This window comes from Hemitrygon akajei, chromosome 1 (genome assembly GCF_048418815.1).
Source record: "Hemitrygon akajei chromosome 1, sHemAka1.3, whole genome shotgun sequence".
NCBI classification, from domain to species: domain Eukaryota; kingdom Metazoa; phylum Chordata; class Chondrichthyes; order Myliobatiformes; family Dasyatidae; genus Hemitrygon; species Hemitrygon akajei.
In genome coordinates this window covers 42,171,867-42,316,045 of record NC_133124.1, presented here as the reverse complement: position 1 = coordinate 42,316,045, position 144,179 = coordinate 42,171,867, and the positions used below count along the sequence as shown (strand labels likewise).

Genomic DNA, 144,179 nt, shown 5'->3' with positions numbered 1-144,179 from the left:
GTAAGGCAAGTTGGCAGAGGGCACCATGATATAAAAAAAATTGTCTTAAAGAACATAAAGTGCTGGAACTTAATATTCCTGTCCAGAAGGTATTCTGAAAAGAGAGGGGTCCCAGTTACTGATCAAACAAGCAAGGATGTAGTCAATGATCAAAAGAAAGCAAGGCCCAGGCAGGGCAAACTGGAATAAACTTATCTTCCTTTACTGTTGGAGAAAATAAACAATGCAATGTGAAAGGAAAATGGAGCCATTATGCTTCTGGTTGTAACTTACACACCAATGATAATAGTGCAGGGGTTAATTTACCTGACAGCACATGTGTCCGTAACACAATTAGAATCAGAAACAGGTTTATCATCACTGACATAAGCCGTGAATTTTGTTGTTTTGTGCCATCAGCGCAGTGCAGGCATAACAAATTATTGTAAGTTACAATATATAAAAAATAAATAAGTCATGCAAAAGAGGAATAGTGAGAATGTGTGCATGAGTTCATGGACTGTTCAGAAATCTGATGGCAGAGGGGAAAAAATTGTTCCTAAAACATTGAGTTTGGGTCTTCAGGCTCCTGTACCTCCTCCCTTATGGTAGCAATGAGAAGAAGGCATGTCCCAGTTGGTGCGGTCCTACATGATGGAACCTGCCTTTTTGTGGCAATGCCTTTGGAAGATGCCCTCAATGGTGGAGAGGCTTGTGCCTGTGATGGAGCTGGCTGAATCTACAACCTCCTAAAGCCTCTTGCAAACCAATGTATTGGTGCCTCCACACCAGATGGTGATGTAACCAGCCAGAATGCTCTCCACAGTACACCTGTAGAAATTTGCTAGTCTTGGTATCATACCAAAACGCCTCAAATTCCTAATTAATTATAACTGCTTGTGTGTCTTCATTGTGATTGCATCGGTATGTTGGGGTCAGGATAGATCCTCTGAGATTTTGATACCCAGGAACTTGAAACTGCTCACCCTTTCTACCATTGATCCATCAGTATGTCTGGAGAGATCATGTAGAGAGGAAGGATTCTGATTCCTGGTATATTGAAGGCTGGGCCAATATAAAATATGTCGATTATGTACAGTCCAGGGCAGGACTACTGGTGTTGTCTAGGAGGGTTTAAGTTAGATTGGCAGGGTAAAGGAACTTGAGCAGGGAGACAGAAAAAGGGAGAACAAGGTGAGAAATGAAAAACAGAAAAAGAAGTAGCAAATGTGGAAGCCAGAGAGCACAAAAAAGAAAAGCAAAAAGGGCCACACTGCATAAAAGAGAAAAGAAGACTAATAATATTAAAAAGACAAGTCTAACATCATCGTGCCTTAATGTGGTGGAGAACTTGCACTGAGGCAGATGAACTAAAAGTGGAAATAGACATAAAAAGTTATATTATGGCTATTACAGAGATGTAACAATAGAGAACCAGGAATGGATATATAAAAGGAAAAGGGGAAAGGAGGTGGGATGGCACTGTTTGTAAAAAGGGAAATTAATGCAAAAGTTAGGAAAAATATTGATCTAGGAAATCACAAAAAATGCATACATGATTACATCAATCATTCATTCCTGTCTGGCACAGAAGTCTGGAAAGAGGTCTCAACCTCATTTATGAAGGAAAGTTAGGATCATATTAGATCCAAAGAAGAACTATATAAAATTGGCAACAAAAGCAACAAGGCTCAAGATTTGGAACAATTTGGAATTAGGTAAAGGAAGACCAAAAGATTGGTTAAGGGGGGGAAGATAAGGCATAAGTCTGAAAGTAAGCTTGTAGGGAGCATTAAAACATATGAACATGTGATTGAAAAAATGTTAAATGAAGACAAACGTAGATCTCATATAGTCAGAAGGAAAATTATAATCGAAAAGAAATGGCAGAGTAACTAATCACGTACTTTAATTCTGTCTTCAAAAAAACCAACACAAATATCCACCCAGATGTCATGGAACCAAGGATCTAGAGTGAGAGAAACTGAAGGGAATTTATACTAATTAAGGAATAGTGCAAGGTCATTAGTGTAGTAGAGACATTTGGGACAGAAACAGGCCTTTCAGCTCACCATGTCTGTGGCAACCATCAAAAATTAATCTAAACTGAACCTATTTCAGAATCAGGTTTAATATCACTGGCATATATTGTGCAATTTGTTGGCTTTGCAGCAGTAGTACACTGCAATACATAATAATAGAAAAACACAAATTACACACACACACACACACACACACACACACACACACACACACACACACACACACACACACACACACACACACACACACACACACACACACACACACACACACACACACACACACACACACTTCAATGAGTTCAATGAGCATTTAGAAATCAGATGGCAGAGGGCAAGGAGCTATTCCTGAATCATTGACTATGTGCCTCAGGCATCTGTACCTCCTTCCTGATGGTAGCAATGAGAACAAGGCAAGACCTGAGTGATAGGGGTCCTTAATTATAGATGCCACCTTTCTGAGGGATTGCTCCTTGAGATGTCCTTGATTCTAGGAAGGCTAATGCCCATGATGGAGTTGATTGAGTTTACAGCTCTCTGCAGCTTATTTACCTACTTACCAGCACATGGTTCATAGCTTTCTATGCCTGTTGATTCAAGCACTCCTCCAGATACTCCATAAATGTTGTGAGGGTACTTGCCTTCAGCACCTAATTAGGCATTGCATTCTAAATTGAAACTGCCCTCTGGATGAAAAAGAATTTCCTCAGATCCCCTTTAAACATCTACTCTACTACTCAGTGCCTTCTCACACATTCTTTTCAATGCAGCATTCTGATATTATCTGATCATCCTCTCCAGTACAATCACACCCTTCTGTAGCTGCGGTGACCAAAACTACACATAATACTGCAGCTATGGCTTAAATAAAGGTTAAGAGAGTTGTACCATGATCCTCTTGTTCTTATATTCTATGTTGATAAGGTCACATATAGGAAGTTGGAATGCAGAATTAAAGCAAATGGGATTGGGAGTAATGAATTGAAAATAGGTTGACAGGCAGAAACAGAAATTGAAAATAAAGAAGTCATTTTCTGGGTGGCAGGGAGGACAATGCAGTACTACTGGATTAGTGAGTCTTTAGGCCCGAGCCAGTCACGATATTTATAAATGCATCGGAAGAGGGAACCTAACATGATAATTTCAAATTTGCAAACAACAGCAAGCTGGAATAAGGTGGGGGATACATGCAACGATTCAAAGAAACTCCAGTGTGACTTAGTAAAGTTGGTTGAGTGGGCAAATGCATGTGTGGAGAAATGTAATATCTACTTTGGTTCTAAAAACAAAGAGAGATTATTTCTGAATGGTGACAGATTTGGAATTAAAAGTGAGACATGGGGGCCCAAGCGCCAGCATCTGTAGTCCAGCTTATCTCAGACTTCTGCTTTTCACCACACACATTAGGAAAGTTGACACAAAATGAGGTACTGATGGCTGTAAGCCTGCAGTTGCCCTAATAGCTGCTGGCTATCAGACAACATAAGTTATGACAAGAATCAGCGAAAGAATCAAAGGCAACATGAGAAAACCTGCTTTTAGACAGTGAGTTGTTGTGATTTGGAGTACTCTGCCTGAAGGTCTGGTAGAGGTCGATTTAATATAACTTACATAGGGGAATTGGATATACACTTGAATGGAATATATTTATAGAGCTGTGGGCAAAGACTCTGAAGTGATCTACCTCAGACGCAGCATTGACATGCGGGGTCAAATACTTCCTTTGGTGATTTGGTTGTCTAGAAATTCTATCACATGGAGCATTGTGAACAAATTTAATCAGGACACAGTTCTAAATATAATTGGTCATTTAATACAGTATTCCAAATTGTGCAATCGCAAATGGACATCCCTCTTTCTGATTTCATATTGGAAGGAAAGATTTAATGAATCAAATTAAGCTGATTGAATCTAAGTCACTTCCCTAACGAACTCCTGCAGATTTGTACTAGAGCCACAAGAATGTATCTCCTTTGAGTCTTCTATGACTCTCTCCATTCAGTCTTTTCTCTTTGATGCACATCGACTTAGGTTCAACCTTCTTTGCTCTACTGTGACTGCAAGAAAACAAATCTCAGGGTACCAAATGATGACAGATACAGTACATACTTTGATAATAAATTTACTTTGAACTTTGGGCATTTGATGCCATCCTTAATCAAATCCTGTTTTGATATCAGGGAAATCCAGGCATATACGGTAAAATGCGCAGAAGAAACTACTTACTCCCCACACTCCATAGCTGAGCATATCTTTCTGGCCCTCACCGCCCACAGGCTCTCTCCACTGCAACATCCTCCTCATAAATTTGCTTGTAACCTGCAACCTCCCTGCATTCCTCCTCCAGCGCCTTCACCGCAGTGCCACAAATGAAAGGCCTGGTGAACAGCTGAAATTTGCAGGGTACCTACACTAAGACATCCACGTCTCTTAACTTTAACATTGCCTTTGAGGAACAGAACAATTTCCAGGATCATGATTTTACTTTATCCTACATCACCTGGATTCACAAAAAAAAAATCAGCCAGGCCACTTTCACCCCAAAACACTGCACAATATAGAAAGGAGCAATAAACTGTTGGACAGAACCATGGGCACACCTCTAGCAGTAAATCTGTTCAATGTGTCCTTTTAAAATCCATAATATACCCATGCATGTAGGCTAACACAATGTTTGCTGAATTGCTGTAGACTTTAAATCAGGTTATTGTTTGGAGATTCAGAACTGAGCTACGTTATTAAATCCCTGGACATTATAGAATGTAGCCGACCAGGGCCGTAGTAGCATATCAGCACCGGTCTCCGACGCAAATAGTCCCGGGTTTGAATCCAGCCGGCCCCTTGCACGCTCTCCATCCATGCTGCGTTGAGCGTCAAGCGAGCGACTTGGCCATGTAAAAACAGACAAATGCTAAGGAAATGTCAAAGATGCTGCCTAATGCACCACAAGCCGTGAAAAGGAAGAGCAAAAACAAATATTATAGAATGAGCTCAAACACATCAGAAAATGCAGTTAACTTAGGGATCATTCCTATTTCTGCTCTCTACACTTTACATCAATTGACGTTTTTTGAGGAGACCAATTAAGAAGATAGAGACTTTTCTCCACTTCAGTCTTTGCTGAAGATATAGTGGCCAATCTTGATGTGATGGCGTGCTGCTGCTTGCAGTCCACCATTAATCTGTCGTATTATTTTGCACTGATTTCCAGAAATGGGTACAGTGATGGATGAAACCTTTAAATGGTTAGATTGAAATTGCAGGAAAATGACTTGTATAATTGTATAAAGGAACCAATTCCAACCAGACTTACTCTTGAGTAAACTAGACAGGGTCGGCAATGTTTTGGCAATAATTACATTTTTCTAATCTGACAGGACCTTGTTTCTTAACCAATTATTTTAAATTTATTTTTATTCATTTGTGTTACATAAAAAGACCTAAATTCAGTCGACTGCATTTACAACAGAGCAAACTGAATAGATTTAAAATGTTCTTTACTCTACATATGAGTAGCATGAGCTAATGAAGAATGAAATACTTTGGTTACGCTTTCTGGCTTGAGTCCCAGTGGTGTTAAATAACTCTGCAATAAATCTGTCTTTGCCCTTACACTGACTATCAAGTTTCTAACATCTGTTCTTCTTAGAAGAAATCTGTCCAAACATTTCTAAGCTGCCCATGACCCACATGTGACCCATCTTCCTTCCCACTGGGGTTAGCTTACTTTCGTAAGCATTGCTGAAAATCTACAAATGATTTCTCTAGTGATCCCGCTGGTCAAGTTTGTGTTTAACTTTCTAAGTGGCAGCATGTCCCATCATGTTTGAGTTAGAAAGTAGTTCAGTCATGTTTTCTTATGTTCCTTTGTCAGCTCCATCTTGGGTACCAACCTCCGTAGTATCAAAGACATCTTCAAGGAGTTGTTCCTTCGGAAGGTTGCATCCATCATTAAAGATCCCGCTCACCCAGGGCATGCCCTCTTCTCATTGTTACCATCGGGAAGGAAGTACAGAAGCCTGAAGGCGCATACTCAATGATTCAGGAACAGCTTCTTCCCCTCTGTCATCCAATTCCTAAATGGGCATTGAACTCATGAAGACCACCTCACTCCTTTTTATTTCTGTTTTTTTTGCACTACTTATTTTAACTGAACTATTTAATAGACATGCTGTAGTTCAGTTTTATTCCTCTATATTTATTTATTATAGATTTCATTGCACTGCTGCCATTAAGTTAACAAATTTCACAACATATGCCAGTTATATTAAACCTACTTCTGATTCTGAATCCTTCCCACATTCCTTCCTTTCTCTCTGTTGTTATGATACCAGCCCCCTCCTTTGTGAGAATTGCAAGAGCCCTAGTGAAAGGGGGGTCAATGACCCGAGAGAGAGAGCAAGAGAGAGAGAGAGAGAGAGAGAGACAGGCTGAATGGACACAGGAAATGGAAAGACAGCGACGTGCTGGATACCGCATTCCACTGGGACAAAAGCTGGCGACTGTGGCATTGTTCTCAGGAGACACCTGGGAACTGCAGACGTGCCAACTCACAGGGACATTGTAAAGCCCTCGGGCAAAGTGGGCTGGTTGAGAGAGATTGCATCACCTGCAACCTGATTGACACCTGAGATCCCGTGAGGCAGTATAAAGAAGGGTCTGAAAGAGGACGACCCTCAGACGCACCAAGGAGACACCAAGAAGCACGATACCGCTTCCCGTGGGAACGGGAAGCCATTTTGAAGGAAGCCACGTGCGTTAAATTCCGAATGCGGGGTTTGTGGCTAGAACCAACGGAAGATCGCTTTTAACTAACAACGGGGAAGATCGCTCCCCTGATTCCACGGATGTTTTGGGCAAGTTTTTCCGTTTATCTCTCTCTCTCTCCAACACGTGAAACCAAAAGGGAAAAGCCTGCAGACTTCAGAGTGACTCTTTATATTTCCAATTGGACTCAGTATTATACCCTAGACAACGAAAGAGCTTATTTCGGAGTGATTATTAATGTACCTGCGTTTTAGATTGAGTATTGACGCATGTTATCTGAATGTTTGTATTAACCTTAATTTTTGTGCCCCTTTATTAATAAAACTTTTGAAAATAGTACCATTGGACTTCAACTGACATATCTATCTTTGCTGGTAAGTGAAACCAGTTACTGGTTTCATAACACTGTCTTAACTTTTTTATTATCCTTTTCCTCTTTCTCACTCCATTCTCTTTTTATTTCCCTCTCTCTATCTCTCTCCCTGTGCAATACACTAAAAGCAACCAATAGGTTAACCAAAACTTTAGAAATGACCGTGAAATCTTTGCACCAAAAAAGGAACAAGTCAACTGGAGATGCTATTTATAACTGTTGATCAACATAACTCCTGGAAAGTACCATCCACATCGTCCAGTGGGGCACAATAATGTTCTGAAATGATGACCTCAGAATGAAAACTCTCCCAAAACATAATGCCAGACAGGCAAATGGGAGAAATTTTCATTTCTGGCACTTATGTATAGGAGGTGATTATATTTTACACTTCTGTTGTTCCTATTGTACAACGGTGATGACTTGGGGAAGAGATCAGAAATTGGCCAAATGCCATTTCTGCCATAGAATGCAACACCAGCCCCCACAGAAAAAAAAAAATGAGCTGAGGTCTGAGAGAGAATGTAATTCATTTTAGGGTCAAGGTAATACTTTATGTATATCTTAGCAGAGAGTTCAAGAACTAGTGACAAAAATAATTCGAAGTAATTGGTAAAAGGCAAGGAGATGAAACGTTCTGGTACACACGGCCGGAAAAGGTGATTGGCAGAAAGCATCATCATACATTTAAAATGCTTGGAGGTTCATTTGCAGATCTGTGATCATGTGGATCTATGGAGATGGTGCTGTGATGTGCTATTAAGGTGAGTGGCTCATTTTCACCTGGCAAAACACAATGGGTCAAGTGACAATTGCAAATTTTCTATATATGGTTTGTAATTTGCTTGATACCATCATCTCCTATTTTTATTGATGTACAAACAGTGGTAGATTTGGGTGGATAGTATAAACAGCACAGAAGACTGGAAAAATTCAGCAAGTCAAACAGTCTGTAGAAGCAAAAGGCGTGTCAACATTTTGATTTTAGACCTGCAGGAAGAATGACAGGAATGAGAAGAGAATACCAGTGGAACAGAGGCTGGTTGTTTATAGGTCAGACCATTTGGGGAGGGACAATTAGACGGAACTAGGTGGGGAGGGGGCAAAAGGAGAGGGAGGCGGAGGATTTGGAAAGATGAACACAGAGAAGAGAAAACTAGTTGGACAGACGATTGCATGTAGGAGTAAAACCCCAAGGGCATGGGTTACTTGAAAGTGAAAAATTCAATATTCATACTATTGCGTTGTAAGCTATCCAAGTGGAATATAAGATGATGTTCTTTCAATTTGTGCTTGGTCTCTCCATAGCGAAGGAGATACAGTAGCTGAGAACAGACAGGTCACTGGGGTAAAGGGTGTTAAAATGCCAGACAAGTGGAATCTCAAGATGGCCATCAAGGGCAGAGAACAGGTGCTCTGCAAAACAGTAATCTAGTTTACATTTGGTTGTGCCACTACAGATGAAGCTACTGAGTGTAGTAAACCAGACTGAAAAACCTTCAGGTGAATCCCTGCCTCACTTAAAAGGGCTGTTTATGTCCCTGGATGGTGATGAGGAAGGAAGTGAAAGGTCAGGGGTTGTGCTTCCTATGGCTGCAAGTGAAATTGCCAGAGCACAGAGAGGGAAGGATGAGGGGGTGCAGTGCCATTCTCTTTCTGGAACTGTGAACACCAGCTCTCTTCTTTACAAATAATTTGTGAAGCATCTGCTCTCTGCCAACAAAGGCCATGTCCATTGTTATGGAAAGCTCACATGCAGATTGGAAGAACATCTGATGCACCATCAATAACTCACGCCGAGACTTAGGAAGTGAGATATCGGCTTTTATTGACTGAAGAACAACACTACATCCTGGGGAAAATGAGGGAGAGCAGCAGGCCACAGTCGCCTTTATACAGGGGTCTGTGGGAGGAGCCACAGGGGTAGTCAGCAGGGTCTTGGGAGGAGCCACAGGAGCAGTCAGACAGGTATATCTAGTTCACCACAACATCTCATATTTCTCTTGGATAGCTTACAAAAGAATGGTATGAACATTGAACTTTGCAGTTTCAGGAAACCCACTCTCCTGGTGTTGTCCTCCTACATGCATTAGCTTGCCTTATCATCTATCACCTATCGGCCTCTGTCCCATCCTTCCCTCATGCTGCTATCTACTGGCAGTCTCTCTGTTGTCCATGAACAATTTAAAATATGGAAGAAAAAAGCAACTCAAATGAGTCAAGGGCAGTGAAAGTAGAGAACCCAATTGACTTTGTTCTTGCCATGTGGTTGAAGGAATGGAAGCTATTGCTCTGTAACCTCTATTTCGCTCAGGGTCAAAGTGCATTAAAGTGGGCACAATGACGCTCCTGATAATCTGCTGAACTAGAGATCATTATCAGAGAAGAAGTTATTTGTGAGTTGGTCTTTGGTTGGAAAGAACATGAAGGTTTATGAAAGGTGGAGACTGTGTCCGACCTGAGTAACTCAAGCCTAGTAGCTGGCTGATTGAGAACAAAGAAACATTAATTACAAGTTGCCACTTGCAAGAAGGGCAATAAATTGATGCTGGCTTGGATCAGAGCCAATGGGAAGCTGACACACCAGATACGCCAGAGCCACTGAGATTAGACACCACAAGTGCGTAGAAGTGAGAAGCTTCAGATGCGGAGTAGTGAGAACTCCAGAGACTAACTATCGCAAGGAAGATTCCCAAGATGGGGGCTGGGAGAGGAAGGATTCATCGTTTGGCCAACAGGAGATCCCCTATATAAATTGGAGAAGTTGTCTAAGTGAGTATTGATACAGAGGGAACAGTAGAATCCATGTTTTAAGCTGTTGACCTGGGATCAACATACACTCGTTAAGTTAATGTTTGTGCAGAGACAGTAAAGTACAAGTTTTGATTAATTAAGAGTTGTGTAGTGAATTGCCTAACCTCGATCAGCTGATAATAGTCAACATCATCTCTTCCCTCTCAGTCCTGATGGCAGATCTCAACCTGAAGCATTCACTTAACCTTTTCCCTCCACTGATGATACTTGACCCAATTTGGAGAAATGGCTGCAAATGTTTTGCATTTATGGTCAAAGATGTCTAATAGTCAGTGACCTGGGTGCTATGTAATAATTAAACAAAAATTTAATTCCAGAATAATCATTCTTAGTGATTGGTAATCTTAGAAACATAGAAACATAGAAAATAGGTGCAGGAGTAGGCCATTCGGCCCTTCGAGCCTGCACCGCCATTCAGTATGATTGTGGCTGATCATCCAACTCAGAACCCTGTACCTGCTATCTCTCCATACCCCCTGATCCCTTTAGCCACAAGGGCTATATCTAACTTCCTCTTAAATATAGCCAATGAACCGGCCTCAACTGTTTCCTGTGGCAGAGAATTCCACAGATTCACCACTCTCTGTGTGAAGAAGTTTTTCCTCATCTCGGTCCTAAAAGGCTTCCCCTTTATCCTTAAACTGTGACCCCTCGCTCTGGACTTCCCCAACATCGGAAACAATCTTCCTGCATCTAGCCTGTCCAATTCCTTTAGAATTTTATACGTTTCAATAAGATCCCCCCTCAGTCTTCTAAATTCCAGTGAGTATAAGCCTAGTCGATCCAGTCTTTCTTCATATGAAAGTCCTGCCATCCCAGGAATCAATTTGATGAACCTTCTCTGTACTCCCTCTATGGCAAGAATGTCTTTCCTCAGATTAGGGGACCAAAACTGCACACAATATTCTAGGTGCGGTCTCACCAAGGCCTTGTACAACTGCAGTAGAACCTCCCTGCTCCTGTACTCAAATCCTTTTGCTATGAATGCCAACATACCATTTGTCTCTTTCACCGCCTGCTGTACCTGCTTGCCCACCTTCAATGACTGGTGTACAATGACACCCAGGTCTCGTTGCATCTCCCCTTTTCCTAATCGGCCACCGTTCAGATAATAATCTGTTTTCCTGTTCTTGCAACCAAAGTGGATAACCTCACATTTATCCACATTAAATTGCATCTGCCATGAATTTGCCCACTCACCTAACCTATCCAAGTCACCCTGCATCCTCTTAGCATCCTCATCACAGCTATCACCGCCGCCCAGCTTCGTGTCATCCGCAAACCTGGAGATGCTGCATTTAATTCCCTCGTCTAAATCATTAATATATATTGTAAACAACTGGGTCCCAGCACTGAGCCTTGCGGTACCCCACTAGTCACTGCCTGCCATTCTGAAAAGGTCCCGTTTACTCCCACTCTTTGCTTCCTGTCTGCCAACCAATTCTCTATCCACATCAATACCATACCCCCAATACCATATGCTTTAAGTCTGCACACTAATCTCCTGTGTGGGACCTTGGCAAAAGCCTTTTGAAAATCCAAATATACCACATCCACTGGCCCTACCCCATCCACTCCACTAGTTACATCTTCAAAAAATTCTATAAGATTCGTCAGACATGATTTTCCTTTCACAAATCCATGCTGACTTTGTCCGATGATTTCACCTCTTTCCAAATGTGCTGTTATCACATCTTTGATAACCGACTCTAGCATTTTCCCCACCACCGATGTCAGACTAACCGGTCTATAATTCCCCGGATTCTCTCTCCCTCCTTTTTAAAAAAGCAGGATTATATTAGCCACCCTCCAATCCTAAGGAACTAATCCAGAATCTTTTAACAAATGTGCAGTTCTTGATGGAGGGTCTTCACCCTGAAACCTTAATTCTCCTTTAGACTGCACAGGTATTGCCAGATTTGCAGTGTTTCCAGCAACTCCTGTTTTTTATTTCATGTTTTCACAATCAATTTCATGTTCAGGAAACTAGTTCATTTATCTGAATTTTCACATCAATTATTTGATAAGGTCTGTTTAATTTTTATTTAGCAATTGTGTTAATGGGAGTTTCATTATGTCACACCGCATTTACCTTGAAAATTACAGTATCACAAAAATTTAAGTTGAGGAAGTTTTTTTGTTCACCCATCCAACAGGTTTTGATGTCCTTCAGTAATACCCAATAATTTATTGAAAGATATAAGATTTTTTAATTTCAATGTGACTGCATCAACGAATCAGTTTAAAACAAAGATGCTTTTTCTGTGATGTCAATCAAGGTTAAGACAACAGTTTATACTTTGAACAGATACCTTTAATGCCACATTGCTTAAATTCCACTGGTCCTTCTTTCCAAGCAGAAATTACACAACAATGAAAGCATAGTTTGTCCAATCTTAAATACAGTTCGACCACTATTATTCTGAACTATATTTTACCATTCTGCCTATACATTTTAATATTCTGTTAGCCTTGTTGCTTGTTGTTTCTTTCCTTTGATTAGTTACTTTGAGTAGCAGTTCTGCTAGAATTTTGCATTTTTCACTTTCAACCATAGTTATTTCAACACCACGAAGAAAGCTTTAAGTATTCCTTTTTTATGCATTACACTGTACATGTCTGCATCAGATATTATCTACCATTTTTCTTAAAGGTAAAATATCTTATACCAATCATTTGGTAATTTCAGAGCTGCTGTTCCTGTTCCATACCTCTTACACATTTTCATATTTTTTTCTGAATTCCATCCATCTTGAGTTTACTGGCCTATACTGTAAAATTCCCCCGAGGAAATCATCAGGATTTATTATTTGTTCAAAGAGGTCATGGTATTTAGAATTGTTTAGGTTGCAAAATGTTCTTGGAAAAACTCTTTTCAGATATTGTGTCATGGTTGATTTGTTGAAATTGGTTAGCTATTCTGTTAGTCTTTGCAGTTTCTCACTGGTGAAGCTATTAACATGGTTTTGTTGGGTATCTGTCTCTCTCACAGTGCTGTGGAGAAATATAGCTTCTTACAAAATTATGAGGAATGATAGTCATATGTATGATAGATCAGAGGTTTCCAAGCTTTTTTATGCCAAAGATCAATACCATTAAGCAAAGAGTCCCTGAACCCTAGGCTGGGAACCCCTGCGATAGATAGATTTCCAAGGCAGAAATTGCAAATGTGAGACAGTATTGCTTTATGATGAGAGGGGAAGAATTTAGAGGAGATTTACAGTGCAGCATTTTTACAAAGAGAATGGTAAAATTCTGTTCCACCAAGAAACACACTGGAAGCAGAAACAATAGTAATATCTAAGAGTCATTTAGGGACATGAACAGGCAGGGAATAGAGGGGCCATGTGTGCAGACAGCTGAGATGAGTTTGAATTGGGATCATGACACCGTGGGCCAAAGCGCCTGTTCCTATTCTGAACAGTTTCATGTTCTGTGTTTACTATATACCATGGGGTCCATTGGGAGAGCTTTGACTGCTTGTGGAAAAGCATTCTCTGATCATAGGCTCAGATGGAGAGATATCACTTGTTGGTCTGATTCATTAGTGAAACTCCACTATTTTTGCTTTCTTTTGCAATATTTACTGCCTCCATTATTCACGGCAACTGCTTAATTGACAATCACATTAAAAGTTCTTGACAGAAAAGTAGGAAGAAAATAAACTGCTGAGAGGAATTTTAACAGACCCTTTCTTGTCAGTAGAGCTCAGAAGCAGCTTTGTCTAATGGCTTCAGTCAAAACAGTATTTGAGAAAGTTTCTATTCAGTCTAACTTTTGTACTCATCTGCTTCTTGATTAAACAAAATCTGAAGGTATCACACTCTTTGTCCTGCTTTGGTTTTATACATCACTTTTTATGTTATTTGAACTGATTAGCACCTAACATGTAAACATGTTCTCTGCCATCAGTCTTTCTTTGAGGAACTTTTTGAACAGGTGCTACTCTTTTATCTGATTAATGAATTCCTAATCTAAGAAACAATATGTCATAGGTTTACCAAAGAAAGAAACACAAGTAAGGCTCCTAGCATCTGCAAATTAATTTATTTTGTTAGCTAATCCATAATTTTTTGTAGATATTTGTACTATTACTAAAAATACATCATAATGTAATAATTACCCTGCAAATATTCAACAAAGGTAACTTCAATCAGCACAACTCTGAACTGATTCTACGACCTCCAGGCTCACTTTCTAGGATTCTTTACAACTCATGTTCTCGGTATTACTTTTTATTTGCACAGTATGTCTTTGTTTGTGCATTGATTTTTCTCAGACTTCATCCACTTATGTATAATTTTTAAAATAAATTCTATTGTATTTCTGTTTTTCTGTAAATGCCTGCAAGAAAATGTATCTCAAAGTAATAAATGGTAACATATATGTACTTTTTAAATAAATTTACTTTGAGCTTTGAACCTCTTTATATCCCAAACTATTTCTCTACAGTTACAGTACTTAGTAATAAATCTGATTATCTCAACAACAGTAACTATTCTGCTCTACCCAACTCAAGAGAAGATCTGCAGATGCTGGAAATCAAAGCGTAACATGCTGTAAGGTTTCACAGCTAATGTAATGGTTTCTCTGTAGCAGCTATGTTTGGGTTATGACTAGAGATAATGGGGTTTGGGATGCTGGGGCTATCCAATGAGAGAAATGTTGTTCTTTCTTGGGAGTCTGGAAGAGAGATTTTTGTGGTCTTTTGCTGGAGGGAGATGAGGAGAGAAGACACGAATGGAGAGAGTTGGTAGACCACCGGACGGAGTGGACTTGGAGAGAGGGTCCGAAGGTCAGCGATGATTGGAGGAGGTCGATGGTGGACGACTGGCTTATCAGTGAGCCCCAACATTGCGCCTTAGACTGTTTCATGAGAATCGGCCCTTTCTCTTCTTTCTGTTTTCTTTACTAACCATATAGTCAAATTAAGAATTATAAAGCTCAATTGTTTAATCACATCTTGTGTACTGTTTGTTATTTCGGGGTACTGATTTGTAACAGGGGACACATCGCACAGCATCCACCCAAATGAGAGTTCTTAAGTCTGTCCAGGCCGAGGGTTATCAACCCCTATTTTAAGCCGCCAGCCGAAGCGAGAGTTACAAAAGTAATATACGCAAAATGCTGGAGGAACTCAGAAATCTTTTAATCTCTTTTTTCCAGTCCTAAAGAAGAGTCTCGCCCTGAAACATCAACTGCTTACTCTTTTCCATTGATGCTGCCTGGCCTGCCGAGTTCCTCCAGCATTTTGTGTGTGGTGCTCTACTCAACTGTTGACTCTGTCCATGCATACCCTTCTAATCTGAAATAGGAACACAGCCTAAACCTTTTTGAAGGAGTTAAATTGCATAATATTACTCACATTTAAATCTAGATATTATCCTGTAATCTCTGCCTTCTATTTGTTTCTGCATCAGCCATTTTAGTAACCATTCAAAGATCTACTTGCAGATCTACTTACTTACAAATTTAAAAGAAATCAAATTCAGTGAGTTTCTCTTTGTAACTGAAATATTTAAATTCCAACTGTATGACATATTGGATTCCAACAATAGCTTTTGAAGATAAAGTTTCAAAAATTCTACTCAATATAATCTCACCCAAAGCATCACCAAGTTAAAAATATAGACAAGATTATATGAAATTCAGATGAAGTTCCTTATGTAATTCAGAGTCTGTTCGTGGTCATTATCAACACATACAGTGAAAAGAATTCTTCTTAAAATACAGTAGCAGACAAAGGGAACTTAGTTTAATGCACTAACTCATCAATTACTGAATTTTTACCCCAAGCTTTTCTCTGTGATTTCAGCAAACTGAGGCATGAATTAAAATGGACAGATGTGACAAATGGATCCAATGTAAAATCCCTTGCTGGATCAGGAAGTTTATCCAGTGAGTAACTAAACTCTACAAATAAAAATATTTTTGATGCAATCATTTATCTGTGCTGTACAAATTGAGCTCGCCCGGAATAGTTATTGGAAGACAATTTATGCTAGGCCATGTTGTGGGGAGGAGAATAGGCTTGCATTTCTTCATTTAAGTACTATCAGTGACAGTCAATAGAAATTCATTCATATGAGTCATCTTGGCAAGATACCATTTTTAGCAGTAAGCATTGATAAATTATCATACTCAAAGATTGATGAAAATATTTTTCTTCATTAATAACAGAAAGTCTTTAATAAATGGACAAGCTTTTTTAAAATGAGCAGATATATCAAATATGTTATATTTGTGTTTTTTTCTGATATAATGTAAGATAACTGCCAAATGAACAGGATGATTTAAAGAAGGTGAGATTTATATTATTGATTTGACAATATTTTATTTTTATATTTTTTCAATTAATTGTATAAAGTATTCTTAATAGTCAACTTCAGTAATAAATTGTCTGCCCCACACCCCTAATATTCAGCAGTCTTTAAAAATTTAATAGACAAAATTTATTAAAAAGTCATTTTCCAAACATTTTAAGGACAAGTTTCGGTTCAGCAGTGATGTCTTAAAACAACATGGCTACATTTAGTCAGAAGATACTGTACTTGACTGAGGTAATGGATGCTGACTACTGTATATGGAACAACAGCCCTAGCAAGACTACAATGTTTTTGGGAAAGGTAAAGAATGGTGAAGTTTGTGAACAATGAAGTAGATTTGAAATAGTTTGAGTTACATAACTATTCAAAGATTCAAAGTACATTTATTATCAAAGAATGTATAAATTATGCAACCAGGAGATTTGTTTGCTTACAGGTAGCCACAAAACAAGAAAACCAAAAGAACCCAATTAAAGAAAAAAAATAAGAGACTAACACCCAATGCACAAGAGAAAGAGGGATAAAGCACAAATCATGCAAAAATCAAAGTGAACAACAACATTCTGAATCAAATTGGAGTCCTCAGATCTGAACCCCGGAGCAGGCCCAAAGCCTCACTTATCAGTTCCTCATATTACTGGGCAATCAGCACAGCAACTGGGGCAGTCTTCTTAGCCTCAGTGCCATGGAAAGAGGAGTGACTATCACCGACAGCGAGTAAAATTGGGTCTTGCCTCTGATCAGGGCTGGCTTTTAAATTGTCTAAACAGCAGATTGTGCCCAGCTGCTATGAAGGGCTCGGGGCCTAGACCATGTTGTCCCAGATTTTGCCACACAGCCCAAAGCAGCTCTCATGCTTTTCAGATCAGCTGAGTGCCCAGAGCGATCCAACCTCGCACCCAGGCCAGTTGAACGGGCATCCAATTCCACTGCCCCGTATTCTCTTCTCCAAATGGCTCATTCCATCTGCATCGATTCTGCAACACACCATCCCGGCTCATCCCCTGAACTCGCCTTGCCATCGCTCGACCCCTCACTGTTTGCAGTGATAAGTTAACACAACTTACTTCAGAAAAAAAGTGTTCTCAGCGACATTTCTACTTTTGTCAAATTTCCTGCCTTTTGAACTACCAGTGAGCTGTCACACACATTCACTAGCGCCATCTCAACCAGAAGTATTCAAATATACATCAACATTAGTCTCAATAACTTCTTTGTGTACGCACTTGATCAGGAGTTCATGTTTCATTTATTGTATGAGACGAAACAAGGAAAAACTTTGTTAATCACTGTCTTTCTGACAAATGATCATTGCAGGTAATAGTCTATAACTTCCTTTTGGACTTTGAAGCAAGTCAATGTGGCATAACTGAGGCAAGGCGAGGTGATAGGCCTATCACTGAGAGCAAAGAAGAACCGAGGTCCTAAAAGTTTTAAGTATCATGCCAAATCGGAAAGATTGGTTACAGGCCGAATCGAGGTGGTGAGGTTCAGGCACCAGGGCGGATTGGAGCGACTGAACTCAATGGTTGGACAGAGACTTAAGTGTAGAGACGAATCGGAAAGGATGGGTACAGGCCAAGTTGAGGTGGTGGGGTCCTGGCCCCTAGAGCGTATGGACACAATTGGACGTCAATTTAAGCATTGAGCCAAATTGAAAAGGTCAGGGTTTCAGGGCCAGAGGCAAGGGATGGGCTGGTTCAGATCTCTGCTCCATGACAGCTCTGAGCTGAGCTTTTTGTGGACTTCAGTTCAGAATGCTATTTACTTGCAGCTACACTTTTCAAGATGTGTCTATTTTTTTCAAACATTGACAGACAGGCATACTTTATTGATCCCGAGGGAAATTGGGTTTTGTTACAGTCACACCAACCAAGAATAGTGTAGAAATATAGCAATATAAAACCATAAATAATTAAATAATAATAAGTAAATTATTCTAAGTGGAAATTAGTCCAGGACCAGCCTATTGGCTCAGGGTGTCTGACACTCTGAGGGAGGAGTTGTAAAGTTTGATGGCCACAGGCAGGAATGACTTCCTATGATGCTCAGTGTTGCATTTCGGTGGAATGAGTCTCTGGCTGAACGTACTCCTATGCCTAACCAGTACATTATGGAGTGGATGGGAGTCATTGTCCAAGATGGCATGCAACTTGGACAGCATCCTCTTTTCAGACACCACCGTCAGAGAGTCCAGTTCCACACCCACAACATCACTGGCCTTACAAATGAGTTTGTTGATTCTGTTGGTGTCTGCTACCCTCAGCCTGCTGCCCCAGCACACAACAGCAAACATGATAGCACTGGCCACCACAGACTCGTAGAACATTCTCAGCATCATCTGGCAGATGTTAAAGAACCTCAGTCTCCTCAGGAAGTGGAGACGGCTCTGACCCTTCTTGTAGACAGCCTCAGTGTTCTCTGACCAGTCCAGTTTATTGTCAATTCATATCCCCAGGTATTTGTAATCCTCCACCATGTCCACACTGACCCCTTTGACAGAAACAGGGGTCACCGGTGCCTTAGCCCTCCTCAGGTCCACCACTAGCTCCTTAATCTTTTTCACATTAAGCTGCAGAGGATTCTGCTCACACCATGTGACAAAGTTTCCCACATTGGGCATTCAACAATCTTTTTTATGAGTTCTTTTATTATCTTATGGTTTTTTTTCATAGGAATGATGTGTTTTTATTCTCTGCACATTGGGCGTTCAACGGTCTTTTTTTATATGGGTTCTTTCGGGTTCCTTTGTTTCATGGCTGCCAGTAAGGATGTATACATGCATGCAAGGTTAACCCTTTCATTCCTGGAATCATACTTGTGAACCTCCTCTGGATTCTCTCTAATGCCAGCACATCTTTTCTTAGATGAGGAGCCCAAAACTGTTCACAACACTCAAGATGAGGTCTCACCAGTACCTTATAAAGCCTCAGCATCACATCCCTGCTCTTGTATTCTAGTTCCCTTGAAATGAATGCTAACATTACAGTTGCTTTCCTCACCACTGACTCAACCTGTAAGTTAACCTTTAGGGTGTTCTGCACAAGGACTCCCAAGTCCCTTTGCATTTCAGATTTTTGGATTTTCTCCCCATTTAGAAAATAGTTTGCACATTTATTTCTACTACCAAAGTGCATGACCATGCATTTTCCACCATTGTATTTCATTTGCCACATTCTGGCCCATTCTTCTAATCTGTCTCATTCCTTCTGCAACCTACCTGTTTCCTCAACACCACCTGCTCCTTCACCAATCTTGATATTATCGGCAAACTTGGCAACAAAGCCATCTATTCCATCATCTAAATCGTTGATATACAGCATAAGAAGAAGCGGTCCCAACACCGACCCCTGCGTAACACCAGTAGTCACTGGCACCCAACCAGAAAAGGATCTTTTTATGCTCACCTGCTGCCTCCTACCAATCAGCCAATGCTCTTAACATGTTAGTAACTTCCTGTAATACCATGGACTCTTAACTTGGTAAGCAGCCTCATGTGTGGCACCTTGTCAAAGGCCTTCCAAATATACAACATCTACTACATCCCCTTTATCTATCCTACTTCTAATCTCCTCAAAGAATTCCAACAGATTCGTCGGGCAGTAATTTCCCTGAAGGAAACCATGCTGACTTTGTCCTATCTCGTCCTGTGTCACCAAGTACTCCATCACCTCATCCTTAACAATTTACACTAACGTCTTCCAAACACTGAGGTCAGGCTAAACTGGTCTATAATTTCCTTTCTGCTGCCTTCCTCCTTTCTTAAAGAGTGGAGTGACATTTGCAGCTTTCCAACCCTCTGCACCATGCAGTCCAATGATTTTTAAACGATCATTACTAATATCTCCACAATCTCTATCGCTACTTCATTCGGAACCTGGTTGTAGTTCATCTGGTCCAGGTAACTTACGTACCCTTAGTTTTTTCAGCTTTTTGAGCAACTTCTCCCTTGTAATAGTAACTGCACTCACTTCTCTTCCCTCACACCCTTCTACATTTGGCACACTGCTAGTGTGTTCCACAGTGAAGTAAATTTTGTCAGTATTCAGTCGATTGGCCATCATTGACCACAGTCACTTGGAATCAGTTGAAATTCTGTGCCTACAAGAACAAGTTATCCTGTGGTGAAGGACTCATCTCTTGTCATCTACAAAGAACAAGGCAGGGCTGTGATGAAATCATCTTCCCTTACCTGGATGAGTTCAGCCAAAACAACATTCAGGAAGCTCAAAACTATTTAGAACAAAGCAACCTGGTTGATGGGCACCCCATGAAGCACTCAAAATATTCATTCCCTCCACTTACAAATTCCTGTAGCTGCGGATTATACAGTAATATCTGCAGAAGTTCTATGGTTACTCTCCTTGGCCTCTCCAAAAACACTTCTCAAATCAGTGACCTCTTTCTTCATGGAAAGTATCAGGAGCATGAGAACATCATGTGTACTGAACGTTACGCTTCACACTGTCCTGACTTGAAAATATATTGCTGTATCCTTACCATCTTGGAGTCTAAATTCTGGAACTCCCAACCATTGGCATTGTGGAAGTAGCTTTATGGGAAGGACTATAGATTCAAGAAATCAACTTATCAGCATCTTCTCAGGAGCCACAAAGAATAAGCAATAAGTATTGGCCTTGCAGTGACACTGTGAGAAATATTCTCGGCTCAAGCCATCCAACCATACTGTGTTATCACCTGCAGTTCTCAACATCTGCACTAATGTGGGTTAGATCTAAATGTCTTTTTCAATGGATTTCTGAATCATGCAGCTTGCTCTCAGGTACGGCTGTGTTTCTGACTGTGTGAAGGGAAGGGCCCTAATCCAAATCACTGCCGAGACAACTTCAAGACCTGGAACAGTTTGGAGAGGAACATTGCCAACTATAAAAGCTGTAGTTGGTTTAACTATTTCACAAGTATCGTACATTCAGAGACATTTAAAAATAAATCAATGGTTAAATTAGAAAATAAAATGACATAAAATTATTATTAAAAAAATGAAGTATTAAAGTAGAAAGGTATAATTTTAAAGCTAACAGCTTCTCCTTTGCCTTCTAAATCATTCTCAGCTATGTGGAGTGCAATGATGGAGCACATTAATTGACTTGGCCTTCTACATCTGTTAATAACTTCCAGACATCATGTCAGTCCTTGCATGCACATAAGCCCACGATTTATTGCAGTTTCAACAGCTCAACAACAGCATGAGCAAGCAAGATCCAGCCCATAATATTCCTAATATGGTACCGAATAGAATCCAGTATTCTGCAGGTAACAACATCTTCAGAGATTCACTATGTTTGCCCAAGCATACTTCATTCCAGATTGAGTGGAAACTTTCATCCCATCTATCTGGGTGCACAAATAACAGAAAGCTGATTAAGTCATTTTCTTCATATTTGTTTTCTGAGTTGTTGATTCATTTAAGTATCTTATTTCTTTCAATAGTTTCTGCACCTAACAGCTGATATTTGCCTCAGTTTACAAATCATCTTTCATTTGAATTATCCATTTCACAAATATATATTTAACATAATTGCTTTTTTCTTGTAAACAGAAAGAAATACATTTTCTGAAATTATCATATCAGGAATCAAGATGTCATTATGCTTTTAATACCAAAATGTAAATTAGGAAGCATAACTTATGGAATCCATTAACTACCCAGAGAATGAGGCCCAGCAGGCATTATTCAATAAGCATTTGGAAATGTGATCTATTTTACATCCATTGGTCTAAAGAATAAAGCACAATATTGTTAAAGTGAGTTTGCATTTAATCTCACTTGATGATTACAAATATTACTTCCAATACTTCCTCGACATTCAGAGTTTATCAGTCTTATGCATCTACATTAATGTTCACAACAGCCAACTTTCATTTCTTATCTCCTCTACTCCTTACTCAAATTGTCAGTGTTAAAACTCTCTTTTTTTTCTTTTTCTGATTATTCCCACTTACACTCAGTATCGGTAGCAGGATGGGTTCAGTATGAGGCAGGTGGAAGCAAAGCTCTCTTAACGTAAACTCAGCAAAGTATTAGTATTTGGAGAGATACATAGAAATGACCTTCTATGATATAACCCTCTGAGAGTGTGTGTGTGTGTGTCAGAGAGAGAGAGTCCTTTAGTCTACCTAGTCCATGCTGAAACCATTTAAACTGCCTACTCCCATCGACCTGCACTGGGACCATAGTCCTCCATACCCCTATTATCCATCTACCTGTCTAAACTTCTCTTAAACATTGAAATCTAGCCTGCATACACCATTTGTGCTCTCACAACTCCCTGAGTGAAGAAGTTTCCCCTCATGTACCTCTTAAACTTTTCCCCTTTCACCCTTAACCCATGACCTCTGGCTGTAGTTCCATGTTGTTCTTGTCCAGGATGTATTGTGGAAAATTATCTCCGCTTCCCCACAAAGCAAAGGAAATTGAGCACAGAAAAAAGATCCTGAATAGAGCACTGAAAAAGATATCAAATCATCATGTATACAATCATTTACAACCAATCCTAGGAAAAAACACCTGGATCTTATTTGAGGAAACTAGAATATCAAACTCAGAAATTCTCTGTGTATTTATGGTAACACTGACTGGATATTACAATTTGAAAATACCATATACCAAAACCAAGATCATTATGCAAGATACCATTTTGAAAATCCATTCTACTCATGCATTACTGTCTTCACATTTCGCTCTCTTTGGCTGAACATGACTATTCATTCCCAGGACACTCAGGACACAATAAACACGCTGCAAATATACATGCTCAGAACATCATATCTAGAATTATAGCTAGCTGATTAAAAGCTACCCCAATTCCCAGAGGTGCATTTTCTAGCAACAGAATGAAAGTAGAAGATTTCAAAGTCTGGTATGTTCACGACTAATATTCACTGAACACACATTAGACAGGACAACATCATCTCTTCTTGCCCTCTGTTCAGCACTGATAGAATCAGGCTGCACTAATATCTCTCAGATACCAGAGGGCAAAGTTGTTACACAGAGCCTATCAGACATTACCCTCATGAAGAGAGAGGATCTGACTATAATGTCTTTAGAAAAGCATTAAGGTATACTATTTATGAGGCAGTAATTTATTTATAAAACAGAACATTTTATATGTACTGTCCTCAAGTCTCCTGATACACTAACATTATTGCATTATTGACACATGCGTGTCAAAAGGAACCAGTATGTCCACACACATAGATGTACAAAATATACATGCATTCTGAAGCACAGCAAAGCCAAATGGCAATGATTAATATGGTGAAGCCTGAACAGATTGCGAGTGGGATTCAGCAGATGCAACTTTCTCAATGAAGTCACATGGCCTCTACACAATCAACTACAGGAGCTCCCTGTGTTATAAATGACTTCACTTAGGGAAATCCAACTTTACACTAATTCTCCTATACATTCGAAAGCACTTTTCAAGATAGTGATAATAATAATAGTAGTGGCAGTAATAATTAAAGGTTTTGTAGTATTCAGTAATCTCTGGATGCAATAATATGTTCTGTTACTTTAATTAATGTTAGGGTGATTATTCAATGGAATGAATGTATGTGTAGAGTGATGCAATATGGGTTACTATAAATACTGGACAATTCTGACCTATGGAAAAATGGTTTATGGCATTTACCAGGAATAGAACCCTTATGTGACCCAGTGACTACCTGTAGTGTGTATGCCAGCAGAATCAAACCATCAATCCTCCTAGAGATGCAATGCAGTACCATAATCTACTCTGAAAGATTCAATTCCTGAAGCATTAGTTGTTTATAATATTGGGTGAGGGTCCAATCAAGTCAAGATGAAAAGGATGTAAATGTCTTGAACATAATTGAAAAGAGAAATTGCAAACTCTACTGCTTTCGCTTTAAGACCTGGGTGTGACCTCCTAAACAGAGAGATATTGTAGATGTTGATTCTTCAGAATGAACAGGGCGAACGTTCTCAGAAAAGGTATGTATTACATTCGTACAATGAGACATTAAGCAGTGGAAGACATCTGGGCCGGCTCAATGTGCCGTGGCAGATTCACTTTGACAAGAAAATTGCAGCCAGGACCTGCAGTATAGTTACTTTGCTATTTGGCAAAGAGAAGTTGTAACTTATTGCAGAGGCTCAATAAATGTCAGTGTTGCAGCAGTTGAACTTTACTCTTCAAATGCAGGATGATAAAAAGAATGGAAACTAGACAAACAGATGCAGCTGAACAATATTTGTTATTGAAATCAGCAAATAAACTGGGGACTGTAGGGCAGTATTTGAATTTTGTACAAAGATTAATGCTAACACCAACAAAGCAAACTATTATTTTGGAGTCATCTGATTACTCACTTCTATGGCCTAAATATTCAAATCAGGAAGGTACTGGCTCATTTACCCTGCTCTAATATAACAGTGACATCTTTCCAATAATCGGCACTGAAGTCCATGCACAAGAAGCTCTTTTCATATTCACCTATTAGTTAGCCACTAAACATGTCAGAAAATTAAGCTGGTGCATCAGGTCAAAATGAATATTTTACAAAGTCATACAATATTTCCTGCCTTCTTTGCATGGAAAATTGGAGAATATATGATAGGAAGGCTGTCAGAGTTTGCAGCGGGAATTGGACCAGCTGCAAGAACAGGCTGAAAAATGGCAGATTGAATTTAATGCAGATAAGTGTGAAGTGGTGTCCTTTGGAAGGACAAACCAGGGAGGACTTACACAGTGAACAGCAGGACGCAGAAGAGTGCAGTAAACAGAGGAATCTGGGAATTCAGATCCATAATTCATTGGAAGAGGCATCACAGATAGATAGGGTTGTAAAGAGAGCTTTTGCCACATTGGTCTTAATAAATCAACCTATTAAGTGCAGGAATTGAGATCTTATGTTGAAGTTGTATAAGGTGTAATGCTGAGGCTTTGTAAGGCATTGGTTGCACTGCATTTGCAGTATTGTGAGCAGTTTTCAGCCCCTTGTCTAAGAAAGAATGTGCTGACACTGGAGAGGGTCCGGAAAATGCTCACGAGAATGGTCCTGGGAATGAAAGAGTTAACATATGATAGCATTTGATGGCTCTAGGTCTATACTCACTGGAATTCAGAAAAATGAGGGTTGTTCTCATACAAAACCTATCGAATATTGAAAGGCATTGATAGAGCGGACATCGAGAGGATGTTTCCTATAATGGGGGAATCTAGGATCTGAGGGCACAGACTCAGATCAGAACGGCAAACCTTTAGAAGAGAGATGAGGAGGAATTTTGTTAATAGAGTGTCATAGATGGCTATGGAGGTCAAGCTAATAGGTGCATTTGAAGCAGAAGTTCATAGCTTCTAGAGTAGTAAGATAATCAAAGGTTACGGGGAGAAGACAGGAGAATGGGGTTGAGGGGACTTGATAGCCCAACTGCCTAATTATGCTGTGAGTCTTATGGTCTATGATGTTGGTAAGGCCAAATTTAGAGTATTATGTACAGTTTTATCAATATCAAAAAGATTGAAAGAGATTTACCAAAATTATGAGCAGTATCGATAAAGTTAATGCAGCAGGTTTTTTCCACTGAGGTTCTGTGAGACTAGAATGAGAGATCATAGGTTAAGGGTGAAAGGTGAGGGAATCTGAGGGGAACTTCTTCACTCAGAGGGTGGCGCGAGTGCAGAACGAGCTGTCAGTGGAGGTGCTGGAAATGAGTTCGATAGCAGCATTCAAGAGAAGTTTGGATAGGCACTTAGATGGGAGGAGGATGGAGAGCTAAGGTCCAGATGCGGGTCGATGGGACTAAGCAAATAATAGATCAGCATGGATGGGATGGGCCAAAGGGACTTCTTCTGTGCTATAGTGCTTTATGACTCTATGACTGTAATGGAAATCAATCACTCATGTCACACCTGTTAACTTCTCCCCATGTCCCACAGTCTCATAGTCAATGGGAGTAGGCAGAAAAATAGTTCCGCATGGGCCTGTTTCTGAGCTGTAATGCTCTATGACTCTATGACTCCATAATGTAATAATTCTTATTCTTTCAGAATATATTAATTGTTGGAGTCCTGGAATCAATTAAATATTCTGATTTATACTTCATGGTACTGACTCTGAGGGGTAGAAATTCTTCTACAGTTGATTGTCCTAAATGAACAATATGACAACGGGCTGTTTATTTAGTCTCATTCACTTCATATAACCATATAACAATTACAGCATGGAAACAGGCCATCTCGGCCTATCTAGTCCGTGCCGAATGCTTACTCTCACCTAGTCCCACCTACCTGCACTCAGCCCATAACCCTCCATTCTTTTCCTGTCCATATACCTATCCAATTTTTTTTAAATGACAAAATCGAACCTGCCTCTACCACTTCTACTGGAAGCTCGTTCCACACAGCTACCACTCTCCGAGTAAAGAAGTTCCCCCTCGTGTTACCCCTAAACTTTTGCCCCTTAACTCTCAACTCATGTCCTCTTGTTTGAATCTCCCCTACTCTCAATGGAAAAAGCCTATCCACATCAACTCTATCTATCCCCCTCATAATTTTAAATACCTCTATCAAGTCCCCCCTCAACATTCTATGCTCCAAAGAATAAAGACCTAACTTGTTTGACCTAAAACTTCAAGACAATAGGTGGCTGGAGATGCAGAGTCCATTCCTACACCACCTGCGATAAAATGCAGAGTCATCTGAAACCTCAGGAGAAAAGGTGTGCAGAGGAATCAATGGGCAACAGAGTATAGGTAGCAACAAAGAGCAACAGTGTGAAGAAATGTGTTCAGTTATTTAGAGACACAGAGCTGAACTGGCCTTTCTGGCTCAATGAGTCGTGCCACCCAGCAACCTGCCTATTTAACACTAGCTTATTCACAGGACAATTTACGTACATCTTTGCAACATGGGAGGAAACCGGAACACCCGGATGAAACTCATGTGGTCACGGGGAAAATGCAGAAACTCCTTACAGACTGCACCAAAACTGAATACCAAACTCCAACACCCCAAGCTGTAGTAGCATTACCCTTACCACTACGCTACCATGGACATTTATTTAAAAATAAAACTGAATACAAATATTATTCATTATCTGTGGTCAAAAATATAGCTGGAGTGAAAGGATAGAAGACCGTTAAGTTTTTTAAGTTCAGTTGAACATGGATCTGTTTTCATGCATGACAGAGTCACAGATGCTGTATATATTTGGAATACTCCAGACAACATGTCAAACCTTAAAGATAGAGTTTATAGCAACTACTCTTTACCTCTATGTGGACACATTTACCCATGCTAGTTCTGAAAAGCAAGTCATCTTTTAACCCTGTTTTTCTAAAGATGTCAAAGCTTGTCAACCTTTCCTAACTGATAGAACGTGGTAGAATTCTAGTCTTCAGCTCCTGAGGGAGCCATAGATAGGCCCTCATGAAGATAGATCATCTTTGTCTGGGAACATCCTGGGTCCTTGCCAAATTTCAACCTTCAGATGGAAAGATTTTCAGTGAAGGTTTACAGGAAATAATATGGATAGTCCTGGATATTACTCAGATAAACCATCCACTTTGAGAGAACAGAAGACTGCATTCGTCCACCTTTCTCTGTTAAAGTTAGAAGGGGTGGAATCTGAAACAGGTTAGACTTATGTTGCAAAACATTTCCATTTTACCACCAAGACTGGTATTTCAAATGTAACTTTAAGATTGTGTGGGGGTGTTTATTGTTATTGTCTAAAATTTGTCTTGACTGACTAGGAAGGAATGTTCTAAGCATCTCCCCACAGTCACTGTGACCCACCAAAGTTAAGAGCATGTTGCAAAATTCCAGACGTTGTATTTATCAGCTGGCCCTAGGGTTATGACTACCCCCGAAGTGGATTCCAATCAGGGCTACCAGCTCAGTTCTCAAGCTGGAAAATTAAAAAGGAAAAATGCGTCTCATCAAATTCAGAGCAAAGCAACCAAGCTCCTACATAAACACCAAGTGTGTAGTGCAGTATCGGATTGTTAGCAGAGCTGCTCCCCCTTCTAGGTCCCTGTCTTTCTCCTATCACCCTTCCTCACCTGCTCCCCTGCTCCCCTTCTCCTGCCTTTCCTTATTGACTCCCTCTCTTCCTGCTTTTCCTCTTCTCTCCCAGGGAATGATATGGCTTCATATGGATATAGCCCAGGGGCAACGTTTGTTATTGGGAGTAATTTTGTGGGCCGGGCTTTTATGGGTGTATGGGGTGTCTAGGGAGGGGTAGCTCCTCTGGTGGGGGGAGTCTGCTGTGCCCTTTTTCAGGGCAGCTCATCTACTTTGGTCCCCACCTGGCACTCAGCTCTCACCTGTGGCTCGAAGTAGCTGTAGCACGTACAGTAGCCACACCCCGGTAAACCATCTTGGCAGACGGGCCAAACCAGGTGAGGGTAGCCAACGGGTCTTCGACCCTCGGTGAGGTAGGGGATCTGCCTATCCCAGCGTGTGAAGTCTGGCCCTGGCAGATCGAGCGGAAGAGACCGATTAATGGTCCAACGGTCAAGAAGGCAGGCTCGCAGGCGTTGGTGGAGCGCTAAGAGCTCGACAAGGCACTTAGACGTCCTGGTCAGCCACCGCAAGAGGTGGTGATCTCTTTAAATTCACCCGGCTGAAGGCAAAGGCAAACCACTGCTGTAACCTGCCACGAACACAATTTCCCAATATGTTAGAGCGACGTGGAGGGAAATTGTCCGCCAACCGGAAATTCCAGATGCAACCTAACGACGGGCTTTTATGAGCAGAGTTTACCATGTGTCTATTTTTGGTGGAAGTGTTTTTAGATGGTAAGGTTGTTGGAGCAAGGATCAGTGTGTGCAATGAGACTGTGCTTAAGGCTTCTCATAGCCAAGGCTGGTAGTAGGCAGCTCTTTTGTGGATGAGGTGTTGTTGTGGGCCTGAGCTCATGGCCATGGATTAATATAAGAAGAGCTTTCATAGAAGTGAATTGTTTTGGGAAAGGCTTACTGCAGACAAGATCTTGTGGCAGGGATCTCTATGGGCAAATGAAAACCAAAAGACTGCAGACATTGGAAATCTAAAATAAAAACACCCAGCAAATCAGGCACCACATGTGAAAAAGAAGTAGATATATCACTGATCTGATGAAGGGCATTCAACCTGGAATGTTAAATGCTACTCTTTCCCCAGATGCTGTTTGATGTTCAAAGTGTTTTCAGCATTTTATGTTTTTGTTCCCTATGACAAAGGTTGTTACGGCAAGGATTGTTGTGAGTAGGGAATACTTTGTCTTGCTGAGCGCCTCTCCAGCAGATCCCCCCTGTTAGCTATAAGCAGATTTTGATCTCTGACTGGAAAATCCCAGGCTAAAGATTCCTTCCAGGCTCAGGGTTTCACCTTGTGTGTCAGGATGAGAAAAATCATCATTGAAATACAGAAGGGAAACAGGCCCTTTGGCCCAGCGAGCTTGTACAGATCATCAACTACCTATTTACATCAACCCTGCATTAATCCCCATTTGTTATTCACATATTCTCATTGTCTCCCCAGTATTCTAACCCCACACCAATATGTTACTGGGGCTGATTAACCTGTCAAGCTACATGTCTTTGTGATGTGGTTGGAAACTGGAACACTGGGCAGAAATCCAGTCACAGCACGTGCAAACGCTACACAGACAGCACCCAAGGCTGGTATTGAACTCAGATCTCCTGGGCTTCAAGGCAGCAGTGCCACTGTGCTATTTAATTACGTAAGGGATACCCATTCCAGATCAGACTGTTGCCAATCATATACATTGTCCTTCCATTTTGGGGAGTTAGGACACAAGTCTATTTAACAGTTTTGCTCTGCATATTCACCTTCTGACCTTATGTATAACTTCAGGACTTCTGTTTTTTTCCCCCCAGATTTCCATTAGCTACGATGTTTGCTTTTGGCTTTATGATTTATTCCCTAGTTTGCTTTTCCCATCACTTTTTAAATAGGTTTTTGAGTATTTTTATTTTCACCTGTGTAGATCCCTCTCACTTTCTCATTGCAGAATTTAATAACCTAATTTTGATCTTTATTTCAATTCCAATTAAATTGATAAAATATTTTTGTTTTGTATGCATTTGATGATTCTATTTATATCTTCATTCTGAATGAAAAACATTATGCTTTTAAGTATACTGCTTTGGAGATGTTCAGAGAACAAATTTCTTCTAAATGCTTACATTTGTTCCCTTATTCCATTGTACTTAACCTTTGAAATGACATATTCTGCCCCTGGTCTTTGAGATTAAGAATCCTAGCTCATAAAATTATATAGTTTTTCACGATGATTAGATTATATCAAAGTCAAACGGTAATGATGACCCTGCATAAAATTTTAATGAAGTTTGAGTTCTGTATAGCTCCAGCCTCCATAAAATTGAGGCTTGAGAGAAGATATAGTGTGGATTCATATAACTTTCCAAGATTTTAAAAGATCTAATCTACACACTTGCACAGGCAAGAATATTGAATTCTACATTATCTAGCATTTGGCTTTTGTGGATCTGTCTGCAGTGGCCATTTATTGTAGTTAACTCACTTTTTAGTACCTTCACTGGCGATTGCCAAGACATTGCACTCGAGACTTCCGCACTTACGGACTGTGGCGCAGAACTGTAAAACATGCCAGCCAAATGTAGGTACATCTGCTTAACTTCCAGGTTTGTTCCCTCAACTGGCACATCCAGCACCGCTCTTAGAAAAGATCAGCAAAGGTAAGTGATTGTTTCTCTTCTGCTTTCTTTCATTTGATTTTATTATTTTGACTAACTTACATAAATTAATTGTAAACACGAGGAAATCTGCAGATGCTGGAAATTCAGGCAACACACACAAAATGCTGGTGGAACGCAACAGGCCAGGCAGCATCTATAGAAAGGAGTACAGTCGACGTTTCGGGCCGAGACCCTTCGCTAGGACTAACTGAAAGAAGAGATAGCAAGAGCTTTGAAAGTGGGAGGGGGAGGGGGAGATCAGAAATGGTAGGAGAAGACCGGAAGGGGTGGGGTGAAGCTAAGAGCTCGGAAGGTGATTGGCAAAAGGGATACAGAGCTGGAGAACAGAGAGGATCGTTGGACGGGAGGCCTAGGGAGAAAGAAAGGGGGAGGGGAGCACCAGAGGGAGATGGAGATTAGGCAGGGAGTGTCTTCTCCTATCATTTTGGATCTCCCCCTCCCCCTCCCCCTCCCACTTTCAAATCTCTTGCTATCTCTTCTTTCAGTTAGTCCTGACGAAGGGTTTCGGCCCAAAACGTTGACTGTACTCCTTCCTATTGATGCTGCCTGGCCTGCTGCATTCCACCAGCATTTTGAGTGTGTTGCTTAAATTAATTGTACTTTAGGATAACTTACTTTGTTTTCAGTTCTGCGTTAATAGATTTTAATTTCTTAAATTATTTCATTTCTTTCCTAAATGTTTCTGATTATTGAAAAGATGAAGGAACTGCATTAGCTTTCAGAAGGCCAACTAGGGCAACCTAATCCCCAGTCAATGCTAGTGGACAGCTACAATTCACAGGTAGTCGCTGTGGTGTCACCTCAAATTCACTGGCAACCCCACACAATAGTTGGTGCAGATGTGGAGCTAGCCCGGGGTATGGGGGTGACTGCAAGGCAAATTCTGGGACCCAAGTGCGACCCGGCCCAGTGGAGCAGAGATCCACCAAGAAGTAGTCTGTGAGTTTACAGCCAGAAACTTTGTCAGTGTAGAGATTGAGCTTTCATTAATGTTCAGACAGTGAAAGCAAATGCAAAACAATACCAAAGAATAACTCCTAACAGACAAACAGGGTCTAGTATTTTCCCAGCATATATGATGAATAAACTCTTCTCTGGCTTCCAGCTGGGTACAGGTATGGACTTTAACCGACATTTCAATGACAAACTCTGAAGATGGCAGAGTTTGTCATCAAAACGTTGGTTAAAATTAATACCTGTATGCAGCTGGAAGCCCAAGAAGAGCTTATTCATCCTAACAGACAATTCCAATACCAGATATTCTTTCTTCTCACCTCACAAATCAGGCCGAAAACTACAAATTTCTCAAAATACTGCATGTCAGTGGCATTAAACCTGATTATGATCCTGATAAGAAATACAAAAGCATGGAAGCACATACAGTACCTCCAGCCTCAGGACAGCTTCTATCTTGCTGCTATCAGACTCTTGAATGGACCTAATTCAATGGAGCTGGGGACGAATTTCTTTCGCCAGAGTGGTGAATTTGTGGAATTCAGCTGTGGAGGTCAAGTCATTGACTATATTTAACCATATAACCATATAACAATCACAGCACGGAAACAGGCCATTCCGGCCCTCCTAGTCCGTGCCGAACTCTTAATCTCACCTAGTCCCACCTACCCGCACTCAGCCCATAACCCTCCACTCCTTTCCTATCCATATACCTATCCAATTTTACCTTAAATGACACAACTGATCTGGCCTCTACTACTTCTACAGGAAGCTCATTCCACACAGCTATCACTCTCTGAGTAAAGAAATACCCCCTCGTGTTTCCCTTAAACTTTTGCCCCCTAACTCTCAAATCATGTCCTCTCGTTTGAATCTCCCCTACTCTCAATGGAAACAGCCTATTCACGTCAACTCTATCTATCCCTCTCAACATTTTAAATACCTCGATCAAATCCCCCCTCAACCTTCTACGCTCCAATGAGGTGAGGTTAATAGGTTCTTGATTGGTCGGGACATGAAGGAATATGCTGAGAAGGCTGGAGATTGGGGCTGAGAGTGAAAGCGGATCAGTCATGGTGAAATGGAGGAGCAGACTCGATGGGCCAAATGGCCTAATTCTGCTCCTATATCTTACGGTCTTATGATATGATGTATGATGACATGGACTTGACCTCACAACCCACCTTGTTATGAACCTGCACTGCACTTTTTCTGTAGCTTTGACACTTTATTCTGTATTGGTATTGTTTTACCTTTTCCTACCTCAATGCACCGTGCCCGGATTTGATGTGGATGAACAGTATGCAAGACAAGCATTTCACTGTGTCTTGGTACATGTGATAATAACAATCCAATATCAATACCATACACCTTCCAGGCCTGGATAAAGAAGACCCAGGTGTAGTAACTGTACTTGGAAGCAAAAACCCAATGAGGAAGGAGTCTTGGATGTCTGTGATCCCCAGAAGCTCACTCTTGCTATATGGAGATCAAAGTGTGTGTTTAAATCATTCTTCAGGTCAATTCCTCAGCTCTCTATCATGACAACAGAAGTTCAAAGTAAAATTATTACTGAAGTACATATTGTATATGTCACTATATACAACCCTGAGATTTCCTTTCCTGTGGGCATACTGAATAAATCCAATAACCATAATAGAATCAATGAAAGATCACACCCAACAAGGCAGATGACAAACATACAAAAGACAACAAACTATGTAAATACTTGGCAAATAAGGTGGAAGTAAATCCGAAAGGTTTCTACAGTTAAAATTAAAAGCAAGAGGATAGTGAGAGATAAAATTGGTCCCTTAGAGAATCAGGGTGGTCAGCTATGTGTGGAGCCGAGGGAGATGGGAGAGATTTTGAACGATTTCTTCTCTTCGGTATTCACTAAGGAGAAGGATATTGAATTGTGTAAGGTGTGGGAAACAAGTAAGGAAGTTATGGAACCTATGACAATTAAAGAGGTGGAAGTACTGGCGCTTTTAAGAAATTTAAAAGTGGATAAATCTCCAGGTCCTGACAGGATATTCCCCAGGACCTTGAGGAAAGTTTGTGTAGAGATAGCAGTAGCTCTGACGGAGATCTTTCAGATGTCATTAGAAACGGGGATTGTGCCGGAGGATTGGCATATTGCTCATGTGGTTCTATTGTTTAAAAAGGGTTCTAGAAGTAAGCCTAGCAATTATAGACCTGTCAGTTTGACATCAGTGGTGGGTAAATTAATGGAAAGTATTCTTAGAGATAGTATTTATAATTATCTGGATAGACAGGATCTGATTAGGAGTAGCCAGCATGGATTTGTGCATGGAAGGTCATGTTTGACAAACCTTATTGAATTTTTTGAAGAAGTTACGAGGAATGTTGACGAGGGTAAGGCAGTGGATGTAGTCTATATGGACTTCAGCAAGGCCTTTGACAAAGTTCCACATGGAAGGTTAGTTAAGAAGGTTCAGTCGTTAGGTATTAATGCTGGAGTAATAAAATGGATTCAACAGTGGCTAGATGGGAGATGCCAGAGAGTAGTGGTGGATAATTGTTTATCGGGATGGAGGCCGGTGACTAGCGGGGTGCCTCAGGGATCTGTTTTGGACCCAATGTTGTTTGTAATATACATAAATGATCTGGAGGATGGGGTGGTAAATTGGATTAGTAAGTATGCCGATGATACTAAGGTAGGAGGTGTTGTGGATAATGAGGTGGGTTTTCAAAGCTTGCAGGGAGATTTATGCCGGTTAGAAGAATGGGCTGAACGTTGGCAGATGGAGTTTAATGCTGAGAAGTGTGAGGTTCTACATTTTGGCAGGAATAATCCAAATAGAATATACAGGGTAAATGGTAGGGCATTGAGGAATGCAGTGGAACAGAGAGATCTAGGAATAACAGTGCATAGTTCCCTGAAGGTGGAGTCTCATGTAGATAGGGTGGTGAAGAAGGCTTTTGGAACGCTGGCCTTTATAAATCAGAGCATTGAGTACAGAAGATGGGATGTAATGTTAAAATTGTACAAGGCATTGGTAAGGTCAAATTTGGAATATTGTGTACAGTTCTGGTCAACGAATTATAAGAAAGATATCAATAAATTAGAGAGAGTGCAGAGACGATTTACTAGGATGTTACCTGGGTTTCAGCACTTAAGTTACAGAGAAAGGTTGAACAAGTTAGGTCTCTATTCATTGGAGCGTAGAAGGTTGAGGGGGGATTTGATCGAGGTATTTAAAATTTTGAGAGGGATAGATAGAGTTGACGTGAATAGGCTGTTTCCATTGAGAGTAGGGGAGATTCAAATGAGAGGACATGATTTGAGAGTTAGGGGGCAAAAGTTTAAGGGAAACACGAGGGGGTATTTCTTTACTCAGAGAGTGATAGCTGTGTGGAATGAGCTTCCTGTAGAAGTATTAGAGGCCAGTTCAGTTGTGTCATTTAAGGTAAAATTGGATAGGTATATGGACAGGAAAGGAGTGGAGGGTTATGGGCTGAGTGCGGGTAGGTGGGACTAGGTGAGATTAAGAGTTCGGCACGGACTAGGAGGGCCGAGATGGCCTGTTTCCGTGCTGTGATTGTTATATGGTTATAGTTTGGCAGGTGTTGGGAATCAGAATGTAAGTGCAGGGATTAAGGTAGAAGGACAAGGACATGATGCTAAGAGTTCTGAGTTGATGAGGAAGGACAGGCAGCGGACAGAACATAATTGTAGCCAGTAAAAGCGGTTGAAATGTGTCTATTTCAATGCAAGGAGTATGAGGAACAAGGAGGATGAACTTAGAGCATGGATTAGTACGTGGAATTATGATGCTGTGGCCATTACTGAAACATGGTTGGACAAAGGGCAGGATTGGATGATGCAGGTCCCGGGGTTCAGGTGTTTTAAAAGGAATAGGATGGGGGGTAGAAAAGTGGGGGGGAGTGGCATTGCTGGTCAGGAATAGTATCACGGCTGTAGAAAGGGAGGACGCTGCAGAAGGAGTGTCCACGGAGTCAGTTTGGGTGAAAGTCAGGAATAGGAAGGGATCAATCACTGTGCTGGGAGTAGTCTATAAGCCCCCAAATAGCCCTCGGGACACCGAGGAGCAGATAAGCAGGCAGACTTTAGGATGGTGCAGAAAATACAGGGTAGTAGTTATGGGTGATTTCAACTTCCCTCATATTGACTGGCACCTCCTGAGTGCAAGGGGGATAGATGGGGCTAAATTTGTCAGATGTGTTCAAGAAGGATTCCTGACACAGTATGTGGACCGGCCGATGAGAGGAGAGGCTATACTGGATCTAGTTCTGGGTAATGAACCTGGTCAGGTGACAGACCTCTTGGTGGGGGAGCATTTTGGTGAGAGTGACCACAACTCCCTTAGCTTCAGCATAGCTATGGAAAGGGATAAAATCAGACAAAATGGTAAAGTGCTTAACTGGGGAAGGGCTAACTTTGAAAGGATGAGGCAGGAACTAGCGAGAGTAAATTGGAAACAGATGTTCAAAGGGGAAAACACAGAAGTAATGTGGGAGAAGTTTAGGGACCACTTGAGCTGGGTTCAGGGTAGGTTTGTCCCACTGAGGCAAGGAAAAAATGGTAGGAAAAGGGAACCGTGGCTGCCGAAACATGTGAGGCAACTCATCAAGAGGAAAAAGGAAGCATATGTTAGATATAAGAAGCAGGAAGTAGGAGGGGTTTATGAGAAATATAGGGTAGCCAGGAAGGAGGTAAAGAAAGGACTTAGGAGAGCTCGAAGGGGGCATGAGAAGGCCTTGGCATGTAGAATTAAGGAGAACCCCAAGGCGTTCTAAGCGTATGTGAAGAATAGGAGGATGACGATAACGAAGGTGGGACCGCTAAAGGATAAAGAGGGCAACATGTGCCTGGAGGCAGAGGAGGTTGTGGATGTCCTAAATGAATACTTTGCTTCAGTATTCACAAGTGAAAAGGATCTTGATCAGGATGAGGTCGAAGTAGAGCGGGCCTGTGTGCTGGACAATGTGGAGATTAAGGAAGAAGAAGTGCTCGATCTTCTTAAAAACATTAAGATTGATAAAACCCCAGGGCCGGATATGATACACTCCAGGTTGTTGTGGGAATTGAGAGAAGAGATCGCAGGAGCATTGGCCATGAACTTTGAATCCTCTTTGGCTGCAGGGGAAGTGCCGGAGGACTGGATAATGGCAAATATAGTTCCCTTGTTTAAAAAAGGTAACCTGGTAACCTGGGAACTATAGACCAGCGAGTCTTATGTCGGTGGTATGCAAATTACTGGAAAGGATTCTTAAGGATAGGATCTACGAGCATTTGGAGAAGTACAGTCTACTCATGGATAGTCAACATGACTTTGTGAAGGGAAGATCATGCCTCACAAGCCTGATCGAGTTTTTTGAAGAGGTAACAAAAGAAATTGATGAGGGTAGGGCAGTGGATGTGGTCTACATGGACTTTAGCAAAGCATTTGACAAGGTTCCTCATGAGAGACTCATCCAGGAAGTCATGAGGCATGGGATAAGTAGAAACCTGGCTGTTTGGATAAAAAATTGGCTTGGGGTTCAAATCCATACATCCCTCAAGGTCACTGCACAGGTTGATAGGGTAGTTAAGAAGGCCTATGTGTTGCTAGGCTTCATTAACAGGGGCATTGAGTTCCAGAGTAGAGAGGTCATGTTGCAACTCTACAAATCTCTGGTGTTCAATTCTGGTCACCTCATTATAGGAAGGATGTGGAAGCTTTGAAGAGGGTGCAGAGCAGATTTACCAGGATGTTGCCTGGATTGGAGAACAAGTACATATGAAGCAAGGTTAGCAGAGCTGGGACTTTTCTCTTTGGAGTGTAGAAGAATGAGAGGGGACTTAATAGAGGTCTATGAGATTATATGAGAGGCATAGATAGGGTGGATAGACAGTACCTGTTTCCCAGGGCACCAATATCAAATACCAGAGGGCATAGGTACAAAATTAAGGGAGGGAAGTTTAGGGGAGACATCAGGGGTAAGTTTTTTACACAGAGGGTTGTGAGTGCCTGGAATGACTTGCCAGGGATGGTGGTGGAGGCTAAAACATTAGGGGTATTTAAGAACCTCTTGGACAGGCACATGGATGAAAGAAAAATGGAGGGTTATGGGGTAGTGTGAGTTTAGTACTTTTTTTTAAGGATTATATGGGTCGGCACAACATGGAGGGCTGAAGGGCCTGTACTGTGCTGTAGTTCTCTGTGGTTCTATGGTACAAAAGAAAAGAAAGAAATAATAATAACAAATAAATAACCAATAAATATCGAGAACATGAGTCGAGAGGTCCTGAAAAGTGTGTCCGTAGGTTGTGGCAAGTTCAGTGATGGGGCAAGGGAAGTTGAGTGAAGTTCTCCTCTATGGTTCAAGAGCCTTGTAGTTGAGGGATAATAACAGTTTCTGAACCTGGTGGCGTGAGTCTTGAGCTCTTGCACTTTCTTCTTGATGGCAACAGTGAGAGGAGAGCGTATACTGGGTGATGGGAGTCCTGATGATGGATGCTGTTTTCTTGCGACAATGCTCCTGTTGTGTCTGTGCACAACAACATATCAATTAAATAAGAGCATGCACACGGGAGATCTCTACAGGTAAATGAAGATGATGACATTGACTCAGGCCTGAGAGGCCAGCATTGGGCACTTTCATGCCTTACAAGGCGCGGAACGAAAAAATGTGTGGCGCGCCACTCCTCACACAGACGCTTCGCAGTATATTTCTTTATTTTACGAGATCGAGTTGCGAGCTCAACACTCAACCCAGCAGGGATGGAAAGCGTACTCGGGAACGGCCCCACTGGATTCGAACCCGGGAACCTCTGTTCTGGAGTCCAGCGCTGATGTCGCTGTGCCACCGTCCAACCAAAAAGTGGCATCAAATCAGTAGAAAGATGTGACATAGGATCAGAAGGTATCGAATCTGTGGGTTGAGTTAAGAAACAGCAAGGGTTAAAAGATCCTGATGGCAGTTATATGAAGGCCTCCAAACTGTAGCTGGGATATGGACCACAGATTACAATAGGAAATAGGAAAGGCGTGTAAAAAAGGCAATGTTATGATAGATATGTTAGATTTTAATATGCAGGGTGATTGGGAAAATCAAGTTGGTAATGGATCTCAAGAGAGAAAGTTTGTTGAATGCCTATGAGATGGCTTGTTAGAGCAGTTTGTTGTTGAGCCTACTAGGGGATCAGCTATACTGGATTGGGTGTTATGTTATGAACCAGAGGCGATTAGGGAGCTTAAAGTAAAAGAACTCTTAGGAGACACTGATCACAATATGCTTGAGTTCAACTTGAAACTTGATAGGGAGGAAGTAACGTCTAATGTAGCAGTATTTCAGTGGAGTAAATGAATTTAAAATGAAAAGAGGGGATCTCACTGAAAACTTTTGAATGTTGAAAGGCCTAGACAGAGTTGATGTGGAAAGGATGTTTCCCATGGTGGGGGAGTCTAGGACAAGAGGGTAGAGTCTCAGAATAGAGGGGTATCCATTTAAAACAGAGGTGCGGAGAAACTTCTTTAGCCAGAAGGTGGTGAATTTGGGGAATTTGTTACCACAGACAGTGGAGACCAGGTCATTGAGTGTATTTAAGGCAGAGATTGAAAGATTCTTGATTGGACATGGTGTCAAAGGTTACAGGGAGAGGGGCTGAGGAGGGGATAAAGGATCAGCCATGACTGAATAGTGGAGCAAACTCAATGAGCCAATGGCCTAATTCAGCTCCTTTGTCTTATGATGTATGGTCTTTAACTGGTGTATTCACATTGCAATGAGAGAAAGAAAGAGCAATGCATATACGTAGACAACAGATCAATGTGCATGCACAGACAACAAATCAATACTTAGTGCTAAGGGGGGGGGGTGGTCATTGCTTTAAAAATATTGATTCATACATTACACTTCCTTCCTCCTTAAATAAATGCAACATAAAATGGTATATGTACAAAACATTGAATTTCCCTTTCACAACCCATATTCCAAATAAATAAGCATACACAGTAACAGTCTTTCACTAACTTTACAGTTCTACAGATTCAGTCTTTTGGTTGGCGCTCTGTTTCTTTCAGGATAGCAGCTCTGGATCAGTGGAGTGGCATCAGGTGTGTTTGGTGTCTTGTCTATGACAATATTCTCAAGCTCTGATGTCATGTTGCTGGAAGTGACATCATCTCTGAGAGGTAAGTCCAGTGACTATAATGTGTCCAGCTTGTTGGATGCAGTCGACTCGGGTGTGTTCTTTGGTTGAGCATCCTGTATTTGGTCCATGTGATTTATCCATGTCTAATCTCAACATCCACTGTGTACATTAGTGGTCTGATTCTTGCAGCTATCCTACCTGGTGTCCATTTGTCTTCTCAGTAATCACATGCTAGAACTTCTTGTCCAGTCTCAAAACTCTTTGCTGCATCACTTGGCAACTGGATGAACTGTTTATTCTGCACTTACCCCCATAGGTCTGGTTTCAGGACGTCTATGCAAGATCTCAGACTCCTGTTCGTGAACAGCATTGCAGGAATTTGATGGGTCATCGCATGAGAGTTCCGATAGACAAAAAGGAAGTTGTCCACTTTGTATTGTAGAGAAATATCTTCCTTGTCCATCACTTTAATCACTTCTTGAAGGTTTGGATAAACCTTTCAGCTAACCCATTCATTGCTGGGTGGTGAGGAGCTGACTTGAAATGTCTGATGCCATTTTTCTTCATGAAAGGTTGGAATTCTTCTGACATCTATTGTGATCCATTGTCACTCACAATTTGTTCTGGTAAGACACTTCTGGTGAAGGTAGTCCTCAGAGCAGATACAGTCTTTGTTGAGGTGGTGGACTTCATTGGTATAACATGTGGCCACTTCAAACGAGCATCCACAGCAATCAGAAACATGGAGTCCAAGGGAGGCCCAGCAAAGTCAATATCTACTCTTTTCCATGATGACAACGGCCACTCCCACAGATGTAACAGTACATGAGGGGGTGCATTTTGATCGTTTTGGCAACCCGAAAAGCTTTTGGCTAAGTTTTCAATCGGTTGATCTATTCCTGGCCACCACATGTTGCTCCGGGTGAGGTTCTTCATTCTGACTGTATCCTGGTGTCCTTCATGCAGATTCTCTAACACTCTGGTGGGCAGTTGAGAGAGAACCACAACACGAGATCCACACATCAGCATTCTTAAACATACCAACAGTTGGTCTTATCTCGCTAAGAACTCTGGAAAAATAGGGTTACCATGAGCTGGCTATCATTGCATGGTGATTTCATAGACTTTTGACAATGTCGGGTCATTCCTGGTTTCCCTCTGTATTTCGGAATTTGTTACCAACAACTGGTCCACCAATGCGGTGTGGAACACTTCTGCTGGGTCTGAGTATGAAGCCTTTTCTTCTTCAGTTGTCGACAGTGAAATATATAACAAGCAATCAGTGTTACTGTGTTGTTTGGTACCCTTGAATTCTATGTCATAAGAGTGGGCTCCTAGGAACAGTGCCCAACATTGCAACTGGCTAGCAGTCATCACTGGGATTGAAAATGGACACACGGGGCTGGTGGTCTGTCACTAGTGTAAACTTTTGTCCATAGATGTAGTGGTGCAACTTCTTTATTCAACATACTAAACTAAGGGCCTCTCAGTCGATCAGTCGAGTGTTGATTGTGAGGAACTTCCTGCTTGACTCCTCAATCTCCATTTACAGATAGGCTTATGACAAGTCAAACTTTGAAAACCTCTCCCCACCTACCAAAGATGAAAAAAACTGTCTCCTATTCATACCACACAGCACGCAGCACTGGGTTGATGCTCACTTTGAAAACCCCACATATGTGAACAGCTCTGACCTTCCCTTTCTTGATCACCAGGACAATGGGCATGGCCCAATCACTCCACTCAAACTTGGAGAGTATTCCAGACACCTCCAAGCTCTGAAATTCAGCATCCACTTTAGGGCATAGTGAAAAAGGCATTGGATGCACTTTATTTAATCTTGGTGTTGCTGCTTTATTCAATTCCATTCTGGCCTTCATGCCTTTGAGTTTACCAATCCCCTCTCAAACACATTCTTCGGCAGGACTCAGGAAGGGCTTTGGCCCAAAATGTCAACTATACTCTTTTCCATAAATGCTGCCTGGCCTGCTGAGTTCCTCCAGCATTTTCTGTGTGTTGCTTGGATTTCCAGCGTCTGCAGATTTTCTCTTGTTTGTGATTGGGTTACTACACTGCAAAGTCTCTTCCAGGGATGCCTACACTGAAGATGTTTGAATCTTTCAGTCCTGCTGAAGGGGTTCGGCCTGAAATGTCAACTGTACATTTTTCCATAGATGCTGCCTGGCCTGCTGAGTTCCTCCAGCATTTTGTGAGTGTTGCTCAGATTTCCAGCATCTGCAGATTTTCTCTTGTTTGTATATGCTACTTGCCCTTCTTATTAATTTATTTATAGAAGTTACTATCTCAATCAGGAGAAAATCCTTTGAGAATCAGAATATCAACTGCAAGAGGCTGAGAATAGAGTAATAAACTACACTGCCATATTCTCAGATGACTGGGCGAAAAGCCTCAAAATCTCTTTCACAAGGTACAGACTTCCCAATAGTGTGTTCTTTCCTTCATTGCAATAATCATTCTCAAAAAACAATTTGTTTCATTTTTGTTCTGGTCTGATGTTTCAGCAAGCAGGAACGTACGTTGGGAATACAAGAATTGTGCAGGCCAAGCATCTTAGTGCAGAAATATTAAGAGTCTTGAAATCATAGGACCCATTGGCCTCCAGCTGAGTTCCTTCAGGCTCACCAACAGAATCACTTATTTGTAAGTTTTGGCTTTGTGTGCTTTTTTTGTTAATGAAATGTCAGAATATGCTCTCCACTCCAATAAAATCATTGCAGCACTTTCTGTTCTTGAATCAGCTTTTAGATTAGATGTAAATCCAATGTATTAACTTTATTTTTAAGTGGTTTAATTTGATGTTCCCACCAACTGATCCAAGTTTTTTTGTCCAGTTTGGACTCAAATGTATTTCTTTATTTTCCTGTAAATCCCTGCATAAAAATGAAGCTCAAGGTAGTATATGGCAATATATAACTTTGATAATAAATCTGACTTTGACTTTGAAGTGTACTTCAGAACATCTGAAGTTTTGTCACAATATGCATGTCATATTGTACTGTTCTTTGGGTTTTTTTGGAATGAATCTACTGCACTAACATTATTGACTTTAACTGAGAAGGGAATAAAATTGCTGTGTTCCAGCTGATCTCTTTGAACTGTATCTTTCCAGTGATAAATGAAGACTAGCTAATTATGCAGCAAATTAGTCACTAGTGAACATCAGGGCTGCAGCTTCTGTCAGTCAAGGGAGAATGCTGTTCAATTACTTAATTAGAAAAAACAAATCGAGAGAGGATGATTACCTCACCAATGACCCGAACAGAGTCAGTGACTCTACCTAATGTATGGGAAAAAAGAAACATTTTTAATAAGTAATGATTCCTTATTTTGTAACTTTGCTGCTGGTGTTCAATATGAAATTTGAAGGAGACAACAAAATGACTGACATTTTGACATAAAATTTTCTCAAAGATTTTAGTGCTTGAACAGTTTTTGTTTCAGTTATCTCTCTGTGTTGTTTATCCCAACTCTCCAAGTCCACCTAGACTCCAACGGAGTCTCAAGTGCTCACTTTGGCTGACTACTTGGAGGCAAAAGGCAGCAAAGAAAAACACTTGAAAACAATAAAAGTTGTAAGCTCACAGGTAAAGGAACATTGGGTGGAGAAAGAAAGAGTTAACAATTCAAATCAATGAAATGACCTGGAACAAGTCATTAACATAAAACATTAACCCATTTTCCCTCTCCACACAACTGCCCAATGTGAACATTTCCAGTATTTACTAACTTCTAGCCTCTGCAGGTTTTAGAAACAAAACATTCTGATCTGGTTGTCAGCTGGCTCAAAAGGTATTGTAAATTCTCAGTAGGAGAGCGGTAGGTTGAAGCTACATTTCAATGAATAGAGTACATGAACTACATTGACATTTCAGCAGATACTACACTGAAAAAAGTGCTCATATCATGCAAGGACAGATTTGCACCACACAGCCATTTTGAAGAATATTCTCGACCGTAAAGCTTGGCACTGTGCAGTTCAGTTGTTCTTTGCCCACAAAGGAATTTTCACATGATGTAGTCAGGGCATTATTGCAACTTAAGAATATAGGGACAGCAGTAGGCTATTCAGCATCTCAAATTTATTCTACCACTCTACTGCAATATTGCCAATTTGTACCTCACTTACATTAGCTACCTTCAATCATATCTCATCAATATTTTCAACTAATCATAATTTACTCAACACATTTCAAAACATGACTTGCATTTCCTTGTATACAGAAACTAGATAAATAATCTTATTTAAGATATCTAATAAGTTAATAGCATTTGACACAACAAATATAAACTAATACTCTGATGGATATGTTAAGAACATGAATGCATAATCTTAAAATTAGTTCAGAGTTCAAAATAAATGTATTTATCAAACTAAGTATATGTCACCATTTATTAGCTTGAGATTAATTTTGTTGTAGGCATTTACAGACAACTAAAGGAATACAATAGACTTCAAGGAAAACTATCCAGGTTTTCAGCATTTTGGATATGGACTTGGACTATGGACTTCTTTTTCATTCAGTAAGTTTTTTTAATATTCTCTGTTTTTTCATCTGACTTTTCTCTTTTTGTGTGTGGGGAGGGGGATTTAGGGACCAGTGTGCCTGCTCCATTTTTGTTTATTTTTTGTGTGGGGAGAGGGATTTGGGGACCAGTGTGCCTGCTCCATTTTTGTTTATTTTTTGTGTGGGGAGAGGGATTTGGGGACCAGTGTGCCTGCTCCATTTTTGTTTATTTTTTGTGTGGGGAGGGGGATTTGGGGACCAGTGTGCCTGCTCCATTTTTGTTTATTTTTTGTGTGGGGAGGGGGATTTGGGGGTTGATGATCATGCTGCCGTTCTTTTCTTCCTTGTTTTTGTGGCCACCTGGAGAAGAAGAATTTCAGAGCTGTATACTTCGATAATAAATAAATCTTTGAACAAAGACGGACAAACAACCAGTGTGCAAAAGAAGCCAAATTGTGTAAGTAAGTAAGTAAATAGACAGATAAATTCATATATACGAGGGGTGATTGATAAGTCCATGGTCTAAGGTAGAAGGAGTCAATTTTAGAAAACCTAGCACATTTATTTTTCAACATAATCCTCTCCTACATTTACACACTTAGAAAAATAAATGTGCTAGGTTTTCTAAAATTGACTCCTTCTACCTTAGGCCACTAACTTATCAATCACCCTCATAAATTAGAACCATACCATTAAGGAAAACAGCAGAGGTTGTGCAGCAGCTCAGCTGGAACTCACCATCATCTTCTGAAAGGCATTTAGGGATAGGTAATAACTGCTCAGATTCCCATGTTACTGAAAATGATGTATAAAAAAAGCCTCGACCATTTCTATAATCAAACTAATCAACCTTTGTTGCAATTCCTTTATCACTACCATATTCTTTTCTTACCTGTAAACAATGCAGGTTCATCGGGCCCCTTTATAGCTGGAGCGTGACATCTCCAATCTCACAGAAACCTCTGTGCATCTCTTGACAGCCCATACTGCCAACCCACTTGGTATCATCAGCAAGTTTGGATAGTTCTCACTTAAGTCCCAATACAAATCACTGATGTGGGTTGTGAATAACTGTGCCCTGCACTGATCTTTGCAGTACCAAATTTGCTATAACCTCCCAAACCATTTATTTTCTGCTTCTTAACAAAATTTGAAATCCATGGCAGTATAATTCTCCCTAATTCTGTGCACTTTAATTTTGTTTAATGAAAAAAGTAAATGGAACATTTTACCTACTAATCTCCAGCCTACTGATCTGTATTTCTCTGTTTTCGCAATGAGGAAGAATGGAGCTGTATTTGCTAGCTTCCAATTTTTGGAAGCTTTCTAGCATTAATGGAATTTTGGAATGATGGTCACTAGATCCATTTTTTTCTGTGACCTCCTTCTTCAAAACATAGGATGTGGGTCTTGGGAATCCATTGTCTTTCATTCCCAGTGATTTCAGAGTGTCTATTTTGTTTTCACTAATATGGATTTCTTTGAGCTTATTAATTGCTTAATCTGTAGTTTTTCACTTCCTCTAGGGTGATTTTTGAAACTCTTCTGCCTATCATTAGCCTTTCTCACCCTCTCCTCACCTGGAGCTGTCTATCGCTTATCAGCTCTTACTCTCCACACTTCCCTTCCACCCTTTATTACTGACTATCTTTCCTCTATTATTACAGATGAAGGGTTTCAACATGAAGTGCTAACAATTCATTTCTCGCTTTGAATGCTGTCTGACTCCCTGAGCTCCTCCAGCTTCTTGTGTGTTGCTCCAGATTCCAGCAACGGCAGTCCCTTGTACTTCCCTTAAATGCTCCAGTTTCACACATCCCAGAGATGTCCAAGTTGATAGATTAATTGATTACTGCAAAGTGCCCCCCCAAAATGTAAATTTGTGGGTCAAATCTGGAGGAAGATTTTGAAAATGTGGTGAGAATAAAATGAGATTCATGTAAGTAGTTCTAGAGATTTAGTGGGCCAAAAGGCCTGTTTAGAGATCCATGACTATATTACTCAGTATAACCTAAGCATCACTTCTTTAAATTTGTGTTCCTGATGTCTTGAAATAAAGACCAACATACGATGAACATCTGTTTTGAATTTTTAAAATGTGAGCCAATGAAATCGGCAGAATCACAACTAGCTTATAACTAAGGCCTTCATGCCCTTTCTATTTTCACAAATTATTTAAAATCTGCCGCTTTTGCTAAGAATTCTGTAGCATATCAACCAAGGTAATTGTATCTTAGACTCAAATGAACAAAGAATACCAGTTTTATAAAGTGTTTTCATTTTTTTTTTGCTTGAGAAGAAACTTGGATCAACATGTGTTAGATTAACAGTGCCAAAATGAATCACCAATACTCAACTGTATCATTCCAAAGCATGGTCATTTTGATGTTAAGAATTAGTGCAAACTGTATCAAATATAGTAGGGAAAGTAAGGAATTCAGCTTCAGTTGGTATTCAGCAAACGCTGCATTGATGAAACTGTTCAGAGCAAGATAGAAGACTGTGATGTTGCTGATGTGAGTTTCAATGAGCCAATAGTCTGAAGAATCTACTAACTAAACGGGGAACACAAGCAATACTAACAGCATGGGTAGAATACAAAGCAATGAATCAGGTAACATAAAATGAGATATACAGTGGATTCCAGTTAATTGGACCAACGTTTACTTTGGGCAGCCGCTTATTTGGGACAATTCTTACAGAACAAAAACAAATTGAGAAAATAGCCAGGATTCTCTTCATTTATTTGGGACGCTGCGCTGCTTAAATGGGGCAGGAGGCAGTCAGTCAAGTACACTTGTGCAATTGGACACTGCACCTTGCTTAGAGAAGAATAGGCATTACACAAGGGATATCAGGGAACATCCCAAAACTGAAAACGTGAAGGTAAGGATCCAGGTGTTGAAGAAGCCCTCAAACAATGGTTTTCCATTGTAACTGCACATGTCAGTGGACCAATGTTAAAAGAAACTTTGGAGGAGCTAGCTAAGAAGCTGAGTCATGAAGATTTTATAGCAACAGATAGTTGGTTGTCGTGATGGAAGTGTAGGCACCACATTAAGAAAGCACATGACGAGAAGGGTAGTGCAGATGCATATGCACAGAAACATGGAAATCAGTTGAATAGTATATCAATCACAAACCAAGAGAAAATCTGCAGATGCTGGAAATACAAGCAATGCACAGAAAATGCTGGACGAACTCAGCATTTTGTGTGTGTGTGTTAAGTGGTATACCAAGCAGTAGTAAATCAAGGCAATTGGATTTGCTGTGTTGTCGAGGAGACATCTGAGAGGCTTCTTCAGATCTAATCCATGGTGTGTAGTTTTCCAGTTTACAAACTCTGTGAGTTGCTTAAAGGTATAGCAATCACATGAGGGCCATTAAGAGACATAGAGGTAATGAGAGGATCAATAGCCTTATCTTTGCACAAATGGAGGTGTGAACTGTTGTGGTGACACCAGGATAGAGATGTTAGGACTGCGTGATGTCCTAGTTTGACAAAAATGGCTTCGTTAACCCCTCTTTCAAACCACCTGTCCTCCCTGTCCAAAATATGCACATTGTTATCATGAAGGAGCGTCCCTTGTCCCTTTGGTGTAGATATACAGCTGAGGCTACATCCACACTAGACCAGATAATTTTGAAAACGCTGGTTTCACATAAAAACAATAGTCGTCCACACTATGTGTTTTTGAAAATATCTGTCCACATTGAAACGGATATTTTGGTGAATCTCCTCCTACTGTGCATGCGCAGGACACATCTCCTAAAATCAAGCGACATGTTTGGTGTTGAATCTCGCGGTGAAAGACAGTGCGCGTTTGTGTAGTTACAGACTAGGAAAACTTATAATGACAGATAGCTGTTGGCTCTCACGCAGGAGACCTTAAAAGTAAAAAAAAAACAAATACTGGAGCGTATGGAGACACGGACAGGGAGTTCACAGACAGATTGACCCAGCTGACGATGAACATCAAAAAACTGACTAACTCTGTTGCATTAATAAAGCACCTTGTTAAATGTACAAAACATGTCTGCATCAGTGTTATCTTGTATTTCCATACAATGTTACATTAGGCTGTTACACATCTATTGTCAGAGAAGTACTTGCATAAATAGGTAAGCCACCTTCATACAAGCAAGGACAGAAAACCGGGCAAAGTGAGTATACTTATTTATTTAGTAAGCTATGGGTCAGAGTATTTGGTGAGTACATTTCTAACTCTTCTGGCTTCAGTCTCATTGCCGACTGTTCTGAAATTGTTAGGTTGCGTTCAGGAAAACAATGAAATAGCGTGCTGCGGTCTGACAGCATTTTCAGATTTCTCCGGTTACCCCATCCACACTGATCTGCCCGAGCGACGTTTTCAAAAATACACATCCTGGAAAGTGTTTCTGAAAAGCTCCGGTTTCGGGGGATGAAAACGCCGTTTTGGTGTGGACGGAGGGTAAAAACGAAGAGAAAAAGCTTCAGTTACGGATTTATCCGGTGTACTGTTTTTACCTGAGGTGTTAGCTCTCCTGTGTTGGGTCGTCTGTTTCTGAAGTGGTTGTTTTGTCTCACCAACACACAGATCTGGACAGTTCTCATTGCATTGGGAGCGAAGTGATGATGGCATTAAATGGCAACTCCTTTGCTTGCATCTCCACAAACAGCTCTAGTTCTATCTTTGATATATCATTTTTTCTTTTTCAAGGTTCTTTTGAAGACCCTGAACTGGAGTTACACTCTGACTTTGTTTTTTTTTTGCGGGAATGGGACCCGCTGTCAAGACCGGCCACTTTTTCATATCCCAAGGACGCAGCCTGGAAGATGAGTGTGCCTTTAGGGTGCTGGATTTTCGTGGCTCTGGAGAGGGGCTGATTCAAGGCCAGTGCCTCCGACTGAGGCATCACAGGAGAACACGGGATATCGGGATCAGTGGGTTAGATGCCGTGGACTGTGTGTCCAGACACCTGAGCTCTCTGGGCACAGAGCTCAGAAAAAGTGACACAATGGACTTTTAACATCATAAATCAGCGAGTTGTTTGTTATGTCTCCCGTCGTGCTGTGAAACGGGGACACCTCTTTTTCCCTAATTAGGAAGAGAGAGAGTGCCTGTGGTATGTCGAATTACTGGGTGAAGGAGTAGTCTTTGGGGTACTGCAAGTCTGTGTCTTTATTGATGCTTTGCTGCATGCTTGAGTGCTGGGTGGGGAAGGGGTGTCGTTGCCTTGCTCCTGCTTGTGTGTGAGAGTGGAGACTGGGGGGGTTGCTGGGCTTTGAGGTTCTAACATTTAACTGTCATTCATTCTTTAGGGCACTCCTCTGTTTTTGTGGATGTTTGTGAAGAAAAAAGAATTTCAGGATGTATATTGTATACATTACTCTGACATTAAATGTACCTATTGAAATCTATTGAAACCTAATATACAATATTGCCCTGTTTATGTTTGGGTGTAGGATCCTTGAGATGGAGTGTGTCAGAGTGTGTTTGTAGCTATACTGTTTGATATACAATGCTCTGGATGACTAAGAACCTTCAGAGACATGCAGTTAAATGGTAGTTTGTCTTCTTTAAGACCTTTTTAACTATTTCCATGAAACTACAGATAATTGAGACAGCCACTTAATTGGGTTAAAACATACTGGTCCCAATGTGTCCCAATTAACCAGACTCCAGTGAATTTACATACTTGTTAATTTTCCATTACTCTTTCTGAGACAAAAAGGAAGGAATGTAGTATATAAACATTGGCTATAGACAATAATTAATTGCATTCAAGTTATTATTTCTTGTGCTCTCTGGAATACAAAAATATCTTATAGAAAATTGCTGAAAGGCATTCTGTGAGCAGCCTATGGATAAAGATGACACAACTTGTTTTGAGATTCTTGTGCCTCATGAATCAACTAGAACCATCTGAAGATGGACTTCACTGGCTGTGAGAAATGGACAGGAAGACACATGTTGTGTGATCATCAAGCTGTATGACTGGAGAAATCATCCAATCGTCTGCACTACAGCTGGCTGTTAATGTGGTTATGTGCAGCTATACGGTAAATATGCATTATTCTTATATGGTTGTTGCCTGCCATCTAGTGTTTAAATAATCTCAGAAATTGTATGTAATCCTGTTTCTCTTGATATTCATAGAACCATAGAACATTACAGCACAGAAACAGGCCTTTTGGCCCTTCTTGGCTGTGCCGAACCATTTTTCTGCCGAGTCCCCCTGACCTGCACCTGGGCCATATCCCTCCAAACCCCTCTCATCCATATACCTGTCCAAGTTTTACTTAAATGTCAAAAGTGAGCCTGCATTCACCACTTCATCTGGCAGCTCATTCCACACTCCCACCACTCTCTGCGTGAAGAAGCCCCCCCTAATGTTCCCTTTAAACTTTTCCCCCTTCACCCTTAACCCATGTCCTCTGGTTTTTTTCTCCCCTAGCCTCAGTGAAAAAAGCCTGCTTGCATTCTCTCTATCTATACCCATCATAATTTTATACACCTCTATCAAATCACCTCTCATTCTCCTATGCTCCAGGGAATAAAGTCCTAACCTATTCAACCTTTCTCTGTAACTCAGTTTCTCAAGTCCCGGTAACATCCTTGTAAACCTTCTCTGCACTCTTTCAACCTGATTAATATCCTTCCTGTAATTAGGTGACCAAAACTGCACACAATACTCCAAATTCGGTCTCACCAACGTCTTATACAACCTCACCATTACATTCCAACTCTTATACTCAATACTTTGATTTATAAAGGCCTATGTACCAAAAGCTTTCTTTACAACCCTATCTACTTGTGAAGCCACTTTTAGGGCATTATGTACCTGTACTCCCAGATCCCTCTGTTCTACTGCAATCCTCAGTGCCCTACCATTTACCTTGTATGTTCTACCTTGGTTTGACCTTCTGAAGTGCAATAACTCACACTTGTCCGCATTAAACTCCATCTGCCATTTTCAGCCTATTCCTCCAACTGGTCCAAATCCCTCTGCAAGCTTTGAAAACCTTCCTCACTGTCCACTACACCTCCAATCTTTGTATCATCAGCAAATTTGCTGATCCAATTTGCCACATTATCATCCAAATCATTGATATGGATGACAAATAACAATGGACCCAGCACTGATCCCTGTGGCACACCACTAGTCACAGGCCTCCACTCAGAGTAGCAATCCTCCACTACCACTCTCTGGCTTCTTCCATTGAGCCAATGTGTAATCCAATTTACTACCTCTCCATGTAGATCTAGCAACTGAATCTTCCTAACTAACCTCCCATGCAGGACCTTGTCAAAGGCCTTACTGAAGTCCATGTATACAGCATCCACTGCCTTCCCTTCATCCACTTTCCTGGTAACTTCCTCGAAAAATTCTAATAGATTGGTTAAACATGATCTACCACACACAAAGCCATGCTGACTTTTTCTAATAAATCCCTGTCTATCCAAATACTTGTAGATCCTATCTCTTAGTATTCCTTCCAATAATTTACCTACTACCGATGTCAAACTTACCGGCCTATAATTTCCCGGCTTACTTTTTGAGCCTTTTTTAAACAATGGAACTACATGAGCTATCCTCCAATCCTCCAGCACCTGACCCGTGGATATCGACATTTCAAATATTTCTGCCAGGGCCCCTGCAATTTCAACACTAGTCTCCTTCAAGGTCCGAGGGAATACCCTGTCAAGTCCTGGGGATTTATCTGCTCTGATTTGCCTCAAGAAAGCAAGCACCTCCTCCTCTTTAATTCGTATAAGTTCCATGACCTCCCTACTTGTTTGCCTTGTTTTCATAGACTCCATTGCAATTTCCTCAGTAAATACAGATGCAAAAAACCCATTTAATATCTCTCCCATTTCTTTTGGTTCCATACATAGCTGACCACTCTGATCTTCAAGAGGACCAATTTTATCCCTTATTATCCTTTTGCTCTTAACATACCTGTAGAAGCTCTTAGGATTATCCTTCATCCTGACTGCCAAAGCAACCTCATGTCTTCTTTTAGCCCTCCTGATTTCTTTCTTAAGTATTTTCTTACTCTTTTTATACTCCTCAAGCATCTTATTTCCTCCCTGTTGCCTATACATGTTATACATCTCTCTCTTCTTCTTCATCAGAGTTCCAATATCCTTCGAGAACCAAGGTTCCTTATTCTTTTTCATTTTGCCTTTAACCCTGTTGGGAACATACAAACTTTGCACTCTCAAAATTTCTCCTTTGAAGGCCTCCCACTTACCAGTCACATCCCTGCCAGAGAACAACCTGTCCCAATCTACGCTTTTTAGACCCTTTCTCAATTCTTCAAATTTGGCCTTTTTCCAGTTTAGAATTTCAACCCGAGGACCAGATCTATCTTTATCCATGATCAAGTTGAAACTAATGATGTTATGATCACTGGAACCAAAGTGTTCCCCTACACACACTTCCGTCACCTGCCCTAACTCATTTCCTAATAGGAGATCTAATATTGCATCCTCCCTAGTTGGTACATCTACAAACGTTTGTATATATTGATTTAGAAAACTTTCCTGAACACATCTAGACCTTTAACAGTATGGGAGTGGAAAATCAATCAATGAGTGGAAAATTAAAATCCCCTACAATCACATCTTTCTGTCTCCTGCAGTTGTCTGTTATCTCTCTGCAGATTTGCTCCTCCAATTCTCACTGACTATTGGCTGGTCTATAATACAACCCCATTAATGTGGTCATACCTTTCCTGTTTCTCAGCTCCACCCATATGGCCTCAGTAGACAAGCTCTCTAATCTGTCCTGCCGAAGCACTACTGTAATATTTTCCCTGACTAGCAAAGCCAGCCCCCCACCCTTCTGCCTCTATCACGTCTGAAACATCGGAACCTTGGAACATCGAGCTGCCAGTCCTGCCCCTCCTGTAGCCAAGTTTCAGTAATGGCTATGATGTCATAATTCCATGTGTCAATCCAGGCCCTCAGCTCATCTGCCTTTCCCACATTACTCCTTGCATTGAAATATACACACCTCAGAAGATTATTACCACCACACACAACCTTACTATTTGTGACTTTGCATGAACTACTAACATCAATTATTTTTACCCCCATTCCACTATCTACTCTAGCACTCTGATTCCCATCCTCCTGCAAATCTACAAACATTTGTAGTTTAAACCCTCCCCAATAACACTAGCAAACCTCCCTGCAAGTATATTGGTCCCCTTGTAGTTCAGGTATAACCCGTCTCTCTTGTACAGGCCCCACCTGCCCCAATGATCTAGAAATCTGAAACCCTGCCCCCTACACCAGTTTCTCAGCCACGTGTCCATCTGCCAGAGCATTCTACTCTTACCCTCACTGGCACGTGGCACAGGTAGCAATCCTGAGATTACTACCCTCGAGGTCCTGTTTTTCAACTTCCTACCAAGCTCTCTGTACTCACTCTTCAGGACCTCCTGACTCTTTCTACCTACGTCATTGGTACCGATGTGTACCACGACATCTGGCTGATCACCCTCCCACTTCAGAATGCTGTGCACGTGATCAGAGACATCCCTGACCCTGGAACCCGGGAGGCAACAAACCATCCGGGAGTCTCTGTCATGACCACAGAATCTCCTGTCTGTACCCCTGACTATGGAGTCACCTATCACTACCGCTTTGTTCTTCCTCCCTCCCTTCTGCACTGCAGAACCAGACTCAGTGCCAGAGATCTGGCTGCCGCAGCTTGTCCCAGGTAAGCCATCCACCCCAACAGTATCCAAATCGGTATACCTGTTTTAGAGGGGAATGGCCACAGGGGAACCCTGCACTACCTGCCCTTTCCTCTTCCCTCGCCTGAGGGAACCCAATTACCTGTGCCCTGTTCCTTAGGTGTAACTACCTCCTGGAAGCTACTATCTATAAACTGCTCAGTCTCCCGAATGATCCGGAGGTCATCCAGCTCCTGCTCCAGTTCCCTAATGCAGTCTGTTAGGAGCTACAGCTGGATGCACTTCTTGCAGGTATCGTTGTCAGGGACACCGGAGGTCTCCCTGACTTCCCACATCCTGCAAGAGGAGCATTCCAACATCCTGCCTGGCATATTCTCTAGTCTGAACAAAAAAAAAGAAAAACAGAAACTCACCGGGACCTACCCTGCCTCTGCCTGTATCTCACCAAAGCCTGACTGAGCCAAAGCTGTCCCACTCCGACTCAGTCCACTCCAACGGTGGCCGCTACGATGATGGCTGCTGTATAAGGCGGTCTTTCTTTTAAACCTCGGCGCGCTATGTCACGCGCCTGCGTAGTCTAGCCTCTTTTCCCCGATCAGTTAAAGAAAAGAAAAATGGGCTTCCCTCCGCAATGCTTCAGTCTTCCACTCTCAACCTCTTGCTTCAATTGAATACTTTGATTGTTTTGATTCATATACGTTTCAAAACTGTAAGTTTTTTGTTTCACAGTAAGACTTGGATGCAGAGCCTTCATTTCAAATTAATGCAAGAATTAAGGAGACTTGATCCACTGCAATTTGCCAACAGCTGAAATAGGTCAATAGTGGACACAAACACCATGGGCAAACTCATCTCTGAAGCATCTGGACAGTAAAGACACCTACATTAGTCTATTGTTGAATGGCTACATCTCTGCTTTCACGAATACTATGATTTCAAGCAAACTCATCATCAAATTCCAAGACCTGGAGTCAACAACTCACTCTGCAAATGCATTCTTGACTTCCTGACCAACAGACCACATTCAGAAAGATAGACAGCAATACCTCTCCTTCCTGTACTATAACTCATCATTATTTGAGATCCAAGCCACTATGGTGGTATCATCTGCAAACTTGTATGTAGATGGAATTAGAGCAGGATCTGGCCAGGCAGTCATGAGTATATTCCCCACACTACACACGCGTGACAGCCTAACCAGATTCTGCTCTAACAAGGAAATGGAGAGCTAAGTCATGACAACAACTGCAAAACAATGTCCACAAAACAAAAGAAATGGACACTGACTTCAGGAAATAGGGTGGTGCACATGTTCCTGTCTCCAATAACAGAGCCTGTGTTTGATATTGAGGGATAGTGCAGAGCACTCACCGAGAGGCCAGCCTTGTGGGATACTCAGCTGAACTTCATTGATAATACTGCTTGTACAATAGAACGGCATTGAAATTATAGTCACTGAAATTGAGCGATTCAGTTCACTTTGCCCACAGCACACAATTTATAAAATAGAATTGCCAGCATTATCGCTCTCCCTCTCTCCCCTTCTCCCCCTCTCACCCCTCCCCCTTCTCTCCTTCCTTTTTTCACCAATTCCTTTTTTTTTAAGAACAGTCTCATTTTATGAAATGTTTTCAACATTAGAACTCTTTTTTTATAAGACACTAAATATAATGGAGGTTAGGATAGATGACCAGAACACCCAGGAAAAGTGAAATGATTATTCTGCCTCTTTAGTCACTTGCCCTAAGCAATTAGGGTATGGAGTATATCTTTGTCGTGGGACAAGTAAACGGCCCAACCTAGTATAGGTTCCTGGAAGTGGTGGAGGGATGGAGATTCCCAAAGAGGTGTGTCCACCTCAGGTAAGTGGTCCTTGTCATAAGGATCAGACCACTCTATTTCTTTCTCTATCTCTTGTGGACGCCTGTTGCACCTGATTTCACCTTGTGGTGCTCAGATCACAAATGATTGTGATGCATGCTGCCAGACTATTGTTCCTTTGGTAGATTGGTCTGAAACCCAACCAGCTTCACGACTCCTGAGCAACGACAAAGGTTTTGGTCCATGAATGAGATCGTGTATGTTCTTCATTTTCTCACACTGTGTTGTCTCAAAACTTCTCACTTTGCCTGAGTCCGCTAAGTGAGGTTGGAGAAGGGAAAGAAGAACAGGCAGGCTCATTCTCAGTCTCTGACCCAGTGACAGCTCTGATGGACTGTAGACATTTGCAAGAGGCATGGAGCAATAAGCTAGCAGTGTTTTAGGGGTCCTTTGCTTTCAATAGGAGTCTCTTAACAGTTTGCTCTGCTCTTTCTGTGGGTACTGTGGACTGTTTGTCTGGTGTTAGAACTCATAGTCCCTAGCAAAGGCTTTGAAATCTGAGCAGCTGAATTGTGGACCATTGACAGAAGTGTCTCTGGTGAATGAATGCAGCTTTCAGGTGCTGTATAACTGCTGCTGACAATGTAGAGGACAGCCTGGACACCTCAAAATTCCATGTGTAGTAATCCACAGTCAGAAGATATTTGTCGTTTTTCACTTAGAAAATGCCTGGATGTGAGGACTTCTGGTTGGTAGCTAAATGGAGTCATCACAGAGAACGAGCACTCCCTCCTACTTTTTATCTGTACTCTCCTTTTTCCCCCTTTTCTCACACCAAACTGTTGCACTCTTTGCTCTTCCCCCTGCCTGGGACTACGTTTGCTTCACAATGACCTCAAAGAGTACTAAATCCAGGAAAAAAGACGATTTAGCGGCTGGCTTGACAGTAGAGGCTGTCTCCACGCTACTAGACCAACACTGTTAGGCATTAGTGGTCAAATTTAAATCTTCTTTCAGCCTGCCGGAAACGAAATGACCAAATTCAATACAAAGTGGAGGACCATGGCCAACGCCTACCCTCTCTCGAGGTTGCTAAGGACAACCTGAGCCAGTGCGCCAGTGAGCTGGAAAACATCTGCTCCAGTTTACGTGAAAACAATATCAAGCTAATAGCTAAAGTTACTGACCTGGAGGGCCGGAGCAGACGGCAGAACCTACACATCCTGGGCCTGCCTGAATCTATTGAAGGCGGGCGTCCTACGGAATTTTTTTCCAATCTGCTTTATGAGATCTTTGGGAAGGAGATGCTCCCAGCCCCGCCAGAGATTGATAGAGCCCACCGTTCACTAGCAGCTAAATCAGCCCCAGGACAAAGGCCGTACCCAGTCATTCTTCGCCTGCACCGCTACCAGATTAAAGATCTCCTGGTCAGAGAGGCCCGGCGGAGAGGGAAGCTGGAATACTGCAGCCAGCAGATTCGGGTTGTGGAGGACTACTCTCCTGAAGTTTTGTGCCTGCGAGCCGAGTACAGAGAAGTAATGATGGAGCTATACAACCGAGGTCCTAGGCCTTCCCTACTATATCCTGCATGGCTCTGCATCACACTTCCCAGCAGTGACAAGAAGTGGCTATGCTTAGTAGATGAAGCATGGAAATTCATCAACAGCCTCCCCACTACACTGAATTCTTCATAAAATACTTTGCTTCCATACCCTCTGCCAAGTAATGTTAGTAGTGCTTGGATAGCAAGGTCTGGTCTGACTTGGCCGGGTTAGGTACCACGATAGGTGGAATAATATCCACTCATACTGCTCTCACGAGAGAGTATTTCCTTTTACCTCCAATTCAGTGAACTTTACAACCTTTCATGGGAAGAGCACTGGACGAAATCTGTTTATTTTTTTCAAATATCAGTTTCTATTTCTTCTTTATGGTTCATTTTTCAGAGCCACGTTTAATAAATCTTGGGGAAATTGTTTTATCTCTCACTAAACACAATGTCAGTTTAGGAGTGTTGAATGCTTACTGTTTCCTTTAAATAACAATAACGGAGTTGAAGATGATGCTACAAGTGACAGGAAGTTGTACTGCTGGATGATTATTGTTCTTAAGACCTTGCTGCTATGTTCTCTGCCAGTTGTCTTGTTGTGGGTTGGGGTGGTAGGGGAAGGGTACTCCAATGCCAGTTTTGTTCTAAGAACCCTTAGAAGTCCTTGTTATACAGGATTTATTTCTGCCCTGTTTCTCTTTATTTTTGCCTCAGAGCTGATACCCGAAATCTTGACACCACTTATGCCTATCAACCTGTATCTCTTTAAAAGGACGATGGTTAGTCCGTTAAATTTTCTGAGCTGGAATGTCAAGGGGCTGAATCACCCCGTTAAAAGAAGGAAGGTGTTCTCACATCTCGAACAGTTTAATACAGCAATTGCATTTCTACAAGAAACAGCCATTCACAGTTCTGATAATTCCCATCTTATGTCACGATTGGCGGGGCAGCACTTCCACTCCACTTTTCAGGCTAAAACCAGGGGGGGTCTCAATTCTCATAAATCAAAACATTCCCTTTGAGCTCCACAACACAATATCAGATACAAACGGCTGTTTTGTCATTGTCTCGGGGAAGTTATATAATACATTGGTAGTGTTGGCTAACATAAATGCTCCTAACTCGGATGATGTGGACTTCTTTGAATGTTTTTTTTTCCTGCGCTGCCAGATCTGAGTTCATACTCTCTCATACTAGGTGGAGACTTCAACTTACAGGCCTACTCGTGAGCTGAACTGTTAAATTAACTTCACCCTGGATAAGTGCCAATTTAATGTTTACCAAACTCAGCACTATCATTAAGCTTAGAAAGACCATGTTTACATTCTAAAAGTTCACAAACAGTCCATCAATTCCACTTTTTCGATCTTTACTTCGATTCGTCCCCATAGTAACCCAGACAGGTGGTCTCTCAAACCCAAAACAATCCTTTTTTTCTACATTATCATCTTGAACAACAGCCCCTTTCTCACTATTGTCCATAAAATTCACATCACCAGTTTTCATCTCATCACTAAGTTTTAGAACACCTTCTAACACAAGTGACTGAGAATCCTCACTTTCCACTGGTGCCAGGGTTAACCCCTTACTCACTGAACCAAGTCCATCTGACCCAAAAGGTCTGCGTTCCTTTTTAACCAAGTCAGACACCTCAGTCCTTTCCTGAGTCTCAACACAAGGCACAAGTACCTGTGAATCCACAGGTACTTCAACAACCTGAACACAGGCAAACGGGACATCTGCCTCTTCTAGGCTTTCAATACCAGTCCCAGTTTCAAATTCCAAGTTCCCCTGATCCTCCCAGCTACTCTCTGGGAAACTCCTATCCGGAGTAAACTCAACCTTGCAGGTTAAAACAACCTCATCTGCTAACCCAACAGACTCTCTCAAGGTAGCGGCATCCTTTTGCTCTCGGAGTGCCTTTACATCAACGGGAACACCCTCCTTAAATTCTTCAACTCAAACAGCTCTTTGAAGCTACATAAATCATCAGTGTCCAACATTGGACCTTCCAGCTGCCACATCTTCCTCTCAAATTATCTTCATCTTTCCCTTTCTGCAGCCTCTAACTTAATTCTCTCTAGCCACATCTCTTCCAGACGCAACTGGATCTCTAGAGGAAACGTTTCTACCTCCTCCTCATCAAAGCGCTTCGTAGAAATATAGTGCTCCACTATTATCATTCAGAGTTCCACCTTCGTCATACCTGTCTGTGCCTTAAGTTGCAATGCATTAACAACTTCCTGCAACTCATCCTTTTTAGCTTTCCATAAGCCCGCAGGGTCTGAACTTAACAGAAATCCCTCAACATCCATTTCTGCTGTTTTCCTTTTTGTTTGGTTTTCCACACAACCAAATCAGATAAGGGAATTTTCCCCAATCAATTCAACAGCACGCCAATTGGATATTCAAATCCTGGGACGAGGCCCCAATTTGTCACGTACCCCGTGACCAGGTTACCAAACCAGCAGAAATGGAATGATACGTTGGTGGTACTGTAACTAAGAGTGTTTATTAGTAAACTAAGTAATACAGTACAATAAAATGCAAATATATATATAAAACAGGTTAGCAATAATATATACAGAAGTGTAGAAATAGGAATCAAAACCAAGCTCTATTGAAGTCTAGGGGTAAATGAATAGTCTTATGATGGTACAGAGTTCAGTTTAAGTTACCGTTGGGGGGGGGAGAGAGAGAGAGAGAGAAGCAGTTGCAGCAGGCAAACCTTCCATTATCTTCTTGTCCTGTTGTGCTGTTGTGGTCACCGATTGTGACCCCTCCGTTCCCGGCCAGACCGTTCTTCAGTGGTGAGCCCATCACCCAGGCAATGGTGGACACACACACAAGCCCCCACCGGTCTGCCTTCACACACCGTGAGCCTCTAATCGATCCTCCAAGCCCCCACCTTTCTGCGGATGCACAACACTCGTTCAGTGTCCCGTGGCGTGTCTGCCTGTGTCTGAGCAGACCTGCTTTTATCTCCCCTGCCGGGGTACCAGCCATTCACCTGGCCCCGCCTTGTTGTCTCAGCAGGGATTCACACAAGCAGGCAAAGTCCTTGGAAGTAAACAATTATCGAAGAAGCCATAATACTAAATCATCTCTCTCTCTCTCTCATTATCAGCATCTGCAGCAGGAGGCCTCCCCCCCTCTTCTTCTCTCTCTCTCGTTAGCAGCATAGTTCACAGGGGGGTCAACTCTGGATCCCATCTCCGCCTGGTTTGCTCATCACACATCACACTACATTGCAAATATGAAAAGAAAGACCCATAAAGAACGACTAGTTCCTGCCAATCAAATTAAAGAAATAGACCAACAATATGCTCCAATTAAAAATCCAGAGCTGTACAAAAAACGAGTGGAACTCCAAACTGAATTCAAACTAAATTTAACCTTATTTCCACTCACCCAATTGAATACCAACTTTTGAAGAGCAAGAGCCAGTTCTATATTCATGGTGATAAATCTGGTAAATCTTTAGCCAACCAATTAAGGGGCCTCAAAGTTAAACAACACATCACAAAAATTTGAATGGAAAATGGAAGTATCACCTCAAATCACTCTGAAATCAATGACACATTCAGGAATTTTTACTCCCAACTTTACACTTCTGAATCCCCAAATGATAACATTTTGGTCCAGAATTTTTCAAACAACTTAAATATCCCCATGCTGTCTCCTGATCTCAAAATGAGACTGAATGAGCCAATATCATTAGAGGAAATATCCTCAGCCATCTCGTCACTGCAGACTGGTAAATCTCCAGGACCCGACGGGTTCCCTGTAGAATTCTTTAAATCATTTTCATCACTGCTCTTACCTCAACTAAACTTGGTTCTATCTGATTCGTTTAAACAAGGTAAACTGCCAGCATCATTTACTGAGGCATGCATCATTCTTCTAGCAAAGAAAGATCCAACATACAGGCCAATCGCTCTGTTAAATGTCAATGTCAAAACCTTAGTTAATGTCCTGGCTCATAGACTGGAGAACATCCTACCCTCAATTATTTCTGAAGACCAAACCAGCTTTGTCATAAACCACCTCCCCTTTTTTAATATACACTATCTATTAAATATTTTATACTTACCTTCAGTTGGGCTCCCTGAATGTGTCATCTCCTTAGACGCAGAGGAAGCATTCGACCGTGTGGAATAGAATTACCTCTTTGCTGTTTTAGAAATATTTGATTTTGGACCAAGTTTTATCTCGTGGATTGAACTGTTATATTCATGTCACACCACCTCTGTTTTGACCAACCCTCAGCAATCCCAACCTTTTAACCTCAAACATGGAACCTGCCCTCATGGAAGATACAAACATCTATTTGCTTAGGTATGTGAAAGCTTCCCTGCATCACAGGATAAACTGGATGACATTTATACTGAGTTGGAAAAGGGCCAAATCTGCTGCAAGGTCATGCCATACTGCGAGCATGGATGGCCAGCTGTTCCAAAGGGAGCTCATGAATTCAGACTTTACTGGTTTGAAAGAGACACACTCACCGTTAATACATTTAAATCTACACCACAGCTTTTTTTCTCCACTCCTGCCAAAGGGATTCAGCCTGAAACGTCGGCTGTACTTTTTTCCATAGATGCTGAGTTCCTCCAGCATTTTGTGGGTGTTGCTCGGATTTCCAGCATCTGCAGATTTTCTCTTGTTTGTGACACTCGCCGTTCTTGATGCTTTGCTGCTAAAGGACACCACACACTTCATTCCTGCTTCAATGCACACCAAAATCATTAGTCAAATCCACCAAGGACAGAAAGCCATCAAAAATGTCACCTAAAAGATCAGCAATCCATGTGGTGGTCTGGTCAGAGCACAACGCTGGGAGATTGTGTAAAACAATGTGAAGCATGGAAAAAACTACACAAAAATCATGCTGAATCTCTCTCTCCCACAGAATTCCCAGATGTTCCATGGCAAATTGCAGGCACAGCCATTTTCCTTTTTTTTCCTCAACAATATTTTTTTTTAAATAAAGAGAACATAGTATAAAAAAGGTTTGTGTAGTGCATAACAAATGTATAAAATGTACAATTCACATCTATGAAAGAGATGCACCCATAGTACATCGTGCTTTGGTTACCTCCCTGCCCCGACCCACCCCTCCCAATCCCCATCTCCAAGCCATCATTGCATTAGCAAAAAGTGTTAAACAGAACCTTTGTCCCCAAAGAGCTGCATTGGTATAGAGGTGTATTTTCCTAATATGTAGACTGTTGTATGTTTACAAATCTAAGTCCGTCGAATTTTACCGGAAAATGCCGGAGGTCAGGGATTTATGTGCAGAGGAAAGGAAGACAGGGTGGACCTTTAGTTTGGCTGGGAATTCTGAAAATATTTAAGAAAGGGTCCCCACACCTTTTGGAACTTTATGTCCCAATTGAGAATTGAATAATGGGTCTTCTCAAGGTATAGACTGGACATGATGTCCCTGAGCCACTGAGTGTGGGTGGGCGGGGCAGCCTCCCTCCACCTGAGCAAAACTGCGCGCCTGGCCAAAAGAGAGGCAAAAGACAGTATCAAGTCAAGTCAAGTCACTTTTTATTGTCATTTCGAACATAACTGCTGGTACAGTACACAGTAAAAACGAGACAACGTTTTTCAGGACAATGGTGCTACATGAACTATACAAAAAACTACACTGAACTCAGTATGCGACGTTTGGTCAGACTTAGGTGTGTATCCCCTCTCTGGAGGTGCTGAAAAGAGCAATCAAAGGGTTAGGTTCCAGATTGTAATTAAGTATTTGGGATAGAGTTTGGAAAACATCTTTCCAGTATTTTTCCAAGCTAGGGCATGTCCAGTACATGTGAATAGGGGAAGTGTCGCCCCTTTTGCATTTGTCGCAGCAGAGATTAACATTTGTTTAAATGCGAGATAATTTAGTTTTAGACATATGGGCCCTGTGTACGACCTTGAACTGTAACAGGCAGTGGCAGGCACATAAAGAGGTTGAGTTAACTAACTTGAGAACTGAATCCCATACATCATCTGACTGTGTGAAATTTAAATCTTGCTCCCAGGCAGTTTTAATTTTGTCAAGGGGGGCTTGCCTTAGAACTGCTAGCTTGTCACAAATAGTAGATATTAGACCTTTACGCAATGGATTCATGCAGAGAAACATATCAACAACATTTGTGTCGGGTGCCTCAGGGAAGTTGGATATCAAAGGGCTGTTAAAATGTCTAATTTTCAAATATCTGAAGATATAAGTGCAAACACGAGGAAATCTGCAGACGTTGGAAATTCAAACAACACACACAAAATGCTGGTGGAACACAGCAGGCCAGGCAGCATCTATAGGGAGAAGCACTGTCGACGTTTCGGGCTGAGACCCTTCGTCCTGGCCCAAAATGTCGACAGTGCTTCTCCCTATAGATGCTGCCTGGCCTGCTGTGTTCCACCAGCATTTTGTGTGTGTTGAAGAAATAAGTGTCGGGTAGGTTAAACTTTGCAGTTGATGCAATGATGCAAAGCAGTTGTCTATAAAAAGATCTTCAAAGCACCTGATGCCCTTTCTGTACCAGTCTGGAAATGTTGGATCATGTATAGAAGGCTGGAAGTGATGATTATATAGAATAGGACTTGAAAGAGAGAACCTATGGAGACCACTATGCTTTCTGAACTGAGCCCATACTCCCAGGGTGTGCCTGATAGCAGGATTATCAATTGGTTTAGGCATAAGAAAAGGGAGTGCGGATCCAAGAAGTGCAGAGATGGAGAAATTCTTAATGGAGTTCAGCTCCACTGCCACCCATATTGGGCAGTCAGATTGGTTGTAAAAATGAGACCAAAAGATGAGACAGCGTATGTTGGCTGCCCAGTAATATAAGCAGAAATTGGGTAGAACCATGCTCCCAACACTTTTAGATTTTTGAAGGTGGACTTTATTCAGTCGGGGACGCTTGCCCTTCCATAAGTAGGACAATATGACTGAATCTAGTGAGTTAAAGAAGGCTTTAGGAGTGAAAGTTGGTATGGATTGAAAAAGGTATAAGAATTCAGGAAGGATGTTCATTTTGACAACATTAATTCGGCCCATCAGGGACATGGATGGGGTGACCACTGTGCTAGCCTTTGCTTTGTATGATTTAACAAATTAATGAAATTTTCTCCAAAAAGACGCTTATGCTTCCTTGTTATTGTGACGCCAGGGTAAGTAAATTGGTTATTCACTACCTTAAAAGGGAGGTTCTGGAACTCTGATGCTTGTGCTTCTCCATTTATTGGAAAAAGTTCACTCCTGTGTAAATTAAGTTTATATCCTGAAAACAGGCTAAATTTGTTAAGGAGTGAGAACATGGGGGGGGGGGGGGTAAGGAGGTGATCGGGTTTGATATAAAGAGTAAAAGATCGTCAGCATAAATGGAGGCTTTGTGCTCAACTCCCTCCCTCCAAATTCCCGTCGGATCTACACAACTGCGGAATGCAGTCGCCAGTGGCTCTGTGGCCAGATTGAAAAGTAACGGGCACCTTTCATCCACTCACTTTTGCATGGCATCCTTGACAGAGTGTCTGGTGTTGTGAAAGATTTGACGGGGACATGTTCAGTCTCATAACAGTATTATGTAAGCCTCACTCTGAATTTTTGTAGGCGTGGAGGTAAGTCATCCAAGCATCTCGAACTGAGGAGGCTAATAAGTGGCTAGTGGTCTGTTTCAAGTAGGAATTTGGTGCCTATTAAGCAGGAACTGAAACGTTCATAAGCACACACGAGAGTCAGCTTCTCCTTTCCAGGTTGGGTGTGACACTGCTCTGCTTGAGTCAGTGCTCTTGATGCATATGCCACTGGTTTCCATACACCACTGCAGTTTTACATGAGTACTCCCCCTAGGCCAAAGGAAGTGGCATCTACCAAGACCTTGGTTGCTTTGTTCAGATCAAAGAACGTCAATTTTGGTGGAGAGGGAAGTTCTGCTTTAAGTGATGAGAATGACTTCTCCTGTTGTATGCCCTAGGTCCAAACATTTCTCTGAGAGAGGAAGTCACATAATGGCTATGTTTTCTCTCCCAAGTCTGGAATTAACCTTCCCAGCTGGTTTACCATGCCAAGAAAACTATGGATCTCTGACACATTCGTAGGTTGTTCCAGATTCCAAACACCTGCTACTTTGTTTGAATCTGGTTAACTCCTCTGAGGACGGTTGGTTATCTAAGAAATTCACCTCTAACTCTGAAAATACTTTTTGTATTTGTTTTTGTTCAGAGTGATTCCAGCCTGTTTCAGTTTCTCCAAGGCAGCTTCCACTTTTTAGTTATGTTCCTCACTTGAGCCTCTGAAGATGAGTTTATTGCCCATGTGGCAGACTACTCCTTCCAGTCCCTCCAAAATTTGTTTCTTCCTCATCTGGAAGAGTTGAGGGGCTGATGAGATGTCAAAAGGGAGTCTCTTGAAGCATGATGTCCATATGGTGAGATAAAGGTTGTGAGTTTCTGTGATTCAGGAGCTAAATGGATCTGCCAGAGCTCTGAGTCTGCATCTAGTTTAGTGAAGAACTTTACTCCACACAACATACCCAATCTGTGCTCAACAGAGGGCAGAATAAACTTCTCCTGCCTCACTGCATTATTCAATTTTGTAAGATCAATACAGATCATCATTGTTCCATCTGGCTTGGGAACAGGAACAATGCTGGCAGTCACTAGGTCCATTCATTCTAGTTATGATGTCAAGTGCCTCCATTCTCTCAAAATCACCTTTGACTTTGTTCATCAATGGGACTGGTATACACCTCGCTGTGGTCAGAGAGTAGGGCATCATTCTTGGCCTCAGTTGGATAAGGTACTTTTCTTTCAGTACCCCAGGCCTGTGAACAACTCCAGATAGTTCTCCTGCCACTGAATACAACCAATGAAGTTCAGCTTCTCGATGGCTTGTCATCCCAGTCATGGTGAGAAGAGATTCTGAACAACATAGCCATCATCTTTTCACTGGTTCTCATTTTTAAAAGATGGAAGTAGTAAACATTCGTTTCACACTGAGTTTATGTTTCCTCGGCCCCATGAGCACTTTCTTTGTTGAACTTTCTCTAGCTGCCTCTGTAAAGTGAAGGCCCACCCCAGACATTTTCTCCTCCCCCCTCCCATTGGGCAGAAGATATAAAAGCCTGAAAACATATGGCACCAGCTTCTACCCTGCTGTTGCTAGACTAGTGAATAGTTTCTCAGTACAATAAGATCGTCTATTGACCTCACAACCTAAGTTATTATGATCTTTCACCTTATTGTCTATCTGAACTGCAATTTCTCTGTAGCTGTTACATTTCATTCCACGTTCTGGTATTGCTTTACCTTGTACCACCTCATTGCACCTTGTAATGGATTTATCTGTATGAACAGTGTGCAAGATAAGCTTCTCACTGTACTTTGGTACAAATGACAATAATAAACCAATTCCAACTCCATTCAGCTCAATGCCCTCTCCCAGAGCACTTCCATCAGCACCATCTGCATTCTTTTTCTTCACCTGCACTACATTAATTTCTTCTCCCTTTCTTGTTCTCTTGCCCACCAACTCCCCTTTCAATTATTTTGCCAATTACCTATATTAAAAATAATTTATATTCACCAGTTAACATATCAATATATTTTTGGGATGATAGAGGAAACTGAGAGTCACAAAAACATAGGGGGAAGATCTGGTGAAGATGACGTCAGCATACAATGTTCCCTTAGTTAACATCTTCCAAATAGCAAATGAAAACAGGTTTTTATACTTCATTTACATCTGTTTTTCACCTTAAAGGTGTTTCTGGGACTGTTAGAGACTGCATTTTGTAGCTTGGAGATCGTTTGAGTGATCGTAGCTTGGAGATGGTTTGCTGGCTCCGAGAAAATTCTGGGAAGTGAGTGCGTACTCGGACGGCCTTGATGTGAAGAAACTTCGAGACAGGGAGCAAGCCGATGTTTGACTCTGTGCTGTCATTTAAAGCATCCATTAATCGACAATAAAAGCATCGAGGAAGACTGAGACATTGAGGTGACTGCAGAAGGCGAGCGAGAGTTTCAGCGTTGACTGCCTGCCTTTTGATTGCTGCCAGAAAAGGAGCCTGTGAGCGGCCTTTCACTACGTGGCTCACTGTGGCATGCGGGTAGGCCTCTCTGGCTCATGTGCTGTCCCTCTCTGTTGAAGAATGTCGGTGATACAGACAGACATACTTTATTGATCCCGAGGGAAATTGGGTTTCCTTACAGCCGCACCAACCAAGAATAGTGAAGAAATATAGCAATATAAAACCATAAATAATTAAATAATAATAAGTTAATCATGCCAAGTGGAAATAAGTCCAGGACCAGCCTATTGGCTCAGGGTGTCTGACACTCCGAGGGAGGAGTTGTAAAGTTTGATGGCCACAGGTAGGAATGACTTCCTATGACGCTCAGTGTTGCATCTCGGTGGAATGAGTCTCTGGCTGAATGAACTCCTGTGCCTAACCAGTACAGTATGGAGTAGATGGGAGTCATTGTCCAAGATGGCATGCAACTTGGACAGCATCCTCTGTTCAGACACCACCGTCAGAGAGTCCAGTTCCACCTATCGTGGGATGGCATCGTGGTTCTGTGCTTCTGGATTGGACTATTGCATTTATGGACTTTTCAGACTTATGGCTTCTATATTCAGTGTTTTTTTTATCATTTGTTGCTCTTCCATTTTGTTGTGCAAGGGGAGGGTGTTTGAGATTGATGTTCTGCTTGTGTTCTGCTAGTTTTTTTGTGCAGAGAGGGTTTGTTTTTTGGGAGCCGATGTTCCTGTTTCATTTTGTGTGTGGGGGGGGGGGGGAGAGGGGGGTTGATAATCTGCATGCTGTTCTTTTTTTGCACAGGGAGTGGTTTAATGTTTCTCTCTGAATAACCTTCATGTTCTTTCATGAGGAAATCTGCAGATGCTGGAAATTCAAGCAACACACACAACATGCTGGTGGAACGCAGCAGGCCAGGCAGCATCTATAGGGAGAAGCACTGTCGACGTTTCAGGCCGAGACCCTTCGTCAGAGTATAGGAGATAGGAGGTTAAGTTGAAGTTGTATAAGGTGTTGGTAAGGCCTAATTTAGAATATTGTGTGCAGTTTTGGTCATGTACTTATGGGAAAGATGTAAATAATGTTGAGATACAGAGAAAATTTACAAGGATGGTGTCAGGACCGGAGGATCTTAGTTATAAGAAAAGATTGAATAGGTTAAAACTCTATTCCTTGGAACATAGAAGACTGAGGCAAGATTTGATAGAGGTATACAAAGTTATGAAGGGTATAGATAGGGTCAATGCAAGCAGGCATTTTCCACTGAGTTTGGGTGGGACTAGAACTAGAGGTCATGGGTTAAGGGTGAAAGGGTGAAGTTTAAGGGGAACATGAGGGTAAACTTTTTCACTCAGAGGTTGGTGGGAGTGTTGAATGAGTTGCCAGTGCAAGTGGTGCATGTGAGCTTGATTTCAACATTTAAGAGAAGTTTGGACAGGTACATGGATGGTAGGGGTATGGATGGCTATGGTCCCGGTGCAGGTCGATGGGAGTAGGCAGTTAAAATAGCTTGACATGGACTAGATGTGCCGAAGGGACTTTTCTGTGCTGTACTTTCCTATGACTCTATGACACTATTTTGTGGATGATTAAGAGTAATAGTGATTGGTTGGTAATTAACCAAGCAACACACAGAAAATGTTGGAGGGACTCAGCAGGTCAGGCAGCATCTATGGAAAAGAGTGAACAGTCAATATTTCAGGCCAAGACCCTTCATCAGGAGTGGAGAAAAAAAGATGAGGACTCAAGAGTTAGACGGTGAGGGGAATGGAGGAAGAAATACAAGGCAGTAGGCAATAGGTGAAACCGGGAGGGGGCTGGGGTCAAGAAGAGCTGGAAAGCTGGAAAGAGCTAGAAGAGATACAGGGCTGGAGAAGGGGTAATCTGATGGGAGAGGGCAGAAAAAAAAAGCCATGCAAGAAAGGGAAGGGGGAGGAGCACGAGGCGGAGGTGATGTGCAGGTAAGGAGGTACGGTGAGAGAGGGAAATTGTAATGGGGAATGGTGAGGGAGAGAGTGGTTGGGGGCCATTAACAGGAGTTTGAGAAATTGACGTTCAAGCTATCATGTTGGAGGCTACCCAGACAGGATATAAGGTGTTGCATCTCCAACCTTCTTCAGAGAAAGAGGCTTCCCTGCCTCCACCTTCAATGCTGCCCAAAATTGCGCATGTCTGCCTTCACCCCATCCTCCCAGCACCCCACCAGGAATAGGGTTCCTCTTTCCTCACCACCAGCTTCTGCATCCAGTACATTATTCTCTGTAACTTCTGTCATCTCCAATGTTCTTTCCGTAGCCCTATTTTCCTGTCATTCTCCTTCTTATTCCCAATAGTCCTGAATGCTTCTGAAATATTTTCAGACAGATGACATAATCTGCATTGATGTTTTCCAGATACCTTTGCTGAACAAAGTAATGCAAACATTTGTTTTTTTTTCCTGCTGACAGAGATCCCAAGCATCCATAATTAATGCCGTCTTGGCTGACCCTCTGAGTACACAAACATCCCAACTTGTAACCATGTTTGATGCACTAAGTGACATAACCCCATGATCTTGTGCTTGGTTAATGCAGACAGGAGATCTTTTGGTCACTTCATTTTACAAAGCTGTGCTTCCAACTTCAAACTGATTGGCGATTACAGTTTACTTTAAGAACCAGAGATTGGCTCTTGTTTACAAAAGAAAACTGAGCAAATAATATTTGTTAAAAGTTTAACTTTATCACCAAAAACTCTGACCCTTTGCCACTGAGCCAAAAAGTTTAGCAATAAGCCCTGGAAAGTGAATATCTATCACACTAAGTAAGAAGTATACATTTGCACTTTCCTCTTGTTAGCACACTGAATTTGGTGTTCGCAATGTGATGTCATCTCCACTGGAGAAGCCAAATACTTAAATACTTCCAATGTTACTGTACATTTCAATCATCAAAAGGCCTGAAGCAACCTTTTTTTCTGTTGCATTCATGGTTATAAAGGAACTCTGAGTTAGTTAGATACAGGGAACTGCTGTGATTTGCATGTTGAGAGCTATTGTGCATGGACCTGTGGGAGTTATATGTGTATGCCACAGTTTTAGCTATATTTGAAATAACTTTAGTGAGTTGGATTGGCAGCGAGATAGGAGTGGTGCATATTGGGAGAAATGCAAGGAATGAAAATATTCAATTAAAAGGACAATACTGAAGGGACAGATATTAAAATGACATCATAATTTAACTTATCCTTAGCAAATTCTCTAAAAATTTAATGAGAAATTGACAATGGTTACAGTCTTTTACATACCATATTTTATGAGACTTGCCAAAACAAGCTTGCATTTCAATTTCTAGCCAATCAAATGTAGAACGGTGTTGCTATTTATGTTCAAGGCTCGTGTGGACGCGTACCTAACGAACAATGACATGGTAGATGTCCTTCATGAACATGAAGACCAGGGATAAACATTGTTGAAATGTCGGGTTGCTGACTTGGGAATTCGGCAAGTAGGCTTTTTGGAAGGGTTAAAGGGCTTCGGAGAGGAAAGCGCCGTGGCAGCGGGTGGGAAGTTTGCACGGCGGGGAAGAGATTGATGGGAAGCTGAGAGACATTGCTGGCCGGGGAGTTGAGCTGAGCTCTCCGGGAAGCCCTGACCGTGCCCGGGCGGGGCGTAGCGCACAGGCGCGGTTGCACGAAGATGGCGGAGGGCGCCGAGCGTGAGGAGCGGGTGCGGTTGACCGGGGCGGCGGAGGAAAGCGCCAACGCCCGCCTGGAGGCGACCGGCCGGGACGTTCAGGTAAAGGGCTCGCTTTCTCCTGGGACTATGAGATGTGGCTTGGGTGCTGGCGGATGACTCTGAGCCGGGTCCGGAGCTCGGTGCAGCTGTTCCCGGAGCACTGTTTGATGTGTGAGAGACGTGCCCTTCTCTCCCTGGTCAACCATGATCCACAACTCCAGTTCCGTCAGCACGTAAAAAGAGTGAAGGCTTGCTTGGCAGCAGTGTTTTGGTTTTGATGCGAATGTAAAATGTCTCATGGTAAGTACAGAGAGATGTTGCCCCTCGACTAGAGCCAAAGCTCACATTCACAGATCAAGGCTAGTCCCTTAGCACTGAAAGCAGCTGAAATTTCATGACACGAAGGTCGGTGAATCATTGGAATTCTTTATCTCGGAAGGTTGTGGAGGTTCGGTAAATGATGTCATTCAAAGCTAAGATCGATTTTCAGTTATCGGGGATTCAAAGGACATAGGGTCGATGCAACAAAAAATTGTTACTGAGGTAGATCAACCATAATTTTGTTGTACGGTGAAGCAGGTTCAAAAGGCCAAATGCCTAATTCTGCTTGCTTTCTTTTATTGGCTCATTTCAGCAAGGTTATTTATCAGAACATTAGTGCATTCTTTTAACAGATCTCTCCTATTCCCAGTGATACAGATACGGTATTAATTTCTCAGGTTGTTAGTAATTTTTCCCCAGTGCGTAAAAGTTATGTCTGCATTCTTGGTCCGGATTCTGCATTAAGCTTAAAAGTTAGGCAATCAGTGGCCACTATTTGAATCAGTCAGCATCAGGTTTATTATCACTGGCATGTGTTGTGAAATTTGTTAACTTAGCAGCAGCAGTTCAATGGTGCTAATATAATATAGAAGATGAAGAAAAAATAATAAATAAGTAAATCAATTAAGTATACACATTGAATAGATTAAAAAATCGTGCAAAAAGCAGAAATAAAATATATTTTTAAAATGAGGTAGTGTTCACGAGTTCAGTGTCCATTTAGGAATTGGATGGCAGAGGGGAAGAAGCTGTTCCTGAATCACTGAGTGTGTGCCTTCAGCTGTACCTCCTACCTGATGGTAACAGTGAGAAAAGGGAATGACCTAGGTGCTGGAGATCCTTAATAACGGAAGCTACCTTTCTAAGACACTACTCCTTGAAGATGTCCTGGGTACTTTAAGTTAGTACCCAAGATGAAGTCAGCTAAATTTACAACCCTCTGCAGCTTCTTTCAGTTCTGTTCAGTACCCCTGGTAATGCAGCTGTCAGAATGCTCTCCACAGTACATCTATAGAAGTTTTTGAGTGTATTTGTTGTCATACCAAACTCACAATGAAGTTGCTGTCTTGCCTTCTTTATAACTGCATCGATATGTTGGGACAGGGTTAGGTCCTCAGAGGTCTTGACACCCAGAAATTTGAAGCTGCTCACTCTCTCCACTTCTGATCCCTCTATGAGGATTGGTATGTGTTCCTTCGTCTTACACTTCCTGGTCCACAATTAGCTCTTTCGCCTTACTGACACTGAGTGCAAGGTTGTTGCTGCGACACCACTCCACTAGTTAGTATGTCTCACTCCTCTACGCCCGCTCGCCTCCATCTGAGATTCTACCAACAATGGTTTTATCATCAGCAAATTTATAGAGGGTATTTGAGCCATGCCTAGCCACACAGTCATGGGTATAGAGAGAGAGCAATGGGCTAAGCACACTATCTTGAGGTACACGAGTGTTAATCGTAAGTGAGGAAGCGATATTACCACCAATCTGCACAGATTGTGGTTTTCCCGTTAAGAAGTCAAGGATCCAGTTGCAGAGGGAGGTATAGAGGCCCAGGTTCTGTAACTTCTCAATCCGAATTGTGGGAATGATGGTGTTAAATGCTGAGCTATAGTCGATGAACAGCATCCTTGCATAGGTGTTTGAGTTGTCCAGGTGGTCTAAAGCCGTGTGAAGAGCCATTGAGATTTCATCTGCTGTTGACCTATTGTGGTGATAGGCAAATTACGGCGGGTCCAGGTCCTTGCTGAGGCAGGGGTTCAGTCTAGTCATGACGAACCTCTCAAAGCATTTCATCACTGTAGATGTGAGTGCTACTGGGTGATAATCATTAAGGCAGCTCACATTATTCTTCTTAGGCACTGATATAATTGTTGCCTTTTTGAAGCAAGTGTGAACTTCCGCCCATAGCAGTGAGAGGTTGAAAATGTCCTTGAATACACCCGCCAGTTGGTTGACACAAGTTGTCAGAGCCTTACCAGGTACTCTATCAGGACCTTCTGCCTTGCAAGGGTTCACCCTCTTTAAAGACTGCCTAACATCTTCTTGGTCCTCACTATTGGTGCTGCAGTCTTTAGTCTCTGCCTATACTCAGGGAGTAGAAGTACAGCTTGGTGATCAGACTTCCCAAAGTGAGGATGTGGAAAAGCACAGTAGGCATTCTTGATCGTCGTGTAACAATCATCCAGTGTGTTGTTTTTTCTGGTATTGCAAGTGATCTGTTGATGGTAATTGCTTAGTAATTTTTTCAGACTGGCCTTGTTAAAATCCCCCAAAAACAATGGTGAAGGTATTAGGTGCACTGTTTCGTGCATGTTGATCCCATTGTTCAGATCATCTAAAGCCTGATTGACATTGGCCTTGGGTGGAATGTATACCACTACCAAAATGATCCCGGAAATCTTCTGTGGTAGGTAAAATGGACGGCACTTAACTGCGAGATATTCCAGGTCTGGTGAGCAGAATTCGGACAACACTGATATATTGGTGCACCAAGAAGAGTTGATCGTGTGGTATACTCTTCCACCTCTGCTTTTGAGAGATTCTGTAAATCTATCCTGACGGTGTATAGTAAACCAGTCGATCTGAATCGCTGTATCGGCACAGAAGGGGTTAACCAGGGTTCCGTGGAACAAAGGAAAGATCAAATAAACTGATATCATCCTGATGCCTGATTTTGCACAAAGACAGCAAGCTGAAAATTATTGTCAGAGTTGCCCTGTTTTTGTACTTACTTTTCTGTGGTGGCTGATCTCTGAAAGATTCTCCATTAGCAACGGCCAGCAGTATGATGTTGAAATGTACACATTAGATAAACACTGAATATGGTAGAGCAGCAGGAATGTTTGCTAGGTGGAAACTAAATGACACATGGTGGTAAAGCTTAGTTGATCTGTATGTAGGACATATAAATAGAAATAAATGAAAATGGGTAAATGGAATGGAAAAGGGAAAAATTGGTGTAACTAAGATAAACACTGGAGAAGCAAAACTTAAATATTAATATAGAGACAGCCAACATAATCATTGCTCAGCTTCATTCCTTGTGTTCCTATTTCCATGAATTCTGAGCTCAATATGATGCTCTGTTTTCTTCCTGTACTGTTGTCTTCATATCTAGTTTTTTTGGACAGAATATTTTGCCTCAGTTGTTTTAGCCTATCATAAAAAATAATTTTTCTCCTGCCTGTTGACTATCTATACATTCCTCTGCATTGGAATAGCCACCAACACAAAAGACACTGCCCACCCCTGCTGTTCTCTCTTCTCTTCCCTTCCATCAAGCAGAAGGTACAAAAGCTTGGGAGCATGTACTACCAGGCTCAAGGACAGCTTGTATACTACTGTTATAAGACCCTGAAAGATTGTTTTATGTCATTTCCAGTACACAAGTGTAAAGGAGAACAAAATAATTGTTACTCTAGTTCCAGTACAGCACAAAAATGCAATTATGGTAAAGAACACAATAATGAAACAATAAATTAAATACATAAAGATAACTTGTGCATTGATTATATGTCCATAAAGCGATGCTAGGCACAGGAGTGTGTGGACATAAGTTGATAAAGTAGAGATCTGTTGTCTGATGAAGAACTCTTTGTAAGCAACCTGTTAATAAGGACAGCACTGTTTTGGGGTTTAGTGATCTCATCTCTATCTTGCAGAGGTTGGTCATGAGCTCTCATACTTCTTCCTGGATCATGATCCCCCCCACTGAAATTCTTTGACCCAGACTTTCACCAATTTCATATCCTTGGGAGATCTCTCCTAAGCCAACAGCCCAGCTATAAATCCTCATCCATTGGTTCACTTTGGTTATTCAGCTTGTTCTTGTCCCACAGAGTGTTTCTTTTCCTACCTTATCTTCCTTCCTGTATCCTCTTTCCTTTTACGTTTTAGACACCTCTCTGCAAATTTGTCAGTTGCCCAAACCAGATTGTTTTCATCATGACTGAGTTTTGAACCCAGCATGATGTTCAGCTCTTTTTCCTCTACTTTTGCCTTCATGTCTATTTATTTGGCTAGGAATGGGGCATTCCTGATGAAGGGTCTCAGCCTGAAATGTTGGCTACTCTTTTCTCACGGATGCTGCCTGACCTCCTGAGTTCTTCCAGCGTTGTGTACGTATTCGTTGATGCTGCCAGTTCAAATGCTCTCCACAATACATCTGTAGAAAATTGCGAATGCCTTTGCTGACATACCAAATCTCAAATACCTAATGCTGTGCCTCCTTTGGAACTGTATCAACATGTTGAGACCAGGATATATCCTCAGATGTGACACCCAGAAACCTGAAATTGCTCACTCTTTCCACTTCTGAACCCTCTATGAGGACTGGTCCGACTTGTCCTCCCTTACTGACGTTGAGGCAAAGAATTTTGTGCAACACACACAAAATGCTGGAGGAACTCAGCAGGTCAAACAGCATCTATGGAAGTGAATACATAGGCCCAAAACATTGACTGTTTATTCATTTCCCTAGATGCAGTCAGACCTTCTGAGTTCCTCCGGCATTTTGCGTTTTTTGCTTTTCATTTCCAGCATTTGCAGACATTTTCATGTTGATAATAATTTTGTGATCCTGTTTCTGTATACCAAGCCTGTTTGTATATGGTTGCATTCTTAAGTATTTACTTATCTGATTTTGATACCACTCTGTTGACTATGACCTTTTTTTATATTAAATAGATTAGAATCATACACTTGAATGGAGCTTAATTCATTCAGAGTATTCTTGTGTTCACATGTAATATTTATCTTTGTGTTCATATAAATGTTTTTTAGATTGTAAATTGGATTAATTTAGAATCTCTGCATCTCCTTGATCAATCAGATCAAATATTTCTTTCTTGGATGTGTGATATTTTAATCCGATAAATCAGAAGTCAAAATAAAAAGTCAAACCCGCCCCTGGGTTTGGCAGAGGTGGGGCTGCATAGGCGGGGCTGCATAGGCAACCAACCTACTCCAAGATGATCTATTTTAAGTATTTTAGTCATGCTGCTAGTTTTTAACTTGTTCAACGGGTTTATCTGTCTGCTGAGTTAGATAAGAAATCAGAAGACCTACATAGAATTGAAAATCTGAACCCGAGGGAGGACTAATATTCTCGCGGGCAGGCTTGTTTGAGCTATTGGGGAGGATTTAAACTAATTTGATGGGATGGGAACTGGAGTGAAGGGTCTCAGGATAGCACGGTTGGTTTAAAAAAAAAACTAAGCATGCAGTCAGATTGTCAGGTAGGACAGTCAGATAGGACAAAATTGCAGCCAGCTGTGTATTATGGATGCAAAATCAAAAAGGGTAGCAAATACAGTACTCAAGTTGTTTTAACTCAATGCACAGAGTGTAAGAAATAAGGTGGATGATTTTGTTGCACTATTACAAATTGTCGTGTATGATGTTGTGGCCATTACTGAATCGTGGCTGAAGGATAGTTGTATGTAGGCCTCCGTTAGTCTCGATAGACCATGGATTTGCACCTTGGAAAGTTTCCAGGGTGCTAGCCTGGGCAAGGTTTCTTTTAATGGAAGACTGGCAGTTACCCAAGCTGCAAGTCTCCCCTCTCCATGCCACCAATGTTATCCAAGGGAAGGGCATTAGGACCCATACAGCTTGGCTAGAAGGATAGTTGTAGTTGGGAGATGAATGTCCAAGGTTACACATTGTATCAGAGGGTTAGGAAGGTAGGCATTGTGAGTGGCGTGGTTCTGCTGGTAAAGAATAGCATCAAATCATTAGAAAGATGTGACATAGGATTGGAAGACTTTGAATCCTTGTGGGTTGAGTTATGAAACTGCAAGGGTTAAAGGACCCTGATGGCAATTGTAGACAGGCCTCCCAATAGTAGCTGGGATGTGGACCACAGATTACAATGGGAAATAGAAAGGGTGTCTCAAAAGGGCAATGTTGTGATAGTCAGGGCAGATTTTAACATGCAGGCCGATTGGAGAAAATCAAGTTGGTAATGAATATTAAGAGAGTGAGTTAGTTTGTTGAATGCCTACAAGATGGCTTTTTAAAACAGTTTGTCATTGAGCCTACTAGGGGTTCAACTGTACTGGATTGTATGTTATGTAAAGAACTGGAAGCGATTTGGGAGCTTAAGGAAAGAAAACCCTTAGGAGACAGTGATCACAATATCATTGAGTTCAACTTGAAATGTGATAGGGAGAAGGTAACATCTGACATAGCAGTATTTCAGCAGAGTAAGGGAAATGACAATGGTATGAGAGAGGAGTTGGCCAAAGTAAATTGGAAGGAGATGATGGCAGAGATGACAGCATAGCAGCAAAGGCATGAGTTTCTGGGGAAAATGAAGAAGGTGCAGGACTTGTGTATTCCAAAAGCAAAGAAATACTCAAATGGTAAATATTACAACCCTGGCTGACAAGGGAAGTTAAAGCTAATGCAAAAAAGAGGGCATACAACAAAGGAAAAATTAGATTGAAGATAGAGAATTGGGTAGCTTTTCAAACCCTACAGAAGCAACTAAAATAATCATTAGGAGGGAAAAGATGAAATACGAAAGCAAGCTAGCAAACAATATCTAGGTGGATAGAAAAAACTTTTTCAAGTCTATGAGAGTTACTATTACAAGGGAGAAGGTGCTCAAAAAGCTGAAAGACCCAAGGATACATAAGTCACTTGGACCAGATGAATTGCACCATAAGGTTCTGAAAGAGATAGCGGTAGAGATTATGATGGCATTAGTAATGATCTTTCAAGAATCATTGGACTCTGGCATGGTTCCGGAGGACTGGAGAATTGCAAATATCACTTCACTCTTTAAGAAAGGAGGAAGGCAGCAGAAAGAAAATTATAGACCAGTTGGCCTGACCTCAGTAGTTGGGAAGATGTTGGAGTCATTTGTTAAGGGTGAGGTTGTGGAGTACTTGGTGACACAGGACAAGATAGGACAAAACCACCATGATTTCCTTAAGGGAAGATCTTGCCTGACAAACCTGTTGGAATTATTTGAGGAGATTCCAAGTAGGATAGATAAAGGGAATGTTGTGGATATTGTCAAAAACCTTTTGAAAATCCATACATACGAGGTGCCACACATGAATTTCCTTACCAAGTTAAGAGCCCATAGCATTACAAGAAAGTTACTGGCATGGCTGATTGGCAGGAGGCAATGAGTGGGAATAAAAGGATCCTTTTCTGGTTAGCTGCCAGTGACTAGTGGTGTTCTGCAGGGATTGGTGTTGAGATACTTTGTCTTCTGCTGTATATCAATGATTTAGATGATGGAATAAATGGCTTTGTTGCCACGTTTGAGATGTTATGAAGATTGGTGGAGGGGCAGGTAGTGTTGTGGAAACAGGAAGGCTCCAGAAAAACTTAGACAGATTAGGAGAATGGGCAAGAGAGTGGTAAATGAAATATAATGTTGGAAAATGCATGGTCATGCACTTTGATAAGAAATAAATATGTGGACTATTTTCTAAACTGGAGAAAATTCAGAAATCTGAGATGCAAAGGGACTTGGGAGTCCCTGTACAGAATACCCTAACTTACAGATTGAGTCGGTGGTGAGGAAGGCAAATGCCATGTTAGCATTCATTTCAAGAGGTCTAGAATACAAAAGCAGGGATGTGATGCTGAAGTTTCATAAGGCATTGGTGAGGCTTCACCTTGAGTGTTATGACCAGTTTTGGGATCCTTATCTAAGAAAAGATGTGCTGGCATGGAAAGGGTTCAATGGAGGTTCACAAGGATAATGAAATCGGGAATGAAAGGGTTATCATATGAGGAATGTTTGATGGCTCTGGGCCTGTACTCGGTGGAATTTAGAAGGATGAGGGGGAAGATCTCATTGAAATCTTTGAAATGTGGAAAGGTCCAGACAGAGCAGATGTGGGAAAGGATGTTTCCCATGGTGAGGGAGTCTAGGACAAGAAGACACAGTCTCAGGATAGAGGGGTCTTAAAGGGGGTCCATTTAAAACAAAGATGGGAATACATTTCTTTAGCCAGAGGGTGGTAAATTTGTGGAATTTGTTACCACAGGCAGCTGTGAAGGCCAGGTGGTTGGGTGTAGTTAAGGCAGAGATTAGTGGGTTTGTGATTGGCCATGGCATCAAAGGTTATGGGGGAGAAGGCTGTGGAGTGGGGCTGATGAGGGGGATAGAGCATTAGCCATGATTAAATGGTAGAGCAGACTTAATGGGTCAGATGGCCTAATTCTGCTCCTAATATCTTGTGGTCTAAAAGTCAAAAGTTTCTACCTCTTCCCAGTCCACCTAACTTCTTTCCAACACATCCAGATATTTTTTGAGTCTGGGGGAGTGGACCTGTCCTTTGTATGTGCTTGTTGTTGCTGTATTCATGCCTATGTGATTTTGTAAATCTGCCTTGCATGTTGCGTCCCACCAATTGCGAAGCCTGACATTTTGGCTGACTTCCAGGACAGTAAGTACATCAAGACCAAAAGACACATTAATACCTCAATCATAAAAAGGGAATTGAAAATTAAATTATGACAAAAAATCACTGTCTTCTTGGTAAAGGAATTTTATCCATTCAGACAGCTCTTAACTTTAGATGATGAGCCTCAGGTTCCAGACATCACAGTCCAAGGGAAATATTATTCTTGTTTCAATGCAATAAGCTCTCAGTCTTCCAAACCTTAGAGACCCCAGAACCAGAATCCTTCATCTTTCCTTATGACACTTTTTTTTCCTCTATCCTGGGAATCAATCTGATAAAATGTTATTGCATTCCTCTCTATCACAGGTATATTGTTCCTTAGATAGGAACCAAACCTGCATAAACTCTTTTGCAATTGTAGTCACGCCTGGGCATTAAAATTTCATAAGGCATTGGTCTTGAACTCAAATCCTTTTGCAGTTAAAGGCAATGTACTGTTTACTTTCCTATTGATTGTTATGAATGCACATTAGCTTTCAGTACTTCAGCTTCCTCTGAACACCAGCTTTTCATCCTCTTTTAAAAAAAAGCTGTCAAAAAATTAGAAAAGAAAATGATTTTCCATTTTCCACATTATATTTAATCTGTTATGTCATCACCTGATATGTTTATATCCACACTGAATCTTCCCTACATTCTCTTTCCATGAGCATATTTGAACATACTCCACTCACTTATATCAATAACTTAGATGAAAGAAATTATAATCAGCTGGGGTTCCAGTTCCAATCCCTGTAGGAACCCAATGATTACTGCCTGAAAGCCACTAATTTGTTGCTAATGTTTTCTCTTTGTTAATCAATCCTTGGTTCTTTGAATATTATGCCATGTGTTCTAATCTTCTATAATAACTTCTTGTGACATCTGGAGTTATAGAAAAGTACAGCACAGAAATAGACCCTTCAGCCTGTCAACCTGTAACTGTTACCTGCTCAGTTGAGGAAAAACACCAGAGACACAAAATTACCTCTGAAACGGTTTTTATTCAGAGAGGAGTTTGCAGCCCCACGCACTTCGGGCGTAAGGTAGCCAACTCCCAATTTGTCGATTTACAAAGGTCATACTTATACCCAAAAGCAGGGTACTACATTTGCAAATATGGTTACCGATTCGAATTCATCAATTGATTGGCTATTGCATAGCTAAGCATGCGAAATACTCAGAATTTAGCAAAGGTTAAAGTGTAATACCTAGAATTAATACTGACGTACTTCAGGACACTTGAAATAGGTATCCTTAAAATATTTTGCCAAGCACATTGTCTTGTGGTTGTAGGTTCCCTTTTCCTTGTGGTCTCCACATCTGGCCTGGCACCTTATTTTAGCTACCTCTCCTTACTTCCCCAATGACATACCTCTCTCTTGTCCTGTCTACATATTTTGCTACACTTACCCCTCGCCCACCCCCTCTACACGTACCCCTTACCCTCTTCACATTCTCAAGCCCATCTAGTACGTGCCAAGCCATTTAAACTGCTTTCTCCCATCGACCTGCACTGGGACCATAGCCCTTTGTACCCCTACCATCCTTGTACCTATCCAGGTTTCACTGAAATTTTGAAATCAAACTCACATGCACCACTTGTGCTGGCAGTCTCATGACTTTCATCATCTCTTTAAACTTTTCACTTTTCACCCATGATCTTTAGTTGTAGTCCCAATTAACCTCAGTGATAAAAGCCTGCTTACATTTACCCTATCTGTACCCCTTGTAACTTTGTATACCTGTATCAAATCTCCTCAAACTTCTATGTTCCAAGGAATAAAGTCATAACCTATTCAGTCTTTCCTTATAACTCGGGTCCTCCAGATCTGGCAACATCCTTGTAAATTTTCTCTGTACTCTTTTAACCTTTTTCACACCTTTCCTGTAGGTACGTGACCAAAATGCACATAATACACCAAATTAGGCCTTCAATGACTTGTACAACTTCAACATAACATCCCATTTCCTATACCCAGTACTTTGATTTATGAAGGCCAATGTGCAAAAGCTTTCTTTATGACCCTATCAACTTGTGATGCCTCTTTCAACGAATTACGGGCCTATTCAAATGAGAGGACATGATTTGAGAGTTAGGGGGCAAAAGTTTAAGGGAAACACGAGGGGGTATTTCTTTACTCAGAGAGTGATAGCTGTGTGGAATGAGCTTCCTGTAGAAGTAGTAGAGGCCAGTTCAGTTGTGTCATTTAAGGTAAAATTGGATAGGTATATGGATAGGAAAGGAGTGGAGGGTTATGGGCTGAGTGCGGGTAGGTGGGACTAGGTGAGATTAAGAGTTCGGCACGGACTAGGAGGGCCAGAATGGCCTGTTTCCGTGCTGTGATTGTTATATGGTTATATGGTTATTCACTTTGTTCTACTGCACTCCTCAGTGCCCTACCATTCACTGTGCAAGACCTACCCTGCTTGGTCCTACTGAAGTGTAACACCTTGCACTTGTCTACATTAAGTTCTGTCTGCTATTTTTCAGCCCGTTTTTCCAGTTGGTCCAGATCCTGCTGCAAGCCCTGATTGTCTTCCTTGCAGTCCACTACACCCACAATCTTGGTGCCATTCTGGAAGACTGAAGGTCAAACCTGTGATGGCATCTTGGGGTGAAGTCTGAGGTTGGAGGCCCAATGTCTGAGAACCTGGGAAGAAACACTGGAGACCCAGAGATAGCCTGGCCTGGGGTTAAAGGATTTTTGAGTACATGAGTGGGTGTGAGGGATGGGAAAGCGTCTTTTTTTTTGTTGCCGTTGTTTTGTTGTTGCTGCAGCTTGTGATGTGAGCATGTTACGTTGGCACTGGAATGTGTGGCAACACTTTGTGAGCTGCCCCCAGCACATCCAATGAGCGTGCTGGTTGTTAAGGCAATCGGTGCATTTCACTGTATGTTTTGATGCACGTGTGGAAAGCTGAATCTGAAACATTGACTAGTACACTCACATCTACTGGAATGAAATGCTTCAAGTGGTTAGTAATGGCAAGAATTAACACTTAGCTGAACAAGAACCTGGACCTGCTGCATACACAATCTCACAGGCTCTCCAATCTGCTCTGGAGCACCTAGACAACGGCAAAATACAAGATGCTATTTATTGATTGCAGCTTGGCGTTTAACACCGTCGTTCCCTCAGTTCTAATAAACAAGCTTCAAAACCTGGGCCTCTATCTCCCTCTGCAACTGGATCCTCGATTTTTTTTGCCATAGACAGCTGTGGAGGGCAAATCTTTATGTGTATTTAAGGCAGAGGTTGATAGTTTCATGACTGGTTAGGGCATGAAGGGTGTGGGAAGAAGGCAGGAGATTGGAGTTGACTGGAAGAATCCCAGACAAAAGTAGAGACATTCAGTGCGCATATTTAAAAAGGAGTTAAGACCTTCCTCCCTTATTTTCCAAATTGTCTGTGAAATCGCCCAGTTCTTGCCTCAATACACTATCTAATGGAAGTGTAAGAGTGTAGGGAAACTATTATATGTTGTTATTCTGGGAGCAAAAACATTGTGCTCAGATTAAATTTATAGAAACTAGTAGAGTTTCTAAGAAACCTTCCAATTGTGATCTGTTGCTTAAAAACAATTTAGATTGCAGTCATGTGCGGAAAAACCTGTCATTTGCAACCCTACAAATTTTCTATTGTAATCCTAAAATAAAATATTGTGTTCCTAAGGTATCTCAATTCTAATCTGCAGTGAGTCTGATCACATTTGTAAAAAGATATTTCAATTGCAATCCATAATATTTCAATCACAGTCCAAGTTATAAAAAATACATACAAATTAAGTGTGAAATTGAATTAATACAATAGCCAAAATTTATTACAGAAACCTACCACAGAAAAAGGGGAATTGAATCTCCAGTTATTGATGACTAAGGGTTTGAGTTCATACCTGAATAAGATTTTTCAGTTTGATGAGATTAATGAAAAAATCTGGATGAAATGTACCATCAATGTCATGTTTATTAAGAAGACATGATGAGATCCAGAGAATGCCTGAGGGGAAAGGGAAAAAACTGGAATTTAAAGATATGAATGTGGTCAATTTGATTGCATATGTGAACAAGTAGAAAGGTTAACTGAGCAAGTGAAGAAGTTAACAGATCAATTGGGAAAGGAAAGAGGAATGTGTAATAAACGACAAAAACGGTATGGCAGAGGCAATAAAAAGTCTAAAGAGCAAATTTTTGCTTTAAGTGAAACAACAACATAAATGTAATTGAATTGAAATGTATTGTACGGGACTTCGAAGCAAAGTGAGGCACTATGCTCAGCAGGAACTGAAGTGGTCGGTCTTGCCACGGACACTTCTTGGCCCTACATTGGACAATCCTTCAAGCAGTGCCACCTTCTGAACTCCGATGAATTATAGTATAGAAATGACGTGGAATCCATAACGACCTCTCATGACTCAAGTGAGGATGACAGTGATGAAACCATAGGATTGGCAGCTGTGTCACAGCGTGCTCCAATAAAGACCACGGAAGTGAAGGCCTACAGAACTGAAGGTGGATCTATGAAAGGAGACAGATGGTTTTCCATCAACCACCTAAAATGGAAAAAGATTGATAAAAGGTCCAATGAAATTCCACATCCTAAAAAAGGAAGTTTATAGAACTGGGCTGAGCTTCAGTGTATTAAGATTATATCCAAATTGCAGTCATATGATGGCATCCAATTTTGGCTACTATGTTGTCTTCACAGTAAATTAGACAGTTGAATTGTGGAGTTGATGACTACATGGAGGATAGTAAACAGAATATACCAGAATATTGGAATTCTATTAAGAGGTTGTGGAAGAACAGGTCCCAATATATATTGAATGGAGGAAAGTGGTTGATTGCAAGAAAATACATTCTGAGGATGTTTCTGGATATGAGGAAGGTACAGGACAGCGTGGTTAAGTTATAGGAATTCCAGCAATAAATGAAGTTAACGTAGAGGACTCTAAATATGGTTCATTGAAGTCCACGTTTACAGATTACTGGAAGCCAGATATTGCCAACATGGTGAAGCTGGCAAAGCTGAATTGGAGTGGGGACGGTGTTCCATATAGTGAGCTACTACGAGCCGCTAAGCAAGTGGACTGGGATATCGAAATCTGAATAAGATCATTACAGGTCAGTCAGTTACCTGTCGATCAACAGTCACTGACCATGGGTCCACTGTCGTTGCTTGCTATTAACAGCTGCTACAGGTAAGTCAACTATTAGTCAACAGAAGATGGTGGGCTGAAATTCACCATGTGTATTGCTGCAATCTCAGTTTGAGTCAAAGTGCAGCAGCCAATTCCCTAAAGAAAAATGTTTTTTTTTGTAGTAAGAAAGGACATTGGGCTAGAAGCGTTGGTACAGGAAACAAAGTGGACAACAGAAATGAGCCCAACAACAAGTTCAATCCCCTGCCTCACAAGATTCTAATTTAATGATGTGGTTTCAATAAGCAATGTTGGATGTAATAGACGTTGTATTCAAAAACAACCTCGCCATTCACTGCAGCCCTTGCCTTGATAGAGCAAATACTAGATAGCTTTTATGTTAACTTACTAATTGGGAATGAATGTGCCAAATTCTTGATAAGCTTTTGATGACCATGACTGTGCAAGAATAATAACGAGCCATGAAGAAGCAAAATTATTTCAACAAAATGTCTCTATTGAACTCAGATCTGCTTCTGTATACTGATGACGCCTCAACAAATGAACAATTTGAAAGGCTGGATGGTCCATTGTTTCTGAAATTGAAGTGCTGACTCCTGGTAGCTTTGTGCACAGGCGGAACTGAAATCTCTGATTGAAGCCTGTAAAGTGGCAGAAAGAAGAAAGGCTAATATTCACACTGATTCTTGATATGCTTTTGGAGTTGTTCATGATCTTGGAAACTTATGGAGACAAAGGAGATTTCTTATGGCTGTAGGAACCTCAATCAAGGATGGCCAACTAGTACAAGAACTCATGGATGTCATACAACTGTTGTCAGAAGTTGCTGTAGCAAAATATAAAAACCACTCCAAGATGACTACAATGGAGAGTCATGGGAATGCATTCACAGATGAATTTGCAAAAAAATGCAGAATGGATAGCAGAATTAAAAGAAGTACTGAGAACATAGTGAACCTGACAACTGAAGTTGGACTCAGTATCAGCAGCGAATATACAAGATATTCGAGAAATGCAAACTCAATGCTCTAACCAGGAAAAATGGTTCTACACGAAGAATGTTAGGAAGTTCAATAGTGTTGGAGAATGGATCCATCATTTGGGTGATTTTTTTAAAATTATTTTATACTTAACATATATACCACAAGTTTTTTCTGCCTCTGAATTTTCAGATGTAATGTTCTAGAATCAAGGGAGGGGATATTGGATTAGGATGTATAATTGCTATTTTGTAGACTAACAGTGTCTTCCCCCTTCATTCTCAATCCTGAAGAAGGATCTCGGCCTGAAATATCGACGGTTTATTCATTTCCATAGATGATCTGCTGAGTTCCTCCAGCATTTTGTGTATGTGTTGCTCTGGGTAGCCAGCATCTGCAGTCTTTCTCATTTATGAAACACGATGCGCTTATTATAAAGCAATGTTGAGTTTTCCTGATAACCATGAATTTTCCAAAATACCCCACTGTAATATCTTTAATAGTTTCTAAAATGGATAAACCACACGGAAACTACCCTTGGCCCAGGGGTTACTAATGCTTTTTATGCCACGGGCCAATACCATTAAGGAAGGGATCCACCCTGCCTTTGTCCAACTCATCCATGCCAATTAAGGTGTCTCTCTCTGTTTGCCAGCTTTTGGCCTATGTTACTCTAAACCTTTCTATGTTCCTGTCCAAGCGATGTTTAAAATTGTACCTGTCTTCTGACACCGTCTCTGACAGCTAGTTTCATACATTCACTACCTTTAAAGATCCTCATTAAATCTTCTCTTCCTCACTTTAATCCTAAGCCATCTAGTTTTGTGGTCTTCTACCCTGAGGCAAAAGACTGTGATTATCAGCCCAGCTGTATGCTCTTCATGATTTTATAGGTCTCTATAAGATCACCCCTCAGCCTCCTTTATTCTAAGAAAAGCAGTCTCAGCCTATTGAACCTCTCTTGTAGCTCAAGCCCTTCCATCCAGGCACCACTCAAGCTTAATCATCCTTCCTGTAGTGTGGCAACCAGAGCTTTACACAATACTCCGTATGGTATAACCAACAGTAACATAATGTCCAAACTCTTTTACTCAATTCCAATACTGATGCTTTTATCATTGCCCTATTTACCCATACTGCCACTTCCAGAGAGTTATGTACTTGTATTCCATGGTCTTCCTGTTCAACAACGCTCGCCAGGGCACCTCCTATCGACTGCGTGTGCCGTGGCCTGGTTTAACTTCCCAAACTGCTTCACTTCACACTTGTCTGAAATAAATTCCATGCCTTTCCTCTCTTTCGCGGATGACATCCCAGAAAGTCACTGTTGTAACCTTGGATAACCACCTTTCCTGTGTACTGTAGCATTAATATTAGTGTCGTTGCAAACTTACTAATTATTCATCTTTTATTCATATCAAAATCATTAATGTGTACTACAAGAACAGGACCCAGCAATGATCCCTGCAACACACCACTGGTCTCAGGCCTCCAATCTCATAAGCAACCCTCCACTATGGCCTCATAACACCAAGCCAATATTATATCCATTTGGCTAGCTCATCCTGGGAGGTGTTTTAACCTTCTGGATCAGCCTAGCTTGTCAAAGGTAGACATGATGTCTAGTGCCCACCCTTGTAATTTCTCTTGGTCACCTCTTTTTATAGTTTTCCCATGCACAAAAACATGCTCACTATCCCTAATCAGTACTTTTCTTTACAAATTCAAATAACTTTTGCATTCAGAATCCCTTCCAGTAACTTCTCCACTATTGACATAAGGCTGAAACTGACTATCTACCATCTCTCTGATTCTCATTTTATATTTGGTCAAATTGACCCTGCTGTCATCAGGTAAAGGGATGTTTGAGAAGGGGGGGGGGGGGGCTTTGAAAAATGAAATGAGAAATGTTAAAGGCCAGCGTACTTCTGTTGACGTGAAAGGCAAAGTAGGCATGATTAAGGAACCCTAACTAAGAAAGGCTCTGTTTAGGAAAAAGTATTCACGCTAGAATTAGATAATTGGGATTAAGAAAATCTCTAGCGTACAAGGTTTGTTGGAGTACACCTAAGGTAGAAATTAGAAGGCCAAAGGGACATAAGGTATCCTTATCTGATAAGGCAAAGGAAAATCCCAAGATAACTATTAATAAGAGCGGAGGGTTAACTAGGGAGAGAGTCCCCTTAATAATGAATGTGGTAATGTGTGTGTGTGAAGCCATGGGACATGGGTAAGTGAATATGGAGAAACCTGCGTTTTTACCATTTGGTTTCAGTAGTTCACCCTTGAGATGCCCACTTGCTTTCAGCTGCTTCAACCTTGCTCTTCGGAGCTCTGACCTAAACCCATAATCTCTTGTACCTCACTTTAAAAGTCATCTCAATGTACTTTACTTGAATACACACATTTCCTAGCCCTCTCATGCCTGAACCTTTTTGAAGCATGTTTGAACAATTTAAACATTTATTTGATAATACAGAGCTAAATTATATTGTCAAACTACTGCCTGTTTTGGTGGAATAATACAGGAATATGTTTAAGTCATGAAAGCATTTGTTAAAATACTTAGAAATTCTGTAGATTGGTGCATATTTTTGCTGAGGATTGATAATTTGCTGGCCTAATACTTCGTCGTCTATAGGGCTTTTTACCTTTATCCTGAAAACTCCATAGAAAAAGTTTCATTTACAAATTGAAAATCTGGAAAGCTTTTCCAAGAAATTTTACTAACATTGATACTGTTAATGATCAAGTATGATTAGTAAACCTGGGAAAAATTTAAAATCTATTGTGGAGTATTTAACCACCTTTTGGATCATTTTATATATTTAAGTAAACTTGAACCTGACCTTTATCCCAACAATTACTTAAATAGCCAATGGTACTTTCAATTATGTGAAGCAATTTTAAGTATTTCACGTGCGTTAGAAGCAATAGAATTATAACCCACAATCTTTTTATGAAGCCTCTATTTTGCTGATTCTTCAAAAGAATAAGGATCCAACTGAATGTTCTTCTTATAGACCAATTTCCTTATGTAAAGTTGATACTAAAATTTTATCTAAACTTTTGGCTTGCAGGATTGAAAATATTTTGCCTTCTATTATTTCTGGTGACCAGACTGTATTTAACAAAAATGAATACTCCCACTTTAATATTCGTCATTTATTGAATGTTACTTATTCTCCTTCTTAAAGAGATATCGGAATGTGTGATATCCTTAGATGTTGAATAGAATTATTTATTTAAAACTTTAGAAAAATTTAACTTTGTGCCAGATTTTATTCAGTGGATTAAATTACTTTATATATCTCCCTCCACTCAGGTTCTTAATAACTCTCAGAATTCTAAACCTTTTAAACTTCAACGTGGAACTAGACAAGGGTGTCCTTTGAGTCCTTTGCTTTTTGATTTGATCTTCGAACCTTTATCTATTGCTTTCCGGGAATCTAATGATATCACTGGTATTTTAAGGAGAGGTTTTACCCACAAAGTTTCACTTTATGCTGATGACTTTTTGCTCTACATTCCTAATTTGGAGTCTTCTTTACCTTCAGTACTTTCTTTACTCTCCTGCTTTAGTCAGTTTTCAGGATATAAACTTAACTTTCATAAGATTGAACTTTTTCCTTTGAATAATTTGGTATTAGTTAATATTAACCTTCCTTTTAAAATTGTAAGAAATCAATTTACTTATTTGGGCGTAACAATTACTAGGAATTCCCTTTTAAAGAAAACTTCTTTACACTTCTGAATTATGTTAATAAGGCACTATCAAATTGGTCACCCCTCTCTTTATCGTTGATTGAACGAATTAGTTCTATTAAAATGAATATTTTGGCTAAATTTTTATGTTTATTTCAGGCTGTACCTGATTTTTTTCCTAAATCCTTTTCTGATTCTCTGGATTCTATTATATCTTATATATGGAAAAATAAAATTTCTCATTTAAGTAAAGTTCATCTTCAAAAAGCTAAAAAGAATGAAGGTTTAGCCTTACCCAAATTTTGGTTTTATTATTGGGCTGTCAATATATGGAATCTTATGTTTTGGTTATATTATATTAATCAAGAGGACTGTCCAGTTTGGGTTTCTTTAGAGGCTAATTCTGTTAATAAATTTTCTATAATTTCTCTTCTCGGATCCTCAGTTCCTTTATCTTTAAGTAATTTAACTGATAATTTTGTAGTTAACCACACTTTGAGGATTTGGGTACAATTTAGAAAATATTTTGGTTTATTGAGTTTTTCACTTTCAAGTCCCATTTTTTCCTATTTTTTTAAACCTATGATATAGTTTTTAAAGAGTGGAATAGATTGGGTATTAAATGTTTTCAGGATTTGTTTGTTGAAGATAGTTGCTCAAATGTAGAGAGACTATCAGCTAAGTATAGCCTACCCAAAACCCACTTCTTTTGATATTTACAAATTAGAGACTTCTTTCGTTTTCAAGTACATACATTTCCTAAAAGTCCAGATAAGAATTTACTTGATACAATTTTTAATTTGAAACCCTTCCATAATGGATCTATATCTAATATTTATTGTATGTTGTTGGGAATGAGAAATATTCCTTTAGACAAAATTAAAAATCTCTGGGAACAAGATTTACAGATTCCAATTTCTGAGGATACTTGGAATGAAATTTTTAAATTGGTTAATGCCTCATCGTTATGTGCCCATAAGTGGTTCATAGGGCCCACAGGTATATGGAGGAATTTAAGGTGGAGGGTTATATGGGAAGCAGGGTTTAAGGGTTGGCACAACATTGTGGGCTGAAGGGCCTGTACTGCGCTGTATTGTTCTATGACTAAAGATAAGCTGTCTCGATTTTATTCTGATATATCTCCCTATTGTGATAGATGTAACAATGGAGAAGCTTCACTAATTCATATGTTTTGGACTTGTCCGAGTCTTGAAAAATATTGGAAGGAAGTATTCCAAACTTTTTTGGTGCTTTTTAAAGTAAATTCTAAACCTAATCCTTTGACTGCCTTATTTGATATTGTTGGAGGAAATGATATTATTTTGGAGACACATGATTTGCACATTGTGGCTTTTGTTTCTCTTATAGCCAGGAGGGCATTGTTGCTTAAGTGGAAGGATACCACTCCGCCTACTCATACTCATTGGTTAAATGATGTTATGTCATGTTTAAATTTAGAGAAGATTCGCTGTTCAATTTCTGAACTTAGACAAGATCTTTTAAAATTGTGGGGACCTTTTTTGAATTATTTTCAAAATCTTTGATTTGCTATTAAGCACAGATGTTGGCTAAGAATATGTTTTACTATATGATAAGGATTTTTTTTCCCTTTTTTTAACCAAACAGCTGTTTTTTTTTCTGGTAGTGGATTTAGATATTTTTGTATAATTGTTTTTTCAGTATTACGTTTAAATTTAATTTATATGGATATGGGGTAATGAGACATATTTGTGATTCCAATATATTGTAATCTCTATATATTATATATCCTACTGTACTCTGTATTCTTTTATGTAAGAAATCAATAAAAATATTGAAAAAGAAAGAAATATAGCCAACTTGTATGGTATTTGTTTGCTTTTCAAGGAGCTCTCGGTTTTCAAGTCAGGAACAAAGGGATTTTGTGACTGTGATCCAAGTCACTGGGGAGACTTTGAAGCTGATGATATAAAAGTCTTTATTCATCACAGTAAGCAGGCATACTGCAAGGAGGCCTTCTCACTAGTGTCTCCCAAACTGATTTTTATACCTTAAAATCAAAGGTAAGAGCAGGTGATGCAATATTCACATAATTCTGTATCTCCAGAATAATCCTAAAAGGGATAATGCTTACTACCAACATCAAAACTGCCTGGAAAAACTAAATTGGCTCTAGTTTCTTTCTCCATTTCAAGTATGATTTGTAGTCAGAAGTTATCAATAGAGGGTCTTGGGAATCAGTAACTGTGATGTTATCAGGGTGCCTGAAAGATCACTCAAACTGAAGATTTCAGTAATAAAGGAAAAGATTTTTTTATACATTGGAATATCAAAACTTAAAATATCAAAAATAACATTGCAAGTTAAACAATTTTTGAAAGTTTAATAATTTTGGATGCTCTGGAAAAATGACTTTGTGTGTATGTGTACATATCCACATCTGTCAAGTTAATAGGCTTGTGAGAGGTTGTTGAGTAGCAAAGTGTTTAAAGATTCAGTTACATCTCATTCATTGGGAACCCATGTAGGTTGAAAACAGAGCAGGTTTTCTGATCTTGCCATATTTTTAATTCAGTGAACTGTTTTTGCTGACATTTTGTTAGATGTACTGTACCACTGAACTTCATCTTGTTTAGAAAGCATACCATGGACAGCTCCTTGGCTAGGTGCACTGTAAAGAGACCAGCTGTGAAACCTCTTTATTGCTGTATATGAACGGATTGTACTTATTTCATTTCTTGTCCTTTCTCTGGTGTTTGAAGTGAATCTAGAGAAAATGAAATTATGTTGAATAGGGAACTCTTAAAAATTCACTGGCTAATACCTTTTCAAAGTTGGGGCTAGAATGAGAACCAGGAAGAGGAAAAGAAAGCTTAATCAGAATCAGGTTCAATATCGCTGGCAAATGTGAAACTTGTTGTTTTGTCACAGTAGTACATTGTAATACAAATAATAAAGCTATACGTTACAATAAGTATATATTTTAAAAATTAATTAGTGCAGAACGAGAGGAAGAATAATACTTAGGTAGTGTTCATGGGTTCATTGTCTATTCAGGAATCTAATGGCAGAGGGGAGGAAGCTGTTCCTGAAATGTTAACTGTGCATTTTCAGGCTCCTGTACCACCACCTTGATGGTAGCAATGAAAAGAGGGCATGTTCTGGATGATGGGAGTCTTTAATGATGGAATCTGCCTTTTTGAGATATTGCCTTTTGAAGGTGTCCTGGATGCTGGTGAGGTTGGTGCCCATGATGGAACTAGCAACATTTATAACTTTTTGCAGTTTTTTCCGATCCTGTGTTATACCAGATGCTGATGCTCTTCACTTAATCATCTTAATAACATTAACAGTCTTATGAACACAAATAAGACTATTTTAACTGAAGAATTTAATGTACTTTTACTCTGTAGCATGTTACAAAGGAAATTTCATCAATTTCAATAAATCTGAGTTTTTATAATCAGTGGTTGTTTTGAATGGTCCTCCTTCCTCACACTGGAAGTGTTTATTTTAGTATTTATCTAAGCAGCATTGATGGCTTCTGTTGTCGGAGTTGACTATAGATGTTGTGCCCTAGCTGTTCAAGTCAATATGCAAGCCAGGACAGTATGATATGGAGGACAAGCTGTTGCCCATGCATCTGGCTCCCCATCTCCAAGCAGCTGATGAATCCAAAGGAATGGTAGAGACCAATGCAGTTTGGTACCGGTGGCATTGCAGGAATTGCCAGTCGGTGCTGAATTCAACGTAGGACTGCCTTAGGGACTCCAAAGTATTTTTCCTCTGGCTTAACTCCCAAAGCCTTCCCCATGAGTGGATATAGCCGCAAGGCGGCTGAAGTTTGAGATCAGAGTTTTTCTTCTCCTAGACGAGCTGCCAACCACGGCTGATGAGCCCCATCTGCCCAAACCCAAACAGCATGGAACTCTCACATTTCAAAGTCATATGGATCAGTCAGTTAATTGGTCACAGGGGTGTAATAGGGGATTGTGGGCTCATTGGGCTGCAAGGGCCTGGTACTATGTTGTATCTAAACAAATCAAACATGAAAACCTATTGATAACTTATTCTAGATTTTGCTGTGTGTTTTAAAAATAGTTTTTAACAAACATATGCACCTGAATTTAGAGTCTGTTATTTATGATTAGAGTATGATTATGATTGGGGTATACTTTCAGAATTAACTTATGCTTTGTCTACTTTGAACATAAGAACATAAGAGATAGGAGCAGGAGTAGGCCAATCGGCCCCTCAAGCCTGCTCCGCCATTCAACAAGATCATGGCTGATCCAATCTTAACTCTAGTTTTCACCGAATCCCACAAGGCAACAGTGCCAACCAATAGGGCACCATGCCGCCCATTTTATTTTATTATTCATCCCGCCCAAACCCATGTGATCACCTGGGGAAAAAAAAACGAGTTGCCAATTGAGGAGAAAAAAATCTGGAAAATTCCTCTCCAACCCATCCAGGCTATCGAAAACTGGTCCAGGAGATCACATGGCTGATCTAAACCTAGCCTCATGTCCGCTTACCTGCTCGCTCACAGTATCCCCTAATGCCATTTTTATCCAGGAAAATGTCTATCTCCGTTTTGAATTTATTGAGTGTAGTAGCTTCCACAGCTCTCTGGGGCAGTAAATTCCACAGCCCCACTACCCTCTGAGTGAAGAAATTTCTCCGCCTCTCAGTCCTGGAACGGCATCCCCTTATTTTAAGATTATGCCCGCTAGTCCTAGTTTCACCCATCATTGGGAACATTCTCCCCGCATCCACCCGATCAAGCCCCTTCACAATCTATTGAGTTTATATTGAGTATATTGCAAAGCTGAGAACATATTTTTCAGCTATGTTCTAATGAGTTTAACAAAATAAATTACATAATGCTAATATATAAACCTGGCTAAATAATATTTTTTGCTGTGTTTTCTTGTGCAGCTAGCACTATCTAGTTTCTTTGAGCATGGAGGTGACAATCAACCAGTTCAAGATGTACCAATGTCTAATAATGCCTCTAATTTCAGACCTGCAGTTCGTAGGTAAGAAATGACTAGTTGTACTAAAGTTTTTTTTTGCAAATGTTTGATACATCTTTTCAACTGCTTTAGGTTTATTTCATTGGATATTGAAGCCCTTGAGTCTCTGCACATGCAGTGTGAACATGACTTCAGATCCCATCACTGGAAATAAACTTCAACTAACTAAAAGAATCATTATTTTGTGTTTTACAAGGATATTTTTTTAGGCACTGTGACCATGATGCTATTAGATTGTTGTAAAACCTTAACTTGTTCAGTGACCTTCAGGATAAGAAATCTGCTATTGTTGCCTCATGGCCTATGAGTTCAGCCCTATTAGCATGGTTTTAATTGCCATTTCAGTTCAGGAGAAATTTGGGAAGTAACAATAAATGATAAGCAACAGTGTCCACATTCTATAAATAGGTAAAAAAAAATGTTTGTAACTTTAATGAAAGTTTTATCTGTCTTTATAATACAGTTAGTGGGTTTGAACAACCTTCAAAAATCTGAAAAGGAAAATTACCTTCCAAAGCACTTCTTTTCATCTTTCATAAAGGGATCAAACCTGTGAATTTTGTATGACTTTCTTTCATTAACTTATTGTTGATGTATTGAAAAATACTTTGTTATTAGATGAGCTTCATTGTAGAGGCAATAGAAGTTGCACTTGAGTAGGAACAAGCTTAAAAATTCCAAAATCCATTATCTTATAAAATATCCTAGATAGCCAAGTTAGTTATGGTTAAATCTATTGACTTTTGCCCGTCCCTCTTTTCTGATCAGACTAAAATCGGAATCGGATTTATTATCACTGTCTTACATGATGTGAAATTTGTTTTTGCATACAATTTTTATTCCAGACTTCTACAATAGGTCTTTTAAATCATGATAGTTTTCCAATTGAATGGGAAAGTAACTTATATTTTGCTGTTAGAAATATTACAGACAAATGAGAATACAAAATGTTTATGTGTATTCTTAATAAAAAATTAAGTATCTGAAGAAATTATACTCTACATTTTCAAAAATTCCTTTTCTGGCAGCAATAGGTTGAGTGGCAATCCAGTCTTATCCAGTGCAGCAAGTTTAATTAGTTATTTTTGTACAAATCTTTCAATTTATTGGAAGTTAGTCAACTTGACTACCAACTGTCATTTTGTGATATTTAAAGCATTTTTGCATTAACCACTAACTATAGATTTTGTCTTCATCTCATTTTGTCTGACCAAACAAGAATAAAATGTGCTTTAAATTCACTATTACTTTGTTTTTCTAACATCCAGGAGAATGGTCTCAGTTTATATACAAGTTTATTGTAAAGTAAAAACCCATTTACTTTCTATACAAGCATAATAAAGTAATCAGATACAAATTTATCTTATTTACTCATTCTCATCATCATTAAATATTCATGGTTTTAATCTCTCTTTGCTTAAGTATTTCCTCACTACCTTCCATGCTTGGCAAACCTTGCAACCTTGAATAGCTTCTGGTATCCTTGAATAGATTGTTAGGATTATTTTATTCGCTGCAGTTCCTACTCTTCAGTTTATGATGAAAATTTACAGATACAAATTGGAAGAGACTGGATAAAGGAAGAGAGAAAAGAGTCAGGGTAGGAAAAATAAATGAGGAACAAGAAGAGCTGGAAATGGGTGGTGTGCCCAGTCATTCCTGCCAGTGCACCTTGATGATGGTTGTGTCTAAATAGTGGCTTGAGAACCTAGAAGTTCTCCAGTAGAAACGAGACGTATTAAAGAGAGTGACCTGACTTTCAGTGTTGGCGCTCCATAGTTGGAGGTGTGAGGAAGGGTCAGTACTCACTAATTTCTCTTTTTTTCAACCAGCATAATAGAATATTAAAAATTGAATGACAGTGAATAGTTGAATTAAATAACAAGCTGGAACTGTATATTATTTAAAAGCTTTTACCCTAAAGATCCAACAACATTATTTTATTTCTACTCCAAGCTCTGGTACCTCCCGGATATCTTCACTGAAAGACTTGAAGAAGGAACAGAATAACAGCTCAGCTGATGAGGGTGAACGGTAAGAGTTTGTGACATTTCTTTGAAATTAACAATGCATCGGAGACAACAAGAAGTATTGAATGTCAAATAACTGATACTTTTGCTGAGGTGATTTCTGGGGTAAAGTGTGAATCATCCAATTAATTGAATAGAATATAATTTGTATTTAATTTTTTGCCAGCAGTGGAATGGAGATATTATTTCACATAATGAGATAGAATTAAGAACAATAAATTTCATATGATAAGTAGTTTTCAACAGATAGCTGTATATGAAACATAACATAATACGGCTTTATTAATTCCAAAATAACTTTTACCCACTTTCCTTTTGACACCTTTCTCTTGTCCCTGCCCCAGCCCATGAAGATTACCAAGTCCTATATACCAGACAGCATTAAGCATTAACCTGATATTTAAAATAAGCAATTAGAGTACAAAACAAAAAATGAGCCTATAGGCAAGATTAAGGTAATTAAAATATCAGAAACATTCAAATAAAATTTAATTGTTCCACAATTTCTCATATTTATAAATAATTATGAGGGACATAACTATGTAACCTATGTAAAACAGGAGATTTTGCAGATGCTGGAAATCCAGAGTAACACATACAAAATGCTAGAGGAACTCAGCAAGTCAGGCACCATCTATGGAGAGGAATAACCAGTTTTGGGCAAAGATCCTTCTTCAGGAGTGGAAATGATGGGGGAAGAAACCAGATAAGAAGGTGGGAGGGGAAGGAGGTGATAGGTGAAGCCATGTGAGGGGGAAGGTAGGTGGGTGGAGGGATGAAGTGAGAAGCTGGGCGGTGATAGATGAAGTCGTGAAGGGGAAGGTAGGTGTGCGGAGGGATGGAGTGAGAAACTGGGCGGTGATAGATGAAGTCGTGAGGGGGAAGGTAGGTGGGTGGAGGGATGAAGTGAGAAGCTGGGTGATAGGTGAAGCCATGTGAAGGGGAAGGTAGGTGGGTGGGCGGATGGAGTGAGAAACTGGGTGGTGATAGATGAAGTCGTGAGGGGGAAGGTAGGTGGGTGGAGGGATGAAGTGAGAGACTGGGAGGTGATAGGTGAAGCCATGTGAAGGGGAAGGTAGGTGGGTGGAGGGATGAAGTGAGAAGCTGGGAGGTGATAGATGAAGTCGTGAGGGGGAAGGTAGGTGGGTGGAGGGATGAAGTGAGAAACTGGGCAGTGATAGATGAAGTCGTGAAGGGGAAGGTAGGTGTGTGGAGGGATGGAGTGAGAAACTGGGTGGTGATAGATGAAGTCGTGAGGGGGAAGGTAGGTGTGTGGAGGGATGAAGTGAGAAACTGGGCAGTGATAGATGAAGTCGTGAAGGGGAAGGTAGGTGTGTGGAGGGATGGAGTGAGAAACTGGGTGGTGATAGATGAAGTCGTGAGGGGGAAGGTAGGTGGGTGGAGGGATGAAGTGAGAGACTGGGAGGTGATAGGTGAAGCCATGTGAAGGGGAAGGTAGGTGGGTGGAGGGGATGAAGTGAGAGGCTGGGAGGTGATAGGTGAAGCCATGTGAGGGGGAAGGTAGGTGGGTGGGCGGATGGAGTGAGAAACTGGGCGGTGATAGATTAAGTCGTGAGGAAGAAGGTAGGTGGGTGGAGGGATGAAGTGAGAGACTGGGAGGTGATAGGTGAAGCCATGTGAAGGGGAAGGTAGGTGGGTGGAGGGGATGAAGTGAGAGACTGGGAGGTGATAGGTGAAGCCATGTGAGGGGGAAGGTAGGTGGGTGGAGGGGATGAAGTGAGAGACTGGGAGGTGATAGATGAAGTCGTGAGGGGGAAGGTAGGTGTGTGGAGGGGATGAAGTGAGAAGCTGGGAGGTGATAGGTGAAGCCATGTGAAGGGGAAGGTAGGTGGGTGGAGGGGATGAAGTGAGAGGCTGGGAGGTGATAGGTGAAGTCGTGAGGGGGAAGGTAGGTGGGTGGAGGGGATGAAGTGAGAGACTGGGAGGTGATAGGTGAAGTCGTGAGGGGGAAGGTAGGTGGGTGGAGGGATGAAGTGAGAAGCTGGGAGGTGATAGATGGAAAAGGTAAAAGGCTGAAGAAGATGAAATCTGATGAGAGGAGCGTGGATCATGGTAGCAAGGGAAGGAAAAGGTGCACCAGAGGGAGGTGGCAGGGTAAAATATGTATTTAAGGGACAGAGCATTTGCTAAGCAGTAGTTTTGGCTTGGAGTGCCACTTTAAAAACTCAAAGCTATGTTTTACAGTATGAATTGTTTTGGGAACTGTCTGGAGTTGACATATTTCCCTTGATTAGACTAGGAAGTCCGAAAAACAATATAGTCTTGAAGAACTCTGAACAGCTGATGTCAAATTAATAGGCTCCTAGCATCTTACTAATGCACCCTCTACCAATACCATTAGGTTATATTAACTTTTTTTGCGTATTGTTGGTGGAAAACTTTGCAAATTGATTTTGTTTAAGCCATGTAATAGCTGTACTGCAGAAGTTATTGATTAATTGTAAAATCATCGGTATCTAACACATTAAATATTTTTTCTTACTAATTTTACTTGGATGTATACAAGGAAGTATTAACCCATTCCAGCAATGTTGTAACTATTTAATTAAATGTAATTATATAGCTTGCATTAGGTGATTAATTTAGACTTACAAAAGATGAAACTTTTTTTCCCCCGAGGCAATGTTTCATTGCGTTGCGCTACAATGGATGTTTCAAAGTGATGTGTATTCCGCCAGCATAGGAAGCAGTCAAATGTGATGATAGACATTGTCATTTATTAATGTGCTACTTCTGTTAATTTATGAAAGCACTGGATTTCACTCAGTATACATTAATTTTTTAAGCTTTTACGCAGGTGGTTCTGAACACAGTGGCCAGCAAATAGTTGAACCGCCAAAGAAGAAGAACCTAAATGACATTGTGGATGACCTTTTCAAAGGAGCTAAGGAACATGGGGCAGTTCCAGTGGATCAGTGGTCAGAAAGTGTCGGCGAGGCAAACAGAGCTGTGGTAAGGGAATGTTGGAATGCCTTATGAGACATTCTGAATTCACGGCTCTCAAAAAAGTGTTTTGCTCTTTTTGGCTATTTTTTAAAAAGTTACCATGCTGATTTTTTTTGTAAAGCAGAAGTTTTTTTTTGCTGCAAAAGGGACCCAAAGGATCATTGGTGACCCAAGTCACCCCAACCACAAACTGTTCTAGCAGCTACCATCCCGCACCATAAAAGCCAGGACCAATAGCCTCCGGGACAGCTTCTCCCACCAGGCCATCAGACTGATTAATTCAAGCTGATACAATTGTATTTTGATGTTATATTGACTGTCCTGTTGTAAATACTATTTATTACAAATTACTATGCATTGCACATTTAGATGGAGACGTAATGTAAAGATTTTTACTATTCATGTATGTGAAGGATGTAAGTAATAAAGTCAATTCAATTCAATAGAAGGATAGAACAATTAGCTTATGGCATTAAGTATGGGAACCTTTATGGATGATAGAAGATGGCAAGTGACTAGTTCTCCAAAGCAAAATAAAAAGATCTGCAAATGCTGGAAATCTGAAGTTGAAATAGAAAATGCTGGAAACATTCAGCAGGCGAGACAGCATCTGTGGAAGAAATGAATTGGTTTTTGAAATGGAATTTTATTTTTGTCAAAATTTAGCATTATCTGTTTTTATAATCGGTTCTAAAAAGTTCCAACATCCTGCTTCACAACAGCGTGATGACATATCATGTGATATTTGTCCCATTAAGGTAACGAGCAATGGTCTTAATCAGTTAGTAGTCCTTAATGTAGGCTATTGTGCAAATTGCTTGTAAAGCTTTCTTTTGTAGCCAAATAAATTTTTAAGAAAAGTCCATGAAATTTTGAATGCCATGAAACTTGAATAGTATTTGAGCTTCATGCATTCAAAATATTCTAAAAATGTAATGCTGCCTGGAAAATATTATTAGTAACTGCCAGTGTAGGCATGTAGAACAGTAGGAGATCACTCAGCCCATCAAGTTCATGCCAGTCCTTGGAGAGACATCCATTCTATCCTATTTTCCATCTCTTTCCCAATAAACTACTTTCCCCATTTTTCCTTGGGTACTTGTGCCATTCCATTTTCAAATTCTTACGGACAGTTCATTCCCAGTTATGATTCTAGATCCAATTTTCATGCAAGTATTTCAAAAGTAGCTAAGTAATATAAAATATTAACAGCAAAAAGGGAAATTGATGGAGTGAAGAAGCATAAATCAGAAGTCAAGTTTGTTAACATATATCTTTGAAGGTTAATAGACTTAAAAATAATAAAGCTATAGAGTGAAAGACTTTATCTCAGCATTACAGTGTAAACTAAAGATGTTAGACCGTCCATGTGCCAAGTGGGTCCTGGAAAGGGCAGAAATTCCTCATGGCTCCAATAAAAGAAACCTTCATTAAAATATAATTAATTTAATTTGATTGGAGGAAAACTTTGATAGCTTCTAGAACATTTGGAAATACCAATGATTCAGCATCTACTCGCCAGGTAATGGTTTCCTTTCCCACTCCTCTTTCAATTTAGCTGCTTCACTGGAAAGTTTACCATCATAATGCTAGCATCTAAAATTGTCCTTTTAATACTGTTCATTATAGAGGTAACATCCTATTTTCAGCACCACCAATGTCTTGAGCATGCCAGGTTACTGAAATTTGATGCATTTTGTATTCTGCCTTCATTTGGAAATAAAATTTGGTAATAATGTAGAAGGGTTATATTCTCTAATTTTATACTGCACCTGTTGTCTTTCATTTTAAAATGTTTGCCTCACATGGAAGCTCTGGTCAGAATCCTAGAGCACTGCAACACAGCAACAGGTTATTTGACTCACCGAGTCCATGCCGTCCTGGTTTTTTAACCTACTCCCATTTACTTGCACGGGGTCCATTGTCCTCCATACCCCTCTCATTCATGTTCTTATCCAAACATCTCTTAAATGCTGCAATTTGACTTGCATCGCTAACAGCTCATTCCACACTCTCACCATCCTCAGAGTGAAGTAATTCCATCTCAGATTCCCCTTGAGTATTTTGCCTTTCCCCTTAAACCTATGACCTGTTGTTCTTGTCTCACTCAACCAGAGGGGGAAAAAGCCTGCAGGCATTCACCTTATCTATACCCCTCATAACTTTGTATATGTCAATACATCTTCCCTCATTCTCCTGCACTCCTAAATGTTTCAGCCTATTCTTGTGACTCAGGAGCTCACATCCTGTCTATATCCATGTAAAGTTTCTCTGCACTTTTTCAAGCTGGCATTGAGAGATCTTCACATTTGCTAATCCAAATAATATTTATTTATTGATACTTAAAGATTTTTAATGCTCCAGTAAGTAATGAGAACAGAGACCAAGATATATGTGGTAGCAGTTACTGCAATTTTTAAATTTTACTTTGCAGCCATTTGCTGGTGGTGGATACCGATTGGGAGCATCGTCACAAGAATCATCTGAATATGTTTCACAAGATAAAAAACAAGATTCTAACCTTGATGTAAGTTGTGACAGTTTATGGCTGGAGGTTAGAGGAAGCCATGGGAATTAATTACTTCATATTTCTCAAACCTGCTTGCGTAGCGTCTTATAATCTGCACCCTCAATGGGAATTGTACCTTTCATATAGTCTGCTTAGACATCAGTTGCTAACTTTGTTTGGAAGACCTTAATGTGAACACGTGAGTTAACATAGGATGGAAACTGTGGCATGGAATAAAGTCCTGACCTGACAAAACCAGTCCTGACGAAGGGTCTCGGCCCGAAACGTTGACAGCGCTTCTCCCTATCGATGCTGCCTGGCCTGCTGTGTTCCACCAGCATTTTGTGTGTGTTGTTGCATGGAATAAAGGTTGTGGTCAGGTTGTGTACAAATATTAGAGTGAAAATGGTGTTTGTTTTCCACCCGAAGAACCAGAACGTAGGCTTATCAGTATTTATTGATCCCTTATTCTAGTCAAGGTGGTAGTCAAGAAAGTTTCCTTCCTGAACCTCAGCAATCCACGTTCCACAGCATTATTAAGGAGGGAGTTTTGGGACGTAAATATAATGAAGGAATGAGGACATATTTCCAAGTTTTAAAAGGTTCCAATTTTTCGAGAGTAAACCTCAAGAAAATGCAATGAAGGCAGTAGCTCAGATTTTGAAATTGATAGGGGAAAGGAACACCACTCACAACTCACCTTCTTGATAGCTTGCTCTGAAGATCTGGTATTGGTGTTGGTTTATTATTGTCACATGGACATGAGATACAGCGAAAGGCTTGTCTGGCATACTGTTCAAATCATAACACTACATTCAGCTAGAATAAAGTAAAACAGTTAAAATGCAGAGTAATGTGTAAAAACTATGAAAAAAGTGTAGTTCAGGTAAATGATAAAAGGCAGGATCACAACGAAGTAACTTTTGAGTCCAAGAGTCACCATATAAAAGGTCCATTCAGGAGTGTGATAATAGTGGGAGAGAAGTTATCCTTGAGCCTGATGAAATATACTTTCAGGCTTCCCAATGGGAGATTCCCTGGGTTGGGTGGGGTCTTTGATTATACTTTGCTTTACTGAGGCAGCGGGAAGCATAGACAGAGTCCAAAGAAGGGCTGGTTCTTGTGATGTGTTAGCTGTGTCCACAGCTTTGCAGTTTCCCATAGTCACATGAAGAGCTGTTACCATACTAAGCTTTTGTGTATCCAAGCAGAATATTTTGTATGGTCCATTGATTTCACAAAATTGGTAATGGTCGACAGAAACATGCAAAATTTCTTTAGCCTCCCAAGGAAACAGAGGTATGTATGAGCTTTCTTCACTGTGCCATCAACCTCGTTGGACCAGGACAGGCTATTGGTGATGTTCACACCTAGGAATGTGAAGCCCTTAACTCTTTCAACCTCAACACTGTTGATCTATACAAGAGCATGTGAACGCTCCTCTTTCTGAAGTCATTGACCAGCTTTTTAATTTTGTGCACAGTGAGGGAAAGGTTATTGTCATTGACACCATGTCACTAAGCTCTCTATACTCTTCTTGTACTCCAATTCGTCGTTATTTGAGATGGAGCTCACTATGCTGGTATCATCTGCAAACTTGTAGGTGAAGTTAGAGCAGAATCTGGTCTCACAGTGGTGAGTGTACATGGAGCAGAGTTAGGGGTTGAGGATACAATATTGTGGAGCACCAATATTTAGAATGTTTGTGGTGGAGTTGTTGCTTCCTGTCCTTGCTGATTGCAGTCTGTTAGTCAGGAAGTCAAAGATCCATTTGCAGAGGAAGTCATTGACTCAGGGTTTGGAGTTTGGTGATGAGTTTGCTTTGAATCGTAGTACTAAAGGCAGAGCTGTAGTGTGACATGGGTGCCTTTACTGTACAGATGCTCCAGAGATGAGTGTAGGGCCAGGGAGATAGCATCTGCCATAGACCTGTTTCTGTATTAGGTAAATTACAGTGGGTTGAGATTTAATGGAAAGCTGGAGTTGATGTGATCAGCCTCTCAAAGCACCTCATAATGATAGATGTCAGAGCCAAAGGGCGGTAGATATTAAGGCATGTTTTTTGTTTTCCTTGTGTACTGGAATGACAGTGCCTTTAAAGCAGGAGGGAATCACAGCCTGAAGCAGCAAGAGGTTAAAGATATCTACAAATGCACCCACCAGCTGATCTGCACTAAGAAACATGGGCCAGGACGCCATCCGGACGCGACACTTTCTTCAGGTTCACTCTCCAGAAAACTGATCTTGCGTCTGTGGTAGTGACTATAGATTTGGGTGCATGGAGACAGTCCGGGTGGGACGTGAGCTACCCGTTGTCGTTCTGTTCAAAACGTGTGTAGAATGTGTTAAGCTCATCAGGAAGGGATGTTCTGTTGTCATTGATGCTGCTTGACTTAATTTTGTAACTTGTTATAGTATGTAAGTTCCATCACAGCTGAATGAAGTATGTGAAGAGCAAGAGGATAAGACATGAGAGAATAGGACCAATCAAGGGTGACAGTGGAAAAGTGTATATGGAACCGGAGGAGATAGCAGAGGTACTTAATGAATACTTTGCTTCGGTATTCACTACAGAAAAGAATCTTGACAATTGTAGGGATAGCTTACAGTGGTTTGATAAGCTTGAGCATATAGTCATTAAGAAAGAGGAAGTGCTGAAGCTTTTGGAAAGTATCAAGTTGAATAAGTCTCTGGGACTGGATGAGATGTACCCCAGGCTACTGTGGGAGGTGAGGAAGGAGATTGCTGAGCCTCTGGCAATGATCTTTGCATCATTAATGGGGACAGGAGAAATACCAGAGGATTGGAGGGTTGCGGATGTTGTTCCTTTATTCAAGAAAGGGAGTGGAGATAGCCCAGGAAATTATAGATCATTGAGTCTTACTTCAGTGGTTGGTAAGTTGAAAAAGATCCTGAGAGGCAGGATTTATGAACATTTGGAGAGGCATAATATGATTAGGAATAGTCAGCATGGCTTTGTCAAATGCAGATCGTGCCTTACGAGCCTGATTGAATTTTTTGAGGATGTGACTAAACACGTTGATGAAAGTAGAGTAGTAGATGCATTTGATAAGGTACCCCATGCAAGGCTTATTGAGAAAGTAAGGAGGCAAGGGGACCTTGCTTTATGGATCCAGAATTGGCTTGCCCACACAAGGCAAAGAGTGGTTGTAGACGGGTCATATTCTGCATGGAGGTCAGTGATCAGGGATCCGTTCTAGAACCCCTTCTCTTCGTTATTTTTATACATGACCTGGATGAGGAAGTGGAGGGATGGGTTAGTAAATTTGTTGATGACACCAAGGTTGGGGGTGTTGTGGATAGTGTGGAGGGCTGTCAGAAGTTACAGCGGGACATTGATAGGATGCAAAACTGGGCTAAGAAATGGCAGATGGAGTTCAACCCAAATGAGGTGGTTTATTTTGGTAGGTCACACTCAACCCCATACACCTATCTTCTCTTCATATCCTTTGACGCCCTGACCGATCAGGAAACTATCAATTTAACTTTAAATATAGCCATGGACTTGGCCTCCACTGCAGTCTCTGGCAGAGCATTCCACAGATTCACTGCTCTCTGGCTAAAATAAATTCCTCTTTACTTCTGTTCTAAAAGGTTGCCTCTCAATTTTGAGGCTGTGCCCTCCATTTCTGGTTACCCCACCATAGGAAACATACTCTCCACATTCACCTTATCTAGTCCTTTCAACATTCGGTAGGTTTCAATGAGATCGCCCCACATTCTTCTAAATTCCAGTGAGTACAGCCCCAAACCTGCCAAACACTCCTCATATGTTAACCCCTTTATTCCCAGAATTATCCTTGTGAACCTCCTCTAGACTCTCTCCAAAGACAACACATCCATTCACAGATATGTGGCCCAAAACGGTTGATGATACTCCAAGTGTGGCCTGACTCGTGTCTTATAAAGCCTCTGCATTATCTGCTTGCCTTTATAATCTCTTTCCCTTGCAAAAAATACGAACATTTCATTTGCCGCTTTCACCCTGTAAATTAACCTACTGGGAGTCTTGCACAAGACCTAAGTCCTTCTGCCCCTCTGATGTTTGAATTTTCTCTGAAATTTAGATAACAGTCTGCACTATTGTTCCTTTTACCAAAATCAATCATCATACATTTCCAAACAATGTAATCCAACTGCCACTTTTTTGCCCATTCTTCCAACATGTCTAACTCCTGCTTCAATCACATTGCTCCCTCAGCATTACCTACCCCTACATTTATCTTTGTATCATCTGCAAAGTTTGCCACAAAGCCATCAATTCCATTATCTAAATCATTGACAAACAATGCAGAAAGTAACTGACTCCTGAAGAACACCGCTAGTTATTGGCAGCCAAACAGAAAAGCCCCCTTTATTCTCACTTGCTGCCTTCTGCCTGTCAGCTATTCCTATGTCCATGCCATTTGTAATGCCATAGGATTTTATCTTGATAAGTAGCCTCACGTGTGGCGCCTTATCAAATGCTTTCTGAAAATCCACGTAGGTGACATCCACTGCCTTTCCTTTGTCCATCCTGATTGTTACATCCTCAAAGAATAAACAGATTTGTCAGGCAAGGTTTCCCTTCACAGAAACTATGCTGACTTTGACTTACTATTAGTCTCCAAGTACCCCAAAATCTCATCCTTAATAATAGACTCCAACACTTTCCCAGCCACTGAGGTTAGGCTAACTGGCCTATAATTTCCTTTCCTTTGCCTTCCTCACTTGTTAAAGAGTATTTAATCTCTTCTGCTCTTTCTCTAGTGTAGTCTTATTCTTAAAAAAGCATGGCAATCTGAACTGCACACAGTACAGCAGATGTAGTCTAATCAGTGTGGTGATCAGAGTCGCCATTGTCTTTGAAAGGATGATGTCCCCATTGGTCTCTTATAGGTCTATGAAGGGAAAATACCATCCAAGCAGTTCCTTAGATGACTGCTCCCCCTCTACGTGCCTCCCTCTATATCTGCCATCAATGCCACAGGTACTGTCAGTCCAGCTGTTGCTTCTGAGATCCATCTCAGTTATTCAGTCATTGTTTATTTGAGCAGATCTTATTACAAAAATCACAGCTGACTGTTCATTTTTGTTTGTTTTTTAAAGTGATCTTAATTCTTGATCATCAATTATTCTGTGTGTATGGATTTCTTTTCCCAAAAATTTGTGTGACTTGTGTAGGCATTTGACTCTTGACAGGTTCAGATTTTGCTGAAGTTGTGGAAAAATGGCTTCAGTTTGGACGATGGAGAACTCAGAACCTACACAGACCCTAAAAACGCAGAGTTCTTGGAATCCATTAGCAGGGGGTAAGTTTGTTCATGGGATGATTCTAATGTGAAAAAAATTAATACGAGAATCATTTATGTTATGACAGAGAGTCATAGAAAACGACAGCACAAAAACAGTCTTTCAGCTCATCTAGTCCATGCTGAAACATTTAAACTGTCTACTCCCATCAACCTGTCCCAGGACTGGGACCAGGACAAGTGCTGGCAGCTTGTTCCACATGCTCATGACCCTCTGAGTGAAGAAGGTTCCCTTTATGTTCCCTTTAAACATTTCACCTTTCATCCTTAACCCATGACTTTTGGTTATAGTTTTTAAAATTTTTTTTTATTGAATTTTCAAATGGGTTACAAAATAGAAGGAAAAGAAAATATATGTATATCAACCCTCCCCCCTCCCCTTAACCCCTCTCCCTTAACATATCCCTATATATAAGAAAAAGAGAAAAAAAAAGAAAGAAAGAAAGAATGCCTGGATATTGGAAGATCCCCACATGCTCCATGGAGTTCAAATTAGCTTTAATGTGTATATATATGTTTCTTTCCCCAGATGACCAATAATTTTATCTTTGGAGTACCTATATATTTAATCCTATCTTTTGTAAATAAGGGCACCAAATTTTTAGAAATATATATTTATTTCTTAAATTATAAGTAATTTTTTCAAGTGGAATGCAGCTGCAAATTTCATTCTTCCAACGATCTATACTTAAGTATAAATCCAATTTCCAAGTAACTGCAATAGCCTTTTTGGCTACTGCCAATGCAATTTTTATGAACTCTTTCTGATATTTGTTCAATTTGGGTTTCGGTTTTATCCCTTCAATATCACCTAGTAAGAATAATATTGGATTGTGTGGAAGTTGTGTTCCAATAATTTGTTCCAGTAAAACTCTTAAATTTGTCCAAAAAGGTTGAATTTTAAAACAAAACCAAGTAGAGTGTAAAAAAGTACCAATTTCTTGATTACATCGAAAACATTGATCAGATAAATTTGAGTTTAATCTATTTATTTTTTGTGGTGTAATATATAATTGATGTAAAAAGTTATATTGTACTAATCTTAGTCGAACATTTATTGTATTTGTCATACTGTCAAGACATAATCTTGACCAACTTGTTTCATCAATTTTAATATTCAAATCAGTTGCCCATTTTTGTCTTGACTTATGAATTCCTTGTTTAATTGCCTGTTTTTGAATCAAATTATACATACCAGAAATAATTTTTTTAATTTTTCCTTTATGAATTAAAGTTTCTATTTCATTAGGTTTCGGCAATAACATTGTTTGACCCAGTTTATCTCTTAAATAAGCCCTTAATTGGAAATAACAGAAAAGAGTGTTATTTGATATTTTATATTTATTCTTTAATTGGTCAAATGACATTAATATACCTCCTTCAAAACTGTCTCCTATATATCTAATCCCTTTGTGAAACCAGTTATATAAAAGTTGATTATCCATTGTAAAAGGAATGTTTATTTTGAATTAAAGGTCTCTTTGCTAATAAAGATTTCTCTATCTCATCATCAACATTTATCTTATTCCATAAATCAATCAAATGTTTTATTATAGGAGATTCTTTCTTTCCCCGTATCCATTTAGATTCCCATTTATATATAAAATCTTCTGGTATATTTTCTGCTATTTTATCTAATTCTATTCTAATCCATGCTGGTTTATCTTCATCAAAAAAAGATGCAATAAATCTAAGTTGATTTGCTTTGTAATAATTCTTAAAATTTGGTAATTGTAACCCTCCTAGGTCAAATTTCCATGTCAATTTTTCCAACGATATTCTTGACATCTTACCTTTCCAAAGGAATTTCCTCACACATTTATTTAACTCTTGAAAAAACTTCTGCGGTAATTGTATTGGTAGTGTTTGGAATAAATATTGTAATCTAGGGAATATATTCATTTTTACAGCATTGACTCTACCTATTAATGTTATTGGTAACATCATCCATTTATCACGATCCTCTTGAATTTTTTTCAATAATGGCAAATAATTTAGTTTATATAAATTCTTTATATCATTATCAACTCTTATACCTAAATACTTTATACCATTTATCCGCCATCTAAATTGAGTTATTAATGGACATTGACTATAATCTCCTTTAGTAAGGGGTAGAATTTCACTTTTATCCCAATTTATTTTGTACCCTGATATTTTCCCATATTCTTCCAATCTAGAAGATAATTTACGCAACGAATGCAATGGCTTAGTTAGATAAATCAGAACATCATCAGCAAATAAGTTAATCTTATATTCCTCCTGATTAACTCTGAAACCCATAATATCTGAGTCAGTTCTAATTAATTCAGCTAATGGTTCTATCGCCAACACAAATAAAGCAGGTGATAATGGACAACCTTGTCTAGTTGACCTTGTTAACTGAAATAATGTTGAAATTTGGCCATTTGTCACCACTTTAGCTTTGGGGTTAGTATTTAAGGTTTTAATCCATATTATAAAAGATACTCCTAATCCATATTTTTCCAAAACCTTAAATAAAAAATCCCATTCCAATCTATCAAATGCTTTTTCTGCATCCAAAGCAACTGCAACACTCATTTCTTCCCTCTTTTGTGCCAAATGAATTATGCTAAGTAACCGAGTTACATTATCTGCTGATTGTCTATTTTTAATAAATCCTGTTTGGTCCATGTGTATTAATTTTGGTAAGTATTTAGATAATCTATTAGATAAAATCTTTGCTATTATTTTATAGTCCGTGTTCAACAAAGAAATAGATCTATATGACGTTGGCTTTAAAATGTCTTTTTTTGGCAATACTATTAAAATAGCTGTCAAAAAAGATTCTGGAAGTTTATGCGTTCTTTCCGCTTGGTGTATTAGCTCCATAAAAGGAGGAATTAATATATCTTTAAACTTTTTGTAAAATTCAGGCGGAAAACCATCTTCTCCTGGAGATTTATTACTCTGAAGTGATCCTAGAGCTTCTTCGACCTCTTTTAATGTAAAAGGCACATCTAATCCCTTCTGTTCTTCCGAATTCAATTTTGGGAGAGTTATTTGTGATAAAAACCTTTCTATCTCAACAATATCGTTTTGTGATTCTGATTGAAACAGTTCAGAATAAAAAAAATTTAAAGTTTCATTGATTTCTAAAGGTTTATAAGTAATTTTATTTACACTTGTTCTAATTGCATTTATCGTTTTGGAAGCCTGGTCTGTTTTTAACTGCCAAGCAAGAATCTTGTGTGATCTTTCACCTAGTTCATAATATCTCTGTTTAGTTCTCATAATTGCTTTTTCTGTTCGGTATGTCTGAAGTGTATTATATTGTAGCTTCTTATTAACAAGTTGTCTTTGTTTTTCTTCTGTCATATATCTTTGAAATTCTTTTTCTAATTTTGTAATCTCTTTTTCCAATTGATCTATTTCTACCATATATTCCTTCTTAATTTTAGAAATATAACTTATATAACTTATTATATAACTTATTTGAGGCCTCTCAAATTTGCCTTCATCGCTTCCCATAATATAAATTTATCATCAACTGAATGTGAGTTTGTATCTAAAAAAAATGAATCTGTTTTTTCATAAAATCACAAAAATCTTGATGTTTTAATAATATTGAATTAAATCTCCATCTGTAAATCGATTCCTCCTTATCCATCATTATCATTGTCATTATCAAGGGGGAATGATCTGACAATATTCTTGCTTTATATTCCATATTTTTCACTCTGTCTTGAATATTCGCTGATAGTAGGAAAATATCTATCCTTGAATAAGTTTTATGTCTATTTGAATAAAATGAATAATCTCTTTCTCTTGGGTTAATTCTTCTCCAAATATCAATCAAATTTAAATCTTTCATCAATGATAAAGTTAATTTTGCTACTTTTGGTTTTGTAACAACCTTTGTTGACCTATCTAAAACTGGGTCGAGACAAAAGTTAAAGTCTCCACCTATTAATATTTTATCGTGTGCGTCAGCCAAATTCAAAAAAGCCTCGAATAAATTTTACATCGTTTTCATTTGGTGCATAAATATTCATAAGAGTCCATAGTTCTGAAAAGATTTGACAATGTATAATTACATATCTTCCTGCAGAATCAATTAATACATTTTGTATTTTAATTGGTAAAGTTTTGTTAACCAAAATTGCAACTCCCCTCGCTTTTGAATTAAATGAAGCTGCAATAACATTTCCGACCCAATTCCTCTTTAATTTCTGATGTTCTATCTCTGTTAAATGTGTTTCTTGTATAAAAGCTATATCTATTTTCATTTTCTTAATGTATGTTAAAATTCTTTTTCTTTTCACCGGTCCATTAAGCCCATTAACATTAAAACTTTAAAAATTCAGTAAATTAGTCATTATTTTTAACGGGGTTACTCCAATCTATAATAATACATAATATTTCAACTCTCGTAGTACCTTGGGGAATTATTTTAAAATTCTCCATGTTGCTATGTGTCTCCCCTCCGATCATCCAGGCAAAGAAAGAAAGTTAAAAGAAAAATAGATTATAAAGAAAAAAAACAATAAAAACCCCCCTGCTAATGTTGTGAATGAAAAAAAAACACAACATTACCCCCCTCCATTGTGCGGGTCATGGCAAACGCCATGATTACACACGTGAATCCCGTGTCGATCGATCCGAAGTTCCCCCAGCTCCCCCGTAGCATGAAAAAAGTATATGTAAGAGAAGAAAAAATAATATCACTACTCCCGATTAATATTTCTCAAATTTTTACCTTTCTCCCCCTGTATCATATAATTAAAAGTATATTTAAATATTCTTCTGTCCTTAATGTCCATCAACTCACTTCATTGTCCCCATCTTCATCTTTAATCTGTTTCACTTTTAAATCTTTACTGTGTCTAGCGAATATTTGGGAGTTCTTGTGCAAACTCCTCTGCATCCCGATGATCAGTAAAAAATCTTCTTTTTCCGTCATCCAAAAAAATGATCAGTGTTGCCGGGTGGCGCAATATAAATTTATAACCCTTTTCCCATAAAACTTTTTTCGCTGGATTAAATTACTTCTTACTCTTCAAAAGGTCATAACTTATATCAGGATAGAAAAGAACTGCTTTCCCTTCTATCATGAATGGCTCATTTCTCTTTCTGGCACGTTGGGCAGCTGCCTTCAGGATCTTTTCTTTATCTTGATATCTTAAGCATTTTATCAAGATTGGTCGTGGGTTTTGATCAGGTTGAGGTTTTGGTCTTAAGGCTCTGTGGACCCTTTCGATTTCAATCAACTGGGTTCCCTCTTCCATTTCCAAATTTTCCGGGATCCATTTTTGAAAAAATTTTATTGGATCGTCTCCCTCTATTCCTTCTTTAAGACCAACAATTTTAATATTATTTCGTCTACTAAAATTTTCAAGCAGGTCTATTTTTTCCAACAGTCATTTTCTTTCTGATGTCCAGGCAAGAATATTATCTTCCATTTTATTCACTCTATCAATAGTGTCTCCCGTTATTTCTTCCAACTTTTTAACTTTCTTGTCCATTTTCTCCTGTTTTTTCACCATTTTATCAAACATAGTCTTCATATTTTTAATATCATCTTTTATTATTTTTAATGTTTTAAATTCTTTTAATTCATACATTATTTGTGCCAAAGCTTCTCTTATGTCTCCAGAAGATCTTCCACCTCCAGCCTCTTCCTGTTGTTCTTCTTTTACCTCCTCATCTTCATCTGTATGTTCCAGAGAATCCGAATCCACCTCGGATTCACTTTCACTTCCACTTCCACTTCCAATCGTAGCTGGGATTTGTAGTTCAAATTGCTCATGTTTGCACATGCCCCTTCCTTCGCACGCGCAGTTCCTGTTGTTCCTTCTTGGAGACTGTTGGTGTTGCCGCTGATTCCTGTTCTGTATTGCCGGAGGTAAGATGCACTTGAGTCCGAGGCTTCTTCATGGTGGCCGGCCCAGCTTGTACTGTCTTCAAAGTAGTAGTTTTCTTCTGCGTCTGTTTAGGAGGCATATCTAAGGAAAATCCTGAGTAGTTTAGACGTAGTTTTTAGAAAATATTTACTAACTTTTCTTCACTTAAACATTAATTTATTAGTTTTTTACGAGAGAGCTGGATTTCCACGTCTCGATCCTACATCATCACGTAATGTCCCCATCGACTTCTGGTTATTGTTGAGTGTTTCCCTGTCATTATACCATACGTGCTATGGGTCATGTCCAGTCAACCTTCCTTGACCATTATGTGGTGTACTATCTGTTTTACTAATGTTTATTTTCCCTTCCCTTGCTATTCTTCTTTCACTTTTGTCCTATTCTCCTCATGGCTCATTCAGTCCGAGTTCAATTACTTTGGCATGTTTGCAACAACTTCAAGCTTGTCTGACATTTAAGGCATTTAAGTTTTGTTCCTTGTGTGCATTCTATCCAGGGAAATTCCTGCGGAGCTCCAAAAATTGGTTCATAGAAGTCAAGTAAGTTTGGATATGGAGGATCATAGAAGTGAAGAATATTTAAAGCACAAGTTGAAGTTTAAGGCATTTTCTGGAGATGGACAAAAATTGGGAAGGTAGGAAACAAGTACCTGGCATTTTTATATTCCATTTTGTAGATTATTAACTCTATAGAATTTTCTTAGAAAGTTGCTAGAAAAAAAAATTGCAATGAACCCCAAGGTAAAAATCAACTTCTTCCAAGAGGACCACAACCTTGCCGTAGGGTTTGGAGGTTTGTGTGCCTCAATGACCCCGTGAGCTATGTTGGCTGGAGTCAAGTCCTTGAGCCTTGACTTTTGGTAGGATCACCCATGCCAAACACGTCAAAGAGTTGAGGCCAGACTGTGGTCCACTGGTTCTCCAGGTTCGGGGGCTCAGCTCAGGGCTAACAACTCTAACTGGTTTTTAAAAAACACTGTTACAGAAACAGCAGTGGGGAAAAAGGCTTTATTGCTGCCCTAAAAGCCTGTGGTGTAATGGGCAATAAGTAAGTAAGTAAAAATCAAAACAACAGCCAACTTAGTTATAGAGTAATATAGCATGAAAACAGTTCCTTTGCCCCAGCTCAGCCATCCTTACCACGGTGCCCACCAAGCTAGTCCCAATTACTATTCCTCTAAATCCTTCCTATCCATGCAGTTATCCAAATGTATTTTAAATGTTGTTATCGTACCTGCCTGAATCACTTTCTGCGGCAGTTCATTCTATATATATGAAGCAATTGTTACTCGGGTCCTGATTCTTGAAAATGGTAATTATGCATAACATTTACTTACAAGAGTTTAAAAACTGGAGTTTTGTATGGAGTCAAAAAAATAATGTTAGGTTCAGGGAGGGGTCTTTCTTTAAAATAAGTTGTGTTAACATTAAGTGAAAATCTGCAGATGCTGGAAATCCAAGCAACACACACACAAAATGCTGGAGGAACTCAGCAGGCCAGGCAGCATCTATGGAAAAGAGTGAAGTTGACGTTTCGGGCCGAGACCCTTCAGCAGAACTGGAGAAAAAAAGATGGAGTCAGAGTTAAAAGGTAACTCAACTCCTCATCTCTTTTCTGACCCTCTCTAGTCCTGCTGAAGGGTATTGGCCCGAAACTTTGACTGTACTCTTTTCCGTAGATACTGCCTGGCCTGCTGAGATCCCCCAGCATTTTGTGTGTGTTGTATTAACATGAATTACTTTGCTGAGGAGCAGTATTTCTTATGTGAATTAGTTATGTTGTAAAACTTCATTAATCTGGCATGCTGGAAGTTTTGGGCCGGTCTGGCAGATTTTTCTGACTCTTGGATATTATTCCAATTAACACCCTTACATTTTTAATTCACTTTTCATTTTCAGTAGTGTTACACATCAGTATCATGTATTTTCTAACAAACCCAGTTCATTTAAAATGAGTGTGGGAAACTGCCCCAATGTATTTAAAGGGAGTGTAGGAGCTGGGGCTCCAGTGTGTTCATGGGAGCATGGAAGTAGAGGCACTGATGTATTAATAGAAGCACAGGAATCAGTACCCGGTGAATTAACTACTAAAACACTGTTATTTCCATACATTCTTATAGTGGATTATCATTGTTTTACTGTATTTGATTCTTGTATTTTTCCCTTTTAATTTTTAATCTATCCCTGTGTTACTTATTTAAAGTATTATATTTCTTATCTCAATTCCTCCAATGTCCGGTGGAAGTCAAAGCAGCTTTTTATCTGTTCTGAAGATAAATGATTGACCCAGACTCTGGACTAGTAGTATTTAAAAATATAATCCATGTCTCATGTATATTAAAGGAATACTGTTTGTATTTTTTGTATTTTTTAAAATTATTGCTTATTCAGAAAATGCTTTGTGCCTGTGGCAATCTTGAATCATCTTTTGTTCTTTTATATAGCCCCACTCCAACTATAGTTAGCACTCCGTCTTCCCCAGAAGAGGAATTCAAATACTTCGTTAATGTTTTGAACGTGAATGAATCTGAGCCAACTACCAATGTTCAAATTCGTCTTGCAGATGGGAGTCGCTTAGTGCAGAAATTTAATCAAACTCATAGGTAAGGAATTATATGGGTCTCACTTTGTAATATCAAAGAATATCTTTCATGTGATTTGCAGAGATCCAGAAGTAAAGTTATGTCAACTAATTCTTGTTTTATTATTGGAGCACTTGCGGCAGGACTGAGCTGACAATGTCACTTTAACGTTCTGCTTTCTTTTATACAAGCTATCTACAGTGTAACAGATCTCAAGCTTTTATCTGAAGAGCAATACAAAGTAGAAAATACAGCATAATAATCTGAGATTATAATTAAACTAGTAAAGGAATGCTAAGTAATAATCTCTGAGATTATTATTAAAGTGACCCTGAAAGACTATTACCAAAGGGTATCTGACCAGTGATTTTGCTGGAGCTTTATTGAGTAGAATTGACTGTACCATGTCTTTCTTGGTAGAGATGGAAGGTTGTAAGATATTTAGAAATCATGTTCTTTGTTATAGTATTTGTAAACAGGATTGATATTGTTGATTTAAAGGGTTTTGTTCTAGCACAGAAGGGAAGTTGCTGGTGTTGTTTAAATGTACCTTGCTGGTCCTGCACTTTGGATAGTACATATGACCCAAGGAGAAGGTCCAGCATTGTAGAAATATTCACACTGAGATTCAGACACTTTGCCTTTCATAACTTTGTCTTACACAATGTCAGTAAATAGAGAGGGTCAGCAACTTTAAATTCTTCAGTGTTATCATTTCAGAGGACATAAGTACAATTACGAAGAAAGCAAAGCATCACCTCTACTTCCTTAGGAGTTTGTAAATATTTGGCATGATATATAAAATTTTGACCAACTTCTATAGATGTATGGTGGAGAGTATATTGACTGACGGCATTATAGTCTGGTATGCAAATACCAATGCCCTTGAATGGGAAATCCTACAAAAAATAGTGGATATGGCCCATTCTATCACGGATAAAGCTCTCCCCACCATTGAGCACATCTACATGGAGCATTGTTGCAGGAAACCAGTATCCATCATCAGGAATCCCCACTATCCTGGTCAAGCTTTTTCTCAATGTTGCCAATAAGAAAGTGGTACAGGAGCCTCAGGACTCGCATTTCCAGGTTTAGCAACAGTATTACCCCTCAACCATCAAGCTCTTGAACAAAAGGGGATAACTTCACTTGCCCCTTCATGGAAATGTTAACGCAACCTGTGGACTCACTCTCACGGACTCTTCATGTCATGTTGTCGATATTTTTTGTTTGCTTTTTCTTTATTTATTATTTCTTTTTGTATTTGCACAATTTGTCTTTTGCACACTGGTTGAATGCCCAGTTGGTGCTTTCTTTCATTGATTCTAGTATGATTATTCTATTTTGCCCACAAGAAATGAATTTTAGTGTTGTATATAGTGACAAATATATATGAGATAATAAATTTACTTTGAACTTTGAGCATAAGATTCTGAATGTTTCCATTGTTATCCATTAATCAATATTGTTTGGCATTTTAGAGTCATAGAAGTGTACAGCACAGAAACAGATCCATGGAGCCATCTATCCTAGTTTAAACTGCCTACTGTCATCCACCTACATTGGGACCATAGCCCTACCATCCATGTACCGATCCAAATTGGGTCGTCTCCTCTTTTCTCATACGTGCAATATAGACGTCACCAGGATGGTGGTGCTTCTTAATTTCAGTCCATTTATGTCACTTGCGATATTTCACCTGGAAAATATTGCACTATAGATCATTTACATTCCTGAACCAGCTGAGACTCCGAACAAAATTTGGTGCCTGTTGGAAAGCACAGAAGGAGGTCATTCATTTCATCAGCTGTGCTGTATACCTTCAAAAGAGAAATCCATTGTGTTGCATGCAAGTGCCTAAAACCTAGTTTGGTCTGAGCTTTCTGAATGTCTCCAATGTAAGACTAACATTTATTATCTATCCCTTATTGCTGTTGAGGAAGTGGTTGTGAACCACATTCTGTACTGCTACAGTCCATCTCGTAAAGGTACTTCCACTTGCTGTAGATTGGGGCTTTCAGGATTTAAACCCTGTTACAATGAAAGAATAGTAGTGTATTTCCATACAAGGCTGGGCAGATGGAGGGCAACCTGCAGGTGGCAATGTTCATACACCTGTTACATACCCCGTAACTGGGTGTCTGACCAGCAGAGAAAGAAGGATCTGTTGGAGTCTGGTGGTACTATATTTAAAGGTGTTTATTAATAAAAATAAGTAAAACCATATCAATGATGCAAATATACATATATCACAAGGTAGCAGTAATAAACCTATAAGTGTAGGAATAATAATAATAAGCAATAATAAACAAGCTCTATCGGTGTCTAGAGGTAAATGAATTGTCATAGAATATAAAGTTCAGTTCAATTCATGAGTGCTGAGGTAGTTATGCTTGTTGAGTTGTAATCGTTGGAGAGAGAGAGAGAGCGAGACATTAAACAGTTGCAGTCAGCAAACCTTCCTGTTGCCTTTTGATTCCGTTGCACCGTTGTTGTGGTGGTCATTCAGCTATGACCCCTCCGTCCTTCTGCTAGACCGTTCTTCTGTGGTGGACTCGTCACTCTGGCATGAGTGGACACACACACAAGTCCCCACCGGCCCTGCTGTAACACTGTGAGTTTTACTGACCGATCTCCTGGTTCGGTCTCCGAAGCCCCCACCTTTCTTGTGGGTTCCAACCCTCAATCAGTGTCCACTGGCGTGTCTGAAGGGTGTCTCTCCAGACCTGTCTTTTTATCCCTACTAACGGGGTCTCAGCTATCCATCAATCCTGAATGACCGTGTCCGTTAAATCATGCCACTCCTACAGTCCACTGAGGAATGTTAACGAGCTGTTACGTACCCCGTTACTGGGTGTCTAACCAGCAGAGAAAGAAGAATCCATTGGAGTCTGGTGGTACTATATTCAAAAGTGTTTATTAGTAAAATAAGCAAATCAATACCAATAATGCAAATATATAGATAATACACATTAGCAATAATAAACCTAAAAGTGTGGGAATAATAATCAGCAATAATAAACAAGCTCTATCGATGTCTAGGGGATAATGAATTGTCATATAAAAGTATAAAGTTCAGTTCAGTTCATACGTGCTGAGGTAGATATGGTTGTTGTGTTGTAATCATTGGAGAGAGAGATAGAGAGCGAGTGAGATGTAACAGCTACGGTCAGGCAAACCTTCCTTTGCGTTCTTGATCCGTCGTGTGATTGTGGCCATTCAGTTATGACCCCTCTGTCCTTCAGCTAGACCGTTCTTCTGTGGTGGACTTGTCACTCTGGCATGAGTGGACACACACACAAGTCCCCACCGGCCCTGCTATAACACTGTGAGTTTAATTGACTGATCTCTTTGTTTGGTCTCCGATGCCCCACACCTTCCCGTGGGTTCCAACACTCAATCAGTGCTCAATGGTGTGTCTCCTGGTGTGTCTGAAGGGTGTCTCCAGACCTCACTTTTATCCTTACTCACGGGGTCTCAGTTGTCAATCAATTTTGAATGGCTGTGTCCATCAAACCAGCCCACTCCGGCTGTCCACTGAGAAATGTTAATGAACAGAATGGTACAAGATAAATAACCCTCTCAGAAGTCATAATACGGTGAATCAAGAAGTCTCTCTCCCCTCTCTTATCTGTAGCAGATGTTCTTGCATGTTTTCTTTTCCATCTCTCTCTCTCATGAGCAGCATAGCAACAATAATGGTTTGTGATTCTCCCGGGGGGGGGGGGGGGGACATGGGCAACTCTGCAACTCTGCACCCTTCTGTCCATCAGAGCTGTTCATCCTTCATAACAGAGCAAACTATTGTCCTTGCAGCGAAACAGTAAATAATTCAAAAGGAGTCAGAATACAGTTAATCAGCAATCTCCCTCTCTCTCTTATCTGTCGCAGATGTTCTTGCCTGTTTTTCGTCTCTCTTTCTCATGGTCAGCATAACAACAGTAATAGTTCATGGTTCTCAGGGGGGATGGTTAACTCTGTACCCCATTGTCCATCAGGTCTGTTCATCACTCATAACACACCTCAATGAGTAATTGAGAGATGCTGTTGATGTGGCATGGGTAAATACACCCTATCCTCATTATATGCGGGGGATATGTTCCTAGCAGTCGATGCGTAATGTGAATACTTATTTAAATGGAGAAAATAGGGATGCGTTCTGGATGGTTTCCTAAATATGTTTTATCTGCAATTTATTCATGTTTTCATATCAATACGACACAAAAGCAATACCACAAGGCAACGTCCGTATTATATTAAATCAATTTAAGGTAATATTCTACGTAATAAATGTGTGTTGGCTTCGGGAGATGAGTGGTTGTTGTGGTATCAGGCAGCTTTACATGGATGAGGTGGATGGTTGTGTGTCGTCAGGATAGTCAAGCACAGCAAGGGGTGAAGGAAGGCTCACGGAACTCTCTGTACTGCTGGCAGCAGGAGATGACACCGGTTTGAAGAAAGTGGTGAGGGTTGCTTGCTTGACAGCATTTTGTTTTTCAGCATAAATTTGCTTGTAGGGAAGAAGGCCATTTGTGCCAAGTGTTCCACAGCCTTAAAAAATTCTGCCAGTTACTTCACTGTAAAATCCTTTACCTGCAACTCAACACTTTCTTCTTCATCGTTATCACCTTCAGTCTGAGTTAAACACAGAAGGTCATCCATACAATTGTTCATCATGAGAATCCAGGAGTTCTACCACGTCAACAGTCTCGAGATCTGCGAATCCTTCCCCACCAATTTTACGGCTCAGGGCCACACAATCCTGGACAGTTGCAGTGAAGGCAGGAAACCCCTTGAGGGTGTGCACATCCTCTGCCACTTGGCTGATGGCCCAGGACTGGACATCGGATGCTTAGGAGGCATAGTTAAATATTTCAAGCACAAAATCACTGCACCATAGGTAAAAACATTTTTCATTTTTAGAATCTTTTTATTGATATATAATCTTCAACAGCTATAAAATGATACAAAACTTAAACAGATTAATATGTATACAACTAATAAAGCTGAAGAAAAAAAACTGATCTTAAAATATAAAAATGGAGAAAAAAATTATATATAGGAAAAAGAAGGGAAAAAACCCCCATCTAACTGGAAACCCCCCCCCCCACTAACTAAAAAAAAAAACACCCATTAGAAATCAACCCCCCGGAGCAATACATTTAACCATCATCTAAATATATATTTAAAAAGTCATCAAACACCATTTCATATTTATTAAAAAAATTGGAAGGATAACATATAACTTAATTCAAATTAAATGTTAATATTTGGCAAAAGAACCCCATCTTCTCTCAAAATCAAATCGAGGATCAAAAATTCTACTAATTTTTTCCATACGCTGATTTCATTGCAGTTGCAAATTCAGCACACTTCTTGACAATTTCACATGGAAAATCTTCAAAAAAAACGAATGTTTGAATTTTGATAATGAAAAAGTCTTTTTTTCCTCGTAAGCTTAATAATACGGTCTTTGTCTCTAAAATGGAGAAAGCGTACAATGTCTATTTTTACCTTAATCCAAAGATTTTAAAGTGCCGATTCTGTGAGCCATTTCGATATCTGAAGGCTGTAAACAAACCTCCAGAAATAAAGACTGAAACATTTTTGCGAAATAATCCAGTGTGTCGGCCGATTCTGATTTCTCTTTTAATCCGACAATTGGAATATTATTCCAGCGTGATCGAGCTTCTAGGTCAACGATCCATTGTTGGGCTTTTTCCAAATGAGAAAAAAGATCCACAGTATTTCGACTAACTTCTTTAAGATCAAGTCTCAAAGAGTCGACTTTTCCTTCGAATTTCTCTTTTAGTTGAGTTATCTCAATGCTGATATTGCTGATTTGAGATTCTAGTCTCTTTACCCAGGGGGTTCCTCCGAGAATTCTTCTGTTTTCTTGGACTTTCCATTGCCTGGGTCCGGATTTCTTTTGGCGCTTCTGAGAGTAGCCAGAATTATAACTGATCCGACTGATTAAAATTGAAATTTCAAAGTTTAAATTGGAAAAGGGAGAGATTAAAGGCAGACAAGAAGCAACAATGTTTTACATGTCCGTAACCGGGAGGCGGAGTCCTATAGGTAAAAACAACAAAAGTTGCACATCCACATGTTGCCAAAACCAATGCGAGATTGGTGGGAGTGAGACTGTGAGGCATGCGCACGTGACTTGTATTGGCGGGAAAGCGTGCTCCTCGCATAACTCTGAGTTTTGGACACATGTAACGAGTAGTTGGTAGAAATAGGTTCCTCACATAACTGAATCCGCATTGTCTGAAGACACATATGACGAGGATAGCATGTACAGGCCGTCCCCGGGTTACGTACGAGTTCTGTTCCTGAATCCGTCTTTAAGTCGGATTTGTACGTAAGTCAGAACAAGTACATCCGGTATTAATTAGCGTCAGTTAGTCAAATGTTTGTCTTAGTATATAGTATATATTTTAACTTTCTATGCATAGAAACACTTAAGAAACGTATGTATTCCAATAATTAGGTGGGAATTTAAACTGGAGGTGGCAGTTTTTTTTTTACGAGGTCGAGTTGCAAGCTCGACATCAACCCAGTATGGGAGCAGTCTCTCACTGGATCGAACTCGGGAACCTCCGTTCTCGAGCCCGGCGCTGATCTCACTGCGCCACCAGCCGACCGGAATGAGGGGGTGGGGTCAGGGTGAATCTTACTAAGAAAAATTTAAGCCAAATACAAAGTTAAACACTCAACACAGTGTCAACGGCAACGATGTAAAATGGCGGACGGCGTCGCGATCTGACTTAAATAGTGGACGGTGTTCTCCTTCCTCGGTTTGTAAGTATGAGTTGTCCGTAAGTCAGACGTTCGTAAATCTGTACTGTAACTCAGTGCATTTTGAAGATGGTCCTCCCAGCAGCCACTGCATTAGTGGTGGAAGAATAAATCCTTCAGGTGGTGAATGTGGTACCATTTTAATTGAGTTGCTTAGTCCATTGTGGTGTCAAGTTTCTTGAACATGTTGGAACTACAGTCATGCAGAAAAGTGAACCGACCTCCTGACCTTTGCATTGAAATTTCTGGAAGGGATTTGGTTGTCAGGTGGGTAACTCGCAACAGATTATCAAATCAACAAACTGCCTTTACATATCATTTTCTTGACGAGGATGATCTCAAAGAGTTTAAAAATGATGGATTTGCTGACAACATTACAATTAATTGTCATGGGTAGGTGGCCTGGCTTCGAGAGAGATAGCTGGTCGTTGACAGCCATATGGCACAAATGTTACTGCTGTTTCTTAGCCTATCTTGAATGCTGTCTGGTCTAGATGTGTGTGTGCATTGAGTGCTTCATTTGTTGAAGAAGTGCAAGTACAATTGTACCTGTGCAATTGTAACTGAATGTCACCACTTCTAACCTTATGGAGGAAGTATCATTGAGGAAGCAGATGAAGGTTGTTGGCCTCAGACAATCTGTTGAAGAATTTGGCTTTGGTATTCAGGGATTGAGATATATATGTATACACACACATACTTATTGTAATTTATAGTTTCTATTATTATGTACTAAAATGTACTGCTCTGCCAAACAATAAATGTCCCAATATAGTCCAGTGATATTAAAGCTGATTCTGTATGCCACAAAGAAACATTACTCCTAGCTTAGCAAGCCTTGCAAAGTTCTCCCCAAAATTATTTTGGATTTTGCCAACACCAGCTGGCTCCAGATCTCATCATCACAAGATGAGGATATGTTCTATGGGCATCAGGAAGAATACACTCCAATGATTGGAAATATATCTTGCACAAGAATGACTAAGATTGTTTGAAATCAAATATCTCAGATTTAATATACATATTATGTATAATATGTATGTAGTAACAAAAGAGGGAAAAATATTGAGAAAGTGTTCCTGCATTCATTGTCCATTTAGAAATCTGATAGCAGAGAGGAAAAAGCTGTTCCTCAAACGTTGAGTGTGTCTTCAGGCTCCTGTGCTTTCCCCTTGATGGCAGCAATGATGGGTGTCCTTAATGGTGCCTTTTTTTGAGGCATCGCCTTTTGGTGGCTTCCTGGATGCTAGGGAGACTAGCACCGTGATAGAGCTGGCTGAGTTTACAACTTAATTATTTATTTTTCTAAACTCAAGCTGGTAAAACCAAGCCAAGCTTGCTCATTTGTCAATTGCTTGGAACTTTCAATCTATTTTAGCGGTGCTCAGTATTGTGGCGTTCTGGAGATTTACATAGATATTGCTGTATAACCCTAATTGTTTAATGCCATTGTGTAGTGCCTTTGGGATGACACCAGTTGTAGATATTACTATCGGGACAACGTATATATAGCCTGTTCATGTTCCAAAGTATTTCAACTTATTATTATTTCTTTCTTTTTGTATTTGCTGTCTTTTGCACACTGGTTGAACACCCAGTTTGTGTGATCTTTCACTGATTCTATTAGGGGTTTATTGAGTACGCCTACTGGAAAATTAATCTCATGGTTGTATATGGTGACATACATAAACCTTGCTAATAAATTTACTTCAAACTTTGAGCCTGATGTCATTATTACTATTGTCCAGGTGATCCAATGATGATTGGAGAACCAGGGAGATTGCATAAGCCATAGGTCATAATAGGCAATATGCAAACTGCAGGTCCAGGTCCTTGCTTAGGCAGGAGTTGATTCTGGCTATGCCCAATCTCTAAAAGCACTTCTTCAGAGAAGATGTGAGAGCCACTGGCAGGAAGTGGTTGAGCTAGCTTATCCTGCTCTTCTTGGACACTGCTATGATTGTTGCCGATGAAAGAGAAAGAACAGTTATTCCACTGTTAAATCACCTGGAATGATCGGCAGGTCTTTGTGATTAATTTATAAAAGTAGCCCAATATTTTCAGTTTCACTCAGCATCAAACTTTACTCACATTTTCTACCAGTGTTTGTGACTTCTACAATGACAGCTCATTTCTTCAAGTCTGTGGAGTTTGGAGGCCTGAGTGATAAGATGGGATTTATGGGCACTTTTTAAAAAATCATGTGCCAATGTGGAGCAGGTATTTAGATGAGGTCATACTCTACACTGCTCATTAATCTAGCAATTGAGTAATGTTATCTTTAGTCTCCAATTTGTCTTGATAGCAATTAATTGAAATTCATGAAACATTTTGGACCTGTAGTAATGTGCATTATTTTATTCAACAATGTCTTTGTATCAACTGGGACACTCTTGGAGATGTATAAATCTTTGCTGACCACAGATGAGTTGTCAGATGACTTGAAGGCAAAAAATGTCTAATCTTTTTTAGGAAACAAAGCTAGGTAATTAAAGCCAGTTAATTTATTATCAATGGTAGTGAAATTACTGGAAAAATAATTCTGAAGAGCAAGATTAATCATCACTTGGAAAGACGGAAATTGACCTGAGATAATCAACTTTGCAGGTGGGAGAATCTGTCAGTTTGGAATTTATTTTAATGAGGACACCATGATTGATGTGATTTACATAGAGTTCAGTAAGAGATTGACAAGGTCCCAAATGGATCAAGAACTAAGAGCCCATGGGATCCATGTCATGTTGGCAAATTGGATTCAAGACTGGCTTGATAATAGAAGAAGGTTAATTGTGGAGGGTTGATTTTGTCTTTGGAAGCCTGTGATCAATCGTGTACCACAGGGTTTGATGCTGGGATTCCTGTTAGTGGCTTAAATGTGAATGATTAGTAAATTCACAGAATACACAAAACTTAGTGCTAATATTTATGATAAGAATAGTCAGAGGGTGCAGGATGATATTAATTAGCTAGAAAAAGGGTTAAGAAATAGTTTATTTAATCCTAATAAGGTGAGGTGATGTATTTTGGGAGCCTAATAAGGTTTGGAAATATACTGTAAATGTTAGGACAATAAGGAAGATTAAAGAATAAAAGGACCTTGGTGAAATCAAGAAACAAGAGAAAATCTGCAGATGCTGGAAATCCAAGCAACACACACAAAATGCTGGAAAGGCCTACAGTTGACGTTTTGCGCCAAGACCCTACAGCAGGATGAAGGGTCTGACCCCGAAACATCGACTATACACTTTTCCATAGATGCTACCTGGCCTGCTGAGCATTTTGTATGTGTTGTTGGTGAAATCAAATTCTGTTTGAACATATGGGGTAAATGGCAGGGGACTTAGAAGCTTTGATGTACATGAGGCCTTCAGGTGCAAGGCTATAGCTCACATTAGAGCAGCAGAAGAGATTCACCAGGCTATTGCTGGGCATAGAAGGTTGTAATTATAAAGAGGGGTTGGATAAGTTGGATTTCTTATTGGAATATGGAAGGTAGATGGGTGACCTGTCAAAGTTTATAAAATTCTGAGGGGCATGGATAGGATAAATAGTCTCTTTCTCAAGTCAGGGAGTATAAAACTAGAGGGCACAGGTTTAAGATGAGAGCAGAGAAACTTAAAGAAGATTTGAGGGGCTGGGTTTGTCTTACACAAGTGTTACATACCCCGTGGGTATCTTGTGACTGTCACATGACCATAATGTAATTGAGTCTCTGCTGGGCATGATGTAATGGTCTTGTGATGGTGGAGTGATGTAATTTCCCGCCAGTGAGAGGTCATGTGATGGTATAACAGGTATAAAAGGAGCATGCCTTGCTGTGACGCAGGCCAGTTCATGGCTTAATTCGTCAGTGACTCCATTATGCTGCGTATTCGTCTCATGACACAATTTTGTTTTAAAGTGGAGTTCTACTTTCTATTGTAAGTTGTGCCGGCAGATTTTAAAACCACTGGCAGTTTTGATTCCCACTTTTGCAGTCCAGTTGGAGAGTGAAGAATTTATTGAAGTATGGAAAACCCTAAGGATCGAGAAAAGTTGGTGTTGTTGGTGGTGAAACAGGTTTGACCCTATTTGATCCTCATTCGGAAGGAATTAGTAGCCTGCATCCGAGATAGTCCCTGCTAAAGAGCAGAAAGGACTGGAGCAGGATTTCGCCAAGGAAAGGACAGTTCCTTTAAGCAGTTTTATTTCCTTCGTCGTAAATCCTTCAGGCAAGGCATATTTCGGCTGGGATTAGCAGTAACGTCGCGTCGTCAAGGAATTCATTGCTGCTAGGAAAATCTAGTAGTTCTTTACTACTTTTAAGAACTGTGTTCGCATTTCTCGCTTTAAGAACTGTTTGAGTTGCGGTATAGCAGTTAACTTCCCGTTAAGTTAGTCGTTTGTTTACTTTTGGTTTTTTATTGAGCAGTGTTTAATAAATGTTTTATTTGTTTATAAAAACCTGACTAGGTTCGATGTTCATTGTTGCCGTGTTGTAACACAGGACGGTGGTTTTTTTTGGAAAGAGCTGCCAGAGGTGGCAATAGATGTAGACACAATAATGATACTTTGAAATTTATTTAGGAAGGGTATAGAAGCTCATGGGCCTAATATGTACATGAGATTTGTGTGGATAAGCTTTGCGGTATGCAGACATAAGGTGGAGTAAAAGGATCTGCCTGTGATCTGTGATTCAGGGATACAAGTTCAAACCTCCCTTAATGTGACGCCAAAGGTTGATAAGGATGGTGAAGAAGATATATGGATTCATTGCCTTTTTTTCTCTCCTTTTTTTAAAAATATATTTTTATTGAAGGAATGACACAATACAAAATACATAATGGATTACGTTTTCCTCCATTTTGCTTTTATATCTTACCCCTAAACAAACCTCCCCTCACCCTCCCTCCCCAAACATACCATGGCAGCTAATGTATTTACAATACAACAATTCACAAATACAAGTATGGACATTTCACAGCCATACCCCCACACTACTTCAAGACAAAGGCCCACACACATCCACAACATGTCAGATGATCCAAAATACACTCATATTACAATTCATCAACCATCCTGTGAGGTAAACCATATGCGTGTTAAATGGGAGGCAACTTCACAAGTACAATCAGATGCCCTCAACTAGTAGGTAATTCCTTAAGACTCCCAAAATATGACAAGAAAGGTCCCCATTTTGAATAGAACTTTTTCACAGACCCCCTCAAAGTGAATTTAATCTTTTCTAATTTCAGAATAAACATTACGTCCTCTAACCAGGCAGCAGCAGATGGGAAAGTGGCAGATTTCCAGACCAGCAAGATTCTCCTACAGGCCAAAAACGATGTAAATGCAACAATATCCAACTGGTTTGCATTTAAACCCAAAGTATCATCTGTCACACCAAATACAGCTGTAAGCGGGCAAGGTCTCAGTGTCACCCCCAAAACCTGACTGATAATTTTAAAAACCAGTGTCCAATAGCCATCAAGCTGAGGGCAAGACCAAAATGCATGCACTAAACCAGCCGGAGAGAAGGAACACCTGTCACAGCCAGCGTCTGTCCTGGGATATATGTCAGCAAGCCTGGCTTTACTTAAATGTACCCTGTGTAAAACTTTAAATTGTATGAGCCCCAGTCTAGCACATGATGATGAGGAATGAACCCTATTCAATGCTTTTGTCCAATATTCCTCAGCCAGATCCATACCAAGGTCATCCTCCCACCTAGTCTTACTTTTATTTACATCTTGAACTCCCAAAGACATCAGCTGAGAGTATAGAACAGAGATCAGCCCTTTATCATTAAAGCTAAGAGTGAGTTTTTCCCACAACATAGCAGGTGGTAGATCAAGAAAAGAGGGAAATTTTTCCTTGAGAAAGTGGCGAATCTGCAGATATTTTTTTTAAATGATTATGCGGAAGGCCACATTTACTGCACAGGTTATCAAAACTGTCAAATATATTACCAGTGTACAAATCCTTAATGCGCAGAAGACCGTACAAGTCCCATTGTCTAAAAACTGAATCGAGCATGGAGGGAAGAAATAGATAGTTTCTATGAATGGGACCCAAAACTGAAGCTGATGTGAACTTATAGGGGCAGCGAAATTGATTAAAGATTTTGAGGGTGGAGAGCACGACTGGGTTAGATGTGAATTGAGAGGATTTCAATGGCAAGGAAGAATACACTGAAGCTTGGAGAGATGAGGAGTGGCAAGGCCGTGTATCCAGCAGGCACCAATTTATATCTGGCTGGTGAAGCCAAAATAATACCTTTTGAATGTTCGATGCCCAGTTATAACGAATAATGCTAGGAAGGCCCATTCCACCTACGTCACAACCTCTTTGGAGAATATGCTTATTAACCCTTGGGACCTTATTTTCCCAAATAAAGGTTGTAGCTTGGTCGACTGATTTGAGAAATAACTTGGGTAAGGAAACTGGCAAGCACTGGGACAAATAAAGAAATCTGGGAAGTATAGTCATTTTCACTGATTGAATTCTCCCAGCTATAGTAAGGGGGTAAACTGTCTCAAAATCAGCCTTCATTTGGCTAACCTGAGGCCTGTAATTAGCTTCAAACAGAGATGCAAAAGAGCGAGTAACGTGTGTTCCTAGATATACAAAACCATCTTGAGATAAAGGAAAAGGCAAAGATTCCTGTCAGATCTGTAGGGCCAGGTTATTAATGGGAAAGCATTTGTTTTTTAGAAGGTTCTGTTTATAGCCAGAGAAGGCTCCAAATTGACCTAATAATGACACGATAGCAGGACGGCTACTTACAGGGTCGCTAACATAAAGTAAGAGGTCGTCAGCATATAGGGATACACGGTGTTCCATGTCCCCTCTCCTAACGCCTTGAAATAATGTAGTTGACTTAAGTGCAATAGGAAGAGGCTCAATTGCAATTACAAAAAGAAGAGGGGACAATAGGCAGCCTTGGCAAGTGCCACGTGTTAATAGATCGAAAATAATTTGTACACGCGCTAAAGGCGAGTGATATAATAGCTTAACCCAGGCTACAAATATTCTGCCAAATCCAAGTTTCTCCAAAACATTAAACAAGTATACCCACTCCACTCTATCAAAAGCCTTCTCCGCGTCCAAGGAGATAACAACCTCTGGGCTTGCAGTATCACTGGGTTGAATAAACCACATCAGCCAGTCGATGGATATTAAAAAAAGAATGGCGATTTTTAATAAAACCTGTTTGATCATCTGAGATTATCTTGGGAAGGGGGCGTTCTAAACGGCATGCAAGCACTTTAGCCAAAATTTTTACATCCACTTTCAAAAGTGAGATGGGGCGATATGATCCACATTGAGTCAGGTCCTTGTCCTTTTTAAGAAGAAGTGAAATAGATGCCTGTGAAAGAGTGGGGGGGGTAAGGAACCATTCTCCAAAGATTCCTGAAACACTTCTAGAAGAACCGGTATGAGCTTATCCTTAAATTTCTTATAAAATTCTATCGGATAACCACCAGGACCTGGGGACTTACCACTCTGCATAGCCATAATGGCACTATTAATCTCTTCCTGCCCAGGAACCCGATCTAAATTTTCCACCTCCTATGGTTCAATAGTTGGTATTTCCAAATTATCTATTAGTTATATATTAGTTATATCTGAGGGAAACTCTGAGGTATACAGAGAGGAATAAAAAGTTGCAAACATGTTATTAATCTCTTTTGGATTGCCTGTCAAGTTTTGGTGCTTGTCTCTTATCTGGGGAATAAGTTGTGATGCAGCTTGACGCTTCAACTGATGATAAGCTGGCTCACCTTGTCACCGTATTCATAATAGAGGCCACATGTCTTAAGAATTAATTGTTCTGATAGATTTGTAGATAGAAGATTAAACTTTGCTTGCAAATCAGCCCGGATTTTATATAATTCCGCAGTGGGTGCCTCAGAATATTGCCTATCCAGATCCAAAATAGATTGTGATAGCACTTGCATTTCCTTCCTACGCTCTTTATTGGCATGTGAAGTATAAGATATTATTTGACCACTCAAGTAAGCTTTTAAAGTTTCCCAAAGTAAAGAGTACGATACTGACTCAGTTTTGTTAGTCTCGAAGAATGTGTCAATGTTAGCCGATTATATAACTACAAAATTTCTCATTGGAAAGCAAAAGGGGATGAAGTCTCCACAGAGGCTATTCTCTAATGTTTAAAGGAAAACACAGGTCCAGTTTCACGGGTGAATGATCAGATATAACTATAGCACTGTACTCAATTTGTCTAATCATTGATATCAAGGAGCTATCTATAAAGAAATAGACTAGCCTGGAATAGGAGTGGCGAACATGAGAAAAGAAAGAGGGTTGCCTAACTGATGGATTCAAATATCTCCAAGGATGTATATAACCATTTTGTTTCATAAACATCGAGAAGGTCTTTGCCATACCAGAAGATGTTCCTCTAGAGCTAGACCTATCAAGCAGTGGGTCAATAGCACAGTTCAGATCTCCTGAAAAGATTAGCTGGTGTGTATTCAGGTTAGATATTAATGACAAAACCTTATTTGCAAAGTGGACTTTGACCCAATTTAGGGGCATAAATATTTACCAAAATGACAGGTATCTGAAAGAGAAATCCAGAAACTATAATAAAGTGACCATTAGGGTCACTGATTACATCAGATGGTGTAAACTGCGTACTTTTGGTGATTAATATTGCCACACCCCCGGACCTACTATTAAATCTGGAATGAAAAGCCTGACTAATCCATGCTTTACAGAGTCTATTATGGTCTTCCACTCTTAAATGTGACTCTTGTAGAAATAGTATATCTGCTTTTAATTGTTTCAGATGAGAGAAAACTTTAGCTCTCATCAACTTTAACAGGACCATTGAGCCCCTTTACATTCCAAGAAATAAACCTCACAGGGTGGCCTCCATCAGCAGCACTCATGTTAACTATATCAAAAGACACACAGGGCCCACAATCCAAAACAGTACGAGGGCACAAGCTGCACACAATAACACAATGAAAAGAAAGTCGGGCCAATCTGTAACACACAAAAGAATAAACTGCCATGGTAATCCCCCAAAACACTCCCCCCCACCCCTTTACACAAACAAGAAAAAACAGTTAAACCCTGAAACCTAGATCTATTCCCCCAACGGAGGATGATCGCAGGCATTACCAAACAAAAAACTTCCAAAGCGTTCCCCATATAACCAAACCTTCAATCTAATCTAGGGTGGCTTCCCTCCTTAGAATTTATATCAACACTTATTCTACCTTTAATATATATATAGGCTACAGATAACACAGGTCAAGCAAAGCATTAAAAACACAGAAAAAACTAGGAAACTGAACCCCAGAGATACAAATACCAAATATTTACATTTTGCTGGTTGAAAGTTTTTGTTCATCAGATTCCTCAGCATAGCAGTTTGACCTGATCGCGTTCCACAAATTAAACTGGAAAAAAATGATCAAAGAAGTGAATTGCGAAGATTAACAGTTTGCGTCGGCAGGAGGACCCTTCAATGCTGCATGAATAACCTTTAAAAAAAAGTCATTGCTCTTCTCGTTCTTCTCCCCAGTGCGAATGGTAAAACTCTTTGGCCACCTCTGGTGTATCGAAATAGTGCTTTTTACTTTCATAGATGACCTGGAGGCGGGCAGGATACAAGAGGCTGAACTTGACCCCTTTCCCGTAAAGCAGGGATTTCACCTCCTTGAAAGCTGCTAGTTTTTTCCCCAGCTCCGCACTAAAATATTCATGAAAAAACACGCGATGTCCGCGAAAATACAGCTCCTGCTTCCGTCTATTGATGATACGTTGCTTATCTTGAAAGAAGTGAAAGAGAACCAGGAACATTCTTGGCCTCGTTTGCTTGGCTTCAGAGACACCGGATGGTTTAGGCCGGACTCGGGGAGCACGCGAAAGTATGAGAGGCCTTGGGAAGAAATTTGTTCCCAGCACTTCGTCAAAAAACTCAGTCATAAATTTAACAGGGTCCGAACCTTCCAAGTTTTCAGGAATGCCAACCACTCTCAAATTGGATCTCTGCGACGGATTTTCGAGGTCATCTGGTTTCCCCTTCAAAAATGCGTTTTCCCTCTGCAATGGCGGCCTCGGCGCTCGCCAGTCGGTCACTGTAATCATTCAGGCCATCTTCAACCTCACGAATGCGTTCGTCGTGTGACTCGTAATAAGACGTAATTTGTTCCATGGTAGCATTCACTGGTGACAAAGCATCTTCAAGTTCTCATTTTTGGGCAGAATGCACCGCTTGCGTCATGTCAGTAAGAAGTACTAAGCGAAGCCTCTCCAAGTCATCGGGTAGCGCAGGTCCAGCAGCTTGCAACGGCGCCATTACCGTAACATCAGCTTTCTTGCTCGAGGCTTCGCTATCTTTTTCCCCAGTTTTACTTCGAAGGTGCATTTTGTTTGCCATGTCAGTGTCCAGCAACATCCCGGGTTGTTCACAATGTTAAATATTCATACGACGAAGATAAACAGGTAGATTTTCAATAAAAATCGGGAGCCACACTTACACGCACCTACTCACTCCGTGCTCAACCAGGAAGTCGCCTTTTTTCTCTCCTAATGAGACTGATATCATTGCAGATATTTTCATGTGATGTCATCCACAACTTACCTATTCTGGCTCAGTGTAATGAATATAGCTCTGAAAAGGTAATGGATGATTTTGTCCAATGACTTGTTCATTTCAAAATGGATTGATTGCTAATACATATTTTGTTTGAGACTTTAAGAGTTAACGAGCAACCTATTACTTCAAGCCAGTCCTTAAGACTGGAAATAAAGAATATACAATTCCTGGCACATTTCCTCATTTAACTGATGTGTCCCTGAATATCAAGCAGTTAGACCATAAGACATAGGAGCAGAATTACACTATTCGGCCTACTGAGTCTGCTCCACCATCCCATTATAGTTGGTTTATTATTCCTCTCAGATCAGGGGCCCAAAACTGCTCACAAAATTCCAAGTCTGGTCTGACCAATGCCTATAAAGCATCAGCATTACATTATTGCTTTGGTATTCTAATCCTCTTGAAATGAATGCTAACATTGCACTTGCCTTCCTTACCACTGACTCAACCTGCAAGTTAACCTTTAGGCAATCCTGCATGAGGACTCCCAAGTCCTTTTCAATCTCTAATGTTTGAATTTTCTTTCCATTTAAAAAATAATCTCGCCTTTATTCCTTCTACCAAAGTACATGACTATACACTTCCCTACCTAATATTCCATCTGGCAGTTCTTTGGACATACTCCCAATCCTGCTTCCTCAACATGACCTGCCCCTCCACCTATCTTTGTATCGCCTTCAAACTTGGCCACAAATCCGTCAATTCCATCATCCAAATCATTGGGATATAGCGTGAAAATAAGCAGTCCGAACATTGACCCCTGTGGAACACCACCAGGCAGCCAATCAGTAAAGGCCCCCTTTATTCCCACTCCTGCCAGTCACCCTGTATTCTATCTATACTGGTGTCTTTGGATGCCAGTTCTGGTATAATAGATTTTTGGATTGGATGCATTTATCAATTTTCTTTCAGTAAATGTTGATAGTTTCTGAACTTGTGAATTAATCAGAATATTCTGTTTTAATTACAGAATTAGTGATATCCGCCAGTTTATTATTCAACATCATCCTGTCTTTGCTGCTGCCTCCTTTGTACTGATGACCACATTTCCAAATAAACAACTGACAGATGAAGAGCAAACTCTGCAAGAAGCCAATTTGCTAAATGCGGTGATTGTTCAGCGTTTGAAGTAACTTCACTTTAGATTATGTAAGACCATACAGAATTGAACAAAGCTTGCAAATCTTTCAGTGCACTGAAACTGAGCTGAATGGCAAACACTGATAAAATGGCCATTATATTCCTAACCATTTTAGCACATAAATGAAGTCTGCTGTGGTTTGCAGCAAGGGATTATCTTCGTTGCCTGTGGAAAACTAATGGGAACAATGAAGTAAACATGAAATGAACTATTATTATGTGCAAAACTACTAATTCTCAAATGTAAATCCTTGTCTGTATTGCTATCTAGAAATGTTTATCAGTAAGTGAAATGTTCAAGCTATATTAATATTGAATCCTTGTTTAAAACTACTACTGTTTCTGAAAGGTTTACTTAAATTATTTTCGAAAAACAACTTAATCCTGCATCTGGAGATGATGTTTTTCACTTAATTATGCATGTTAAAGGTTGTATACAAGTTTAGAATATCCTGATGTGAGAGCTATAAAATTCAAAAAAAGCATCCTGTTGGCAATGTTATTTATAGAATGAATTGTTCTTCATGTATTTAAAACATATGTCATGATTAATGTTGCTTCTGTTCGTATTCTAGCAGTTTCCATGAAATGAATGTTACCAGCTCTCAAAAATAGTACATGAAAAATGACTGCTGCAACAACTTATGAGACTCTTTTTAAAATTAAAACCTGAATGAAGAAATGTAGTAATTTCAAAACAAGGCATAATCTTAATTAAACTATTGAATTAATAAAATAATGTTTAAAAGTTCTGGTTCTCAGAGGGACAAGCAAATGGTCTTTTAAAAAAATGTAGAAAACAAAACCTGAAGTGAACTATGACAGTGAAATTTAAAAAAACAGAAACTGGTGGAATTGCTCAGAAGCCATGATTATGTTCATTAGAAAATCTAATAGAAATACCCATAAGACTGTTTCATGAATAAGTAAGTTGAAAGGTTGAGTTCACTGATAATATGCAAATTCTAGCATAGAGTTTGTGTTTACAAATACAATATATTAACATACAATAACAGACTGTCCTTGACCCTTAAGGCCATGCCCAACATTTGGTGGATAACTCTCTCTTTAAAATAAAGTAAATTCTAAGGGATTTCTGTGGTAAATCAAAAAAGGGGAGTGGTGAATTTATTGCTGATGCAGAGAGCCACAGGAAGTAATAAGTATTCAGAATAGAGGGTTGCAGGGCATTCAGCACCAAAGCTTATTATTATTGATCCTGGTCAGATCATTGTTTTCCTGCCTAAACCAAGGAATTGATTTCGGACATCAGGCCGGGGAAGTTAGAGGACAATACACCAGTCTTCATTGAGGGGTCAGCTGTGGAAAGGGTAAACAGTTTCATGTTCCTGAGCTCAACATCTCAGAGGATTTATCCAAGGTCCAACATATTGATACAATCATTAGGAAGTCAACACACACAAAATGCTGGAGGAGCCCAGCATCTAGGGAGAGGAATAAACAGGCGATGTTTTGGGCCAAGACTCTGTAGAAGGCCTGCCTGTGGCTATACTTCATTCGGAGTTTGAGGAGATTTGAAAGCCACCAAAGGCTCATGCAAATTTCTGTAGATGTACCATGGACAGTATACTGACTAGTTGCATCACTGCCTGGTATGGAGGCTCCAATGCACAGGATCAGAAGAAGCTGCAGAGGTTGTAGAACTCAGCTAGCTCCATCACCAGCTCAATCCTCTCCACCATCAAGAACATTTTCAAAAGGCGGTGCTTCATGAAGGCGGCATCCATCATTAAGGACTCTCACCACTCAGGACATGCCCTGTTTTCATTTCTGGGATCAGAGAGGAAGTACAAGGGCCTGAAAATTCATACTTAACATTTTAGAAACACCTTCCCCTCTACCATCAGTTTTCTGAACAGTCCATGAACACTACCTCGCTCTTCCTATGTTGCACAATGTATTTATTTTATTGTAATGTTTTTATGTTTTGCACTGTATAGCTATCACAAAACATCAAATTTCATGACATATATCAATAATAATAAATCTGATCCTGAATGGATTATATAACCTGTTGTATTACAATATTTTGACTAGGATCTGAACATCTGGGTGCTTAAAATGTGTATTCTCCTTGGTACAGTTTGGTTTAGTGTTGAGATTTTTTTTGTAATTTATTTTTTTATTGAAGTTCATCAAATATTTCCATAAGATGTATTTCAGACATTGTACATATATATCACAAATCACAAAGTATTTATCTCGGGTGTACACTTATAGAAAAGAGTGGAAAGAAAAAACAAGCAAAAGGAAAGAATTATGTACAAGTAGGGAGTGATCTCTTTTTTTTACAACATTGATTTGTGAGAATAAAATCAGGCCTATGAGGCATTATGTAGTTAAACCATTTTTCCCAGTATGAATCAAATTGTTCCAGTTTATGGTTAACAGATGCTGTTATCTTCTCCATTTTGTGAATATCCATTGTAATTTCCATCCATGTATTTAAAGTTGGGCTCTGCTGTGATAACCATTTCCTAGTAAGAGTCTTTTTGCCAGCCACCAACAGTATATTCATTAAATATTTATCTCTTTTCAACCATTCTTGAGGTATATATCCAAAATATATGGTCTTACTCTCTGGGTATTTCACATTTAAAGATGTCTTGTAGGGTATTGTGTATCCCCCTCCAATAGTTTTTGATAACAGGGCAGTCCCAAAAAATATGATAATGATTTGCATTTTGATTTCCACAATTTCTCCAGCAAACAGGGAGGTTACTATCATAATGGGATTTCTGAGAGGGTGTAATAAAATATTAAGTTTTTCCATCCAAACTCCCTCCATTTCTGTGAACAGGTACACTTCCATTGATATCTCCATATGGTTTTCCATTCTTCCTCAGATATAATTATCCCTCCTTCCTTCTCCCATTTTGTTTTAATGTGTAAAGTGGAATGTGTTTTAAGATTTGACAACCCCTTATACATGCTTGAAATGATTCTACTACCATTATCTGAATTATATGCTTTTCTAAAGAGCTCTATCAAGCATGTATTTGCCTTGGAGCATCTTATTAACATATTGTCACATCTGTAAATACCGATTAAAAGTCTTGTTTTTCTAATAAGTGTTTCTCTTTAAGCATTTCAAAAACTGAAGTGTTCCTTCTTTCCTTATGTTGCAAAGAACTGTTTTTCCTTTAGCTGTCCAGTCCTTAAATCTAGCATCCAATTTATTTGGTGTAAAATCTGAGTCATATGCACACCATTGAAGAATTGCAATATCTCCCTCTAGATTATATTTTATAGTAGTTTTCTATATTTTAAGAGTCAATTTCACCCATGGGTTATCAATAGTATTTATGTACCTTTGCAGGTTGTTATCAGCCAAAATTGCTTGTATGGGGATGGGAAGTACCTGCTCCTCAATGTTTTTCCATTGAGCGTCATATGATGGGTTGCACCATCATATCACAGCTCTCAACTGTTCTGCAAAATAATAATCTCTAAGAGAAGGTAGGCCCCATCCCCCCTTTTCCTTTGCTAATTGCAAAGTTTTGAGACGAACTCTAGGCCTTTTACCTGCCAAATATACCTTGATTACCTTGATTCCATTCATTGAATTGATTTTGATTCATCTCTGTTGGTAGGGTCTGAAAGAGATATAACAGTCTGGGCAGTATATTCATTTTAATAGACTCAATCCTTGAACTGAGACTGAAAAAAGGAATCAGGTTCCATCTTGCCACATCTCCCTTAATTTTTTTATCTAAAGGCTGATAATTATATTCTGATAATTTTGCCAAATCTTTTGGCATAATGATGCCCAAATATTTGAAAGATTCTGTGTGCCATGTCCAGGGGTATTGACTTTCAATTTCTCTTGGTGGGCTATAGTAATATGAAAATAATTGGGTTTTATCTATGTTGATCTTGTATCCTGATAATTGACCATATTGTTCAAAGGATTCCATCAATTTAGACAAAGAGTATGTTGCTTGCCCTAGATAGATCAAAATGTCATCCACGTAACAAGCCAATTTATGCTCTGTCCCTTTAATAGTAATTCCCCTGATATCTTCATTTTGTCTGATGTATTGAGCTAATGGTTCCAGATATGATGCAGAACACTGTCTCGTGCCCCTTTCTAAGGTAAGACTGTTTGATAAATATCCATTGATTTTAATCCTAGCAGTAGGATTGTCATATAGTGTCTGTATAGTTTTAATAATTGTGTCTTGGAAACCAAATCTATGTAAAACTCTGTAAAGAAAATTCCAATTAACCGAATCAAATGCATTTTCAGCGTCCACGCTTATCATTATTGCTTCGATTTTATTTTTTTGTATATGATCCATAATGTGAAGTATCCTTGTGTCTTGTGTCTGGCATTGTCGTATAAAACCTGTCTGATCGTTATGTCTCAGTATGGGTAGAAACTCCTCTAATCATTTGGCCATGATGGAGGTAAATAACCTATAATCTACATTAAGAACAGATACTGGTCTAAATGACCCGCATTCCATTTTATCCTTGCCTTCTTTCGGTATAGCTGAGATTATCACTTTCTTCCAACTGGGTGGCATTTGTGCCTTTTTTAGAGCCCAGTTCAGTGTGGGGAGTAAAACAGGAATTAACTCATTTTTTAATTCTTTGTACCTCTCTGTCGTATACCCATCTGATCCTGGTGACTTGCTTAATTTAAGCCTTCTAATTGCAGCTTTTAATTCAACTTCAGTTATGTCAGCAGTCATCATTCTATTTTGTTCTTCGCTTAAAGTGGGTAACTCTAGAGAATTCAAGAAGGTGTCAATTTGGGTTATGCTTCCCCCTGGAACTTTGAAATATAGAGTTTTGTAAAACACTTCAAAAGCTTCTTGAATTTCACTTAGCTTATTTTTTTATCATTTTCGTTCTTGGGTCCCTAATTCTATGAATTGTATTTTCTGCTATCTTATTTTTCAGTTTCCACACCAGTATTTTCATAGATTTCAATCCACTTTCATAATGTCTCTGTTTCAGAAACATTAAGTTTTTCCTGATTGCTTGTGTAGCCAAATTATTTATTTCATTCCTAATTCTTTGAATTTCCCTAATGTATCCTGCGCCAAATTCAATTTGTGTTTTTTTTTCTCTAGTTCCTTCAGCCTATTTTGTAATTCCTCTAATGTTTTATTCCTTATTTTTTTCTTATATGAAGGTATCGCTATAATTTTCCCTCTTCAGACCGCCTTCAGAGTATCCCATAAAATGGGAGGGACCAATTTATTTTTTAATTTGTTCCTTAAAGTACAGATCATTGAGTAGACTTGAATTTAGTTTCCAAATAGTATTCTTTGGTTGTAGGTCAAAATCAATAGATAAATATATAGGTGCATGGTCACTTACATCTATTGTCCCAATTCCACAGGTGTTTATTTTGTCTTTGTCTTTTCCAAATGTTATGAAATAGTCTATTCTTGTATATACAGAATGGGGAGCAAAATAATGAGTGTAATCCCTTCTGTCAGGGAAAAGGTCCCTCCATATATCAATTAAACCAACATCCTCAAAAAGTGTATTAACTTTCTTATGTAAAGATTTTGTTTCATAGGTTTTTCTATTGGAAGAGTCTAAGTTTGGTTGTAATTGTAAATTTGAGTCTCCCCCACATATCAGGAGACCTTCTGTTTCTGTTACCATAATATCAGTAATTTTCTGAAAGAAACCAATATCACTTCCCGGGGCTGCATATATATTCAATAGAGTAACTGAATTGCCATCTATATTCCCCCTTACCAGAATATATCTGCCCTCTTTATCTCCCATTTGGAATACTTTTTCAAAATTTAGCTTATTTGAGATAAGAATAGCAACTCCTCTCCTATGTCCTGATTTATTTGAGAAAAACAGATTAGTGAAGCCCATTTTCTTTAGTTTTTTATGCTCATTATCACTTAAATGAGTTTCCTGTAAATATACTACATGGGCTTGTTCTTTTTTCATTTTGGATAAAATTCTCTTAATTTTGATTGGATTTAATAGCCCACTGACATTAAAAGAAATGAATTTTACCTTGTCCTTAGCCATCTGTATTTATCTGTCAATGTATCATTGAAATTAGAATAAAACTTAATTGATCTACTCCCTGAACAAATAAGAACCAAGAAGTGCAAATAATAACAAAAATGGCAACGAACGGGTAATTCCAAGGCTGAGGTCTCTAGTAGATGACCCTGCGTTGAGCTAGAGGAAATGTCTAGCTGTGGTGGATAACCCCTTCTACTTGTGAGTTGAGGGCCCCCATTGCAGTATTCATAAAAGTCAGTGAACAAATCCATTACACAGAAAAGATTTCCCTGGGCACTCCTCCTATATATATTTATATGCACACACAAATATATATGTATAATAAACACACACACACACATATATATGTATACATACATATACACACACACATATATATATATATGTGTATATATACACACACACATACCCATATATGCACACATATATATATGCATTTTGGTGGGGGAAAAGGAGTAAGTGAACGTATAAAGAATAACAACTAAGTAATATAAAATCCACATTATAATAAGTATGTCTTGAGATAGGTATATCACCATGTACTTTTGCTTCAGTTAAGATTCTCAACATTTTTAAGGTTAGCCAAACCTTATGGCTCTTCTGAAGGGGGTGAGGACTGTCTTTGGGAAACTCCTGGTCTCTTCCTGACATATTTCTCTCGGCCTCCTCCCGTCTCCTGCCTTCTCGATTCTCGCACTATTTCCCAAGTGGAGGGGGATAATTCCTCAGTCAGGCTTTCCCTCGTTTTGGTCATGCTGACGGGCAGCCCTCTGGCCTTCATGTCTGTAGTCACCTCTCCAACTGTCTGGTACAACTGGGTCCCGTTGTCATAAAACACTTGAAGTTTAGCAGGGTACGGAGTTTGAAATCTAATCTTATTTTGCTTTAGTACTTGCTTTACTTTAGAGTATTCTTTGAAAACTTAGCCAGAAGCTGTTCGGGTTGCCAAAACAATCAAAATGCACCCCCTCATGTACTGTTACATCTGTGGGAGTGGCCGTTGTCATCATGGAAAAGAGTAGATATTGACTTTGCTGGGCCTCCCTTGGACTCCATGTTTCTGATTGCTGTGGATGCTCGTTTGAAGTGGCCGCATGTTATACCAATGAAGTCCACCACCTCAACAAAGACTGTATCTGCTCTGAGGACTATCTTCACCAGAAGTGTCTTACCAGAACAAATTGTGAGTGACAATGGACCACAATAGATGTCAGAAGAATTCCAACCTTCCATGAAGAAAAATGGCATCAGACATTTCAAGTCAGCTCCTCACCACCCAGCAATGAATGGGTTAGCTGAAAGGTTTATCCAAACCTTCAAGAAGTCCATTAAAGTGATGGACAAGGAAGATATTTCTCTACAATACAAAGTGGACAACTTCCCTTTTGTCTATCAGAACTCTGTTCATGTGATGACACATCAAATTCCTGCAATGCTGTTCACGAACAGGAGTCTGAGATCTTGCATAGATGTCCTGAAACCAGACCTATGGAGGTAAGTGCAGAATAAACAGTTCATCCAGTTGCCAAGTGATGCAGCAAAGAGTTTTGAGACTGGACAAGAAGTTCTAGCATGTGATTACTGAGAAGACAAATGGACACCAGGTAGGATAGCTACAAGAATCAGACCACTAATGTACACAGTGGATGTTGAGATTAGACATGGAGAAATCACATGGACCAAATACAGGATGCTCAACCAAAGAATACACCCGAGTCGACTGCATCCAACAAGCTGGACACATTATAGTCACTGGACTTACCTCTCAGAGATGATGTCACTTCCAGCAACATGACATCAGAGCCTGAGAATATTGTCATAGACAAGACACCAACCACACCTGATGCCACTCCACTGGTCTAGAGGTGCTATCCTGAAAGAAACAGAGCGCCAACCAAAAGACTGAATCTATAGAACTGTAAAGTTAGTGAAAGACTGTTACTGTGTAAGCATATTTATTTGGAATATGGGTTGTGAAAGGGAAATTCAGTGTTTTGTACATATACCATTTTATGTTGCATTTATTTAAGGATGAAGGAAGTGTAATGTATGAATCAATTTTTTTAAAGCAATGACCACCCCCCCCTTAGCACTAAGTATTGATCTGTTGTCTGTGCATGCACATTGATCTGTTGTCTATGTATATGCATTGCTCTTTCGTTCTCTCGTTGCAATGTGAATACACCAGTTAAAGACCATAGATCATAAGACAAAGGAGCTGAATTAGGCCATTGGCTCATTGAGTTTGATCCACTATTCAGTCAAGGCTGATCCTTTATCCCCTCCTCAGCCCCTCTTCCTGGCCTTCTCCCTGTAACCTCTGACACCATGTCCAATCAAGAATCTTTCAATCTCTGCCTTAAATACACTCAATGACCTGGTCTCCACTGCTGTCTGTGGTAACAAATTCCCCAAATTCACCATCTTCTGGCTAAAGAAATTTCTCTGCACCTCTGTTTTAAATGGATACCCCTCTATTCTGAGGCTCTGCCCTCTTGTCCTAGACTCCCCCACCATGGGAAACATCCTTTCCACATCAACTCTGTCTAGGCCTTTCAACATTCGAAAGGTTTCAGTGAGATCCCCTCTTTTCATTTTAAATTCATTTACTCCACTGAAATACTGCTACATTAGACTTTACTTCCTCCCTATCAAGTTTCAAGTTGAACTCAAGCATATTGTGATCAGTGTCTCCTAAGAGTTCTTTTACTTTAAGCTCCCTAATCGCCTCTGGTTCATAACATAACACCCAATCCAGTATAGCTGATCCCCTAGTAGGCTGAACAACAAACTGCTCTAACAAGCCATCTTATAGGCATTCAACAAACTTTCTCTCTTGAGATCCATTACCAACTTGATTTTCCCAATCACCCTGCATATTAAAATCTAACATGTCTATCATAACATTGCCTTTTTTACACGCCTTTCCTATTTCCTATTGTAATCTGTGGTCCATATCCCAGCTACTGTTTGGAGGCCTTTATATAACTGCCATCAGGATCTTTTAACCCTTGCTGTTTCTTAACTCACAGATTCGATATCTTCGGATCCTTTGTCACATCTTTCTACTGATTTGATGCCACTTTTTGGTAGGCCGGTGGCACAGCGACATCAGCGCTGGACTCCAGAACAGAGGTTCCCGGGTTCGAATCCAGTGGGGCCGTTCCCGAGCACGCTTTCCATCCCTGCTGGGTTGAGTGTTGAGCTCGCAACTCGATCTCGTAAAATAAAGAAATATACTGCGAAGT

At 40.0% G+C, this 144,179-nt stretch overlaps 1 protein-coding gene across 3 annotated transcripts; it reads left to right on the top strand.

Annotated features, from left to right (window-relative positions):
• The first annotated feature begins 71,109 nt into the window (after positions 1 to 71,109).
• LOC140726036 (NSFL1 cofactor p47-like) lies at positions 71,110 to 136,929 on the top strand. Of its 3 annotated transcripts, none has more exons than XM_073041934.1 (9): positions 71,111 to 71,516; positions 94,958 to 95,058; positions 97,012 to 97,089; positions 99,893 to 100,058; positions 102,487 to 102,579; positions 107,764 to 107,873; positions 114,255 to 114,392; positions 116,202 to 116,360; positions 134,729 to 136,929. In XM_073041934.1, the coding sequence occupies exons 1-9, from the start codon at positions 71,418 to 71,420 to the stop codon at positions 134,889 to 134,891; spliced, it is 1,107 nt and encodes a 368-aa protein (XP_072898035.1). In that variant the 5' UTR covers positions 71,111 to 71,417; the 3' UTR covers positions 134,892 to 136,929. The 3 variants fall into 3 exon arrangements, with proteins under 3 accessions (XP_072898038.1, XP_072898035.1, XP_072898046.1); XM_073041945.1 differs by lacking the exon at positions 71,111 to 71,516 and adding an exon at positions 71,601 to 71,756; XM_073041937.1 differs by lacking the exon at positions 102,487 to 102,579 and having other exon boundaries at positions 71,110 to 71,516.
• The last annotated feature ends 7,250 nt before the right edge of the window (positions 136,930 to 144,179 follow it).

Excerpts from the sequence above, each read along its gene's own strand:
- LOC140726036 (XM_073041934.1), top strand. The coding sequence starts at position 71,418 with ATGGCGGAGGGCGCCGAGCGTGAGGAGCGGGTGCGGTTGACCGGGGCG. Across the intron at positions 95,059-97,011 it reads TTCAGACCTGCAGTTCGTAG|CTCTGGTACCTCCCGGATAT; the intron begins GTAAGAAATGAC and ends TTCTACTCCAAG. Across the intron at positions 100,059-102,486 it reads GCGAGGCAAACAGAGCTGTG|CCATTTGCTGGTGGTGGATA; the intron begins GTAAGGGAATGT and ends TTTACTTTGCAG.